This window comes from Bufo bufo, chromosome 1 (assembly GCF_905171765.1).
Source record: "Bufo bufo chromosome 1, aBufBuf1.1, whole genome shotgun sequence".
NCBI lineage: Eukaryota > Metazoa > Chordata > Amphibia > Anura > Bufonidae > Bufo > Bufo bufo.
Genome location: NC_053389.1, coordinates 112,889,137 through 113,033,315, shown reverse-complemented (window position 1 = coordinate 113,033,315; position 144,179 = coordinate 112,889,137). Strand labels below are relative to the sequence as shown.

At 43.6% G+C, this 144,179-nt stretch overlaps 3 protein-coding genes and 1 long non-coding RNA gene across 7 annotated transcripts in view; 1 reads left to right on the top strand and 3 right to left on the bottom strand.

Moving 5' to 3' along the window:
- The window catches only part of ATAD3A (ATPase family AAA domain containing 3A), a 100,513-nt gene extending 95,658 nt beyond the window's left edge, over positions 1-4,855 (bottom strand). Inside the window, exons 1-2 of the mRNA XM_040428041.1 lie at positions 4,554-4,855; positions 2,465-2,541 (exon numbers count right to left, since the gene is read on the bottom strand). Coding sequence (XP_040283975.1) covers positions 2,465-2,541; positions 4,554-4,746 — 270 coding nt within the window. The 5' untranslated portion in view covers positions 4,747-4,855. The remainder of the gene's footprint in view (positions 1-2,464; positions 2,542-4,553) is intronic.
- Positions 4,856-4,987: 132 nt separating this feature from the next.
- Positions 4,988-17,012, top strand: LOC120997762. Its single transcript, XM_040428031.1, has 5 exons — positions 4,988-5,134; positions 12,461-12,597; positions 12,897-13,731; positions 15,149-15,322; positions 16,760-17,012. Exons 1-5 carry the CDS (start codon positions 5,079-5,081, stop codon positions 16,923-16,925), a joined length of 1,368 nt encoding a protein of 455 aa, XP_040283965.1. The 5' UTR covers positions 4,988-5,078; the 3' UTR covers positions 16,926-17,012.
- Positions 17,013-41,317: 24,305 nt separating this feature from the next.
- On the bottom strand, positions 41,318-41,834 carry LOC120997754. The gene is made up of 2 exons (XR_005778218.1): positions 41,779-41,834; positions 41,318-41,722 (listed from the first exon to the last, which is right to left on the bottom strand). It is a non-coding gene; the product is annotated as an uncharacterized LOC120997754 (long non-coding RNA).
- Positions 41,835-43,807: 1,973 nt separating this feature from the next.
- On the bottom strand, positions 43,808-135,261 carry LOC120997727 (collagen alpha-1(XII) chain-like). Of its 4 annotated transcripts, XM_040427993.1 has the most exons (16): positions 134,600-135,258; positions 90,568-91,134; positions 85,986-86,264; positions 85,525-85,800; positions 81,020-81,295; positions 80,220-80,492; positions 77,626-77,901; positions 76,299-76,565; positions 64,166-64,441; positions 62,736-63,011; positions 61,998-62,264; positions 60,538-60,813; positions 52,117-52,392; positions 51,323-51,595; positions 47,800-48,069; positions 43,808-44,863 (listed from the first exon to the last, which is right to left on the bottom strand). In XM_040427993.1, the coding sequence occupies exons 1-16, from the start codon at positions 134,670-134,672 to the stop codon at positions 44,823-44,825; spliced, it is 4,242 nt and encodes a 1,413-aa protein (XP_040283927.1). In that variant the 5' UTR covers positions 134,673-135,258; the 3' UTR covers positions 43,808-44,822. The 4 variants fall into 4 exon arrangements, with proteins under 4 accessions (XP_040283927.1, XP_040283935.1, XP_040283940.1 ...); XM_040428001.1 differs by lacking the exon at positions 61,998-62,264 and having other exon boundaries at positions 134,600-135,260; XM_040428006.1 differs by lacking the exons at positions 60,538-60,813; positions 61,998-62,264 and having other exon boundaries at positions 134,600-135,259.
- Positions 135,262-144,179: the final 8,918 nt, after the last annotated feature.

Here is a 144,179-nt window from a genome sequence, read left to right as displayed (position 1 = left end):
GAGGACCTATCACCATAAAAAAGCAATGTCCGTTTTGCAGAGAATAGCCATTTTTACAATGGGGTCTGCGAAAAAGTGTGGGATGTACATGGCCCACATCCGTATTTTGTGGGTCTGCAAACTGCGAACCGATATGGTCGTGTGAATTCCCCATAGACAACAGCAGCGGAAAGGAAGAGAGAAGGGAACGGCAAGAGCGCACTGCGTCTCCGCATACAGCTGATCAGCGGGGGGGGGGGGGTGCAGGTTGTCGATCCGATATCCATGATCTACCCTGAGGATCGGTCATCAATAGTAAAAGCCCGGACAACCCCTTTAAGTTAGAAAAAGCCAAGACATAAATGTATAAATGACAAGTTTTACTGAATCTTTTCCCATAAAAGTATATATCAGTCTGCTCAGCTCCTTTAGGCGACAGGTTCGCTTTAAATTACAGCCTGCAGAGTTGGTTTTTACTGCAAAAAGGCAGCGATCTTGTGGGCAGACAATCCTGCACCAGGAAACATAGCGGCAGTGTCACCAGCGACCTCCCTTGGACATTTGCTTAGACACATAGCCGTTTTTCTTTTGTTGCTCCGAGGCTCCGTTCCCGAGTTTTGATACTTTATCTTAATATAGGGAAAATAAGGCCTTTGGTGCAATGACAGTGTCACCATTGCTCTCCTTTCTGTGGCGAGCCTCTCTCCCCGATGCTCTGACAGTAGGGACAGGCAGTGGCACAGCAACAAGAAAATGGCGATGCCCCCATTGTCCCAAATACCTAATTTGTGTATTAAGAAAAAGGTATCATTCGGGAAAGGCGCCTCAGACCAACAAAAGAAAAACAGTGTTAGACTACATGCATGCGACCATTGCGTGTTTTGCGGTCCGCAAAACACGGATGGTGTCCGTGTGCATTCCGCAATTTGCGGAACGGCACAGACAGCCATTGATATAACTGCCTATTCTTGTGCGCAAAACAAACAAGAATAGGACAGGTTATATTTTTTTTGCGGACCACGGAACGGAGAAACGGATGCGGACAGCGCACGGAGTGCTGTGCGCGTTCTTTTGCAGCTCCATTGAAGTGAATGGGTCCGCATCCAAGCCGCAAAATCTGCGGCTCGGATGCGGACCAAAACAACGATCGTGTGCTTGTAGCCTTAAATCAGGTGAGCCCCACCTATGTGTCTATGCAAGCAGTTGGATGGGGGAGGGTCCACTGGAGACAGACTGCCTTTATATTTCAAGTTATCCCCTATGCAGAATAGGGTATAACAATTAGATTGGGCTGCGACCCGCACTGATCACAAGAACTTGGGCCCAGTACCCCATGGCAAGCCCCCAAAATGAACAGAGCAGCAGGATGAGCATGCCCACTGCACCTCCATTCATCTCTATGGGACCAGCTGTTGTACTGCGCCATCTCCAGCAGCCCCACAGAGATGAATGGAATGGCAGTACGTATGCTTGCCCTGCCACTCCATTCATTTCAGGTCCCGATCTAATGATGAGTGGTGGTCCCAGCAGTCAGACCCCCACAGTTATTCCTTATCCTGTTGATAGGGCATAACGTGAAATAACTGCAGATCCCCTTTAATTACTCCCACATTAGATTGCTGTGCAGAGACGGCTTCAAAGACTGAAAATCCCCAGAGCAAGCTCTGTGCAGACACTGAACAAGCAGGCAACGATGGGAGCTTTTCATTCTGAAAACTGCAGAATCGTAACCGCAGCTCAGGATTAGTACAAGAGAAATAAGGTCATGTATTCACAACGTTACTCAACTCTTCATGGAGATAAATTCTCACTAATACATGGCGGATTTCTTCTAAAAACAGCGCCAAACCTCTCCATAGGCGGAGTGTGGTAGTACAGCATCGCACCATTCACTTCAACAGCGCTAAACTGCGGCACCAGACAAAACCATGGGACAAGAGTGGCACGGTTAGGGCTCATGCACACGACCGTATGTATTTTTGCAATGCACAAAAAAAGGATCCGCAAAAAATATCGGTGACGTCCGTGTGAATTCCGTATTTTGCGGAACGGAAGACTCGGCCCCCTAATAGAACAGTCCTATCCTTGTCCGTAATGCGGACAATAATGAACATGCTCTATTTTTTGGCGGAACGGACATACGGAAACGGAATGCATACGGAGTAACTTTCAGGGTTTTTTGCGGACCCACTGAAATGAATAGTTCTGCATATGGTCGGCAAAAAAAAAAAGAAAAAGAAACGGACACGGAATGAAAATATGTTTGTTCGTGAGCCCTTCGTGGAACAAAAAAAAGCAGATTTCTCCTCATCCTGTACTCCGCTGCAGAGTATCCCGGCCGCAGCTTTAAGCATTCCAGTCTGAACAACTCCCCAGTGAGTAATTACGATCTTTTCATTTTAGCGCGGCTCCTCTTTCCATATTTCACAGCGATAGCGCTCTCCTAAAGTAATGGAAGCGTTTTCAGTCATCGTTCCGGATGTACCTTAACTTTAGATTGCTGCTCCATTTGCAGGGTCTCTTCTTGCAGCTTTGCCAGGCCGAGGGCTTCTTTGGCATGTTCTAAGAAATAAAGATGGAAAATAGAGATAAATACAGTTCTTCTGCGCCCGACTCCTCTAAAGATGGCTACAAGGTGGGTCTCTCTTGCAGGAGCACCTACCTTACCCAGGTACTCCGACTTATTTCAGTTCCTCCTTATATCTACTGCTCTCCGTTATCAGCCATTCCAGACTGGGAAGGCGCCATGTAACCTCATGATCACTACAGGTCTCCAGTCATCTGATGTGCAGAATCATGGACTGATAGTAGCGGCTCCCCTTCGGGCTACAGTGTAATACCAATTACCAACCTGCAGGGGTCCGAGCACTGGGGCGCCTTCCCAGTTGCTTGGCAGAGGCACCAAGAAAGTTTCTCACCACTTTTCTCTACTTGGTTCCTTCAAAAACGAGGCAACTGCATGAGAAGTGACGATTTTTCACCTCCTTCTAGCGATTTGTCTTTGATTGCACAGACCCTTTAAGGGTACTTTCACACTTGCGGCAGTGATCCGGCTGGCAGTTCCGTCTGCTGGATCAGGCAATCTGCATGAAAACGGACAGCATTTGTAGACGGATCCGGATCACAAATGCATTGCAAGAACGGATCTGTCTCTCCGGATGTCATACGGACAAACGGATCAGTTTCTATTTTTTTCCCCACATTTTTACCGGTCTGCGTCCAAAGTGCCGTACAGTGACTGAACTGATGACATCCTGCATGGATTTCTCTCCATTCAGATTGCATGGGGATGAAACTGATCAGTTCTTTTCCGGTATAGAGCCCCTAGGACGGAACTCAGTGCTGGAAAAGAAAAACGCTAGTGTGAAAGTATCCCGATTCATCAATGTCTTCAAGATCTCTGCAGATGGTTAGTAAGAACCGATCACAGCCCTGCTCACCTATCTGACAGCTGAGCTCCCCCGGCTTCAGTGTGGTAGCTGGTCAAACCTGCCAATTTGTAAAACACTGGCCTCCTATCTAATGTGTATGGATAGATAAGGATTGAACATGTTGGTTTTAAACTGCCCGATCCTCTTGTTCCGAGATAGAAAAGCCACAGTCGGAGACACCTGGCAGCGGCTTTCTCACCATTTAGGGTCCGGCGTCACGTCGTGTGTGTGTATAACTTGCTGTCGCACGATTATTTAGAGCCGTGAGAGCACAGGCGAGCCACGTGACTTACATTAAAGTCAATAGAGTAAAAGCCACGCGTGAATCAAACGTCTGGATTTTTTTGTGACTGTCACATTGCGACACCATTGACAAACATTACATGACATGTCGTCGTGTCGCCGAACCCCTAGGACACATGCATCCTCAGCCAGGAGAGCGGAGGCAGTGTGCAGGCAATAGCTATGTAATGTTAGGATACCCAGAATAAGAACGGTTCCATTCAATGACAGCAAACAGAGGGTAAGGAAGCAAAACAACGTCTAATACAGAAAAGCTTCTATACAGCTAGTGGTGACAGAATCCTGCAGCCGTGTGCCCTACAGTCCACAGACCAAGGAGAATGATGCAACCATGGGTCAACAGTGACATTGGCACATCAGAGCCGGGCGGGGGAAGCACAGACATTACATAGGACACGACGTACATCACACTCTACATGGTCCACAAAGCAAATATTAGGGTCAGAAGCAATAACGGCGGGCGATCAGGACAGGACCTGCCACCCCCAACAACGTGGTGTCTACCGTACATGATGTATGCGCCCATAGTGCAGAATATCTGATAGTCCGGCACCGTGGCACGCTGGACCGGCGGCCATGGCTCCATCCTTGGTGGTCCTGTCCATCGGGCACAGGTGACAGCGCAGCGCTCTCTTTTATCATGGAGGTCACTATTCTTCTAGACATGCCACATATATACAAGTGGTCTACCCAAGTGATAAGCGGTAATCAGCGTCGCACACCAATGACATTGTACAGACCGATGACAAATATCCCCCACACAGTGTAAGAACTACAAGCCCCAGCATGGCCTGTCACCTCTGCACCCACTACACCGCCCTGTCCTACCCATGCACTTACTGGACTGGTCAAGGTCCCTGGCGGCTTTGGCTGCCCTCTCAAGGCCGGTGGGGTCGAAGTTGCTCCATTTGTCCTTGGGCTTGTTCTTGTCTCCCCCATCTCCACTCCCTCCAGGAGGCGGAGGGGGCACCGGCAAGCCTGGCACATCTGGCGGCGCCCCCTGCCCCTTGTTATAGCCGAATAACCAAGACATAATCTACCGGGGGAGCGGACAGTCACAGCACCGATCTCCTCTCACTGATACACACGTGGGGCAGCCAGCGAATCACCGCGCATGCGCATCAACCTCGGCGCAAGGTCACTTTCCACACAACCTGCTGGGCCGATAACGTCACGAGCCGCGCCAGAAGGCTATTGGCTGAGCCTGCGACCGGCTTTCGGCTTCCTGTGGACGGAAAGCGCGACGGGACAAAAGTAGCAGACCTGTGGGAAAAGCGAACTTTTTGTTGAAGAGGAGGCTTTCGCTTAGCAACGTCTTGTTTGACTCCTCCCTTAGTAACGGAGGATAGAAGCAGAGAAGCCACCATGGCTCAGGGAGCGGAGGGAGCGTTCGTCCTGCACGGGAGGAAAGCAGTGCTCAGGTAGGTGGATGAAGACGTGGGGGCCATTATACTTATAGAGACTCCCTAGATACACCATTGATGGTTATTGATAGGTCTGATGTTGGGAGGAGGGGGGTATCAGTAGGACTACACGTCTCAGCATGCCCTGTAGGCTCTCTAAGGCTGGGGTCATACACTTGCTGGGGCCAGGTGTCTTAAGTTGCATTTTGCAAATGTCTTACAATTTGCAAGAGAGTGAAAAATAGGTTTTTCCAACCTAAACTAGGTGTGACTGGATGCCCGACCTCGGTGACCACCCGTTATTTCATGAGTGGTGGTCATGCATACATCATCACTGCTGTCTGGGACTTGGGGAGTCTCCTGGTAATCAAAGGCAGGTGGCAGTGAGGTATCGTCCATAGTGACGTCTCCGCGCCCAGTCATGTGACCACTTTGTTCAGTGGATCTAACGCCGTTTGACGAAACCTCACCTACGGGTAATACAAGGCGAGTGCTACCGTCCACAGGGGACAAGATTCCTTGGGTTTGTCTTGAAGTTCTGGACAACCCCTTTAAAATGTAAGCAATTCAATGGAAGAATTGGGGATGACATGTAGGTCATCTCATGTGGACACTGAAGGTGGCAATAAATATCGACGTTATACCGTAAGTTGTAATTGTAGGAGGCCCATGTGCTGTGACCCCACCAATCTCTAAAATGAATAGGCTACAGGGTTTTCCAACTCCACAGTTTGTACAAAGCTGTAATAAGTGAGCGCGGAAGAGTCCGAAGTGCGTGGGTCCATCAAGAAGCTGAGCTGTGGCCATAACATGACCAAGACCTTTAGTGAAGTAACTTCAAGGGGTTATCTGGTTTGTTCATAATGTGGGTCCTCCTGAGATCTTGATGGTGGGAGCACTCTGCTATCAGCTACTATTAAGAATAGGAAATCTATCGATCTATCTATTTGTCGTGGTACTTGAAAGTTTGAGAACCCTTTAGAATTTTCTGCATTCCTTCATATATGTGACCTAAAACTACATCAGATTTTCAAACAAATCTTAAAAGTAGATAAAGTTAATCAAATCCACCAAATGAGTTAAAAATATTACATTTGGTCTGGTTATTTTTTGAGGAAAATGGTCCAGTATCTGCGAGGGGGCAAAAGTATGTGAACCTTTAGGATCAGCAGATTATTTGAAGGTTAAAGGGAGTCTGTCACCAGATTGTGACCTTATAGACCGCTTACATAGCGCTCTAGCATAGCAGTCTATGATTCTAATGGTACCTTTGATGTTTGCTTGTGAAGTTCCCCCAAGGCAAAAACGGACTTTTATTCATATGTAAATTAGGGCTCGCAAGTGCCCAGGGCGGCGTTCACCTCGTTGGAGCCCAGGCTGTTCTGCCTCTTTTCGTCATATCCCTGCTCCAGCCTCTTCCTCTGCCCGCCCCGCTCTTCCTTTGCGTCCTCCTTCTCTGCAGCGAGATCCCGCGCCTGCGCTATCCATTGCTTGGCCGGGGCATGCGCACTGCGATGCCCATTGTGGGTGTCTCTGGTCCGCCTCCTCGCCGCTGTTTCTCGCCGTTGGCCGGCGCATGCGTAGTAGATACTGCGATGCCGTGCCCACAATGGGCATCGCAGTGCGCATGCCCCGGCCAAGCAATGGATAGCGCAGGCACGGGATCTCGCTGCAGAGAAGGAGGACGCAAAGGAAGAGCATCAGTTCATTTATTTCAGTAATGCAACTTAAAAGGTGAAACTAACAGATGAGAGACTCATTACATGCAAAGCGAGATATTTCAAGCCTTTATTTGGTATAATTTGGATGATTATGGCTTACAGCTTATGAAACCCCAAAGTCACAATCTCAGGTCCCCTTTGCTCATGGGGTGTGGATTAATTAGCTGACTACAGTGTGACACTTTGAGCCTAGAACATTGAACCTTTTCACAAAATTCACATTTTGAGCTGCATTACTGCAATTCCTTTAAAGTTGCATTACTGAAATAAATGGACTTTTGCACGATATTCAAATTTTTCGAGTTTCACCTGTAGCTGCAGAAGGAGGTCACACCAGATACTGAAAGCAAAGGTTCACATACTTTTGCCCCTCACAGATGGGATATTAAAGCATTTTTCTCAATAAATAAATGACCAATTCTAATATCTTGACTCATTTGTTGGATTTGGTTATCTTTATCTACTTTTAGGACTTGTGTGGAAATCTGATGCAGCTTTAGGTCAAATTTATGCAGAAATACAAAACATTCTGAAAGGTTCACAAACTTTCAAGCACCACTGTATCGATCATCTTTATCCAGATCTATCTCTCTATCTATCTCTCTCTATCTATCTCTCTATCTCTCTATCTATCTCTCTCTATCTATCTCTCTATCTCTCTATCTATCTATCTATCTATCTATCTATCTATCTATTTATTATCTATCATCTATATCTATCTATTATCTATATATCTCTCTATCTATCTATCTATCTATCTATCTATCTATCTATCATATATCTTTCTATCTATCTATCTATCTATCTATCTATCTATCTATCTATCTATCTATCTATCGCAATCTATCATCTGTGTAAAGTGGACATTTCCTCTAAAACTGAACATATACATCTATCTCCCTTCACTTTTCCAAAAATGTTCAAATGTAAACCTAATTTCTTGAGCGTCCAGATGTATTTTGCGGCTTGTCCTCCTTCTATGATGCCGTTGAGCACCTCCTGCCTCCGGTTTCCCGTAGCTGCTTCCATAATGTCAGTAACAATGCATTCTGTGAATGGGGGGGGGGGGGGGTTTCGCTGTAGGACCGCTCGCTGTCATGGAAACCGCTGCAGCCGTCCCACACATCCTCAGTAATAAAGGAGATTGTGCGATTATTGAGGATCCCAAACCTGACACATGATCCTTATATTGTATTAGATGTATCCAGCCTGCAGGGCTGAGCTATTAAAGGCATACATCGAATAAAACGCAATAGTCCAGACTGATTCAGTCCGGTTATATTCAGCTTCTCAGAGGCTAGGTTCACATCTGCGGCAGACGTTCCAGCAGGAGCCTCCGTTGCGGATTCCGGCAAATAAAGGATGAAATACTCCTGCACCCAACAGTTTTTGTCCGGCCAACATTTTTGCCGGAAATCGACCGGATCACTGCCGGACCTGATTGCAGTCAGCGGGGATCCACCGGGAAGTAGAGGATCCGGCAGGCTGAACCAGGCCTGAAAATAACCAGGAGGTCGTCTGAGTTCAGGTTCAGGGTCACAAGGATTTACTTTAAAGAGAAAATTACTAAAATGAATTGCATATATTCCAGCAAAATGGAATGGATAAGATATTTACTATATAATGTACTGGATGTGATGATGGCTGCTAGTAAGAAAACAATAGCAGTGTCCCAGGTAGATGTTACCAGGCTCTGGTGCGGTATTTCCTCTCGCGGTCGCCAGCCACGGGCATCTCTGGCAGCATTCCCTCTAATAATCTGGGCACCGTTCCCTCTAAGCCGGGTAACAGAGGACTGCATCAACTAAATGTTACTGTGCAGCGTCCCAATACAACAGCCAGATATAGAGAGCTACGTAATATCTAGATAAACCGTACTAAAGGTCATTGCCTACGGTCCTGGTGGGGTAGGAGAGTGAAGGGGTTAATGTCTGTATACAGTACCTGGTGGTGGAATAGGAGACTCTTGGGTAATGAAAGGATTAACGTCAGGATGCCTGGTGGTTTATGGCAGTAAAGGGAGTTAAGCCAGACACACACAATCTAGTTCAATGCGAGGAACTCGCAGCGTGTGTCAATCTCCGCTGACAGGATCGCACAGCATTAGGGCTCATGCACACGACCGTGTGCTGCCCGTGGTCGTATTGCAGCCCGCATACGGTGGGTCCGCAATACACGGGCACTGGCCGTGTGCAGCCCGTGTATTTCACTTCAATGGGTCCGCAATCCGGGAGATGCGGAATGGAGGCACGGAACGGAAGCCCACGGAAGCACTACAGAGTACGGCTACATGCACACGACCGTATGTGTTTTGCGGTCCGCAAATTGCGTATCCGCAAAAAAAACGGATGACGTTCCGTATGGCATCCTTTTTTTTTTTTGCGGATCCATTGTAATAATGCCTATCCTTGTCCGCAAACTAGAAAAAAGTAGGACATGCACTATTTTTTTTGCGGAGCAATGGAACGGACATACTGATGCGGACAGCACACAGTGTGCTGTCCGCGTATTTTGCGGACCCATTGAAATGAATGGGTCCGCATCCTAGCCGCAAAAAAAACGGATCGGATACGGAAACAAAATACGGTCGTGTGCATGAGGCCTACTTCTGTGGGTTTTCTGTCCGTGCCTCCACACCACAAAAAAGTAGTGCATGCACTACTTTTTTGCGGTGCGGACAGATCACGGACCCATTCAAGTTCAATGTGTCTGGATCTGTCTGCGGCCGCTGCACGGATGTTGCCGTGCATTGGGGACCGCAAATAGTGGTCCCCAATGCACGGAACAGCCAGCACACGTCGTGTGCATGAGCCCTAATGCTGTGCGATTCTGTCAGTGGAGCGGAGGAGAACCGGACCCCTAAGGGCTCCTTCACACAAAACTTTTTTTTGCGTTCCGTATACGGAACCAATTATTTCAGTGGTTCCGCCAAAAAAACGGAATGTACTCTGTATGCATTCCCTTTCTGTATTTCCGTTCCGCAAAAAAATAGAACATGTCCTATTATTTGCCCGCAAATCACGTTCCGTGGCTCCATTCAAGTCAATGGGTCCGCAAAAAAAACAGAACACATATGGAATGTACTCCGTATGTCTTCCGTATCTGTTCCGTTTTTGCGGAACCATCTATTAAAAATTTTATGCCCAGCCCAATTTTTTCTATGTAATTACTGTATACGCCATACAGAACGGAAAAACAGAATGTAACTGAAACAAAAAATGGGTCAGTTAAAAACGTTCCGCAAAACACTGAAAAAGCCATAAGGGCTCATGCACATGAACGTATTTTCTTTCCATGTCCGTTCCATTTTTTTTGCGGACCGTATTCGGAACCATTTATTTCAATGGGTCCGCAAAAAAAACGGAAGGTACTCCGTGTGCATTCTGTTTCCGTATGTCTGTATTTCCGTTCCGCAAAAAAATAGAACATATCCTATTATTGTCCGCATTACGGACAAGGATAGGACTGTTCTATTAGGGGCCAGCTGTTTAGTTCCACAAAATACGGAATGCACATGGAAGTCATCCATATTTTTAGCGGATCCGTTTTTTACCGAACCGCAAAATACATACGGTCGTGTGAACAAGCCCTTACACTGATATAAAGCTGTCGATTCCAGGACTCACAGGGTCAGACAGCATTATAAATCATTATAAGGGCTCATGCACACGACCGTTGTTGTGTTGCGGTCCGTTTTTCACTGATCCGTTGTTCCGTATGCGAGTTTTTTTTTCCTCTGATTTAAGTCCTCTTCCGTTCCGTTATTGCACAAAACATATCCATATGGTTTCCGTATTTGATCCTTTTTTTGCGGATCGTATCGTATACAGAAACAGTAACTTATTAATCACCAAACACATGAGCAATATGGGCTGGGCATAGCGTTTCTACAGTATGGCTCCGCAAAATACGGATGAAATGCGGATGACATACGGATGTGTTCCATGTGCGTTCCGTATTTTTGGCGGATCCATTTAATTGAATGGGGCCTCGGACCTTGATTTGCAGACAATAATAGGACATGCAGTACTTTTTTGCAGAATGGCCATGCGGACATACGGAAACGGAATGCACACGGAGTACCTTCTGTATTTTCTACAGCCCCATTGAAGTGAATGGTTCTGCATACGGTCTGCAAAAAAACAAAAAGGAATGGAAGCGGAAAGAAAATACGTTTGTGTGCATGAGCCCTAATTCTGTGCGATCCTGTCAGACAACCAGAGGTCAGAACAGGACCACACGCTGCAAGTTCCTCACATTGAACTCGCTCGTGTGTATGTCTGGCCTTTATGTGAGTATACCTGGCTATCTAGGGCAGTGAAAGGGTTAATGCTAATATTTCTGGAGGTTTAGGGCATGAAGAGGTTATGTCAGAATCCCTTGTGGTCTGGGGTAGGAAAGGGGTTAATGTCAGTATACTTGGTGAAATAAGAGAGTGAGGGTTTACGGTAAGGATCCTAAAGGGTCTTTGTAGTGAAGGGATTGATGGTTGATTTAATTCCAGTATCCCTGGTGGCCCAGGGCAGTTATATTGTATATTATCTTATTATAATATTTTTATTGTTTTATATAATGTTTTTATATAATTTAGGCTACTTTCACACTAGCGGCAGGACGGATCTGACAGGCTGTTCACCCTGTCAGATCCATCCTGCCGCTATTTCGCCGCGCTGCCGGACCGCCGCTCCGTCCCCATTGACTAAATACTGGGGACAGGGGCGGAGCTCGGGCACAGCATGGCAGCTCGCGGTGAGAGAATGTATTAGCTGCTGTCTATTCTCCTGAGAGTTTGCTCCTTCGGTATAGTGCCTACAGGGAGTCTGCGGTAGTCTGAATCAAACCTCCGGTCTTATCATAGGTCCTGGCTGCTGCTGCTCTCTCCTCTCGCCATGCATCTCCATCTCCTCAGATTGGCTGCTGTGTATACCCACATCAGAAAGTCAGTGAATGGAGAGCTGATTTCCATCGCAACCAAGGAAATATTATTGTAAAAAAACTGATAATAAACCACCATAAAGTTTACCAGGTAATTGCTGCGCAGGTACAGCGTGGAATGAGGCGCAGTCATACCTGCACACAGTGCACACAAAATCTAGAGGAAATCCGTACAAAACCACATATTAATCCAGCGGTTTTTGTATGTTTTTTATGTGTTTTTTGGTGCAAATTTTCTGTTTATATTTGCAACCCCATTGAAGTCTATGGGGGAAACCACTCTACAGAAGGTGTGGAATCGCACCAATAATTGGCATGCTGGATATTTTAAAATTCGCACGGCAGGTCAGTTTCCGCACAGATAAAATAAAAGCAAAGGGTACATGAGATTTGACAAATCTTATTCACTTTGCTGGTACTGTATTAACGCTGCGGGTTTTCCATACGATAATCCATGCACAAAACCTGTGTGTAGTCCGCAAGTGTGCAGGTACCCTTAGTGGGATCATGGAGGATCACTTCAAGCCTGGGGGCATATTTCCTGAAGTCTACAATAACCTCTTGGTGCTAATCTTTACACGTTAGATACCGTATGGAAGGGACATATGCTTTTCTCCTTGTCCACTTGCCAAGTAGTCAGTTATTGTCTACTACACACCATTGAAGTCTTATAACCTTCATTTTTCAGAGAGAAGCCATATGAATTCCTAAGCAATACGCAGAAGACGACAAGCAGCCATAATCTTAGCTTTCAAGAGTCTGCTAACAATCGTAGATTACATGGGAGCCGAGGGGAAGGACGCACATTTCCCGATGAATTAAATGGTAAGCCTAACCTGTTGTCTATTTTAGTAGAAGTGACTATTTTTAGGGTGTTTCCTTTTTATGTTGTGTACTATGTATAGATATACAAGGTATATATATTAAGACTGTAGAATAGATAGTATGACTCTTTTAAGTGGTAATTCATGTGCTTTGTCCTTCCACCCTCCAATGAGGAGTTGGGGCATGGAGTGCGGGTTATCTTGAAGGCCAGCAAATAAAGGTTGAACTTAAAGGATGTTCTGTTGAATTGGAAATGTAAAATGTAATGTTTCTAACCAGACATCCTGCATTAAAACCAGGTAACACACTGTCTTCATATACCAAAGAGAATATCACCATCGATGACTTGGAGGAAAATTTGAGGAAACTCCAGGTACAGGTGGATAGTTTGGCTTCTAGTCTGAATTTTGAAAGCAAGAGATCAAACTCCAGTATCCATGAGTGGCCAAATAAAATGGATGACTCCTTGCATAAAGGTACCAGTGATCCTACTGTAGCATCAGACTGGTTTTTAGAGTCAAATCATCTCAACAAGCCACATGAGATGTTTTCTACAGTACAGAGTTCTGGGCTACCAACATTTTCGAAGTTATCAATAAGCCGCCCAGCTGTCATTGATCCATTTTCAGAGTTGAATTCCACATCTTCATCTTTGACCCCTTCAGACATTGCTTACAGAGAATCCATCCCTGTGAAGCTTGGTGCTCCTCATATTGTTGGAGTCAAGTCTTTATTACCCCCCAAGATCGCTGTACGTTCTGGTTCTCCAGAAAGAACTAGAGTTTCTACAGCAAGAGGAAGATCTCAGTCCCCAGACCGTTCTCATTCATTTTCCCCTGCCTCAAAGAAAACCAGATGGCTGAGATCAAGTTCTCAATCGCCAAAGCCCATCTGGAGGCCAAACTCTGCCAAAACTAATGCCTGTGCTCAACCTCCACCAAGAATGAAATCCAGTGGGAAGACATCATCTTCCAATAGGCAGTCACGCTCACGGTTCTACAGACCAGGAACTTTGGTCACAAGGTCCTTCACTCCTCCGAGGAAGATGAGAAGCAATCTGAGCTATTCGTGGTCTCCGTACAGCATCCCATCATCTGCAATATCGGCACCTACTGCAGAAGAGATCAGTAATAGGTATAGACTTGCCTTGCTTTTTTTCTGGTATGCTAGACCTCTTTGACTGTTTATGTAGTTACAGAAGCACTCCCACACAACTTTTTATTCTCTGACCTGTTAGAAAGGTACATGATATAAATGGTTGTGACGGTAATCTTCTTGCCAGTGACTGTATTTTGTGAGTTATAACCTAACTTCTGATCTTCAGCTGTGTCATGTGACCAGCACTCTGATCTCCAACTGACACAGGACAGGAAGTCAGTTACTTCTCTGTTCTTTCATATCTGATAGGAATACATAGAGAAACTGGCTTCCTGTCCACACATAAGATGCTGTGTTATTTGGAAAGTCAGTGTTGGTCACATGACACAGCTGAGTGTTTGAAGCGAGGTTATAACTCACAAATACAGTTACTGGTAAGAAGATTACCTTCACTACAGTTTGCGTCACGTACCTTTCTAACAGGTCAGAGAATAAAAGAAATTGTGGGAATGCTTCTTTAAGGCTGAATGAGGTAAGATATTACTTGAGCATTGTGTTTTGAAGCTGTCAAGACCCTTTGCGTTTGACCCCACATATTAATCGTAAAATATACTGTTTCTGGTATATTGCAGTAGGGACTTCTTTGAGTGAGATGTCATGATGCAGGACCACATTTTAAATATCTGGGCCTCATACGGTCAAATGGACAGGACCTCCATGTTCAGTCCCACATCTCCTAAACTCCATCTTGTAGATTTGGTGTCCAATTGAGGGATTGGGGGAACTAGCATTATGACAATACAGGATAAAATTTCCCCCTTTTCATGCACAATAACCCAGAGATTTAGCAAGTTTTGGGTAAGGGTATCCCAGTTATGAATAGTGATAAGCAATTTTCACCTATTTATGGGATAGTTAATAACTGCGAGGTCGGTGTGGGTCAGACCACTGAATCCCCACCAATTTTCAGAAGCTTACCCATTTGAACGGAGTGGCGGTCGAGTGTGCACAATGCTATTCTATTCAAAGTCTATGCGACTAATGGAGATAGCGGAATACAGCTCTCTGCAATCTCCATACCGTCTGAACTGAGCATCAGAGAACATGGGGAGGTGAAAATTGGTTATACTGCTGTACAACTGTAACACATCCTTTTTGAGCCTAGAACATTTGTGGGAAAATGCAATTGCAGTGACTCGCAGCGGGCGGGCAGGAGTCTTTTAGGAGACATACTAGACACAGTACTATCTATACTTCTCTGATGTACATATGTTTATATGCCAATAGCCAAACAGAATTGGCCTGGGATGTAAGACCGGTGCTGCTATTGGGACTGCAGATGACTAATATGGAGTAGTCCCAGCTTTCCATGACTTGACCATACGATGTACTCTTTAACCCTGATATGCTATACGTGTTGATGATTTAATGAACATTGACTTTGTTGTGTTAGATTCTTGAAGACACTGGCAGGGGCCGATGTGGGGATTTCTGTCGTGGAAGCTTCTCCGTACCAGCAGGAGCTCACTCGGTTACGACTGGAGCGGCTCCGCGTGGAGGAGGAATTGTTACTGGAGATTAAAAGGCAGCAGGAGCTGGAAAGGACCCGAGGACCAAAGCCAAAGTGGTGAGAATCTGTATTTCTGATCTCTCGTGGTCTCACTGTCATTTATAGAAACAGTCAACAACCTGCCCTTTTGTACTTGTCATCAGTTTAGAGGTAGGAATAGCATTGTTTCCACCCTGCTGGGTCTTTTTCAATCTTGAAATGTGAAGAAAGGCTTATTGCTGTGACTTCTTCAGTACTTTTCCCGTTAGTGACCTCCCCTGATTCAGTCATACGTACTTAACCTATTTTTCTTGTTGGAAGGATTCAGAACCGGGAACATCCTTCTTGTTGCACGAACCAGCATTACCCATCTTAAGGTCCGTTCATGTAGGATCTGAGCCTTTCATCAGATGTATACTTTGGGAGCATTGCTGTCGTATACCTCTGATAAAAGGCTCTGACGTTCTGTAGGCTACCGAATAGACATCCCCTATTAACTCCTGTATACCACGTGGTATAGTCGACTACGTTTGTCTATACAGTAAGAAACAAAAATATACTGACTTATAGCAGCCTGACCAAAACCAAATAGTCACCGTTATGAGATCAGCATATAGCGAAGAAGGACCGGCACTCACTTTCTCTTGAAGATACTTTTATTCAAAGCATAATAGCATTATCAGTGACTACTTTCGGTCCAAGCCTGAGCTTTTTTCGAGTGGGACGCCTTCCCTGGACATGTGCAAACCGCAGTGCTGACCCATCCTCTTCAATAGTTTTGAGATCAGGTGACTGGAGCCCTATGGAGACATTTGACGTATACTTGTATGTACAGCAAATGTAGGGTTTGAAAGAAATGTGAACAGAGCCTTAGGTGACCAGGACACTTGGCCTCGGAGAATAATCTTGTCTGTTTTTGACCATCCAAATGAGAACCAGTGGCAAAAGTTATCCAACTTTTAGAAGTAACTGTGCATAAAAATTCTGCTTGGTCTGTTGGAACAAGGTTGAGCACATATGAAGCTCAACTGTGGTCCCTCTCAGTAAATTTGGAGGAGGAGGGGGTCCTCATGCCTTCTGGGCATAATTTTATATATTAATTTACCTTTGATCAGTACTGTACACATGCCAAAGGTGTAACTTTTCAAGTAGAAGTCACCCGGGGAGTCATCTCATCTTTGTGGTTCCTGCTTCTTTAATCCCTGGCAATTTGCTTCTGTTGACAGGAGCAGACACCTCTGGTCATACGGTCACCGCAAAGCAAATGTAACATTACCTGTCAGCTATTACAATGAGTGACAGAGCAGATAAATACATGGATCTGCCAGAGACTTCCCTCTATGATGCCCTTATGCACTAATAGTTATCCAGATGAGACTGCCACCTCCACACCTCACTAGTTATATCCAGATGCCCTAATAGAAAGGAACGTTGTCCATGACCGCTAGACTGACATTATGGAGAAGTAAGTTTATTAGTTCTCGGTCAAGTTCACATTCTGCATTTTACCTCCAGGTATGAGATGAAGAACGCGCAGTTCCATTATGAAGCTCGGAAGAATAATGAGCTTCTGAAGACCAGTAAGGATTACCAATCAATCTTCAATTACCGTCAGGATCTCTCTGCCTCATCCAAGGATTTTCAGGAGCACTTTAAGATTTCACACTTGGAGCCGGTATAAATCGCCCCTCTGCTTGCATAATGTGATGCGTTTCCCATGCCTTTGGTAATGAGGCAGTGTGCAAATATATACTGTAGGTGTGTTAAATAGATTCAGAAAAACTGCGTTCAGGGAAAGTTGGGTGTACGTGATAGGCCGAGTTCACACTTCAGTTATTTGGTCAGTTATTTCCATCAGTGATTGTGAGCCAAAACCAGGTGCGGGTCAAAAACACAGATCTTTCCCTTATACGTTATCTCGGAGTAGGCTTCACTACTGGTTTTTGCTCACAATAACTGATGGAAATAACTGACCAAATTTAGGGTGGGTTCACACTAGCGTTAGGGATTCCGTTATGGCTTTCCGTTATAACATGGTTATAACGGAAAAAAACGAAATCCATAAGACGGAAGGACGGATCCGTTCTTCTGCCCATAGACTTGTATTACGACGGAATGCAAAACGGAAGCTTTTAAAAGGCATTCTGTTTGCTTTCCGTCCTAATAGAAGTCTATGGGTCCCAGACGGATCCGTTATGCTTTCCCATAGACTTATATTAGGATGGAAAGCAAACAGAATGCCTTTTAAAGGCTTCCGTTTTGCATTCTGTCTGGGCATTCCGTTATACCCATGTTATAACGGAAAGCCATAACGGAATCCCTAACGCTAGTGTGAACCCACCCTAACTGAAGTGTGAACTCTGCCTTACTATAACTCAGGGCGTGTGTTTGTAACCAGTGCTGCGGGTTTGTTACAGTTTCGTAGTATGGTTTAGCACTTGTACACCAACTAGTTTTTATTTTATTTCAACCCACGCCTGATGTAACCTATTTTAAAAAAAATCTTAGTTAAAGGGGTTGCTCTAGAGCAGGGATGCTCAACCTGCAGCCCTCCAGCTGTTGCAAAACTGCAACTCCCATCATACCCTGCTGTAGGATGACCGGGCATGCTGGGAGTTGTAGTTTTGTAACAGCTGGAGGGCCGCAGGTTGGGCATCCATGCTCTAGAGGGATACTAGTGACCATGCATTGGGATGGGACAGCAGTGTCCGATTGGTGGGGATCTGACTGCATTAACCCCCTGCTAATCACAAGAAAAAAGTGGCAGTGCCACCTTGGAAAGCATGTGCCACTTTGCTCTGCTTTTTCCACATAGGAGGCCATTGACAATAATGGACCTTGTGACAGCCTTGTGGGCAGAGCTACTAAGAGACAAAGTGGCACTTCTACTTTATTTTAGTGATCAGTGCGGGTTACAGCAGTCAGGTCGCTGCCAGTCAGACATTAATGGCATATCCTTGCGGGTATGGCCCCAATGGCTGAGAAAGCCCCTTTACTGTCTCACCTCAGCAGTTGTGTTGCTATCCATTACTATAAAGGAATTGCAATCTCTGTACTACTCCCCCCCCCCCCATGTGATACTATTTGATTACCAAAAAGAACTGGAGGGATGATATCAAATCCTGTGTGTGGTTCTGCACTCCAGAATTCTGCCTTCAGAAAGTTTCAGAATTGGACTTTTTACGTTTTTTGCATTTTTACGCTACTCATGTCAGTTTTGAAAAGTGGTTGAGAAAGTATTTGTGGTTAGCCTGTCCAGATTTATGAACAGTGACTTTTTAAAAATGCATAAAAATGCTCTGCATCCTGCTCCAATAAAGGGGCGGTGTAGAAAGTGGAGTAACATCTCAGGACAGAAGTGTTAGACCTAAAGGTGTTGTCCGCTTTTGTTATATCCTTAGGATAGGTCATCAATATCAGATCGTTAGGGGTCCGACACCCGCCCCTCACCGATCACAGTGCGCACGTGCCGTCTGCCGTCTCTCTTCCTGTTCACTACTGCTGTCTGTGGCAAAGACCGTCTGATACAGACACCCGGCACCCCCACCGCTCTGATATTGATGACTTATCCTGAGGATAGGTCATCAAAAGTAAAAGCCGAGACAACCCCTTTAAGGGCTGATTCAGACAGCCAGACTTGGTCCAGGAAGCACAGTATATGTGTCAGTCTCATCTCCCAGTCCGACTGCGGCTCCCCTGACCTGAACTGACTGCATCATAGTGATTTATGATCAGTTCCTATCTGATTGCAGCTCTATTGTACTGTACTTACATCAACATGTCAGTTCAGTACATAGGACCCGCAATCAGATAGGAACTGATCATAAATCAGTATGATGCAGTCAGTTCAGGTCAGGGGAGATGCAGCCGACACACGGACTGTGTTCCCTGGACCGAGCGCGGTCGTGTTAATCAGCCCTAACAGTAGGATTCTGATAAAACAGAAACCGTTTACAGTAATATCTGATCCCATCCTATCTATCTCTGACTCCTGGAAGATGTATGGAAGACCCTTCGGTCCCTTTATGTCAGGCTTGATGTTGGTGCTGTGTATGTATAATTGTAACCCTTATTCTATCAATGTACTTCTAATAAATTAACGTTGAACAAAGACCCCCGTCCAGTAATGTGTGTTACTTGTCAAAGAGTTAGGGGAAGATCGCTGAAGCAGAGAAGTGTATTCTGAGGCTTGGGCTCTAATGAAAAAGCCATACCTGGAGCCAGTCCTTGCCTCATGCAAGTGCCATGGCCCATTCATTGTTTACACTGGCACCAGAGCTCATCCATACAAAGGGTTGTACCTGGTACTACATCTGCAGCCTCGGACTGAACAGTGCTGTGAAGTGACCATGGCTTACTGGTGCACAAGTAACCCTCTCGTCGTATTGATTGAGGTGATCTCACCAGTCAAAACTTTACTGATCCTAAGGCCTCATGCACACGTCCGTTGTGCGACCGTTCCCTGCATTGGGGACCGCAATTTGCGTCCCCAATGCATGGGTAACATCCGTACAGATCGAGACCCATTCAACTTGAATGGGCCCGTGATCCGTCTGCACTGCAAAAAAATAGAACATGTTCTATTTTTTTGCAGTGCGGAGGCAAGGGCAGAAACACCACGGAAACACTCCGCAGTGCTTCCGTGGGGTTTCGTGCCTCCGTTCGCACCGCAGCTCCGGATTGCGGACCCATTCAAGTGAATGGGTCCGCATCCGTGATGTGGGGAGCACACGGACGGTGCCCGCATATTGTGGACCCGCTATTTGCGGGCCGCAATATGGCCACAGCCGGGCAATAAAGGCCTAAGGAAAGACCCATTAATATAGAAGTCCCAGAAAACCCCTATATTTTATACAGTTGTGGTCAACAATATTCACCAGTTCAAGACCGAGTCATTTACCCCCTTCCTGACCAGGCACATTTTCAGTTTTTTATTACATGCACCATTGAAAGCCATGGAGTTTTTTTCCCTTTCATCCTCCATGACGGCATACCATGAGAGATGACCCGCCCCCGCCAGGTAAGGACAGGAAGTATAAATTTGACCCTACTTCGGCTCTTCCTCAGTGTCTTCCTGTCCCTCCAGGTGGGAGATAGATCATCCTCATGGCATTGCTATGAGCCCATTTCTGTTCTAAGGCAGGCAGAGGCGTTGATAAGAAAAGGAATGCCTTATACACATGAGGGAAGCAGGCAGCAATCGTGCCCTAGTTGGGTATTGAGGTGCTGGGGAGCCCTTCAAAATCCCTGCTCCCTACCTCCCACTCAGCGTGTTGGGCGTGGAGGTCCATGTGTGACCAGACACTCAGGGAGTCCCTCCGGTTCTTTGGTAAGCTCCTCATTGCAATCCGATACTTTCAGCATTCATGATGACGCCACTGGAAGTCGTATGCGGCTCACGTGCGTTCCAGGAGGTACTTCCGGTCTGTGGAACGCACGCGGAGGGGGCAGAGCTACAATTGGCATGCAGGATCATGGCGAAAGTCGCCCACTGATCTGAGGTCTACAGGTAAGAGTATTTAAAGGGCATCAGAGGTGGTACAATTAAAATAGTCTGAGCCGGGTTCTGGTCAGATGGAAACTTCTAAGGGACCTTCTACTGTAAGTAAGATAGTCTCTGTGGGGGAATGCTGGTTATGTTACTTATGCTAACCCCCTTATACCTCTGTCTCCCCTCTTCCTGTATGTGTGCAGAGTGAGAAGGATGGGGCTCAGAAAGCTAAAGCTAGTCCACAAATTAAAAAGTGTGTTGTCTGTTCAGTTAGATTGCCTGATACATATAACAAAAAACTCTGCAAAAAGTGTACCACTAATATGGTAAAAGACCTGGTTCCGTCTATAAAGGAGGAACTAAGGGCTGTAATTAGGGAAGAAATGAGATCTGCCATAGCCAAAAATCCTGTATTAGTCCCTAGGACATCTAGCTCAAAACATAGGGATACTAAAGTGAGTGACTCCAGCTCGTCATCTGCAGATTCGGATCAGGAATCAGATTCAGAGGATCCGGACTCTTGGGATTCCTCTGGGTCTGATTCCGAATTCAAAAATTTCCTCTTCTCTTCTGAGGACACAAAAGAGTTAGGAAAAGCGGCCAGGCCAACTATGGATCTTTTGGACGAAAAAGTCCATAGGTCCGTCCAGAACCAAATGTTTACAAAAGAAAAAGAGTTTTCCCAGTCCACAAAAACATGCAGGAATTAATAAAAAGAGAATGGAAAACTCTGTATAGAAAATTATTTATCCCAAAAACTGAGATGTCGCCTTCCTTTTTGTGAAGAGGATGAGGCCCTGCTAACAACCTGCGCTAAAGTTGATGTGTCTCTATCTAAACTAGTTAAAGGGGCTAATGTGCTTCCATTTGAAGACATGGGGACCCTATGGACAAGAAAGCTGATCAGACCTTAAAGGGGTTATCCCATCTTAGACAATGTCTGATAGGTGCAGGTCCCACCTCTGGGACCCGCACCTGCAAGGAGAACGGAGCCGGGGAGAGTTGTGGCTGGAGGACCTGGGATCCGTCCACCACCAGGCGCAGCTCCCCGCCTCTCCCATTGAAGTGAATAGGAGCGCACCGCGCATGCGCGGCCACCACTCCCATTCATTTCTATGGGGCCGACAGAAATAGTCGAACCAGCGCTGGGCTATTGTCGGCGGCTCCATAGAAACGAATGGAGGGCGGCTGCGCATGTGCAGTGCGCCCTCCTCCACTTTCTCTGCTCCGTTCTCCTTGTAGGTGCGTGTCCCAGCGGTGGGACCCGCACCTATCAGACAATGGGGGCATATCCTAGCGATATGCCCCCATTGTCTAAGATGGGATAACCCCTTTAAAAAGACCTGGGATGCTAGCGCTGCTCTATTCAAACCCAATCTTGCTGCCACGTCCGTTTCCAGATCCTTAAAGAGGTGGTTATTGCAGTTAGAAGATCTCCTGAAGGAAGGAGCGTCTTATGACACATTAAAAGACTCCTTCCCTCTGCTTTTTTGGAATCTTCCAAACAATGACGCCAGGGTTCAGGTGGGAGGAAGACTGAAGCTTTTCGTAAAAGAATGGGAAAAGATCACAGTAAATCCCATGGTATTAAATATTATTGCAAAAGGTTATGATATTACCTTTCGTCTTCCTCCTCCCTTAAACATCTTCAGAGTAACCCCAATTCAAAAATCGGCCATCTTACAAGAAAAATTGGAAGAGGGGATTCAGAATCTATTGGCTCAAAAAGCCATTATCCCGGTTCCTTTCTCACAACAAAGAAAGGGCTATTATTCAACAGTCTTCTTGGTTAAAAAAAAAAACGGATGGAAAATTCAGACTAATAATAAACCTAAAGAGCCTGAACAGGTTCATAAAATACGACAGATTCAAAATGGAGACAATAAGATCCACAATATCGATTTTTAGCATCGATAGATCTAAAAGATCCTTATTACGATGTTACGGTATGCTAGAAATCTCAGAAATTTCTCCGCATAGCAGTTTTCTTGGGGAAAAACGACATCATTTCCAGTTCCAAGTACTTCCCTTTGGAATCACCTCTGCCCCGAGAGTGTTTACCAAAGTAATGCTAGAGGTAGTGGCTCATTTAAGGAGGTGAAACATCCTAATTCCTACTTGGACGATCTGTTAATCGTAGGAAACTCAGAACAGGCACTGGAAAACAATCTCTTCATAACTTGTCAAACCCTTTATCAGACAGGTTGGTTAATAAACTGGAAAAACTAAAATCCTTGCCCATCACAGAATTTAACATTTTTAGGGGTCCTTCTAGATTCTACTCGTTAAAAGACATTTCTTACAACCCAGAAGGTGATGGGGAAAAGCGGAAAAGTCACGAGATTCCAAAATCAATCTGTATGTACAATCAGGGAGGCAATAAAGCTACTGGGTTCTTTAACTTCGAGCATCCCGGATGCAAGATGGGCACAGTTACACACTTGGATTCTACAACAGTGGATATTAAAGTGTTGGGACAAAAGTCAGGAATCACCAGAGGGGAAAGTTCAAATCCCCTTACTAGTAAATCAGTCCCTGCAGTGGTGGAAACATTCAGAACATCTGTTGAGAGGAGTTCCAGAAATCCAAAACATCTGATTATCATGACAGATGCAAGCCTTTGGGGATGGGAAGCGCACTGCTCTCATCTCTCTTTCCAAGGGAAATGGTCCGACAGTCAGAGATCTCTCTCTTCAAATCAGAGGGAGTTGACGGCTGTCTGGGAAGCAATAAAGGCGTTTTCTCATTACATAAAAGGAAAAGACGTTCAAGTAAGAACAGACAATACAACAGTAGTTGCTTACCTAAATCATCAAAGTGGAACAAGAAGCCTAGTTCTGAGCCAGTTAACAGAAAAAATATTTTCCTGGGCGGAAGTTCACTTAAGATCCATGTCAGCTATACTTCTAAAAGGGTCCCTAAACATAAAGGCGGATTTCTTAAGCAGAACTTCTTAAAGATCAACAGACTGGAGCCTGAAGAAACAGGTTTTTCTCCAAATCACAGAATTATGGTGGACTCCACAAGTGGATCTATTTGCCTCAGCAGCAAATGCTAAATTAAAACAGTTCTTTTCCCTGAACCCCTTCGACGGGAATATGGGTGTGGACGCACTATCACAAAAGTGGGATTTTCAACTGGCGTATGCCTTTCCCCCTCTTCAACTAATTCCCAGGGTTCTAAAAAAGATCCGGCTAGACAGGGCCAATGTAATTCCGATAGCTCCTCTGTGGCCGAAAAAACCATGGCATCCCTTGCTGAAGACCTTGTCAGTTCAGAGCCCATGGATCCTTCCTTGGAAACAAGATCTATTGTCACAGGGTCCTATCTGTCATCCCAAAGTAGAAAGGTTACATCTGGCAGCCTGGAACCTGAAAGGGTGATATTGAAGTCTAGGGGTCTATCAGATGCCATTATTAACACCATGACGGCCAGCAGAAAAGAAGGGACTTCTAAAATTCACGCTAAACTCTCCAACACTGTATCTCCTCGCATATTGGAAGCATACTTCTATCTGATCACGCCCCTGTTTTTTTCACCATTGTAATACCTGCAATGCAGAAATCAGAGTTTAGATGGCGTCTATATGAAACTCTGATAAGCGGACCACATACTACTAAAATAGCTGGTCAACTGGAGGAATACTTCCGATTAAATGAATCCCCTGACATCTCAGACTCAGTGTTATTGGATGCTCACAAATCTGTTATGAGAGGCCACCTTATCGCTTTAGGGGCACATGTCAAAAAGCAAAGAAGCAAAAATTCTGGATCTCTCATTGCAGATTTCATCCTTAGAATCACAACACAAACGATGTCCTGACACACCTGGACACCCTAAGAGCGGAATAAAAAAATATGTTAAATACTCAAACCGCTAAGCTATTTTTAACTACCCAATATAAATATTATGCCCATGACAATAAAGTATCGAAAATACTATTATCCCAAATAAAGAAGAGGAAAGTAGCCTCCTTTATCTCCCTTATTAAATCTCCTATCTCACAGGAATACTGTAAAACAGACCTAATAGCAAAGCAGTTTTGTTAATACTATAGTAAATTATATAATTTCCAGAAACCACTGTCGCCTTTGCAACAAGACGACAAAATCCAGCAAATTAAAAATTGGCTCAATACACTAAATCTCCCCTGTTTGATACTTGAACAAGCTCAAAAACTAGAACGCCCATTTTCCCTTCTAGAATTGCAAACGGCCCTAAAAGAGTCACCCACAAATAAAAGCCTTGGTCCAGATGGTTTGCCTATACATTACTACAACTCATTTAAAACTATACTATTACCGCGTTTGTTAGCCGTCTGCAATGCAGCGATAAAAGGTCAGCCTTTCTCTAAAGATATGCTCTCAGCTCAAATCTCCATTATCCCCAAACCACTCCTTATGCTCAAATTACCGTCCGATCTCTCTCCTTAATAATGATCTGAAGTTATATGCTAAAATGCTGGCAAACAGATTGAAAGTCTTTCTGCCAGACCTCATATCGTCAGAACAAGTGGGGTTCGTCCCCGGAAGGGAGGGGAACAACAATATCGCAAGAGTGATCCAACTTATACAAATAGCCAAAAGCTCAGCCTTGCCCTTAGCCTTATTAAGCACAGACACTAAAAAGACATTTGACAGAGTAGATTGGTTATTTATGTCACACGTACTTTCAAAATTTGGCATTCCTGCTCCTTTTATTGATGGAGTAATGGCTATTTACAGGAACCCAACGGCACAGGTCTTGGTAAACTGTACTCTTTCTCCCCTGTTCAATATACAGTCCTGATCAAAAGTTAAAGACCACTTGAAAAATTGCAAAAAATCATATTTTACATTGCTGGATCTTAACAAGGTTCCAAGTAGAGCTTCAACATGCAACAAGAAGAAATGGGAGTGAGACAAAACATTTTTTGAGCATTCAATTAATTGAAAATAACGATTAAACTGAAACAGGCTGTTTTTCAGCTGATCCAAATTTTAGGACCACATGCCTTTAAAAGGCCAAATCTGTGCAAAGATGTGGTTTCATTGTCATTTTCTGTCAGGTAGTCACACGTTGTGATGGCAAAGGCAAAAAAACTCTCCCTTTTTGAACGTGGTTGGGTTGTTGAACTGCATAAGCAGGGTCTCTCACAGCGCGCCATCGCTGCTGAGGTGGGACGCAGTAAGACAGTCATTTGGAATTTCTTAAATGATCCTGTGGGTTATGGAACAAAAAAGTCAAGTGGAAGACCCAAAAAAATTTCATCAGCACTGAGCCGGAGGATCCAATTGGCTGTCCATCAAGACACTGGACGATCCTCGACCCAAATTAAGGCCCTTACTGGTGCTGACTGCAGCCCCATAACCATCAGACTGCATCTGAGACTGAAGGGCTTAAAAAACAAAAAACGTCTTCAAAGACCTCATCTCCTTGAACGCCACAGAACTGCTCGTTTGGACTTTGCAAGAGAGCACCAAACATGGGACATTCAAAGGCGGAAGAAAGTTTTATTCTCTGATGAGATGAGAAAAAATTTAACCTTGATGGTCCTGATGGTTTCCAACGTTACTGGCATGACAAACAGATCCCACCTAAGATGTTTTCTACGCGCCACAGTGGAGGGGGCGCCATAATGGTCTGGGGTGCTTTTTCCTTCAGTGGAACAATGGAGCTTCGGGAAGTGCAGGGGCGTCAAACGGCTGCTGGCTATTTCCAGATGTTGCAGAGAGCATTCCTCATGACTGAGGGCCCTCGTCTGTGTGGTAACGACTGGGTTTTTCAACAGGACAACGCTACAGTACACAATGCCCTCAGGACAAGGGACTTCTTCCAGGAGATTAACATCACTCTTTTGGCCCATCCTGCGTGTTCCCCTGATCTAAATCCAATTGAGAACCTTTGGGGATGGATGGCAAAGGAAGTTTATAAAAATGGACAACAGTTCCAGACAGTAGATGGCCTTCGTGCGGCCGTCTTCAACACTTATGGAAACGCTTCAATCAAGCATGCCGAAACTAATTTTTGAAGTGATAAACAATAATGGCGTAGCTACTCATTACTGAGTTCATGTTTGGAAGTTGGATTTCTGTTTTGGGGGGGGGGTTAGTTTTTTTTGGAGGTGTGGTCCTAAACTTTTGATCAGCTGAAAAACAGCCTGTTTCAGTTTATTCGTTGTTTTCATTAAATTGAATGCTCAAAAAATGTTTTGTCTCACTCCCATTTCTTCTTCTTGCATGTTGAAGCTCTACTTGGAACCATGTTAAGAGCCAGCCATGCTAAATATGATTTTTTGCCATTTTTCAAGTGGTCTTAAACTTTTTATCAGGACTGTATCTAACGGGATGCGCCAGGCTTGCCCGATGTCACCATTGCTATTTGTTCTAGTCATAGAACCTCTTCTGCAGGCTTTTAGACTATCAGAGGAGATTAAAGGAGTCCCAGTAGGTACCCATATGCATCAACTAGCAGCATTCACTGACGACGTTTTACAGGGCCGGTGCAAGGATTTTTGCCAACACAAGCGAAGCTACATTTTGGCGACCCCCCCACCACCACCACCCAAACTCGGTGGGGGTGATGTAAAAAGAAGTTGGTGATGTGACATGGAGGCGGAGAAATTTGACATGGAGGGGGTGATGTGACATGGGGTGGGATGAGAAATTTGACACGGAGGGGGTATTGTGACACGGAGGGGGGAGAAATGTGACATGGAGGGGGGAGAAATGTGACATAGGTGGGTAATGTGACATGGAGGGGGAGAAATGTGACATGGAGAGGGAGAAATGTGACATGGGGGGGAGAAATGTGACATGGGGGGGAGAAATGTGTCACAAAGGGGATGATGTAAAAATGAGGGGTGATGTGACATTGAGGGGGAGAAGTGTGACATAGGGGGGTGATGTGACATGGAGGGGGAGAAATGTGACATGTGGGGGGGGGGGGGGGGGGAAATGTGACACAAAGGGGGTGATGTAAAAGTAGGGGGAGAAATGTCACATTTCTCCCCCCATATGTCACATTTCACCCCCTCAATGTCACATTTCACCCCCCTATGTCACATCACCCCAATCCCCATCACATTTCTCCCCCTCCATGGCACTTTTCCCCCACCCATGTCACCCCCCCCCCATTAATGTTGTGTAAAAAATATTATGCTCACCTTGGCCTGTCTGCAGCAGCTCCCCTTCTCCTCTGTGTGGTCCCGATATCTTCTCTCTGGGCTCCCGACAAGTTTGAGGACCATTCCCACTCAATCAGTGGCCACAGCTGCGTCACGTGTCAGGCCAGTGATTGGCTCAGCGGGAAATCACTGGCCTGGCACGTGACACAGCTGCGGCCACTGATTAGCTTCGTGGGAAAGGTCCTCAAACTTGTTGGGAGCCCAGAGAGGAGATACCAGGACCACACAGAGGAGAACAGCCGCGGGCGGCCAGTGGTGCGCAAGTGATTTATAAAAAATAAATAAAAAAAAGGTTTAATTTTTCGTCTGCCTTATTATAGCGCCGGGCTTGACGTCTTATTATTTGTCGAAAAATGGGAACAAGCTTTCCCTGCGAATATGTTGCTCCTCTTCCATCTAATTTCTCTGTAAATCTCTCCAAGTCAATAGTTCTCAATGCAATGTCTACATAGCTCCGCGACTGCAAGAGAGCCTACAACAAATAACTCCATTCTAATGGACTACACATTCACCCCAGATTTATCATCTTTATTCGCATCTAACTTTCAGGGCCTGCCGAAGACTCTGGAGCTAGGATCATGGGAAATCGACATGCTAGGATCCTGGGAAATGCCAAATTTTGACAGTTTCCTGGTTCGAACGAAAGACTCTTCCTAAAACAATTTTGCTCCCCAAGGTGCTGTATTATTTACAAGCTCTACCAATCCCTATCCCACAAGCATTCTTCAAACGTTTGCAAAGTGTCTTCTCGTCCTTCTTATGGGGGGGAGCAGACCCAGGCTACCTCATAAGTATTTAATTCAACAACCTAAAAGGGGAGGCCTGGGAATCCCAGATCAATATATGCAATGAGCCAGACCGTGGTACGGTTACACGGATGCCAAATTATGCAGTGGGTCAGGATATGTGTATAATAGTCTATTGTTTGGGTATAGTGTCAACAGTGTCTCCTACCTGGGTACGGCTGGACTCCTGAATCCTGGCTCACTTGCAATAAAATGAGTGTTGTGCTAGTAGGAGTAATAGAGGAAATTGCAGCAGTAATTGAGATCCAGACCTTAGGTAAAGTTCAAACTTGTCTTTACTGGTAGTAGTTTTCATCCAAGCAAGGTACAGCAATAGTCTTTGGTCCCAGCAGGTATTAGCAATGTGTGGCAGGAATTTATCTTCTGCTCTATCATGTGCCTGTAGCTTTTTGCAGGAAAAGGATGTCTGCTTTGTAGCTCTGTAATGTGGCAGGAATTTAGCTTCTGCGCTTACTATCTTCTGACTGACTAGCTTTGAGGAGGAATATGGCTTCTCCTGGGTCTCTGATCGGTACTCACAGTTATTGTCTCAGGGTATGCTTCTTCCTGTAACTGGAGGTGGCTGCTTGCTTTCTTCCAGCTGAGGCTGCAACGCTCAGGCTGGGTGTGATGATCAATTGTCTCAGCCGAGACAAGATCCTAGCTTTGGATCCCTATATCTGGGAGCTCCTACACGCACAGCCTTCCCCTAGCTGGGGTGGCTGGCACACTGTCTCTAACTTCCTTCCCTCCCCATGAGGTAGGATGTGGGAACAGTCACTCTGCTCACAGAGGGGGGAGCTAAACTGGAATGTACTATTCCAGCCTAGGAACACTAAACTGTAACTAATTCCCTGCTAACACATTGCTGCCACCTGCTGGTGAACATGAAAATTACAGCAATATACATTTAACAAGGCTTTGAATGCACATTTGTGAGGATGTTATGTGAAATTACATTAGATGACAAAGTTAATGCCCTTAACAGGTTGTAGCGGGGTAAAAGAGTTTTGTAACACAACTCTGGGGTGTTACATATATTTACCATAAGGCAATTATCTGCTCTAGATGCCTGGATTGGCTCCGGTCCCCGGCGGCACAAATTGACATAACTATGGAAAATGATATGTCAAATATCCCATTGCGCTCTCTCTTATTCCTAGACCGCTCTTTAGTTCGTATAATGCTACGAACCAATAGTGCATTAACCCATTATGCGATAAAAATCTGGATTGAATCTAAGTTTCTAAAAAATTTAGCACCTTATCACCTACTTATTATGCAAATAATAGATGTACTTTGTGCTTCATCACCAACTTTTGTGGCAACGCTGACAGACACAGCGAAATCATTATATATCTCCCTTCTGTCCCTTTGCCCAGAAGACAACATCCCCTCATATAAGAGCTTAAGAGAAAACCCATTAATAAAGTCCCTCTCCACCTTTCAACTAGGTCACATTTTACAATTTGCTAAAAAGCAACTAGTAATTCCTCCCAAAACCACAGTTATCAGTTTTTGAGACACTAGCTTTACAAATTTGAGACCCCAAAAAAAGATATTCAAATTATATAATGCTCTAGTCTGTCTCATGGTCCCCAAATAATAACCCTTTATTTCCTCTTGGGAAAAGGAATTAGGTATTCAGTTCACAGAACAGGAATTGAATGTATTATTATCAAACTTCACCAGGGTGTCCAGGTGTGTCAGACTGCAGGAAAACAGCTTCACATTACGGACTCAATGGTATTGCACTCCGCTGCGTCTCCATCCAATGTTTCCTGATGTTAGTCCTATTTGCTGGAGATGCAATAGTGCAATTGGCACCTATGGTCATATTTGGTGGACCTGTCCTAAAATCACAGTATATTGGACTGAAATATGTGCTACGTTGTCCAATCTTTGTAAAAAGACAATTTAGTTTATTTAACGGTTTCAAAGGTCCAAAACACACTCAAATACTATGTCACATATTACTAGCTCCGGCTAGATTACCAATAGTTACTTCATGGAAGCAGGAAAATCCTCCCTCAATTCATCATTGGACAAATAGGGGAGACCAGCTCTACCGACTGGAACAGTTAGCGCACTGGGAAGAACATACTCCACAAAAATTTGAGGTAATTTGGCAGCCACGGCAGGAATTCCGTGGTTCTCAAACACCCTAATTTAACAGCTTCAAGTACAAAGCATTTTACCTTCTAGTCCTGTCTGATATATCCATTTTCTCTATGGAGGACACAAAACCCATTAGTTGATGGAACTGAGATGTAGCTCTCACCCTCCTCCCTTCCTTCCCCCTCCCCCCCTTTGCCACCCTTTTACTACCCTTACTCCCCTACCCAACCATATTTATGTTATTTTTCAATGTGCTTCAAGATTGTACTATGTATACTACGCCAAAGATTGTTTTATACAAATAATTGTGACTTCGCTGTCGCTATGTGATTCCTTGTACTAATGCGAATATCCTTCTGTTAATGCAGTCTTGATATGTTGTACATGAGCTTAAATGTTCAAAGAATGTTATACATTAAAATTCAATAAAAACTATTTTTAAAATAAAAATAAAATTTACCCTAAATCCTGCAATCAGGGTTTGAGAAGGGATTACGTCCAAATACATTGAGGGTACACATATCGGCGTTAAGTGCTGTATTTGAAGAAAAAATTGCAGATCACCCATGGGTTATCCGTTTCTTGAAAGGAGCAGACAGGTTAAGACCATTCCTAAGACCTACTGTTTCCCCTTGGGACCTCAATTTAGTGCTATCAGGTTTGACAAATGCTCCCTTCGAACCCCTGTCAGAAGCCTCTCTGAGATGTTTGTCACTGAAGACCTTATATTTGGTAGCAATTACCTCAGCACGTAGAGTAAGTGAAATTCAAGCTCTAAAAATAGTGGAACCCTTCTGCATTGTGTTTCAGACAGAATTGTTTACAGATTGGATAATTCTTTTCTTCCCAAAGTTTTTTTTAGAGTTATAACAGAGTTATAACAGAACTAGCAGAAGGACCCGGCTTCGCACGGGTATATTTAATCTATTTCATTTTATGTTTCCGTGTGGCGTAAAAAGATATTGACAGTTTCCCCCATAACAATGACCTCTACAGTACCCGATCCTTTAACAATGACCTCCACAGTGCCTGCCCCTTTAACAGTGACCTTCACAGTGCCCGCCCCTTTAACAGTGCCCGCCCCTTTAGCATTGATCACCCCTTTAAAAAAGTGACCTTCATAGTGGCCGCCCCTTTAACAGTGACCTTTACAGTGCCTGCCCTTTAACAGTGACTTCAACAGTGCCCGCCCCTTTAACAGAGACCTCCACAGTGCCCGCCCCTTTAAAAGTGACTTTCACAGTGACAGCCCCTTTAACAGTGACTTTCACAGTGACCACCCCTTTAACCTCTTCAGGACACATGACGTACCGGTACGTCATGTGTATTTCCGATCACCGCCGCCCGGCGGGCGGTGTGTTCAGAACCTGGTGCCTGCTCAAATCATTGAGCAGGCACCTTGGCCAAATGCGCGGGGGGGGGGGGGGAATTCAGCCCTGCGGTTTGCGGCTTTACCTGTGGTTTGCGGCAATGATCAGCGGTGCCATCTGGTCCCCATGCGGCTGTGGGGGGGACCCGATGGCATGAAAGGCAGCGCGATGCCTAAGGAAGGCATCGCGCTGCCTTCCGGTGACGAGCCTGTGAGATCCAGCCCCCTGGATCTCACAGGCCGGAAGCTGTATGAGTAATACTTACTGTATTACTCATTCAGCCAATGCATTCCAATACAGAAGTATTGGAATGCATTGTAAAGGATTAGACCCCCATAAGTTCAAGTACCAAAGTGGGACAAAAAATAAAGTGAAAAAAAGGTTGAAAAAATTAAGTTTTCCCCCCCAAAAATTAAAAGTTTCAAGTAAAAATAAACAAAAACGTAATTTTCCCCAAATAAAGTTAAAAAAAATTGATAAAAAATAGGGTAACAAAAAAAAGTATACATATTAGGTATCGCTGCGTCCGTATCGACCGACCGACTCATAAACATATCACATGACCTAACCCCTCAGATGTACACCGTAAAAAATAAAAAAATAAAAGCTGTGCTAAATAAACCATTTTTTTGTCACCTTATATCACAAAAAGTACAACAGCAAGCGATCAAAAAGGCGTTTGCCCACCAAAATAGTACAATCTAACCATCACCTCATCCCGCAAAAAATGCGCCCCTACCTGAGACAATCGCCCAAAAAATAAAAAAACTATGGCTCAGAATATGGAGACACTAAAACATAATTTTTTTTGTTTTAAAAAAGCTGTTATTGTGTAAAACTTACATAAATAAAAAAAAAGTATACATATTAGGTATTGCCACGTCCATATCGACCGGCTCTTTAAAAATATCACATGACCTAACCCCTCAGATGAACACCGTAAAAAAATGTAATATAAAAACTGTGCTTAATAAACCATTTTTTGTCACCTTACATCACAAAAAGTGTAATAGCAAGCGAACAAAAAGTCACACGCACACCAAAATAGTGCCAATAAAACAGTCATCTCATCCCGCAAAAATCATACCCTACCCAAGGTAATCGCCCATAAACTGAAAAAATTATGGCTCTCAGCCTATGGAAACACTAAAACATGATTTGTTTTGCTTCAAAAAAATCATTGTGTAAAACTTACAGAAATAAAATAAAAAGTATACATATTAGGTATCGCCGCATCCGTGACAACCTGGTCTAAAAAGATATCACATGATCTAACCTGTCAGATGAATGTTCTAAATAACAAAAAATAAAAACGGTGCCAAAACAGCTATTTCTTGTTACCTTGCCTCACAAAAAGTGTAATATAGAGAAACCAAAAATCAGATGTACCCTAAACTAGTACCAACAATACTGCCACCCTATCCCGTAGTTTCTAAAATGGGGTCACTTTTTTGGAGTTTCTACTCTAGGGGTGCATCGGGGGGGGCTTCAAATGGGACATGGTGTCAAAAAAACCAGTCCAGCAAAACAGGCCTTCCAAAAACCGTATGGCATTCCTTTCCTTCTGCGCCCTGCCGTGTGCCCGTACAGCGGTTTACGACCACATATGGGGTGTTTTTGTAAACTACCGAATCAGGGCCATAAATTTTGAGTTTGGTTTGGCTGTTAACCCTTGCTTTGTAACTGGAAAAAAATTATTAAAATGGAAAATCTGCCAAGAAAGTGAAATTTTTAAATGTTATCTCTATTTTCCATTAATTCTTGTGGAACACCTAAAAGGTTAACAAAGTTTTGAATATCTTGAGGGGTGTAGTTTCTAGAATGGGGTGGTTTCTATTATGTAAGCCTCGCAAAGTGACTTCAGATCTGAACTGGTCCCTAAAAATTGGGTTTTTGAAAATTTCTGAAAAATTTCAAGATTTGCTTCTAAACTTCTAAGCCTTGTAACCAGGGCCGTCTTTACCAAGGGGCAAAAGGGGCAGCTGCCCCGGGCCCAGTTGCTCCTGGGGGGCCCAAGGCAGCTGCCTCTTGAATCCTGCTAGCCACTGCCCCGGGTGTCAGGCTGTCAGCTACACAGGAGGTGCTGCCATGCCATGCCTGCCGGCACTGAGTCCAGCCAGCGTACTGTGAAAGCTGTGATCTAGTCTAGGACCTTAGATAACATCATCACCATGTGACCAGTAACCTAGCAATATTACTGGTCACATGGCTATGAGGTCATCACAGGTCCTACTAGGAGTGTTGCAGGAGAAGTTTGGAGCTTTTTTGTGTGAAGATTACATCAGAAAAAGGTGACAGGGGCTGTTATGCTAATATACTGTAAACTACAGTATAATGGGGTGCTGTATACTGTGTGGGGCTGTATACTGTGGGGGGCCTGTATACTGTGGTTGGCCTGTATACTGTGGGGGCCTGTATACTGTGGGGGGCCTGTATACTGTGGGGGGCCTGTATACTGTGGGGGGCTGTATACTGTGGGGGGCTGTATACTGTGGGGGGGGCCTGTATACTGTGGGGGGGTCCTGTATACTGTGGGGGGGGCCTGTATACTGTGTGGGGGGCCTGTATACTGTGTGGGGGGCCTGTATACTGTGTGGGGGGCCTGTATACTGTGTGGGGGCCTGTATACTGTGTGGGGGGCCTGTATAGTGTGGGGGCCTGTATACTGTGTGGGGGGCTGTATACTGTGGGGGGGCTGTATACTGTGGTGGGGGGCCTGTATAGTGTGGGGGGCCTGTATAGTGTGGGGGGGCTGTATACTGTGTGGGGGGCTGTATACTGTGTGGGGGGCTGTATACTGTGGGGGGCCTGTATAGTGTGGGGGGCCTGTATACTGTGGGGGGCCTGTATACTGTGTGGGGGCCTGTATACTGTGTGGGGGGCTGTATACTGTGGTGGGCTGTATACTGTGTAGGGGCCTGTATACTGTGGGGGGCTATACTGCTCTACTATATACTGTGGGGTACTGTATAGTGTGGGGTGCTATACTGCATACTGTGTGGTGCTGTATACTATAGGGTGCTATACTGCATACTGTGGGTTGCTGTATACTATAGGGTGCAATACTGCATACTGTGGGGTGCTGGGGTGCACTGTAACACTAGGGTGAGCCGAGCCCTGGTGTCCTTCCTGCAGAGCGGTGCCCACTTCCAGCCTGAGCCCAGCTGCCCAGAGCACTGATCCTGAGCCACTGGAGTCTTCAGAACTGGAAGTATTTACAGTCATTCACTGTACTCTACCAGATGTGTGGATTTTTTGTGTGTGTGTTATGGTGGAGGGCGTGATTGCCTGCTAAGGTGTGGGAAGGCGGGATCCAGGGGGCCCAAGTAAAATTTTGCCCAGGGTCCAATCAATATTAAAGACGGCCCTGCTTGTAACATCCCAAAAAAATTTAATATCATTCCCAAAATGATCCAAACATGAAGTAGACATATGGGGAATGTAAAGTAATAACTATTTTTGGAGGTATTACTATGTATTATTATATTATTGGAAATTTGCTATTTGCTAAATTTTGGATTTTTTTTAGAAATACAAATTATTATTTTTTTACTTCATTTTACCAGTGTCATGAAGTACAATATGTGACGAAAAAACAATCTCAGAATGGCCTGGATAAGTCAAAGCGTTTTAAAGTTATCACCACTTAAAGTGACACTGGTCAGATTTGCAATAAATGGCCTGGTCCTTAAGGTGAAAATGAGCCCGGTCCCTAAGGGGTTAACAGTGACTTTCACAGTGGGGGGGGGGGGGGGTCATTTTTTGGGAATATCTCAGGAATGGTACATGCTAGAAAGCGGAGACCCGGTCTAAAACCTTCCCGGACACCTGATGTACCTGTGTGCCAAATTTGGTGAAGATCGGTCCAGTCGTTTGGTTGCAAATAAAGAACGTCTAGACAGACAGAAACTAATTTTTATATATATGAGACTAGCAGAAGGACCGGGCTTCGCACGGGTATATTCCATCTATTTCATTGTATGTTTCCGTGTGTCGTAAAAAGATCAACAGTTTACCCCATAACAGTGACCTCTACAGTGCCTGCCCCTTTAACAGTGACCTCCACAGTGTCTGCCCCTTAAACAGTGACCTACACAGTGCCCGCCCCTTTATCAGTGACTTTCACAGTGCCCGCTCCTTTAACAATGAACTCCACAATGTCCGCCCCTTTAACATTGACTACCCCTTTAACAGTGACCTTCATAATGGCCGCCCCTTTAACAGTGATATCCACAGTGTCCGCGCTTTTAACAGTGACTTCCACAGTATCCTCCCCTTTAACAGAGACCTCCACAGTGCCAGCCGCTTTAACAATGACCTTCACAGTGCCTGCCCCTTTAACAGTGACTTCCACAGTGCCTGCCCCTTTAACAGTGACTTCCACAGTGCCCGCCCCTTTAACAGAGACCTCCACAGTGCCCGGCCCTTTCAAAGGGACTTTCACAGTGACCGCCCCTTTAACAGTGACTTTTACAGTGACCACCCCTTTAACAGTGACTTTCACAGTGACCGCCCCTTTAACAGTGATTTTCACAGTGACCTCTCCTTTAAAAGTGACTTTCACAGTGACCTCTCCTTTAAAAGTGACCTCCACAGTGCCCGCCCATTTAATAACAGTGACCTCCACAGTGCCCGCCCTATTAATAACAGTGACCTCCACTGTGCTCGCCCCTTTAAAAACAGTGACCTCCACAGTGCCCGCCCCTTTGAGCAGTAAAGAAAAATGGCTGGGTTGTTATGGAAACCTGGAGTAAAACTGTGTTTATGGCAGTTGGGATTTGAAGAGAAAGACTTGTAGGCTTGTATTGGCTAATGTAGGTTATTTTGTGGGAATATCTCAGGAACGATACGTCCTAGAGAGCTGAGACCCGGTCTAAAACCTTCCCGGACACCTGATGTACCTGTGTGCCAAATTTGGTGAAGATCGGTCCAGTCGTTTGGTCGCGCATAAAGAACGTCTAGACAGACAGATAGATAGCTAGACAGACAGAAATTCATTTTTATATATATAAGAGATATAACGGAATTCTAGTACGGAATGCAAAACGGAAGCCTTTAAGAGGCATTCCGTTTTGCTCCGTCCTAATAGATGTCTATGGGGGCACATAACGGTTCTGTTTGTTTTCGTTATACATGACAGAAAAAATAGTCCTGTTGATCCATCACGACTATAATAGTCTATGGGTCTGTGAGAAAACCACGGATGCCATCTGTGTTGCATCCGTGTTTCACGGATCATTAGGAAGAGATGGTTTGAAAATAATTTTTCAGCTGTTCAGTGTCAGTGAAACAAGGATGACACACAGACCCAACACGGATCCTTCTCTGACATCTTCACGGATGCATCACTGACCACCTTCTCACGGATTTGAGCACGGACCCAGACGTGTGAATGAGGTTTTAAAGAGGACCTGTACTCTCTCCTGAGATATCTGTTTCAGCTACAAGTTGCACCCCCTTGTAATAACAGTTCAGGAGCATATATTCTTATGACGCTCTGATGCCATTCCTTCATTATTCCTGCTAGAAGTTATGAATGAATTGCTAGCAGTTTGCAATGAAGGTCCAAATGGGTGTTAACAGTTAGGGGGGTCCCTGCACAGTCTGACACTATCCAATCAGTGCTACCAGCAGCAGACACACCCTTAAAGAGGACCTTTCATGGGTCCAGACATTATGAAATAACTAGCAGGTTATGTAGGGCATAGTGCAGGAATGTAATATCGCTTACTGGTTTGTCTGGGCACTGCTCCGTTCGCCCGCTGTGCCCCCCCCCATTCACTTTTCCCGCCTGGTATGCTAATGGATAGCATTGGCACCGTTTCTCAATGGGCGTCTCTTTCTCCATGGCTGTAGTGCTGTCCAATCGCAGCGGAGAAGGTGAGTTTTTTTCTCCCTGGCTGTGACACTCTCCGCTGCGATTGGACAGCACTACAGCCAGGGAGAAGGAGACGCCCATTGAGAAACGGTGCCAATGGTATCCATTAGCATACCAGGCTGGAAAAGTAAACGGGGGGCACAGCGGGCGAACGGAGCAGCGCCCGGACAAACTAGTAAGCGATATTACATCCCTGCACTATGCCCTACCTGCTAGTTATTTCATAATGTCTGGACCCATGAAAGGTCCTCTTTAACTGGTAACACCCAGCTGGACCTACATTGCAAGCTGCTAGCAATTCATTCATAACTTCTATCAGGATTAAGAAAAGAATGGCACACCACACAGACATAAGAATAGATTCTCCAGAATTGTTATTACATGGGGAATGCAAGTAGTTACTAAAAGAGACATCTTAGGAGAGGTGAAAGGGGAAAGAGCAACAGAAATTTGCCATGAAATGTTCTATGGACAGATGAAGCCAAACTACAGGTCTTTGGCAATGCAATGCATAGCAACAATATGTTTTATAGACGACAAACCAGACACCCATACAGAAGAGTGCCCCCCACCTACAATGAAATGTGATGGAGGATCCATAATATTGTGGCTGCTTTGCTGCCTCTGGGGCTGGAGGCCTTGAACATGTTATAGAGATAATGAAATAAGAGGAGTTTAGAGCTCCTAAGGCTACATTCTCTCGACCGTATGAATGAGTCCGCATCCGTTCCGCAATTTTGAGTCCACATCCGTTGCTCCATGCCGCGCCCCCGCAAAAAAAATAATTGAACATGCCCTATTGTTGTCCGCAATTGCGGACAACAAGAGGCATTTTTTACGACAGCCGCGGCATGTGCGATCCGCAAATTGCGGAACGCACATGAGCAGGAGTCTGTGTTTTGCGGATTCGCAAAACACCACGTTCGTGTGAATGTTTCCTAAGTGTAAGAAAACTGGATTGGAGTTGAACAAAAGCAGGCAGGAAAAACAGCAGGAAAATCACCCAAAACACACTTCCAGAAGTACATAACAATGGTTAAAGGGGGTGACCTATGGTCAGGTCAGGTAATCAATATCTGATTGTCGGTGGTCTGAGACCCGGCACAGCCGCCAATCAGCCGTTTGAAGAGGAGGCGGCACTCCATGTACTCAGTCCATTCACTTGAACAGAGCGAGTACTTGTAATTACACTACGTCACCTGATGAAACGTCATCAATATAACTTGATATAAAGGACAACCCCTTTCAGAAGGAAAAAAAAACAATGGGCAATATTAGAGCCGAAACCTGCTAATGGGAAAATGAGCCCTGAAAACATTTGAGAGCTTGAGAATTGCAGTGGAAGAAACCACCAGCAGACAGGTTCAAGAAGCAAACAGGTGGCTACAAAGGTTCAGAGGATGGATTATGGAAGGGTTACTTTAACCCTTAAAAGTATATTTTGACCTTCAGGGCGCAGCCCCATTTTTCAAATTTACATAATAACTCTTTTTTTGCTGACATTATATTTTGCTGACAAATTTTCAGTCTATATATTTTGTTTTTATTTATTTATTCCCCCCTCCCCCCTTGGTGGAAGGACATTACAGTCAGCACTACCAAACATACAGGACTGTAAAGCACCACTTACCCATTACATCCAGCATCTCATAGGTGATGTCTCCTCTGATGTAGACCTTCTCTTTCCTCCTCCATTCAGCCCGTGACAACTTCTTTCAACCACATCTCATCTCTGCAGAGTTTAGCAGACAAGGTTCCTCACTTTTCTATCATCCTCCCCACCCTGGTGCCCCAACAGTGTTATCCTGCTGCTACCCTCATTATTGTGCCTGCTGTGCTCCCCAATGCCCCCAAATACTGTACTGCAAAATTAGTGTCCGACAGATTGTCCCACCATAGTAATATAAAAGTCCCATCAATAGTGAAAATTCTCAGAGTACCCTCATTAGTAATAGTACCCGTACAGTGCCTCTGTATAGTGCCCCAGTAGTTATAATGCCCCCTATAGTGCCCCAGTAGTTGAAATGTTCCCCAGTAGTTATAATACCGCCAATAGTGTCCCCTGTAATGGCCCCACCACCAGTAGTTATAATTCCCCTGCCCTCAGTAGTGTTCCAGTCCCAATAGTTATAATGCCTCTGCCCCATGTAGTGCCAAAGCAGTTATAATGCACCTGACCCCTACAGTTCTCCAATGGTGTGCTCTTCCAAAGTGATATATAAAAAACAATATCAAATATTCACCTCACTTACACTCCCGTCCCCAATGTCCACAATGCAGGTCACAGACCTCTTCTGGCCTGCATTGGCTCCGTCGCTGCGCAGGCTGTCCAATGACATCATGGTGATGCGGGGGACCTCTAATAGGCCTCAGGCTTTTGTTGCAGAAATTTTCACAACTTAAAATCAGTTGCATTCATGTGAAAGGGGCGGCGAGCACATGGATTTTTGCAAGCTCCATTTAGGTGAATGGAACTGATTTTCAGTTGTGAAAATATTTGCCACAAAATCCACATCGTGTGAGTGCAATCTAAAAGTATGTTCACATGACGGATTTTGAAAATTCACTGAAAAAAATCAGCACTGAATCCGTGTTGATCTTCTGTACGGTTTTGGTGTGGTTTTTGGCGCATTTTTTTTTCAGCTTCCCATTCATTTCAGTTGGAGAATCAGTGTGGATTACGCTCCAAGATGCTGCTTTTTTTCCGGATACTGTTTTGGAAAAGAAAGTTCGGCTTCCCATTGAAACAAATGGGAGAAATTTTTTAGTGTGGATTATGTGTAGAAAATGTGAGAAAAACTGCTTAAAAAAAATGTAGTGTGACCCAGTCCTAAGAGGGATTTACAGTGGGGCAGAGGGCTTTTGGCGGCGATACAATTGATCGTACGGCAGCCACGATGTTCGGGGCTTTTGGTCTAGTGATGCCCGTGACAGCAAATAGAAGACGGAGAGGAGGGGGATGCTGCTGCAGCCTTTCACTAAATCAGTACAACATTAAAAGGGGGAGCAGCAGGGGAAAGGCATCTGACTATGTTCACATCTGCATTGGAGGCTCCATCGCAGATTCCGCTATTTGACAGGAAAAATAGCTCTACATGCAGCATTATTCTTGCCATCGGCGGCTGCCATACATCATAAGGGGCCTATATGCCCCTGGGACTGCTACCTGCAGATACAGTATGTGGACCAGTATTGCTTTCGATAAACAGTTATATGAGTTTATGTATTTCTAATAAACATTCAGTAAAAATTCTGACACGCTCTTGTACAACCCACTGTTAACTTTTTATTGTGCAATAAACAACTAAAAAAGTTAGTACAAAATGCTTAAAATACAAAAATATCTACAGACTTGACAACGAGCTACAAGAAGCTGCACGGAATTTGGGCACCATACAGCTCCTCTGCTTTAAAGGGGTACTCCCATCTCAGACTTTTATGGCATATTCCAGATACGGTGCCCACTTGCGAGATCTACATCTGTCTCCATAACGGGTCCCCCCTGGAGTGTATGGAGAGGTGGCTGTGCATCCGCAACTCTCTCCATTGACTTCTGTTACAGTTCCGAGGACAGTCGAGCGCTGTCGCGCAGCTGTCTTCAAAACTCCTATGGATGTGAACGGAGAGTGCTGCGCATGTGCACCTCTCCGTACACTGCTGCGCATGTGCACCTCTCCGTACACTGCTGCGCATGTGCACCTCTCCGTACACTGCTGCGCATGTGCACCTCTCCGTACACTGCTGCGCATGTGCACCTCTCCGTACACTGCTGCGCATGTGCACCCCTCCGTACACTGCTGCGCATGTGCACCCCTCCGTACACTGCTGCGCATGTGCACCCCTCCGTACACTGCTGCGCATGTGCACCCCTCCGTACACTGCTGCGCATGTGCACCTCTCCGTACACTGCTGCGCATGTGCACCTCTCCGTACACTGCTGCGCATGTGCACCTCTCCGTACACTGCTGCGCATGTGCACCTCTCCGTACACTGCTGCGCATGTGCACCTCTCCGTACACTGCTGCGCATGTGCACCTCTCCGTACACTGCTGCGCATGTGCACCTCTCCGTACACTGCTGCGCATGTGCACCTCTCTGTAAACTGCAGTAGGGCCCTGTTATGGAGGTAGTTGTAGATTTCATGTTTTGATCGATTCTGCTTTGATTCGGAGTGTTTTGACTAATGAAAATATATTAGGGAATTGTACATAATATAACTCCCCAAAGTCCTGGTTCCTCTTTATTAACTTATGTCAGGAGAGATGACCTCTTTAACATATGTTTTGGTAAATACTTGTATTCCACATAAAATCACGATTCTGGAACATATTTTCTTAAAACTCTACGTGGTGTTGTCCATTTGGAATTCCTCCTAGAAATGTATAAATACATGGGCGTTACCATTCTCCTTGGCATAGGCGTGTGTCCCTGCACTGGCAGTGATGGCTTGTGTCAATCTATTCATACATTTCTAGAAGGAACAGCAGAGGAACAACTCAATACACAGAAGCTCCAGAACTGTTATATTATGGGGAACACAAGTTTTTTTCTGTTGCCTATGGGCCATTTCTGCTATTGCTGCTCAGTCCCATTCACTTAAATGGGTCGAGCTGCAATACCAGACCCAGCCTGTGTACAAGAGTGGCGCCATATTTTAGCCATTTTTCTCATCATTGACAAGCACTTTAACTGTACAGTAGAGAATTAATATACTGTACAGTATTGGAGACAAACCAGAAGAAAAGAACATTCTGGACATGGTGGTTCCTGTAAGTATCCTATATCACTGACAATTCCTGCCCTTGTTTGCATGCAAATTAAGAAGACTGTAGACCGAGCCCCAGATATGTACATGGCCCGTTCCTGTAACTTGAGTCCGTGGACATCACACCCCGGATGCTGAGCTCCTTACTGTGAGGTTAAGGACATTTGCTCTAGAACTGATACAAGTTATGCTTTATTTAGAGTCCTTTAAGGTTGTCCATATAGCAATAAGAGATGTGTCTACTGCATCCTGTGAGGTGTCTATGGTACATTGAGCTTCACAGCGTCCTTCAGGATAGGGCTCTATGCAGACCCAACATGGGATTACTAGTGAAGTGACCTAGTGTCCATTACCAGTGTCCTTACAACCATGGCGAAAAGTGGTGTGGATACACTGAAGTAGTGGAGCGCTAATCCCACAAATCACCATCACTGCCGTCTTGCTGTGGAGCAGTTACATAAAAGTGGATTTGCAGACTGAATCACTTTAAATATGGACCCCTGTAATATGTCCATACAATATTCAACCGCTCGGCCCTAAGTGTGCCCCTACACAGCAAACCGAGATGCTGAAAACTGCTACTGCCTCTTCACCAAACTGGTCTGGAGCAGGTGCTATGAGACCTGGAGAGATTTCCTCACAATGAACCGTGCTACTCAACTAGGTAGGCAATAATATTTAGTAGCACCCAGTCTGTGACTTGGGGGTAAGGATGGATAATGAGTGTACCTAGCACCCACTGGTTTAGGGTTATTTAACGTGGGCTGATGCCCATGATTTAAGTGCCTTTCACATGGCTCAACGCAAAGTGAAAAGGGAATGAATGATCGTTATTACACACGCTGATGTGCTACATAAAAGATGCGATCACCAGGTGCGAGTGTTGGGTGAATTAGCAGCATCAATTATCGAGAATGACCATTCTTATAAAGGTCTGTTGACGATAATTGACCCAATCCAGGTCTGTGTAGAAAGGCCCCTAGTTTCTCCCCTCTCGACTCTGATCTTGGTTGCATTCCTTTATGCTAATGAGTTTTTGTAACAGATTTCCTCAGTTATATAAAAACACACATTCATCTTTTGCTTCTTCAAAGACCTCAGTTATCAGCCATACCATTTCCTAGGCCCATGTTGAGGCAAGATGTCCATTGTATTATACAGCAGGTAACCAGCCTTCTTTGACATAACAGTTTAAGGGGTTTTCCAGTAGAAATACTGATGGCCTATCCTTCGGATCAGTTATTAGTATGAGATCAGTGGGGTACGATTCTTATCAACCCCGCCGATCAACTGATCACAGGTTTCCTTTGTTGTTTACCAGACACAGCGTCGTACATTTGATAGAGGCTGTACCTGGTATTGCAGCTCAATTCCTTTCACTTGAATTGGACTGAGCTGCTCTGAGTTGTTGTGCTAGATACAGCCAATACTAAAAGTACCTAGATGTGCCTGTTAAACAATGAAGGAGACGCAGCACTCACTGGATCGTTGTGGCATCTTCAAATCAGCAGTTCAGAGGGTGTTGAGTGTTGATGCCTCCCACCAATTTGATAATAACAGCCTATCGGGATAGGCCATCAATTTTTTTAGTCCTGGAGAACCCCTTAAAATGACTGTTAGGAACAGTCTGAAGTGGTTATGAAGTGGTTCATTTTGGTCACTCTTGTTGACCACGGGGATGTTACAGTAGGTCAGGCATGCTCAACCTACGACCCTCTAGCTGTTGCAAAACTACAACTCCCAGCATGCCCGAACAGCCTACAGCTATCAGCCTACAGCAGGGCATTGTGGGAGTTGCAGTTTTACAACAGCTAGAGGGCTGCAGGTTGAGCATGCCTGCACTAGGTTATCTAGTCTATTCTACAGGCCTAAATGCCCAAGCTCTGCTCCCAGTAGTTTTCCTTCTGTAGAAACGTCCAGAGAGTGAAGGTTTCTCATCCTGTAGAGCCTGTGGCTTTCATGTGGCTCCACTCATGATGGCCTTCATGGCATCTTTTAACATCCATTTACCGGGTTGATATGCTTGAATAGTTGTTCGCTGATGTTCCTAATAGAAAAAATGACAAAATTGTCAATAGCTGAAAATGTCCCATGTCTTGGGGAGTCTTAGTATACCACCGATGCGCAGAACCGTACGTAGTACCTGAGAGGCAGCCACTCCAGGTGCCTCCCTATGGTGCCTTCATACGGAACCATATTAGGGAAATATTCTTCCTCAGAAGAAATGCGAAATATGGCATCTGATGGATACAACAGAAGGAACCTCTATTTACCTTCCCAATCAGGGGTACAACAGTCTACAGGCTCCATATTACAGAAATGTACATGAGACCAAAGGTTTGAAAAAGGCCCAAGGTGTCTAAAGTCTCACCTACTGTATGAAATGAGTGGCATTTGTGACCTGTCTTCTTCTGGTTGCATCATATTCTTACCCCTAAGGCAAGATTTAGCTTTTTTTTTTTCCATTTCTAGTTTATTGCCAACCCAATTTACCAGGCTTTTTTTTTTTTTTTACAATTTATCCATAAATGGTAGACATCAGCCATTGTATGACCAGTAAGATGATCTGCAGAAGTCAAATCATCTTTATTTTGAGAAGCTCTTGAATTCTCTTTCGCTAAATGCAGAGATACAGTTTCTTGGCATGAACCTTCAGCATTTGTCAAGGATACTGCTTGATCCCTAATCGTATTGAATACTGAGAGTAATTGCTTATTGCATTCAATCTCTATTCCATTATCAAGGACAGTTCATAATTTCATACAAAGAGCTCTGTGAATATCTCCAACCTTCCTGGCTAAGCTCACTCATTATTATTAAGGGTGGCTGAAGACTTGGAACCACTTGCATCTGTTGTAAATTATTTCTATTTTTAGCAGCTTGTTGCTTGGAGAAATTCATTATAATGGCCTGAAGACAAACAGTTAGAAGAACAGACCTAAAGAGTAAATACTCCTCACCGCCCAGTTCTCTGCTTTGTGCTGGTAGTTACTTCTGATGTACTGAATGGATTCATTTTAGGCCTCATGCACACGAGCAGTTTTTTTTGCGGTCCGCAAAAACGGGTTCCGTAGTTCCGGGATCAGTGTCCGTTTTTTCCTCCGTGGGTCTTCCTTGATTTTTGGAGGATCCACGGACATGAAAAGTGAAAAAAAATTCTAAGTCAAGTTTGCCTTTAAAATGAAAAAAAAAAAAACGGACACAGATCACGGACGACAATCTTGTGTGCATCGTGTGGTTTTTCACGGACCCATTGACTTGAATGGGTCCGCGAACCGTTGTCCGTGAAAAAAAATAGGACAGGTCATATTTTTTTCACGGACAGGAAACACGGATGCGGATGAAAAAGGTGCATTTTCCGATTTTTCCACGGACCCATTGAAAGTCAATGGGTCCGCAGAAAAACACGTAAAACTGAACAACAGCCACGGATGCACACAACGGTCGTGTGCATGAGGCCTTAGTTTGTGAAGCTAATGGCTTATTATGCTTGCAAACTGTCACAATATTCTAAACTAGAAACATCCTCAGAGAAGCTGTCACTTTCCTTACCCTACTTTTCTTGTGTATGACCCTTTGGTCCAGCCTGATGCATGACATTCTGGAAAAGGTATATAGCTAGCTTTTTCGAAAATACATTCACCTTGGCAACCAACTATCCATCTATTGCTCCAGTAATTTTATTTTAAATAGCCTATCATTTTGTGTATGCAGCGCCTAGGCAGACTCATGTGTTTGCCTTCCTTTCTGTCTCCTAGTTCTTGCTAAGGCTACTTTCACACTAGCGTTGTTTTAATCAGGCATTCAATTCCGACACCGGAACTTCCTGACGGATCCGGAAAAACGTGTGAAAACTGATTACATTTAAATCCTGATCAGGATTTTGATCACAATGAAAAAATGCATTGAAAAAAACGGATCCGCCATTTATGGACTTTAACTTTTTTTTCACATTTTTCGGGTTTAACATACAAAAGCCGGATCCGGTTTGACTGAACACACAACGCCAGATCCGGCGTTAATGCAATTCAATGGGAAAAAGACCGGATCTGGCGTTCAGTCAAAGTGTTCAGGATTTTTGGCCGGAGGTAAAAATACAACATGCTACGGTTTTCTGAAAAGCCTGATCAGTCAAAAAGACTGAACTGAAGACATCCTGATGCATCCTGAAGGACGGACTCTCCATTCAGAATGCATGGGGATAAAACTGATCAGTTCTTTTCCGGATTTGAGCCCCTAGGACGGAACTCAGCACCGGAAAAGAAAAATGCTAGTGTGAAAGTACCCTAATCCACCAAATGTAAGTTACCAAGAAAAAGTGGATAAGTGGGAGTATGGCGGCAGGATGTAATCTGTAACCATAGAGCACAGACCTGTATTCTGTAAAACATAGCACTACCTAAGCTGTAGGCACAAAACGGTACCGGTAAATGAGAAAAAAAGGGTGCGCTGTGTTTCCAGAATCAATGGCACTCTTCTTTGTGGGCTGTGTCTTGTTTAGCAGCTTATACCCATTCAAGTGAATGCAATGCCAGTTACAGTCCGAGGACAAAAGTGGCACTGTTTCACAAAAAAACAAAGCACCTCTTAATCCTAGACTACCTATATAGGCCTCATGCACACGACTGTGTGCCTGCCGTCTGCGGACGTGGACCCATTCACTTGAATGGGGTCTGCGATCCGCATCCGATGGTTCGCACCACAAAAACTTAGTGCATTCAGACAAAAAAAAAAAAACAACAAGTGGACAGAAAACTTCCGATCCGTGCCCCCACTCTATACCGTCCTGTATCTTCTGGATTGCGGAACCATTCAAATGAATGGGTTCCCCTCCATGATACAGTGTGCACGCGGCCGGTGCCCGTATATTGCGGACCCGCTGTTGGCAGGCCGCCATATGGCCATGGACCTGCTATTTGTCGTGTGCATGAGGCCTTAGGTTGTGGAGCTTTGTATGGACTATCCATCGGTTCTGTCACTTACCTGGTTGCATCTGAATCTTTCGGCACAGATTTTTTCCATCTCCATCCTTATAAATAGGCATGACACAGATCTTATTCATGGTTCCTTCTGCCAAGTCTGTCAAATATATACTTTTAGCCTGTGGCGCTACACTGATGACTGTGGAACGGCCCACTTGCCTTCTGCACCGTACATGATAACCCTGCACGTCTCCATCTGCAGATCCCCATGTGGCCTTCACAGTGCTGGAGCCCAGGTCTTTTAAATGCAGGTACTTTACCTTTGTCTCATCTAATAAAAAGAAACAAATGTTTACAACTATTGTCAGAAGTCTGATGAATTCTGGAAACAAACACATAGATGAAAGGCTATGTCCACCTCTGCAACCAATGTGACATCATGGTTTCAGACTGCAAACAAGCCATGTTTGTAGTTTGATCCTTCTTCTGTCTGAAAGGATAGAGGGAGTGGAATAACCCATGACTGCAGGATCAGATAGCACACAGGGTTCTCTTCCAGCCTGTTACCACAGAGACACATAAGTCTGCATAGGAATGGTGTTTTTAGTATGCGTTTAGATACTTTCCCCCTTGCTTGACAAGGGGCATGTCTTAGAAGAAAAGAGATGTTGCTTAAAGGGGTCATCCAGGATTATACTACTGATGGTCTATCTCCAGGATAAGCCATCAATAAGTGATTGGCAGGGGGTCCGACACCCTGCATCCCCACGGATCAGCTGTTCTGGTGCCAAAGGTGGGTGTTGGAAACACACAGCTCTGTGCATTGTGTAATGGATGGAGCAGCTCTACACTAACCACCTCTGTCCACTACACAATGAATGGAGCTGGGCAGTACCAGTGCAGGAGCCACCTCAAAACAGCCAATGTGGGGTGCCGGACACCTGCTTATCAGATATTGCTGGACTATGCTGATCATAAGCCAGCAATAGTAATATCCTGGACAACCCTTTTAATATGGGCCATCATGGGCCAAAATTTGGGCCTAAAGTAGGCCAACCAATAGGTGGTGTAAAGTAAGACAAACAGAAGCCCCAAATTTATCATCTGCTATGAACCACTGTGGCAAACATAGCACACCTAGAACTGCAGCATCCTGCTGCAGAGCAGTGGTACACTGCAAAGGGGTTCAAAAACACACTTGGGTATGTGGTGAATGCATTTCCTGCATTTTTTATGTATTTACATCCACCAATAGATTGGTGCAGTCCTTTGAGTCTAAGAGCATAGAGGAGAAAGCACACACTAAGTTTGGTAGCTGAAAGGAAAACCAGCCATGGATTAAGTACCAGCCAGAGCAAGGCAAGAGAAAGACCAAAAAAAAGCTCATAAAGCAAGCCATATGTAAAAGAGGAGGTGTAGAGAAAAGTTCTGTGGAGAGTAGAGTCTGAAAAGAACAACTGAGTCTCCATAGCCACGTGTCGAGAAGTTTAAAGTCTTATGGTGCCTGGATACACACTTGGGGAGCAGATTAATTACCTGTATTAGAAAATATCCATATCCTGCAGAGGGCATTGTGGAAGAGTACATTGTAAGTATGGCAAACTATAAATAAGGTGCAGAGTGTAGTCTGACAATGGGGTTTGCCCTGTGGTTGCATTCCAGAAATGAAAGTGTTACACCCCATTCCTGAATGCTTGTGCAAGATTCAGCTACAGAAGTGCAGTGTGAGGAGGACTGTCACCCCACTAAACATTTTTTTATTTTTTTGGTTACTTAGAATGCCTATAATGCGATTTATGCATACATACTGTAATTAATCATTTCTGTTCAGCAGATTTTGTTAAAAACGTAGTTTTAAAATCTGCAAATTACCTTGCTACCAGCAAGTTGGACGGCTACTTGCTGGTAGCAGCCGCATCCTCCTATCCCCTCTGCATGTTGATTGACAGGGCCAACGGACGGGATCGTCCTCTGGCTGGTCCTGTCTGCTATCAAGATCTCGCGCCTGCGCCATAACGGTATTCAGTCGGCGCAGGCGCACTGAGAGGCGGACGCTCGCTCGGATGCTCCATCCTCAATGCGCATGTCCCGATGACGTCATATCCCCTCCCTCTCCTTCTTGACTGACAGGGCCAAGCAAGATGACTATGCAGGAACTTGACCCTGTCAATCAAGAAGGAGAGGAAGGGGCTGGCAGAGGAAGTAGGGTGAGCAAGGGTGCACAGATTGGCTTAACTGCTCATTTTCATATGCATTAAAAGTATTTTTTTTTATCCAGAATGAAGCAATGGATTGCCAAGTTATCATTACATTAAGCTGAGCTAGACCTACAAGGCATTTTGCCTGGTGAACAGGACAGAATTAGTAAATCTGCCCAGTGTGTGATGAAGCCCCAATACATATTCCAGGTCATTCATAAATCCTTTATTTTGTTTCTTTTATAAAGGTCATTATTCTGACCCCTGATACTCGGTCTCTGTTTACACTGTGCCAGTTCTGTCTTTTGAAGGATTCAGATGGGTGAGCAATGGACCCCATAACTTATAATGGGTTCCATCATTTTGACAGCAGGAATAGCGGTACTCTTATGGTCAAAAGTGATGGAACTCCTGAGAGAGGCTCTTAATACTAATGTGGAAAGAGCCCTAGGCTGTATTCAGACAGCTGATTTTTCCATTAGAAAAATCTGCAGTGGAATTTATGACAGAGTATGTTGTAATTTGAACTGCTGTGGGTCTGCACGTGAATTAACCCCCTATCAATGGGACTAATCTGCATGTGGCTATCCGCTACGGTATCGGAGTAGTCAAACACTTTAAAGGGGTTATGCTATGATTGATGTAAAAAAATGATAATGAGACATCATATAGCACATCTCTTTCTAACAAAGCTAGAACCAGCCCTGTACTTCACATGGACCCAGAGATCTCCACATTCACTGCTGTAATTGCTCTGATAGATTATTTTGATCCTAGCAGCTCGGGGGACGTGTCTTTTCTGCTGCAGCTCTCTCCCTGAAACTGCCACAGCTTCTAACAGTACATATGGCTGGTGGCAGCTGAAGATTTAAACTGAGCATGTTCGACCAGCTCGGTGAGATGGACAAAAATTAAGGAAAAGAACAAACAGCAGGTGGCGCTATACAGATACATTTTATTGAATAGCTCACTGGCTATACTAAGTGCTTAATTACATGCAATTACAAAAGTGTTGACATCCAGGTGGTGGTTTGAAAAAGGTAGAATATGCTTTGTGACACAACACCTTTAGGAACTTACATGTCAATTCTTTTTTTTTCCTACAATGCAGAATTCAGTTTTAGTAAAAAGACTGCTGGAGTAAGATGGGGCAAATTTATTCCAAGGCGCCAGAAATTCAAATCTATGCCAACTATGAGCTGGTGTACATTTGAACTATAATTTATGCCAGTTACTGGTGTAAATTACAGTAAATCTGGCCAGTCATGGCTGCCCTCCCCCCTTCCCCCAGAGCCCTTCCCCCCTTTCACACCACAAAATAGCAAGAAGTGCAAATTGTTCCACAAATAATATGTTCATTATCTGCTCCATAACGCAATCACTTACTGTGTTCGGTGCATGCTATGGCAGACAAAGCTTTCTCGCCGCCAGATTTAAAGATGGCAGACACTGTAACCAGGTACGTTGTGTTGGATCTCAAGTTCTCCAGAACAGTGCTATTCACCCTGCTGTCCACCTGCAAGGTTCGTACGATATTGCTGGGGATCGGTCCGTATTGAATTTCATATCCAGCAACACTGTCAAGGTTGGGACCCCAACTCACCCGGAAACTGTGTGCACTGGGGTCAGAGATTAAGATTTGGAATGGAGAAAGTTGTTCTGCAAAAGAAACCAAAAATGTCAATTAAGATCCAAGGGGGTCATTTACTAATATGAAATACTCCTAAATTAGGCATATTTAAGGCGCAGATGGCAGTGCAACAGTTAGTTGCGTCACTATATGTGACTTTTCCCTGCCTGTAAGACAGCTAGGAAGTGCCTATTCCTTTTCATAACTTCAGCATATCCTCCACCAGCTATGGGGCTTTATAAATGTGCCCCCAAGCATCCAACTTATAGTTTCCATTTTTCATATGCTTACAGGGGTTGGACAGCATTACAAAAAAATTGAGCTTTCTACCAGAAACCGTGCCACATGTGGTTCTGTCTAGCATTGCAGCTTAGCTCTATTGAAGTGGACATGGCTGAACTATAAAACCACACAACTGGTGTGCTCTGGTTTTGGAAGATGGCAGCCATGGTTTTGTCATCCTGGCAGAAATGGAATTAGCTATCTGAATAGTTACATATTCATATTTGTCAAGCTTCCTTCAAGTCAAGGTTGCTACTCTGCTACTTACCCTCAAGTGTAGAGACTTGAATGCTCTGAGGTGGAACATGTTGGATATTGGACTCTGAGAAGACAGTGGCCCGGTATTGAGTATTTGGGCTTAAATGACTAAATATCACATTCATCTGTTCAAGAGGCAAAGTCTTTCTAAGTTTCCTCCTTGGATCTGACACTAATTCAAGTTCCACTATGTAGGGTCCATTGTCTCCTGGCACCCTTGACCAGTCCAGCTGGAAACTTGATGTTGTAATATCCCGAGTATATAGAGGTCTCCTCTGGTTAACTTCTGTGAAGATAAGGAAGCATGGTCATTAATTCTTTATATCGATGTATGTAGTTTGGTTATGGTATATAGAAATTTTGCCAAGCACATTGTGTCTCCCTGATGCCTGGCTCATCCAGTTTTAGTATATTCCAGTGGGTTTACTGACTGCTTCATTACCGGAGTGTTTATTCCACCTTCTTTACCAGGCCAGTTTTTCAAGTTTAGCAATGGTCCTATCTAACTACAAATAACTAATCTCTGAGCCAGCCTACATGTACTTGATTTTATTCATCACGGGACAACTTAGACCAGGGTTTTTCAACTCCGGTCCTTGGGACCTACCAGTCATGTTTTCAGGATTTCCTTAGTATTAATCAGGTGATATAATTAGTGTCCTTGCATCAGGACTTACCACAGGTATTCATTCTGTGGGATATTCTCAAATCCTGACCGGTAGGCAGGTCCCGAGGACTGGAGTTGAGAATCCCTTCCTCAGGCTCCATTCAGACGTCCGCACTTTCGGTCCGGATCCGTTCTGCAGTGTGTGGTCCACATACGCATTTCCGGTCCGCAGCCCCGAACTTCTGGTCCGCGGCTCCAAAAAATAGAACATGTCCTATTCTTGTCCGCAGCTGCGGACAATAGGCATTTCTATTCTGGCGCCGGCCCGGTGTTTTGCGGATCCGCAAAACACTGTGGATGTGTAAATGGACCCTTAGACCTTTCTTTTGTGGCATTAGATGACAGATATAATATTGAAAAAATATATATTTAAGGAAAAACTGAAAATTCTGAAAAAAATAAATTCCTTTCTTATAAATTTTTTTCTGGTACAAATAATTTGAAGACTAAATATTTCTAAAACCATTACCATATGTTTGCAGTGTGAAAATGGGTGTTATTTGTGAAATTTATCTACTGGCTGGGCCCACCACAAGACTTAAAAGGATTAGAGTGCATTTTGGCTGCCTATTTTTCTATTTCTGGTTCTATGGCACCGTACTGCCAGTACAGATGTCGTACAGTGCCAAAACATTAGAAACTACTTCAAAGTGACTTTTTTATGTTGACCCCCTAAGGTATTCATCTTGGGAATATTTGCTAAAAGGAAGAACTATATATATAGATTTTTAAATGAAAACAAAGAAAAATAAAATTATATTTTACACCCAAAAAGTCTGCTATACTGTTGATAGAACTAATAAATCTTTATTTATTTTTTGTTTCAATTGTTAATGAACAAAAAATGGGGTAAAAGTGTGAATGTGTGTGTACTTAGTCTCCTATACTATTGCTAAAACTAGTAACTATAGCTCATTTTTTTATATAACTTTTTTTTTACTTTTTATTTTTGATGGAAAAAAAGTGAATTAACCCCATCCTTTCACAAACTGCAGGTTCACCTTTAATTTTAAAGCCAGCAGGGGGCGCTCTCAAATAAAGAGAAGAGTGTCACTGTAGGCCTTTTGACTTTTCATAGCAATGAATTGCTGTTAGTGATGCCACGCAAGGAGACCACTTTGGCTGGTCCCTGGAATACTTACTGTGACCGCAGCTGTCTAATAACAGTGCGGTCACCCAGATCTGCAGCACAATGGTGTAATTCAACGCATTTATACTTAGGGTTAGTGATAAGAGCTTACTGCCACTGCGTATATAGTCGTGCTGCGGTAGGCAAGAGGTTAATGCAGCAGATGATTTATATACATTATTATACCCTGCTTACCCACTCTCTTCCTTGTTTAGGATTCTTCTTTCTCCCCCACCTCAGAACTGCTAGCGGACCGTTCAATGCCTTTTCTGAGGTGGTTGGTCTGTTTAATATTCTGAACATGTCACAGCCTGGTTGGTATTAATGCTGGATTCCCTTTTTTGGGGGCCTATCTTTTGTCTGGCTGTTTGAGTATACTTTATGCTTATGGACCGTATGTTCTCCCTTACAGCGCATGGACTAAGTATGTATCTCTTATAAATGGCTGCCTGTTACTTTAAATTGACTATATGATTATCTTAAAGAGTGCCCAGTAGTTTCTTTGTCTATATTACTGTATAAATACCATACTATACACAATGCATTCGGAAAGTCTTCAGACCATTTCATTTTTTTCCCCATTTTGTTATGTTTCGGCCTTGTACTAAAAAAAATAAAAAAAAAATAAAAAAATATAAAGTTTTCCTCCATCATTCTGCACTCAATAACCCATGACAAGAAAGTGAAAACAGAATGTTAGAAATCTTTGTTAGTTTTTTTAAAAAGAAAATCTTGCATTGACATAAGTATTCAGACCTTTTACTCAGGACTTAGTTGAAGCTCCTTTGGCACTGATTACAGCTTCCTGACTTCTTGGGTATGATGCCACAAGGTTTGCACATCTGGATTTGGGGATTTTCTGCCATTCTTCTCTTCAGATCCTTTCAAGCGCTGTCAGGTTGGACGAGGACCGTAGGTGGATAGCCATTTTCAGGTCTCTCTAGAGATATTCAATTGGGTTCAAATCAGGGCTCTGGCTGGGCCGCTCAAGGACAGTCCCGAAGTGACTCATGTGTTGTCTTGGCTGTGTGCTTCCTGTCCCAGACACTCAAACTCCAGGTGGGCTTTCATATGTCTTTTACTGAGGAGAGGCTTCATTCTGGCCACTCTGCCATGAAGCCCACATTGGTGGAGTGCTGTAGTGATGGTTGACCTTCTGAAAGTTTCTTCCATGTGCACTGAGGATGTTTGGAGCTCAGCCAGAGTGACCATTGGGTTGTTCACTTCTCTTACCAAGGCCCTTCTCCAACAATTACTTAGTTTGGTGTGGAGGTCAACTCTAGGAAGAATTATGGTTGTTTTAAACTTCTTCCATGCAAGATTTATGGAGGCCACTGTGCTCTTGGGAACTTTCAGTGCAGCAGAAATTATAGGTACCCTTCTCCAGATCTATGCCCCCACACAATCCTGTCTCTGGGCTCTACAGACTGTTCTTTCCTCCTTATGGCTTATTTTTTTGCTCTGATATGCATTGTCAGCTTTGAGACTTTATAGAGACAGGGCTGTCTCTTACTAAATCATGTCCAATCAACTGGACACCACAGGTGGACTCCAATCAAGGTGTTAAACATCTCAAAGATGATCCATTCATGTGTCATAGCAAATAATCTGAATACTTAGGTCCATGCAAAATTTTAGTTTAAAAAAATAAATAAAAAAATTGAAATTATTTAATACAATTTTTTTCACTTTCTTATTATGGGATATTGAGTACGGATTGATGGGGAAAAACATGTATTTATATTTTAGGACAACATAACAAAACATGAAAAATTGAAAGGGTCTGAAGACTTTCCAAATGCACTGTAAATGTTGCCGTTATATTACGAATTGTCTAGATGGCATGTCGTGATACCCTGAAGCTCAGCCATGATATGAACTTGTGGCTAGCCATTGAAATGATAGTTAGCTACAAGAGGAGGGATAGTTATCAAAATAGACCAAGAGAGAGACTGGTGCTGATAGGAAGCTGGTATGCATGTGGTGCCTAGAGGATCAGTTGTTGGCCTATGAGACAGTTAGGCCTTAAAGGGGTTCTCCAGGAATTAAAAAAAAGAAAATACCTAATTATTTTATAATAAATATATTCACAAATACCTTTCATTACTTAGAATGGCTTGTTTTGTCTAGGGAGCAATCAATAGGGGAAAAAAAAAGGCTCCCGTCCTATCAGTACACACAAAACCTGTCCTAATCACACAGGAGGACAAGTTACTTCACCACAATGAGCCATAGTGTTGCCTCATCCTCCATTCCTGTCAGGAATCATGATCCTGAATACACGTGAATCTCTATGGGGATGGAGAAGATGAGGAGACATCAGAGGAGGGTGAGGTGTGGCTAATGAGCAGCAGCACTTGTTTACATGCTCCATTACCACAGCCCCACATTACCACATTCTGTCTTGTCCGTCCTCTCTGTACTTCATGTCTTCTCATGAACTACTGTAAATTCCCCAGACATTCAGCTAAAGTTCTTATCATCTGTATGCAGGATCATAATCCCTGACAAGTAGAGAGGAGGATGAGGCAGCTCTTTACCCTCAGTGTTGTAAAGTAACTAGTCCTGTGTGTGACAGGTTTTGTGTGAACTAATGGGACAGCGGCCATTTTGTTTCCCCTGATGATTGCTCCTCAGACAAAACGAACCATTATACTTAATGAAAGGTATTAGAGAATATATTTATAATAAAAGTAATATTTGAGTATTTTTATTTTCTTAATTCCCAGAGAACCCCTTTAACCTCCTCAGGACCGCCGTACGCAGGATTGAGTCTTTGCGGCGGCCCTGCTCTTCTGGGTGGACGCGCCGGCGCGTCCTCTCGCGAGACGCGAGATTTCCTGTGAACCCGCGCACACAGGCGCGCGCGTTCACAGGAACGGAAGGTAAGAGAGTGGATCTCCAGCCTGCCAGCGGCGATCGTTCGCTGGCAGGCTGGAGATGTGTTTTTTTTAACCCCTAAAAGGTATATTAGACGCTGTTTTGATAACAGCGTCTAATATACCTGCTACCTGGTCCTCTGGTGGTCCCCTTTGTTTGGATCGACCACCAGAGGACACAGGTAGCTCAGTAGCTGGTAGCTCAGTCTAGAATGGAGCCTTACAGGGGCGTGATCAATGACTGTGGTGATCACCCCATATAGACTCCCTCATCACCCCCCTGTCATTGATTACCCCCCTGTCATTGATCACCCCCCTGTAAAGCTCCATTCAGACGTCCGCATGATTTTTACGGATCCACTGATAGATTGATCGGATCCGCAAAACACATACTGGCGTCTCCCTGGAGCCTTCCAGGGGGGGTGATCACCCCATATAGACTCCCTGATCACCCCCCTGTCATTGATCACCCCCCCTGTCAGGCTGCATTCAGATGTCCGTATGATTTTTACGGATCCACGGATACATGGATCGGATCCGCAAAACACATACGGACATCTGAATGGAGCCTTACAGGGGGGTGATCAATGACAGGGGGGGTGATCACCCCATATAGACTCTCTGATCACCCCCCTGTCATTGATCACCCCCCTGTCAGGCTCCATTCAGAAATTTTTTTGGCCCAAGTTAGCGGAAATTATTTTTTTTTTTCTTACAAAGTCTCATATTCCACTAACTTGTGTCCAAAAATAAAATCTCACCATACCCCTCACGGAATCCAAATGCGTAAAATTTTTTAGACATTTATATTCCAGACTTCTTCTCACGCTTTAGGGCCCCTAGAATGCCAGAGCAGTATAAATACCCCACATGTGACCCTATTTCGGAAAGAAGACACCCCAAGGTATTCCGTGAGGGGCATATTGAGTCCATGAAAGATTGAAATTTTTGTCCCAAGTTAGCGGAAAGGGAGACTTTGTGAGAAAAAATAAATAAATATCAATTTCTGCTAACTTGTGCCAAAAAAAAAATATTTCTATGAACTCGCCATGCCCCTCATTGAATACCTTGGGGTGTCTTCTTTCCAAAATGGGGTCACATGTGGGGTATTTATACTGCCCTGGCATTCTAGGGGTCCTAAAGCGTGAGAAGAAGTCTGGGATCCAAATGTCTAAAAATGCCCTCATAAAATGAATGTGGGCCCCTTTGGGCATCTAGGCTGCAAAAAAGTGTCACACATGTGGTATCGCCGTACTCAGGAGAAGTTGGGGAATGTGTTTTGGGGTGTCATTTTACATATACCCATGCTGGGTGAGATAAATATCTTGGTCAAATGCCAACTTTGTATAAAAAAAATGGGAAAAGTTGTCTTTTGCCGAGATATTTCTTTCACCCAGCATGGGTATATGTAAAAAGACACCCCAAAACACATTGCCCAACTTCTCCTGAATACGGCGATACTACATGTGTGACACTTTTTTGCAGCCTAGGTGGGCAAAGGGGCCCACATTCCAAAGAGCACCTTTAGGATTTCACAGGTCATTTACCTACTTACCACACATTAGGGCCCCTGGAAAATGCCAGGGCAGTATAACTACCCCACAAGTGACCCCATTTTGGAAAGAAGACACCCCAAGGTATTCCGTGAGGGGCATGGCGAGTTCCTAGAATTTTATATTTTTTGTCACAAGTTAGCGGAAAATGAGGATTTTTTTATTTTTATTTTTTTCCCTTACAAAGTCTCATATTCCACTAACTTGTGACAAAAAATAAAAACTTCCATGAACTCACTATGCCCATCACGAAATACCTTGGGGTGTCTTCTTTCCAAAATGGGGTCACTTGTGGGGTAGTTATACTTTTCCCATTTTTTTATACAAAGTTGGCATTTTACCAAGATATTTATCTCACCCAGCATGGGTATATGTAAAAAGACACCCCAAACACATTCCCCAACTTCTCCTGAATACGGAGATACCAGATGTGTGACACTTTTTTGCAGCCTAGGTGGGCAAAGGGGCCCATATTCCAAAGAGCACCTTTCGGATTTCACTGGTCATTTTTTACAGAATTTGATTTCAAACTCCTTACCACACATTTGGGCCCCTAGAATGCCAGGGCAGTATAACTACCCCACAAGTGACCCCATTTTGGAAAGAAGAGACCCCAAGGTATTCGCTGATGGGCATAGTGAGTTCATAGAACTTTTTATTTTTTGTCACAAGTTAGTGGAATATGAGACTTTGTAAGAAAAAAAAATAAAATAAATAAAGAAATCATCATTTTCCGCTAACTTGTGACAAAAAATAAAAAGTTCTATGAACTCACTATGCCCATCAGCGAATACCTTAGGGTGTCTACTTTCCGAAATGGGGTCATTTGTGGGGTGTTTGTACTGTCTGGGCATTGTAGAACCTCAGGAAACATGACAGGTGCTCAGAAAGTCAGAGCTGCTTCAAAAAGCGGAAATTCACATTTTTGTACCATAGTTTGTAAACGCTATAACTTTTACCCAAACCATTTTTTTTTTTACCCAAACATTTTTTTTTTTTATCAAAGACATGTAGAACAATAAATTTAGAGCAAAATTTATATATGGATCTCGTTTTTTTTTTGCAAAATTTTACAACTGAAAGTGAAAAATGTCATTTTTTTGCAAAAAAATCGTTAAATTTCGATTAATAACAAAAAAAGTAAAAATGTCAGCAGCAATGAAATACCACCAAATGAAAGCTCTATTAGTGAGAAGAAAAGGAGGTAAAATTCATTTGGGTGGTAAGTTGCATGACCGAGCAATAAACCGTGAAAGTAGTGTAGGTCAGAAGTGTAAAAAGTGGCCTGGTCTTTCAGGGTGTTTAAGCACTGGGGGCTGAGGTGGTTAAGCCTGTCCACTTTGAAGTTAGCAGTGAGCTTGAAGCAGGCCTTGATCATTGGTAGTAGTGGTCTAGACGATGGAGAAACTTGCCCCCTGGTGAGTTAATTGTGAGTTAAAAGTCGGCAAGCATTACATGAGGCCTGAGGAGACGCTATGGTGAGGGCAAGTCCCTGATGGAAGTGGTTTAACTGCTTCATAAATCAAGGCCTAGTTAGTCTGGACCTAGAAGAGGCTGACCGTGGAGGGCGGCAGTTTGCAGGGCTCTGTGTAGGCCACCGTTAAAGAAGTATATGCGGGTCTTATCTTTGGTGAGTAGGTTAGTTCTGGGACAATGTCAGCCTTGAGGTAGTCGGGGAGGAGTGAGTTGTGCTAAGCTCAACAAAGGGGGAGATTGCAGCTGGGTCCAGTTTAGGGACATGATAGAGACCAGCTTGGTGGGGTCTAGTGAAAAACTGAAGATCTGAATGTGGATGTTTACAGTGTCCTAATTATTTCAGTTGGCAGATGCAGCAGACAGAACAGGGATATTTTTTTATAAGAAGTTGTGTAGTAAAGGAGAAGGGATCTGGGTTAGTGATGACCATCCACTAGTTGTTTGGTGAGTAGTGGCGTGTCTAAAGAAGCTCAGTCCAGGGGTGAGGTTCCTGTGCAGTAAACAGGGACCCAAGTTAGAGTGACACATTTATCAAGTGTTTTATGGTGTTCAGCTTGTGGTTAGTAATGTAAAGCAACAGTGCCATCTTGTGTGTTAACCATTAAAGGAATTGTCCAAGATCATAAAAATGTGGGCGAAGGCAGACTATATTATAAAATGATAAAAGAACAAATTGTCACTTGTTAGACAAGCATTGTTAAATGCTGAACCACATTTACACACTTACCTGGAAGTGTGGAAACTCTGATACGCTGCACCTGGTTAAAGTGCCCCTTGGAGTCAGGAATAAAAGTAACCTGGTAGACGGTATCTGGGTTTAGGTTGTTGAAGAACATACTAGTTAGATCTCCATTTAAAACGTTCTGTATGGTCTTGCTTAAATCTGTTAATGGTGCATACTCCAACACGTAGCGCCCTGTGTCTCCAGCCAACCTGGACCAGGACAGCTGGAAACTTGTAGCTGTTCTGTCCTGAACGTGCAGGTTTCTTGCTTTGATTGGATCTGCCAACATAGAAACATACTTTTATAATCATTAGGTACTTATATAGTGCCACCATAACTGTGACAATTTGTATTTACTTCCTCACATCCTTTTAGGAATTTGCAGTGTTTGATAATCTGGTATCTGTTAATGTCAGATACATAATTTATACAGGAACAGTCTGCATTTTATCTCAGAGCTGCATTCATAATTCTGCTGGCTGCATTGTTGGCAGGAAAAAAAATCACTGAAAGTTACTTTTTCCCTATATTAAAGGGGTTATGCAATTTCAAGAACCCCCCCCCCCCCCACATGTGTCGGGCCCCTCACCCATCACTTACTTACCCCGCACCCCTCCTGGTCCCCGCACCGCTGCTGCTTCTCCCTGCACACGGATGAAAACAGGGAGGCTCGTCCCTGTCCCCGCCTGCCATTGGCTGATCCTCCCCGACACCAGATGTTTTCATCTGTGTGCTGGGAGAAGCAGCAGCGGCGGTGGGGGGACCAGGAGCGGCGCCGGAAGCAGGGTAAGTATATTACCGTTGAGGGGCCCGGCACATGTGCGGGGGTTTTCTTAAAATTGGATAACCCCTTTAAGGCTCCTTTACACTGCCTGAATATTGGGCAGATCATCGTTGACAAGGGTTCATAGGAACGCTTGTTAGCAATAATCTGCTGGTGTAAAGGTGCTGGAGATTACCCAATGAAAAAGCGAAAGACTGGTAGATCATTGGTGCAGTCACCTAAATCATTGTTTGCCGGCAGCAAGTCTTCCCGCCTAATCACACTCTGCTGCCGGAAAACATTGAATCTGTATGAGGAGGAGTGATGGCATCAGTGAAGTGATCACTCCTCCCCATACTGTGACCTTCACTGATGAGCAGGGGATTGTTGGGAAGGAATGCTTCCTTCTCTACAATCGCCTGCTCAATTGAGCAGTGTAAAGGAGACTTTACTGTACAGTACCTACATTTCCCCAGCTGTGAACCAGCAAGAAATTCTGGTAGATTTCAGCTCTAAAGCCGGTAGAAGTGTGAATGCAGCTCTGGACTATAATACAGGCTGTAACTCTGCATTAATACATGATAAGGAATGTAAGACTAACCCACGTTTCATTTAGACTGATTATAGGCTAAATGTTTAATTTACGAAATACACCCAAGGAAACAATACTAGACACAAACTGCACCCCCAGTAAACTTACCCATGAGAGTAGAGACTTGAATTGAGGCATACTGGACACCGGACTCATGGATAAGCGAGACCTGATAGGTGGTATTGGAGGCCAAGTTACTAACCATCGTGCTGCTCACATCCCCAGGCACGGTCTTTTGGAATTTTGCACTTGGATCCAATATTGGGGAATATTCCACAACATAACTGCCCCAGTCTCCAGGAACCCTGGACCAGGTTACCAAGAAGCTTGTCGCTGTTCTATTAATGGCCTGCAAATTCCTTTGGTGATCTGGTTCTAAAAACAAGATGGTGTCATTATTACTTTTTAAAATCTGTGTAAATTAACATATGCCATGTGCAGTATAATTAACATTAACAATCTCTTCAGAGTTTACATGGGGTCATCTACTTGTAGACAACGCGCAGGTTGAAGACCGAAGGAAACAATAAAAAGACTTCAACGTGGTCCCGTGAAACAGTTGATCATGGGGGGTGCTGAAGAGAGACAGACCCCCACTGATTTGATATTGATGGCTTATCCTGAGGATAGGCCATTATCCTGAATCCAGGAAAGCCCTTTAAAGAGGCTTTTCTATGGTCACATGTTGCACAGCAGACAATGGCTGGCTTCAGAGGTGGTGTGCCGCTTGTGACCACATCACCCCTGATGCCAGTTATTGGCGGCAGCAGCAAATAATATTAACATGCCCATGCATGGAAAAACCTCTTTAAGTCCCAATATGCTGAACCACATTTACACACTTACCTGGAAGTGTGGAAACTCTGATACGCTGAACCTGGTTAAAGTGCCCCTTGGAGTCAGGGATAAAGGTAACCTGGTAGACGGTATCTGGGTTTAGGTTGCTGAAGAACATACTAGTCAGATCTCCATATAAAACATTTTGTATGGTCTTGCTTAAATCTGTTAATGGTGCATACTCCAACACGTAGCGCCCTGTGTCTCCAGCCAACCTGGACCAGGACAGCTGGAAACTTGTAGATGTTCTGTCCTGAATGTGCAGGTTTCTTGATTTGATTGGATCTGCCAACATAGAAACATACTTTTATAATCATTAGGTATTTATATAGTGCCGCCATCAGACATGACATATTTAACATTTGTTTTGGGCTGCACTCATAGAACATAACTGACAATTTTTAATTTACTTCCTGATAATCTGGTATCTGTCAGTGTCAGATACATAACTTATACAGAAATAGTCTGCATTTTATCTCAGAGCTGTATTCAGAATTCTGCTGGCTGCATTGTTAGTAGGAAGATCTGCGAAAGTTACCTTGTCCATATATTAAGGCTCCTTTACACTGCCTGAACGGGCAGATCATTGTTGACAAGTTTTCATAGGAACGTTCGTTAGTGATAATCTGCAGGTGTAAAGGTGCTGGCGATCATTGGTGCGGTCACCTAAATCATTGTTTTCCGGCAGCAAGTCATCCCGTCTCATCACACTCTGCTGCCGGAAAACAATGAATCTGTATGGGGAGGAGCGATGTTATCAGTGATCACTACTTCTCATACTGTGACCTCCACTAACAAGCCAGCGATTGTCAGAAAGGAACGCTCAATTGAGCAGTGTAAAGGAGACTTTACTGTACAGTACCTGATATGCAGTCTACATTTCCCCAGCTGGGAGATTTCAGCTCTGAAGCCTGAAGAAGTGTGAATGCAGCTCTGGACTATAATCCAGGCTGTAACTATGCATTATTACATAAGGAATGCAATGCCGCTTTAAAGAGGACCTGTCACCACTCCTGACTTGCCTGTTTTAATATCTCCATGCATTCCCCATGTAATAACAATTCTGGAGCATCTATTCTTATGGCTCTATGTTGTGCCGTTCCTTTATGTACCTGCACAGTCTAAAAATGGCAGCACTGATTGGATAGAGTAAGTCTGTGCAGGTACACCCCCTCCAACTGGTTGCCTCCCCTCTGTACCCTTACTGAAGGCTAATAGAAATTCATTCATAACTTCTTGTGAGGATAGGCCATCATTATCCTGAATACAGAAGCTTTTCTATGGTCACATGCTCCACTGCAGACAATGGCTGGCTTCAGAGGTGGTGTGGCCACATCACTGCTAAAGCCAGTGTTTGGCAGCAGCAGAGCATGTTACCAACGCCTACATGGAAAAACCTCTTTAAGTCCCAATATGCTGAACCACATTTACACACTTACCTGGAAGTGTGGAAACTCTGATACGCTGCACCTGGTTAAAGTGCCCCTTGGAGTCAGGGATAAAGGTAACCTGGTAGACGGTATCTGGGTTTAGGTTGCTGAAGAACATACTAGTCAGATCTCCATATAAAACGTTCTGTACGGTCTTGCTTAAATCTGTTAATGGTGCATACTCCAACACGTAGCGCCCTGTGTCTCCAGCCAACCTGGACCAGGACAGCTGGAAACTTGTAGATGTTCTGTCCTGAATGTGCAGGTTTCTTGCTTTGATTGGATCTGCCAACATAGAAACATACTTTCATCATCATCATCATCATCATCATGTATTTATATAGTGCCGCCATCATACATGACATATTTTAGCATTCGATTTAGCCGGCATTAATAGAACAGAACTGTGACAATTTTTATTTACTTTCTTACATCCTTTTATGAATCTGCAATGTTTGATAATCTGGTATCTGTTAATGTCAGATATAACTTATATAGAAACAGTCTGCATTTTATCTCAGAGCTGCATTCAGACTTTTGCTGGCTTCACCCTTGGCAGGAAGATCTCTGAAAGTTACTTTGTCCATATACAGTATTAAGGCTGCATAAGTATAAGTCACTGCTGATATGGACAGGTACACATAGGAACCTGCCATTTACCTAGAGACGTTGGCAGTGCCGCCCCTTCACTTTATTCTACTATACGCATACAGTATTAAGGCTCCTTTACTGTTCCGCCCAGCAGAGTTAGAGAATCATTCTAGTTCATTCTGCCAGAGTCTTGGTATTTCTCAAGTGGTTAGTGTGGTTATAGTGCCATCTAGTGGTGTTAAGTTGTATTTCACTTTGTTTTGTGCAAAGCATCCTGGGAAAGAGAAGTCTCCAGTCACCAGGACACATCAGCAGAGCTGTCCTTCTGCATATCTCCTTCTCAAACTCCACCATCCTTGTAAAATCATATCTGGTGAGATATCTATCTTTGTTTCAGGGATATTATGTTATGCACAGCTGTTCAGTCAGTTGTAATTGTTACTCTGGGAGTTGTTACTACTGTTAGTTAGACATGTAGTCCTATGTTAGGCAGCCATTTTACCTTGTGTTTCAGTGTTATGCAAATGTTCAGTACATGCTATTCTAAGCGTTATAATTATACATGTTATTTGTATTTTTGTAGTTTTACCAAACACTTGTACAATCTGTCACTCACGCGCATCGCGCAGAGAGTACAACCTGTTGACCAATAAACAAGTTAGACTACAAAGAACAGTCCTCTTATTTGGAAGACAGGAATGGTTTATGCTGAATGTCAGACTGCACACTGTGAACGTGTATGAAGACAGAACAGTAAAACAGATGCTAGTCACCAGCAATAGTGGATCTGACTATACGGAGCCGCCATCAGCCACACGGTCCTGCATACACAGCCCAGCGGCTGCCATCCAGTCACAAGAAGTGAGAGTGCAGCCCCTAGCAAGTGCAACGCGATCCAGACCACGTCCGTTCTTACCTAGACTGAATCCGCACAGAGACTGACACGTGGAGTCGGCACTCTTCCTTAGCAGCGCCACTGGCATCTCGCGCATATAGCGGAGCAAGGACGAAGTCGGCGTCCTCGTCTCCATGGTGACCAGGGGGAGGGGAGGACCCGGCCACACACGCCTCCTCAGCGTGGCCAGCGTCCTCCGTCTCCTAGACAACGAGCAGCAGGGGATATGAGCGCCGATAATAATGAATCGGCGTTCAGCTGTATTATGCGCAATACAAGTCACGTGACTGTGGCCACGTCACGTGATTTACCTGTAGGGGTTATTTAAACAGGCAGCCTGCTGGCCACAGTACGTATTAGGGAAAGGCAATGAGAACATCTGACCTTTCCACAGGTGGTGGTATTCAAGCCAGACTCCTTACCCATGGGAGTCAAAGTAGAGAATTATCCCGAAAAACCCTTGCAGCTCGGAATGACCAGAAGGGATCAGAGACGTCTAAGGGGTGCCTGCTTTTATTACAGAGAATCTGACCACTGGGTACGACAATTCCCTAAGACTCCTCTCTCCCGGAGATCACTACTGAGTCGAAAACTCTTCCCCCATACATCAGTGACTTTGCTGATGTTTTTTCCATGTCCGATGCCGAGTTTCTTCCCCCTCATAGACCATATGATTGTGCCATAGATCTTATTCCGTAATCCAAGTACCCTAAGGGTCGTATTTATAATTTGTCCAGTCCTGAACGGAAGTCTATGAGGGATTATTTGAAGGAGAGTTTGCAAAAAGGTCATATTAGACCCTCAGTGTCTCCTATGGGGGCAGGATTTTTCTTTGTTGAGAAAAAACATGGGAGATTGAGACATTATATTGATTACAGAGAGTTAAACAAAATTACTATTAAAAATCTGTACTCTTTGCCGTTGATTCCTGACCTGTTCAATCAAGTCCTTGGAGCTCACTGGTTCACCAAACTCGATCTCAGGGGGGCCTACAATCTCATTCGAATTAAGGAGGGGGATGAGTGGAAAACGGCCTTAAAAACCCCTGAGGGCCATTAAGAATATTTAGTGATGCCATGGCGATTTTCCAAAATTTTGTCAATCATATTTTTAGACAATTTATTGGGAAATTCATGATCGTGTATTTGGATATTTTGATTTATTCACCTGACTGGGATTCTCATATTAGCCACATTAGACAGGTACTGGAGGTTCTTCATGAAAAACAACCATTTGCTAAATGTGAAAAGTTTATCTTTGGGGTACAGGAAATTTTATTTTTGGGATATATTCTCACACCCCAATCCTTTAAGATGGATCCAGGGAAGGTGCAGGCTATTCTGGAAAGGGATAAGACCCTCCTCCCTTAAAGTATTACAACGCTTTTTGGGTTTTTCTAATTATTATCGAAAATTTATTAAAAGGTTTTCTGTTATTGCCAAACCTCTCAGCGACCTTACCAGGAAGGGGGTGGATCTAGTGAATTGGTTGCTGGAGACCATAAAAGCTTTCGAAACACTCAAGAGGTATTTCGTTAACGCCCCAATATTGGTTCAACCAGACCAAGAGAGGCCTTTTGTAGTTGAGGACGATGCCTCCGAGGATGGAGTAGGAGCAGTACTCTCTCAGGGGTCATCAACTCTTACTAATCTGAGGCACTGTGCGTTCTTTTCTCGTAAGTTCTCTTCCACTGAGAGAAATTATGATATTGGAAACCGAGAGTTACTCGCTAGCTATTAAATGGGCCTTTGTCATTTTTTGGAGGGGGTTCAACATTGTATTACGGTTCTTACGGATCATAAGAATATATTGTTTTTGGAATCTGCTAAACGTTTGAATCCCAGACAGGCTAGGTGGGCATTATTCTTTACACGTTTTAACTTTTGCATTACTTTCAGTCCAGGAAGTAAAAATATCAAGGCAGATGCCCTATCCCAGAGTTTTTGTGCTTTTTAATCTCCTGATACTTTACTAGAACCAATATTACCAGCAGGTGTCATTGTGGCTTCGGTCTCCTCCGATCTGACAACCAAAATAACTGCGGGACAACACATGGCTCCGGTACAATCCCCTACTGATAAGTTATTTGTCCCCGGTCATTTATGTCTCCGACTGTTGGGCGAGAGCCATAATTCTGTGTTTAGTGGACATCTGGGTATTAATGCCACCAAAGAACTCGTCTCCAGGTTTTACTGGTGGCCCACTTTGTCTAGAGATGTCCACTCATATGTGTCCTCATGTGAGGTATGTGCCTAGGTCCCGTCCGGTGGGGGGAGTTGCGACCGCTGATCATCCCTAGTAGACCTTGGTCCCATATCTCCATGGATTTTATCACTGACCTACCGGTTTCAGAGGGTAAGTCGGTGGTATGTGTGGTTGTTGACAGATTTATTAAAATGGTGCATTTTATTCCTCTGCCTAATGCTAAGACCTTGGCCTCCCTGTTTGTAGATCATGTGATATGCTTACACAGGATTCCAGAAAATGTGGTTTCGGATAGAGGCGTTCAATTAGTCTCAAGGTTTTGGAGGGCTTTTTGTCATAAGTTTAATATCTATCTTTTTCATCGGCCTTTCATCCTGAAACCAATGGTCAAACTGAACGTTTAAATCAATCTCTAGAACAATATTTGAGGTGTTATGTCTCTGACAACCAACATCGGTGGGTGGAATATTTGTCTGTGGCGGAATTCGCCATTAACAATTAGGTGAATTCGTCTACTGGTATGTCTCCTTTCTTTTGTAATCTTGGTTTCCATCCACGATTTAGTTCAGTTTCGCAGTCCTCCTCACAGGTTCCTGAAGCTGATGTAATAGTTAAAAGAACTGTGCACAGTCTGGGCCCAAATTCAGTCAAACCTGAAAAAAGCTCAGGAGATTCAAAAAGTTAATGCTGACAGAAAGCGCTCGCGAGGAGTGGATTTTGGGTTGGGAGATAGTGTGGTTGTCTACTAGGAATTTGTCTTTGAAGGTACCTTCAAGTAAATTTGCACCGTGCTTTATTATGAAATCATTGAAATCATTAACCCTGTGTCTTTTAAGTTACGGTCACCTGACTTCTTTCGTATCCATAATGTTTTCCATAAAGCATTACTCAAAAAGTATGTATCTCCTGCATCCCCATCTCAGGAATCTCTGCCGCCAGTGGAGGTTGCCGGCCAACTAGAATTAGAAATTTATAGAATCCTTGATGTGAGAAAGGTCCGTTGCAATATTTGGTTCATTGGAAGGGTTATGGTCCTGAGGAGAGGTCTTCGGTACCAGCTAGCAAGATGCATGCTAAGAGGTTGGTAAAAAATTTCCATTTAGCTCACCCGGAGAAACCCACTCCAGTCCGGTGGACCCTCGGGAAAGGGGGGGGGGGGTGTACTGTCACGGGGAGCCGGCGGCGTGCTCTTCCTTCTCAGCGCCGCCGGCATCCCGCGCATATAGCGTAGCAAGGACGGGACGCGGTCGGCGTCCTCGTCTCCATGGTGACCAGGGGGAGGGGAGGACCCGCCCATGCAAGCCTCCTCAGCGTGGCCGGCGTCCTCCGTCCCCTAGACAACGAGCAGCAGGGGATATGAGCGCCGATAATAATGAATCAGCACTCTGTATTATGCGCAATACGAGTCACGTGACGCTGGCCACGTCACGTGACTCACCTGTAGGCCACAGGTTGCCTCTGATTGGTCTTGCTACTCTCACCAGCATATTGTTATATTGTGTACTCTGTTTTTGACCTTGACCTTGTGACCTCCTTGGATTTGACGTGACCTATTGGCTTCTGACTTTGGATTGTATTGACCTTGTTGTTGTGTTTTTCCCTGTGTACCTGCGTAACCTCTTGGCTTTGACCTTTGCTTCCATGACTCTGTTCACTGGTTTTTCCTCTTATCTTTAGGCCCCTGCACGTATATAAGCTAAGGATTGCTGCAAAGTTGTACGTCGTCAGTTAGGACGGGTCATGAAAGTAGGTAGGGATAGAGGTGCGGGTGGATTTCAGGGCTGCACTCTTACCTCCCTTTCGTGACAGAGACATTAAGCAGCCAGAAAAAGGGCACACAATGTCCACTAGCCAGGCATCATCATTCAGGACCAGGTCACAAGCAAGACGCTCTAGCAAGTCGTCAATAAAAGAAATGGCTGTTCTCGCCTGTGCAGAAGCTGAGTCTGCAAAAGTAAGGTCTTCCTTTGCTACACAAGAGATGCAACTAAAGAATGAAACAGCATACCTGCAAGAGTCACTGGAAAAACTTGCAGCAGAGAAAGAAGCGGCAGCCGCAATGGCCAAAGCAGAGTTCCCCGAATCTTAGAAACACAGTGAGGTACTTGAGCCAGACCTAGATCAACAAGATCCAGCACAGCGCGTCTCAGAATATGTCCATCAGCATCCCAAGACAGATGACTATGATCCAGAATATTAGACAACCTATACAGAGTGTCAAAGATCCTACTTTAAACCACAGTACCTTGAGCAGGACGGTATGCGAGAAAACTATGTTGACCACAACTATCGACCTACAGAACAAAAGCTACAACCTTCGCTTCGACTTAAAAAGGGACAATCTTTGCATCAGAATGGTATTATACAGACATCCCTAAGCCAGAAACCCCTAAAAAGTATGGTGATACACCACACATGCAGGATAACAACCACACACCGGGTAATATTGGCGCTAACCAGGCCGCCATGGACTTTGCGAAGTTCTTTGCTAAACGGGAGCTGGTTACCAAAGGACCTATAAAGTTCACCGATCGCCCAGAGAACTACAGGCATGGCGAGTCTCCTTCCAGAACGCCATAAGGGACTTAGATTTTTCCTGTAGTGAGGAGTTAGATCTCTTGGTAAAGTGATTTGGAAGTAAGTCTGCTGAACACGCCAAAAGAATCAGAGACATTAATATAAACTATCCGGGCAAAGGCTTAAAGATGGTGTGGGAAAGACTTGATGAGTGTTACGGGTCAATAGAAGCTATAGAAAATGCTTTATTATAAGAGAATTGATAATTTTCCCAGAATAGTGGGTAGGAGTTACCAGAAGCTCAGGGAACTCAGTGACTTGTTGCTCATGCAGAAGGAGATCTGCCTGGAGATAGCATTCCTGGACACCGCCAGAGGTGTCAATCCGATTGTCCAAAAGCTCCCTTATAATCTACAAGAGAAGTGGATCATGCATGGTTCCCATTATAAACAGTTTCATAATGTACCATCTCCCCCCTTCATGGTGTTTGTAGACTTTGTTGCTCAACAGGCAAGGATCAGAAATTATCCCAGTTTTGACTTTACACTGTCATGTCCCACTACCCCTGGTGTCAAACCTCATAAAACACCAGTGGCTTCCACAGGTTCTCCTTACAGGTCGTTTAAGTCTTCTCAAGAAGAGAACATACCCAAAGATCTTACCAAACAATTCCCCTGCACAAGAAACCACATTCTCTACTAAAATGCAGAGCCTTCAGGGAGAAGTTTTTAGAGGACCGCAAAAAACTCCTCAAAGAAAACAACATCTGCTTCAGGTGCTGCACTACAACATCGCACTTCGCCAGGAACTGTAAGGTCAGTGTGACATGCACAGAATGCGGTAGCACAGAACACAACATTGATTTACACACTGGACCACCCTCTCAGGTATCACCCCAAGCAGAGGAGCATGACGGAAAGCAGATAGACACTGACAAGGTAGCACCCAGGAATTTTGTCTAGGGGGGATCCGAAAAGCAAAAAATGTGGCACGTGTAGAGCGCTGTGCCAATTCTTTTGCTCGCCCATTTTTCAAAGCCTCCTTCATATTTAAAAAACATTTTTTTTGCCCTGCCCATTATTAAAAGCCTCTCCTACATATAATAGGCCACTCCCAACAAACAAACACTGTACAGCTGAAATTCTATTGTTGAGGCCTCTCTCTACACATCATAAGAAGAGTGGAGGACCACCACTCTCCTCCCTCCCGAGATCCTGCTCAAGGCCTGCGGTTCCCCCACCCCATCTGCCACCGGCCCGTGGCCTGCTGCCCACCTTGGCCATCCTCACCCAGCTCTGAATCCTCCTTCTGCAAATGGAAGGGGGAGGAGCCGGAGCATCTCTTCTCCTACATAGCACCCCATACCTCTTACATCCAGTGATGTCACCTTTGTTGTAGACGTTCTCTTTCCTCATCTTCTCCATTCAGACCAGACCGCCATGATTATTTTTCAGCCATCTCCCGTCTCTGCAGAGATTGACAAAAATACATTATTTTCCCACATTTCCATCATCTTCACATCTTCTGAACACCCTTTCCTGCCACCCCCAATACTGTACTGCAGAAACAATCCCAATGGAAATACTACTACCACACAGATAGTGCCCCCTTCAACAATTATTGGCACACAGTGCTCTAAAAAATAACTGCGCCCAGACACTAAGAGTATAAAGATAATGTCCCCCAAAAATAATTGTGCTAAGCTGATACTGAGCCTGGGTGCCCCCCAAAATCCCACCAATAGAAATAATTATCTGCCAGAGCACACTTAGTAGTAATAATGCCCCTATAGTGTCCATACTAGTGATCATGTTCCTCATAGCCCCCCAGTAGTAGTAAAGATCCCCATAATACCACCCAGTAGTAATAATTCTCCTTATAATATGACAGTACATGAAATACACCCGCTTAGTGCCCGCAGTTGAGTTAATGTCCCCATAATGTATGCCAGTATAAAATACCCCTATATAGTGCCCACAGCAGTTGCCCCTATATTGCTCCTCTCTCCCATAATGTGCCAGTAAAAAATGCCCCTTCTTAGTGCCACCAGATGCCCCAATAGTGCTCCACTCCCCCATAGTGCCCCCAAATAATGCCCCATAGTGCCGCTCTCCCCTATAGTGCCTCCCATAATGTGCCATTAAAAAATGCCCCCTTAGTGCCACCAGATGCCATAGTGCCCCCAAAATGTGCCAATAAAAAAAAAGGCCCCTTTAGAGCCACCGCTTCCCCTATAGTGCCCCCCATAATGTGCCAATAAAAAAAAAAGCCCCTTTAGAGCCGACATAGTGCTCCTCTCCCCCATGGTGTCCCCCCCATGTGCCAGTAAGAAATGCTCCCATAGTGCCCTCCCCCAAAAAATGGGCAAGAAATAAATGTCCCCAGAATGCCACCCCCCAAAAAAAACAACCCTACTAATACTTACCTTCATCAGCAGTGATGCAGGCCTCTTCCGGCCTGTGTTCCCCGCTGTGTGCTGCACCAACACACTTGAAAATGGACCTCCTTCCCTATTGCAGCCATGTCACAGGAGTTTCCTAATAACAGAATTGCCACACAGCGCTCCTGTGCCTTGTCCTTTCACAGATCCCTCCTGTGAAGACCACGCCTGCGACGGTGAGCAACATCACTTAGGGTGCACAGTCTTCCACAGGACAAGAGAAGACAACAGGGTTGCAATGTCCATAGAAGACAGGCTGTTCTTGGATATCATGGATCAAGGAATTATAAAAGACAAGTCAAAAAGCTGGGTCGCACCTTTACCGTTTAAACTCCGGAGACAACGCTTACCTAACAAAGAACTTGTGTACAGTCGATTAATCTCCCTCAAGCACAAACTTCAGGAGGACACCAGAGACGAAAGAACATTTCTTTACATTCATGGAAAGAATATTCCAGAACAACTATGCATAAACGGCACCCGCGCTCCAAGACCCCAAGGAGTGCTGGTACTTACCCATATTTGGCGTGTATTATCCTAAAAACTAGGGCAGATACGAGTAGTATTCGACTTGAGCACCAGGTGCAAAGGAGTCTCGCTAAATGATGCCTTACTGTTTGGTCCAGACCTCAACAACAGACTTCTGGAGGTACTTCTCCGCTTCCGCAGAGATTCCGTAGCATTTATGGCCAACATACAACAGATTTTCCACTGCTTCCTCGTCAAGGAAGAACATAGAAACTACTTGAGTTTCTTCTGGTATCGCAACAACCCCAATGAAGACATTATAGAGTACTGAATGAGAGTGCACATCTTCGGAAACAGTCTTGCCCCTGAAGTCACTATCTACAGTCTCAGACATTCAGCCTGAGAGGGTGAAGCAAAGTATGGGTCAGGTGTCAGATCCTTTGTGGAAAAAGATTTCTACGTGGATGACTGCTTGAAATCCACACCCACGAACGAGACCGCAATGAGTTTCCTGAAAAGGGCTCAAGAGATGCTCACTCTATCTAATCTGAGGTTGCACAAAATTGCTTCCAACAGCCGTGAGGTAATGGAGGCCTTCTAACCCCAAGACCATTCAAGTGATCTAAAGGACTTGGATCTTAGCGCCAACTCCCTTCACATGCGCCGACTCCCTTCCCGGTTTGCTCTGGGATTTAAAGACAGACACATTCACCATCCAAATCAGCAAGGAAGAAAAGCCCTTCACATGTAGAGGAGTTCTGTCCACCATAAACAGCTTATATGATCCTCTGGGATTCGTAGCGCCTGTTACTATCCAAGGCAAAATAATGTTAAGAGACTTCACCACAGAGATGCGTGATTGGGATGACCCGCTTCCCGCAGACAAAAAGGACCTGTGGACAGGTTGGAAGAAGTCTCTCGAAGCTTTGACCAGCATTCACGTGGCATGAACCTATGCTTGCGTGCCATCAACTGAAGTCAAGATGCAAAGACTGTATATCTTCTGCGATGCTTCAGTCAAGGCGATTGCAGCCGTAGCATACCTAAAGACCATTGATGTCAAAGAACAATGCCATATAGGATTTGTCATCAGCCGGACCAAACTAGTGCCACTCCGCGAACACACGATTCCTAGACTGGAGCTCTGCTCTGCTATGCTGGCAGTGGAGTTGGCTGAACTTATAACATCAGGAATGAACCTGGAAATCGAAGAAGTCGAGTTTTATATGGACAGCAAGGTAGTCCTAGGATATATTTGCAACAAAACCAGGCGCTTTTACGGGTGCTAAGGATCAGGAGATCCACTTGTCCTAAACAGTGGCACTACGTGCCTACACAGCATAAGCCTGTGGACCACTAGATCCGTCGCACCAAGCCACCTTAAGGACACAACATGGTTTACGGGTCCTGCATTCCTGTACCGTTCAACGTCTTGCAGCATCGGATCCGACACATTCGAATTGGTAGACCCAGATGAAGAAGTCCGACCTGAAGTATCTGTTCTATGTACAGTGACTTCGGACCACCAACTAAGATTCCATCGTTTCGACAGGTTCTCCATCTGGATGTTGCTCGTTTGTGCTATAGCCTGTGTAGTTCATATAGCTTAATCTTACAAGTCGGCATTACCTGTGAGCCAGAAGCCCTGCAAAAGTTGGCATCACTGCAAACACGCCTTGACCACAACTGCTAATCTAGAAAGGTCCAAGAACATAATTCGCACAATACAATGTGAATGTCATGCTAAGGAAATAGACTAACTCAGCAAAGGTCAAACAGTCTCAAAGAATAGCGCTTTGATGAAGCTTGAGCCAACCAAAATGAGTTGCTAAGAAAGAAGGATTCAGTAGTGGCGTCTGTTGATGCCAGACAGGGAGTGTTGTGCCCAGCGCAGTTAGAGAATCATTCTAGTTCATTCTGCCAGAGTCTTGGTATTTCTCACGTGGTTAGTGTGGTCATAGCACCATCTAGCGGTGTTAAGTTGTATTACACTTTATTTTTTCTATTACAAAGACTGCTGCATTGTGGGTGGTGCAAAGCATTGTGGGAGTGCAAAGCATCCTGGGAAAGAGAAGTCTCCAGTCACCAGGACACATCAGCAGAGCTGTCCTTCTGTATATCTCCTTCTCAAACTCCACCATTAATGTAAAATCATATCTGGTGAGAGATCTACCTTTGTTATTATGTTATGCAGAGCTGTTCAGTCAGTTGTAATTGTTACTCTGGGAGTTGTTACTTACTGTTAGTTAGACATGTAGTCCTATGTTAGGCAGTCATTTTACCATGTGCTTCAGTGCTATGCAAATGTTACAGTACATGCTATTCTGTATGTTATACTTATACATGTTATTTGTATTCTTGTAGTTTTAGCGCAAACTTGTACAATCTCTCACTCACGCGCATCGCACAGAGAGTACAACATGTTGACTAATAAACAAGTTAGACTACAAAAAACAGTCCTCTTATTTGGAAGACAGGAATGGTTTATGCTGAATGTCAGACTTTACACTTCCTGAACTTCGGGCAGATCATTGCTGATAATTGTTTATAGGAAAGCTTGTTAGCGATAATAATAAGGTGCTGGCGATTATCAGCTCATTCATCGTGTAATAGATCGTTGGTGCAGTCACCTATATCATCATTTGCTGGCAGCAGATCCGGCAAACAATGATTCTGTATCACTCTTCCCCATACTGTGACCTCCACTGATGAGCAGGCGATTGTCAATTAAGCAGTGTAAAGGAGACTTTACGGTACAGTGTCTGGTATGCAGCCTACACTTCTCCAGTTGTGAACCAAGAATTAAGGGATATTTCAGTTCTGAAGCCTGTAGAAGTGTGAATGCAGCTCTGGACTATAATACAGGCTGTAAATCTGCATTAATACATGATAAGGAATGCAAATATGTTGTAAGATTAACTCATGTTTCATGTAGACTGATTATAGGTTAACGTCTAAATGTTTAATTTACAGAATACCCCCAAGGAAATAATATTAGACTCAAACTGCACCCCCAGTAAACTTACCCATGAGAGTAGATACTTGAATTGAGGCATACTGGACACCGGACTCATGGATAAGCGAGACCTGATAGGTGGTATTGGAGGCTAAGTTACTAACCATCGCGCTGCTCACATCCCCAGGCACGGTCTTTCTGAATTTTGCACTTGGATCCAATATTGGGGAATATTCCACAACATAACTGCCCCAGTCTCTAGGAACCCTGGACCAGGTTACCAAGAAGCTCGTCGCTGTTATATTAATGACCTGCAAACTCCTTGGCTGAATTGGTTCTAAAAACAAGACGGTGCCATTATTACTTTTGAAAATCTGTGTAAATAAACAAACATACGCCATATAATTAACATTAACAATCTCTTCAGCGTTTACATGGGCCATCTATCTGCAAGCCATCTACTTGTAGATCACGTGTAGGTTGAAGACCGAAGGAAACAATAAAGAGGCTTCACCGTGGTCCTGTGAAACAGTTGATCTCGGGGTTGTTTCACCCCCATTAATCTGATATTGATAGACTATCCTGAGGATAGGCCATCATTATCCTGAATCCAGGAAACCCCTTTAAAGAGGCTTTTCTATGGGATTTTTGGGGTATTCCTGTGCAAAATTGGTCAGGCTTAAAATATCCTGTAATTTGGGATTCATATGTTGGAAGGAAATTACTGTGTATATATACTTTTTTCAGTGCCATTTTACAGGCTTTAGCAGTTTATGTTGGTAAAAATTTATATTCATATAGCTACACCTATTTACTGTACAAGAGACTACCTCCATCTTGTTTCAGGTCCCTCCAGGTAAAGAAGTAAAAGAAGGCTAAAGCAGTGTTTCTCAACTCCAATCCTCAGGACCCACCTGCCGGGCATGGTTTCAGAATATCCCACAGAATGAATACCTGTGGTAAGCCCTGATGCATTGACACTAATTATATCACCTGCTTAATCCTAAGAAAATTCTTAAAACATGACCCGCAGGTGGGCTCTGAGAACTGGAGTTGAGGAACACTGGGCCAAAGGACATTGTTTGCTGGACATTATTTTCTGTGTAGGTTAGGCCAGTGTTTCCCAACCAGTGTTCCTCCAGCTGTTGCAAAACTACAACTCCCAGCATGCCCGGACAGCCTTTGGCTGTGCGGGCATGCTGGGAGGTGTAGTTTTGCAACAGCTGGAGGCACACTGGTTGGGAAACACTGGGTTAGGCCATATGTCTTCATTTGTAGACCACAATTTCAGAAGGTATAGGTGATACATTGTACTGTATTTACTCAAATGGGAGGACTTGCTCTTCAACCAATATATACTGTATCTTTTGTCCTCATTTAGAAAACTGTACACTAACCTGATCGAGTGGAAACCATGATGACTTCAGGAAGAGCATAATTTCCACTGTACTCTGGGATCAATGTGACCTGATAGGTGGTATCTGATCTCAGGTCAATTACAGACACACTGGTCTCATCTCCATACACAATTTTCTGTTGTGTCCTCCCTGGATCAGAAACTGGAACGTACTCCAAAACATAACGCCCTTCATCTTCAGGCAGCCTTGACCAGGTTAAGATAAAACCAGTACTTGTGATGTCCTGAGCCTGCAAATTCCTTGTCCGGGTATGTTCTATAGAGGTGGATCAATATCATTACATATAAATCACATATCGTAACAAACAGAACATACAAGTACATCTCAATAAGTTTAAAAATCATTGAAAATTCTGTAATTCAGTTTAAAAAGTGAAACTCATATAGATTCATTACACACAGTGTGATCTATTTCAAGTGTTTATTTATTTTAATGTTGATAATTATAGCTTACAGCTAATGAAAATCCAAAAGTCAGTATCTCAGAATATTGTGAAAAAGTGACTCATGGTGTCACACTCTAATCAACACAAAACGCCTGCAAAGGTTTCCTAAGCCTTTAAATGGTCCATCAGTCTGGTTCAGTAGGCTACACAATCATGGGGAAGACTGCTGACTTGACAGTTGTCCAAAAGTCATTGACACCCTCCACCAGGAGAGTAGGCTACAAAAAAGGTCATTGCTAAAGAAGCTGGCTAGTCACAGAGCGCTGTATCCAAGTATATTAATGGAGAGTTGAGTGGAAGAAGAAAAAAAAGTGTAGTAGAAAAAGGTGCACAAGCAACATTGATAACTGCAGCCTTGAAAAGATTGTCACGAAAATGCCATTCAAGAATTTTAGGAGATTCACAAGGAGCGGACTGCAGAGTCAGTGCTTCAAGAGTCACCACAAACAGAAGTATCCAGGACATGGGCTACAACTGTCACATTCCTTGTGTCAAGCCACAAGCGTCTTACCTGGGCTAAGGAGAAAAAGAACTGGACTGTTGCTTAGTGGTCCTGAAACCTGTTTTCAAATGAAAGTACATTTTGCATTTCATTTGGAAATGAAGGTCCCAGATTCTGGAGGAAGAGTGGAGAGGCACATTATTCAAATTGCTTGATGTCCAGTGTGAAGTTTCCACAATCAGTGATAGTTTGGTTGAGCCATGTCATCTGCTGGTGTTGGTCCACTGTGTTATATCAAGTCCAAAGTCAGGGCAGCCGTCTACCAGGAAATTTTAGAGCGCTTCATGCTTCCCTCTGCTGACAAGCTTTATGGAGATGCTGATTTCATTTTTCAGCAGGGCCTGACATCTGCCCACACTGCCCAAAGTACTAATGTCTGGTTTAATAACCACGGTATCACTGGACTTGACTGGCCAGCAAACTCGCCTGACCTATTGTCAAGAGGAAGATGAGGGACACCAGACCCAACAATGTGGACAGGCTGAAGGCCTCTATCAAAGCAATCTGGGCTTCCATAACACCTCAGCAGTGCCACAGGCTGATCACCTCCATGCAACGCATTATTGATGCAGTAATTCATGCAAAAGGAGCCCCGACCAAGTATTGAGTGCATATACTGTACATACTTTTCAGCAGGCCAACATTTCTGTATTACAAATAATTTTTTTATTGGTCTTCTGAGATACTGACTTTTGAGTTTTCATTAGCTGTAAGCCATAATCATCAACATTAAAATAAATATATGCTTGAAATAGACAGCTGGAGACGAAACTACCAGTCCTGTCAGTCAGCATCAGTCACTTTTGATACCAAGGGACTCCAGTGAACCCCTGAGCGTGTGCAGCTAAAAAAAACTCTGAGATAAAAAGAAGGAATGCAAAGTTCTCATCTATGGCTAATAAACCTAATAGCATCTGACTGGGTTTCAAAGCTTCCAGCTCCATATCTGTTTGCAGTCTGTAGTCCTGCTTTGTGGAATCTATACCTTGCTGTAAAAAATTACAGAATTTTTGGATTTGTGTGCACGCCTCAGGTTACACTGTGTGTAATGAATTGCTATGTAAGGATCTGCCTGTCAGAGACTTTGGAGATAGCTCCAACAAGTTCTAGCTGAACAATGGGTTAACTGTTTTACAAGACTTGTGCCTCCATCTTGCGTGGAAGTGTTTTGCATCTACTATTAAAGACTGTAATTTACCTGGTTCAACTCTGCTCTGGTCTCCTGCCTATGATTCCACACCTCCCCATCAAGGGCACCACACCTTCTGTCGGCTAGGAGACTCCACACAGGGTGTGCCCCAAGGAAAACCACTATTACCACTTTTATCCTATCATGACTGTGCCAACCCTGGTAGTGAGTTAGGAGGACCTATCCACCATGAGACAAGACAACTACTGCCACCACCACCACCACCACCTCTCTGTGCTCCCACTGGGTTGCTGCATGCAGACCTCCAAACATCCCAGGGATATATTTAAAAAGCTCACCCTGATCCATACAGGAATGCCCACTGTAACATATTTATCCATAGCCCATCGCTTTAAGGTCAGTTTTTTGTGAGAATTTCTTGAAATACAGTATTGTTGGGAGTTATAAATATTTGAATGAGAAACATGGCGTCTTACCCGGGAGGGTGGTGAGTTCTATTGACTGCCGCTGGATGTATTGCCTGTTGGATTCTGGAACAAAGGTGATCTGATAGGTGGTGTTTGGTCTTAGGTTTCCAATTTCCACACTGTTCTCATCGTGCAGTGACATCTTTGATGTTGCATGTGGTTGAGAAGCCGATACATAATTCACTATATAATGGCCTGTATCACCTTCTAGTCTGGACCAGCTTAAATGAAGACTTCTTGAGGTGATATTGTAGACTTGTAGATTTCTTGCTTGGATTATGTCTATAACAAAAAAAGGAGCAGCCTATGGTAAACGTGATCAAACCCTTCTTCTTTTGATAGCGCCTCTGAGAACTCGCTGATTTCATGAATTCCCCGTCATTAACAGTGCTTACAATGGTCATGCCGGTTCAAAATGACCCAGTCCACTGCCTTTATCTGCTCTGGAAGTAGGAGCTCCTCAATTCTATTCTTTGTCATTAGGTGCTGTGTACTCCTGACCAGTGATGGCCAGTTCGCAGTGTTCGCCCGCTTACACATGCGGGCTGCCATCCTTAATCACAAGTCCGGCGAGGCACAGGTAAGCCCTTACCTGTGCCTGCGCCGCGAGCCGGTCTGAAACAAATGCCGTCACCGGGAGCAGGCAGTTCCGAGAACAGCCGCCGGGGGCCTTCATCGGGCTTACCTGTGCCTCGCCAAACTTGTGATTTAAGATGGCGGCCCGCATGTGTTCGTGGGCGAACACGCGAACTGGCCATCACTGCTCCTGACAGATTAATATTCCTAGCTATAGAAAACAGATGTCCTACCTGGTAGAGTGGTGACTGGGAACGTCTGTGACTGCGAGGCCTCCAGATTGGATTCAGGAATAAATGTGACCTGGTAGGTGGTATTTGGTGTTAAACCGCCGACCACCACACTGGTCTGGTTTCCATAGAAGGTCTTTCTTGTCTTTCTCCTTGGGTAAGATAGTAAAGCATAATCCAGAAAGTAACGTCCTGTGTCACCTGCTAACTTGGACCAGCTGGCATTGAAACTGGTGGAAGTGATATTGAAAATCTTTAGACTTCTTGCTGGGATATAATCTGTAGAACATACATTAGAGATGGAAAAGGTCAGTAAATTATGATAGTGCTGATTAGCTAAGAGTGAACACTGGGGTTTATATACTGTAATTAATATATATATTTTACACACAGGCATTTAATGGTACAAATGCACAGTCCAAATGCATTATGCATACTTGCCAATGTTTTAGTTAGTGAAATCGTTCATCGAAGCCTCGCCCTGGGAATGCCCTGCTTTGACTGGGAGGAGTTTACGTGAGCCCCACCTATCTTCAGCCCTGGACAGCCCGAATTAGGCTACTTTCACACTAGCGTTTTTTGCGGATCCGTCATGGATCTGCAAAAATGCTTCCGTTACAATACAACCGCATGCATCTGTCATGAACGGATCCGGTTGTATTATGTCTTCTATAGCCCTGACAGATCCGTCTTGAACACCGTTGAAAGTCAATAGGGGACAGATCTGTTTTCTATTGTGTCAGAGAAAACGGATCCGTCCCCATTGACTTGCATTGTGTGCCAGGACGGATCCGTTTGGCTCCACTTCGTCAGGCGGATAGCAAAACGCTGCAGGCAGCATTTTGGCGTCTGCCTCCAGAGCGGAATAGTGACTGATGCATTCTGAGCGGATCCTTTTCCATTCAGAATGCATTAAGGGCAAAACTGATCCGTTTTGGACCACTTGTGAGAGCCCTGAACGGATCTCACAAACGGAAAGCCAAAACGCCAGTGTGAAAGTAGACTTAGCTGGGAATGTCTCTGAAAATCAGGGACCGTCCTGCCAAATTCGGAACAATTGGCTACTATGCGTTATGGTGGAGATTTATTAAAACCAGTGTAAAGTTTAGTTGCCCATCGCAGCCAATCAGATTCCACCTTTGGAAAATGAAAGGTGAAATCTGATTGGTTATTATGGGCAACTGCACCAGTTTTCCCATTTACACCAGTTTTGATAAATCTTCCCCTATGAGTGTATCTCACATATCCCATATTGGGAATTGTCCTGTATCAGTTACCTGTATACATGTTATGGAAGCATATTGTATCAGATATGAGTCACATTATATTTGTATAAAGCCAGACCCCAATCCTGCACTGAGGTGTGCTACTTACATTTCTGGAAGGTAATTAAATGAGTTCAGGTGACCAACAAAATGTCCTTAGTGAACTGCTACCCTGACCTGGGTGCCAATGAGGGAACAGTCATCCATCCAGTTCTGACTAATGCCAGATGGACTGAGGAGCAGTGTCCGGCTGATGGATTCCGGCCACAGTCAGCATCGAGCAGTAGCGGGCTGAGGCAGCGTCAACATAAGAATGGCTGCTGCCCCCTGGTGTTCAAAGTTATGTGCTGTGTACTCTGCAGTAATGCTATGGAGCGGTGCAGGAGTGTACACCTGTTGTCTGCACCACTGTGTCCAGCGTGTAACTGGGGTGTGTTGTATGTGTCCAGCGTGTAACTGGGGTGTGTTGTATGTGTCCAGCGTGTAACTGGGGTGTGTTGTATGTGTCCAGCGTGTAACTGGGGTGTGTTGTATGTGTCCAGCGTGTAACTGGGGTGTGTTGTATGTGTCCAGCGTGTAACTGGGGTGTGTTGTAGGTGTCCAGCGTGTAACTGGGGTGTGTTGTATGTGTCCAGCGTGTAACTGGGGTGTGTTGTATGTGTCCAGCGTGTAACTGGGGTGTGTTGTATGTGTCCAGCGTGTAACTGGGGTGTGTTGTATGTGTCCAGCGTGTAACTGGGGTGTGTTGTATGTGTCCAGCGTGTAACTGGGGTGTGTTGTATGTGTCCAGCGTGTAACTGGGGTGTGTTGTATGTGTCCAGCGTGTAACTGGGGTGTGTTGTATGTGTCCAGCGTGTAACTGGGGTGTGTTGTATGTGTCCAGCGTGTAACTGGGGTGTGTTGTATGTGTCCAGCGTGTAACTGGGGTGTGTTGTAGGTGTCCAGCGTGTAACTGGGGTGTGTTGTATGTGTCCAGCGTGTAACTGGGGTGTGTTGTAGGTGTCCAGCGTGTAACTGGGGTGTGTTGTAGGTGTCCAGCGTGTAACTGGGGGGTGTTGTAGGTGTCCAGCGTGTAACTGGGGGGTGTTGTAGGTGTCCAGCGTGTAACTGGGGGGTGTTGTAGGTGTCCAGCGTGTAACTGGGGTGTGTTGTAGGTGTCCAGCGTGTAACTGGGGTGTGTTGTAGGTGTCCAGCGTGTAACTGGGGGGTGTTGTAGGTGTCCAGCGTGTAACTGGGGGGTGTTGTAGGTGTCCAGCGTGTAACTGGGGGGTGTTGTAGGTGTCCAGCGTGTCAGTGGGTGTGTTGTATGTGTCCAGCGTGTAACTGGGGTGTGTTGTATGTGTCCAGCGTGTAACTGGGGTGTGTTGTAGGTGTCCAGCGTGTAACTGGGGTGTGTTGTAGGTGTCCAGCGTGTAACTGGGGTGTGTTGTAGGTGTCCAGCGTGTAACTGGGGGGTGTTGTAGGTGTCCAGCGTGTAACTGGGGGGTGTTGTAGGTGTCCAGCGTGTAACTGGGGTGTGTTGTATGTGTCCAGCGTGTAACTGGGGTGTGTTGTAGGTGTCCAGTGTGTCAGTGGGTGTGTTGTATGTGTCCAGCGTGTAACTGGGGGGTGTTGTAGGTGTCCAGCGTGTAACTGGGGTGTGTTGTATGTGTCCAGCGTGTAACTGGGGGGTGTTGTAGGTGTCCAGCGTGTAACTGGGGTGTGTTGTAGGTGTCCAGTGTGTAACTGGGGTGTGTTCTATGTGTCCAGTGTGTAACTGGGGGGTGTTGTAGGTGTCCAGCGTGTAACTGGGGTGTGTTGTATGTGTCCAGCGTGTAACTGGGGTGTGTTGTATGTGTCCAGTGTGTCAGTGGGTGTGTTGTATGTGTCCAGCGTGTAACTGGGGGGTGTTGTAGGTGTCCAGCGTGTCAGTGGGTGTGTTCTGGATGTCTAATATGTTAGTGGGGTGTGTTGTATCTGTCCAGAATAGCCTCATATAGTATAATAATGCGACGTGTCTGTGTATAGCCTCTGGTACAGCTTTTCATCATCTTTTGTAACCTTTTAGGCTACTTTCACACTAGCATTCAGAACGGATCCGTCTGGTGTCTGCACAGACGGATCCGCTCCTATAATGTAGACGTTTGGATCCATTCAGAACGGATCCGTCTGCATTATAGTTTAGAAAAAATTCTAAGTGTGAAAGTAGCTTCAGACGGATCCGTCCAGACTTTACATTGAAAGTCAATGGGGGACGGATCCGTTTGAAAATTGAGCCATATGGTGTCATCTTCAAACGGATCCATCCCCATTGACTTACATTGTAAGTCTGGACGGATCAGTTTTCCTCCGCACGGCCAGGCGGACACCCGAACGCTGCAAGCTGCGTTCGGGTGTCCGCTTGCTGAGTGGAGCGGAGGCTGAACGCTGCCAGACTAATGCATTCTGAGCGGATCCGCGTCCACTCAGAATGCATTGGGGCAGTACGGATGCGTTCAGGGCCGCTTGTGAGAGCTTTCAAACGGAACTCACAAGCGGACACCCGAACGCAGGTGTGAAAGTAGCCTTAGTTCCTTTTGGATGTTAAATCTCAAATCCAATAAGTCGTTCCATGATGCTCTAAACATACTCGCACCCTCTAAGTGCCACTTTGCTGTGTTACCATTAAAGACCTGTGTGCTACAGGTTTGCCTGTGGTATAGTAGAACAGTGTCAGCCTGTGACGGCTGGTGTGTTTGTAGCTAGGCCTCCTGTCGGCCATACTGATGGGTGGTGCCAGCGCTGTGTGTGGATGTGTTTGTGGTCGCTTAACTCCTTGGTAGCTTAATATTATAGGCGAGTGTGAAGTCAAGTGTGGAAGTGCAGTGCACACTTAGTCACATCCAATACCATGGGTGCAGTGAATTCCAGAGTGTCCCCCCATGGCCTGTCATGTTGTGTATGTGCCCATCGTGGCATCTCAATTTAAAGGGTTGTCTCCTGGTGGCAGGCCACCTTTAAAGGAGGACCTGAGCAGATTGATAGTTTAGTTTATGTGGGATATATTCTATTATAGTCACTTATAGTCACTTAAAGCTCTGCTCTTTCTATGCTTAGAAATTCAGTAGGAGGTCCTAACAGTGATGGACGCCATCTCTGTATACACAGTCATATACGGAAGGCTGTCAATCACTGATTGGGACCACCCACTGGACTCCTAAGCAAAGAATGGAGCAAACGCTAACAGCAATAAGAACAGGGATGTACAGAGAATATGGACCATACCTGGGAGCGTGGACACTTGGATTGTTTCAGGTTGAATATTTGGGTCATTGGAATCAGGTATGAGTGTGACCTTGTAGGTGGTATTTGGGGTTAAATTACTAAAAACCACACTAGTCTCCTCCACTGATGTCGTCTTCTGTAACTTTCTTCTTGGGTCAGACATTGGAGAATACTCCAAGACATACGTCCCTGTATCTCCAGATAACTTTGACCAAGTCAACCAGAAACTTGTGGTTGTTATATTCAGGGCTTCCAAATTCCTTTCTTCCTTCACTTCTGAAATGGGAAAATATTCTGGTTATGGATCTGCAGAACTCATGACCCCCTTCTATTAGACAGAACAGACAGCCCCTGGGAAGACTATATCTTCACCCATGTATTTCAAGGTCGATCATTCATCCGCATGTTACATGCCATGTTACATTATGCTGAGCACTTCTAAATCCTTACAACAATTTTACCTTGAAGAGTAGAGACTTCTATGGTTTGAGGCTGGAGATACTCAATGTTTGACTCGGGGTACAGTGTGATCTTGTAACTGGTATCTGCAGTTAACCCTGTAATCTCTAAGCTTGTTTGATCCCCGCGCAGAGTGTGCTGTAACTTCTTCCTTGGATCAGCTACCGGGACATATTCTAAAACATAATGTCCTGTATCCTTGGACAGTAATCTTGGCCAGGTCAGCTGGATACTTGTCGTTGTTATATTTACTGCATGAAGTCTCTTCGCTTGAATCAGTTCTGAAATATGAAATATACACATTTAACTGTATTCAGGTATGACACAAATTACTGTTCTATATCTGCAGTGCCTCAAAATGGACACAAGATGGCAGCATTGAATCTAGTCAAAATTCCCCTCTGTTGAGATGGCTGAGGGGCTTCTGTTCTGCTTTAAAATGAAACGCACTGGCCTCGTTCTCTTATGAGGTACTCACAATTTAATATGTAGGGCATCATTAGAGCAGGTTTTAGGAAAAATAATGCACATAAAAAAAACAACTAAACCAATGGAATATTGCATTTTTTTAAAAGAATATTACATGCCCGGAGCCATTATACTTTATGTAACTTTATGTTGTGCTCCACTTACGCTGCATATTATGCCAACTATTATTAGTGGATACTCTAACAGTATACTATAATGCTTATTAGTAGTAATATTTTTATTCAATTTCTATAACAATCAGATTTAAAGGGCATCTGTCAGCAGATTTGCACCTATGACAATGGCTGACCTGTTATATGTGCACTTGGCAGCTGAAGACATCTGTGTTGGTCCCATGTTCATATGTGCCCGCATTGCTGAGAAAAGTGATGTTTTAATATATGCAAATGAGCCTCCAGGAGCCACGGGGGCGTTGCCGTTACACCTAGAGGCTCTGCTCTCTCTGCAACTGCTGCTCATGTTTTGTGCTGTGCTATGACCCACGCCGTACAGGCACCTTGTGGATCAGGTTGGTAGTGAGAGGGCACCATCATGGCTATGGGTCAGAGTTGTCGGCGTCTGATGGTGGTGAAGGAACTGGCATGTGATACTTGCAGCTGCAACACAAGTCTAGTCTTTTGGACAATTGAAAGTGGTTTTGGTGTTAATAGGGGAGAGGGTGTAAGTTCCATGAGTGATGCTCATTGGAGCTGATGTTGGCTAGTGTAACATATAGGCCTTGATCCTGTTCCACCAGGGAGGGGTATGGGGTGTTTGAAGTCAGTACAGGCGTGACCATATGAAACTGTGATGGGCTGGAGATTGGGAGGAGTAATGTGGGACTGAAAAGAGCTGTGGGTGACCTGGTGCATTGGGTGAACCTCTGGAGTGGAGCAGTTATGCTGCTATATTGATCTAGCAGACAGTGAGCCAACACAGTAACCACTTATGAGAACCAATTAAGAGCCTGGGCAACACTGACCAGTGGTCCCTGTGAAGATAACATTGACATGTACAGAGGGAAACATGTTTGGTATTAAAAGTTGTATGTATCATGTTTTCCAGAACATTCAAGTGCCCTCAACCTCCAGCGACCTACAAGCTAGGGGGGCTGGTTGTAACACTACTCTGCAGCCCGCTGCTGAAGCGGTATATGCTTTGTGCATAGTCGGCCTGTGTGGAGAATTTGTTGTAATGATAATGTCAGCCTGAAGGGAGCCAGGAAGGGGTCATTCAATCCAATGAACAGTCTGAGGTCAGGGCGGACAACTCAAGGTCAGTACAAAAGTCAGGCAGAGATCAGGTCAGACAGCAAAGAGTCAAATCGGGGAAGCAGGCAGTAGTAGGTACATGTGCAGACAATTGTAGAATGACACATGTTTGCAGGACACTAGCAGACTAGAACCTATTGCTCAGGCACCTTCCTACATGGGAAGGTACCTTAAGTACCCAAAGGTGGCCAACCATTGGCCAATGATGATTAGGTTGTTGGCCGACAAAAAGAGGCCTAGGTGGCAAGAAGCAGGCCACAGCCTATGTGGATAAACCGAGCTATTCTGTAGGCCAGGCCAACTGGGAAAGGGAGAAAGAGGAGGGCAGGTACGCGCTGCCGGAGCGTTGGAGCGAGTGAACAGAGCAGCAGCAGCTCGTAAAAGTGACTCAGAAGTGTCTGTGTTTAGTTGGATCTTATTCTTGCTAGGTCATAGACATCTCACTGTGAGCTAGCATTATAAAGATCTGATATGTGTCTAGTAACCACAGGCATGTGCATTACTCAGGTCTAAAGATAGTATTTGCTGCTGTTACATAATTTTGATCTATCACTGTTAAGACAGTTAAACATATAAATAGGTAAGTAGAAAAAGACATCATAGTAAATACAAACGAAATGTAAAACTAATGCTGGCCATACACATAAGGGAGCTGCTGGTTCACCATTAACACTGAGCATGCATGTTTAGTTCAATTTGAAGAGAGATTAGTGCTGTCAGACATTTCTGGCAACTCTTATCTCCTGGGGGAACAAAGGATCAGGTATGAAATAAAACCTGTATGATTCTGGCTTCCCTCGATGACATACTTCACGCAATGGTTAGACTGATGTCCTATGCATTAGATATTTATCTAATTTGTATGTCTAGTTTATAAAAATCTTACAGCCCTGATTTTATTGATATCTTACTGAGCACCAAATCTCCTACATAGACCTTAAGTTGATTGATGATATTCTGGCTAGCTACAGCCACCACTAGAGGGAGCTTAGGAGCTTACTGCATACTGTTTGATCTGCAGTAAGCTGGCATCAGAAACTACACTGTGGACGCAGCCTTCTGCTTCCAGCTCATTACACTGTACAGTTTCAATCACCAGCAGTTGGCCATAATAACTGATGGGTGGGAGTGCCGCAAGTTGGACCACCACCAATATAATACTGATGACCTATCCTGAAGAAAGGTCCTGGAAAACCACTTTAAAAGCTATGGTTTTATTAAGAATTATGCACTGTTTGGCTTCTGCAGCTTCTATGTATCGTAGCCTTTTCTCACAGCTCGCTCTCTATACAATATAGTAATAACCTAAAACATACAATGGATAAATCATGAGAGAGATGTTAAACAGATGGAAATCTTTTAACGTACACGGTTTAAAGTGCAATTGTCTCATGGATATACAGCAGGACTGCCTGGCCTAATTCTAATCTTACATTCCACTAACGCTGAAGTACATTCAGACTAGACATGACCATATTTCTACCAAATTTTGTGATAAGGCTGAGGCATTGTTAAGGGGATATATCTAGGGCCAGCCTTATGTTGGATGGTACCTTCTGTTATTGCTCCCCATATACTGTAGTTTACAGCCATCTGATGTAGAAATAACAGTCTCAAACAATGCCTAATTATAATATAAATTGGTACCTTAAAAGGGGTTTTCCAGGCTTTTAATATTGATGACCTATCCTCAGACACCCGCGGCACCCCCGCCGATCGGCAGGGGAGCTGGGTGTTGGACCCCCACCAATCTGATATTGATGACCTATCCTGAGGATAGGTCATATTAAAAGCCTGGAAAACCCCTTTAAGGCACCAATTTATATAATGACACCCATCACGCCTGCCAATCAGCTGTATGAAGAGAAGGCACGCGCTGTGCATGCGCGCCGCCTCCTGTCTTTCTTCCTGTTCACTGCTGCTATGTCTATGGAAAGCAGGAAGAGAGACAGGAGACGGCACGCGCACATGGCGCGTGCCTTCTCATCATACAGTTGATCGGCGGGGGTGCCGGGAGTCAGACCCCCGCCAATCTGATATTGATGACCTATTCTAAGGATAGGTCATCAGTATTAAAAGCCTGCAAAACCCCTTTAATATCTAAGTTATAGGCTAGTCAATTAACGCTTCTGTACAATACAGTGCTCATACCACCATATCCTGCAAAAATAATATTCTTTATATAATGCCTAAATAAATACCAACATACAGTTCTAAAATAGCTCTATACATGAAGTAAATGAAAAACAATCCTATAGAATAGCTAAATATTACTGCTGTACAATAAATATTAAGATACACAATAGTCTCAATCAATGGACAGCCAGGCTATCTGTGGCACCCACTTCATCAGGAGTGGCTGGTACATCTTGTCTGACTGCAGAGGGCGCACACGCTCCTAAGCCTAGACATATCATGTGTTTTTGAGGATCAACAGTATTTAAAGGGGTTGTGCAGCCTGTTTATATTGATGACTTAGCCTCAGGATAGGTCATCAATATCTGATGCGAGCGCTGCTTCCTCTTTATTACACTAGACATTGTCTCCCCTGTAGCGGTGGCGTAGTGTAATTACAAGTACTCGCTCTATTTAATGATGGGCAGGGTAATGAAGAGGAAGCAGCACTTACACGGAGCACCGTCTCCTCTTCAAACAGCTGATCGGTGGGGTCGCCAGACCCCTGTCCATCAGACACTGATGACCTTTCCTAAGGATAAGTCTTTAATACAAACTGGAGACATAGCTCCTTTAATATCACAGGCCCTTTACTTCTAATTGACCTCTTATGATAGGTTTCTCCACCAGCCATTATGATTCATACACTCAGTGACATGAATCCGCATACCAATGATCGAGTCCCGTAGCTCCTTTGTAATAATGCCAAGATCATCCTTGTCAACAAACTTTAGGTATTTCTCATCTGGTTCACTGGCTGCAGCAGATAAATCCTGGAAATTTCCTCGACCCGTCGTGGAAATAATAAATACTGAAACACCCATGTCCTTGAGAAGCTTCATTGGCGTAGAGATGTCATCAGTGGACAATCCATCTGTCACCCAAACCAGAACTTTTGGGACATCACCCCTAGAACCAAAGTTTTCTGCATACAGATTTTGTTTTACGTAATCAATAGCTTTGCCTGTATTTGTATCCCCCATTCGCTGCCGTACATTCTGGATGGCTTTTATGACATCCTTACTGGAATGGTATTGGTTCAAGGAGAATTCCAGTGTAGGATTGGTGCTGATCTGAACAACACTAGCCTGAACGTCCTGTGGACCAAACTTGAAGGGTTGTAGAAGATCCCCAATGAACTCTTTGACTTTGGAAAACTCATCATAGCTGACGCTTCCTGAACTGTCCAGTAGGAAGTAAAGGTCACCTTCGGAATCTGGGATGAAGCTGGAATGATCTAAAAATGAAAAAAATAAAAAACACAACCGTTTACAAAAATATCAAAACTCTAAATGTTTAGGTTCTTTTTGTGGCACAATCCACCCCAATCCATTTCATTTATTGCCACCCAATACCATAAATGTCCATCAAACTGACAAATACTATACTCTTTAGAAAAGTCCCTATTTGTGGGTAATTTATGGATGTGCTTCTGTTTTTCTTGATTTGCTTGTTTTTGGTGGGAAAAATCAAATCCTCAGACATTCAAGCAGAGACAGCTATAGTAGATGCATGTGTGTACCTGGCGCCTGGGAGACCCAAAGGCTCCTCTGCCACAGGCATCAGCATTATAAATGGCACATGCTGGGTGGAAGCTCTCTATTGACATAAGTTACTAACGTAATTAGATGTGGGTAAATTCCTGGTCATATTAAGACTGGGTTGTTCAAGGTTCCTTTGTTCTTTACAAAGTTTTGACCTACTTGACTCATTGTCCAACTTTAAGACCTAAATTCCTACCTGAAATCTACAGTCAAGTCTGTAAGCAAGCTCAGACCCAAATTTTGCACTTTATCAGAAAGACCATAGAAGATTGCTTGGGAGATGGCCCAGTGATGTCATAAGTTGTTAGAAGAGAAATATAATAATGGTTTCAGGTGGTGGTCCACCATAGAGTCTCATTGACTGTATGGGAAAGATGGAAGCCCTTGGACAAACTGCTCAGTCCATTCCTGCCTGTGATCTGAAAAATATGACTTGTGTAAATGATTGGACTGGATTACCTTGAGCCCACCATCTTATAATAAGAGGAGAATGAGTGTCACCATCCAGCTCTACAGAGCAAGTGGATGTCCCATCATTTTGCACTGTGAACTCTGGCTGTAGATCATTATCATGTCAGAGAATTTTTTTTATACATGTAGACTCCTCTACATTGACAAAAGTTACGCCACTTAGACTCTGTGTCCTCACAGTCTAACACGTCCATAAGTAACACCTGCACTTCAGTTCTCTAGATCTTCTTGTCAATAGATCAGGAATTTCAGATTAGCCACATGTACGTCTTTTGAGAGACATCACTGTCGACATAAATCTCATACTCTGGCTTACCTCAGGCATCAGTAATGCTGTACATCTTAAAATGTCATGTATACCTGAAACAACTGCCCTTTAACCCAAATACTCAATATTCTACTACATATCTACCTTGGCGTATGGTGAGGAGAGGTGGCCCTCTTTCATAGGAATGAAGTTTTTTATTTTTATTTTACACAAGTCCTCTCCCACTAGGAAGACTGAATATATTATCATTGAATCTGCCATGGTCCATCAGCAAGTAACAACCTACCATACTGAACATACTATGCTCGTTCCACTAAAGTTCTTCTGCATCCCTGCACCAACGTTGGCCAAGCTATGAAGTTTTGTTTTTCACGATTCTGATATTGATGACCTATCACCGTCAATCAGCTGTTTGAGCTGAGCTGTTCAGGATCCCAAAAAAAAAAACCTTGGGGACAGCAACTGTGGAAGCATATTGGTTGTCACCCAACTTTTTCAGGAGCAGAAGTAGGCTACTTTCACACTTGCGCTTTCCCATTCTCAATAGCAGAGGAAGACGCTTCCGTTTTGTCCCCAATCATTGTCAATGGGGACAAAACTGAACTGAACGAAACGGAATGCATTCTGTGTCCCCATCACTGACAAAATAACGCTGCAAGCAGCGTTTTCCTGTCCGCGATGTGGTGCAGAGCAAGACTGATCCTGACACAATGTAAGTCAATAGGGACGGATCAGTTTTCTCTGACACAAAAAACGGATCCGTCCCCCATTGACTTTCAATGGTGTTCATGACGGATCCGTCTTGGCTATGTTAAAGACAATACAACCGTATCCGTTCATAACGGATGCAGACGGTTGTTTTATCATGATGGAAGCGTTTTTGCTGATCCATGACGGATCCAGCAAAAACGCTGGTGGGAAAGTAGCCGTAGCCATGAAATAATTGACTAAAGATATGAACAACTTCAATGAGGAGAATGCCTTTTTTTTTTTATAGTATCTTTAACAATAACACCAAACGAAAAATTCAAGATAGGGAAAATTACTTCCAACAGTCTAACTGATTATATCAAAGAACCATTGCCAGGGCAGAGTTTAAACTAAGATATAACTTTTATTGTGATCATTAAAAAGTCTGGAAGTACCAGCTATCAAAGGACATACATACAAAAACAACTAAAATACTAAAGTCCCAGGGGGGACAACATTTTTTTTATGCTAGTTGTTTTTGTAGGTTTGTCCTTTGATAGCTGGTACTCCCAGACTTTTTAACGATCACAATAAAAGTTATATCTTAGTTTAAACTTCCTTTTCAGCCCTTGTAGTATTTTTAGTTACATTTGAGAGGAAATGTCCTTTATAAAGTTCAGATTTGTGCTCTGTGATGATTTCCACAGCAGACAGTGGAAATTATCACCTTCACCTCAGCAGTTCATGGGGTTAAAAGAACAAGAGCAAACACATTCCCAGCCAAAAGTGTGCCAATAAGCCCAACACACCCAGGAACTCTGGCAAAAACAGATACATCCTGCCAGAGATTAAAAACAGCTTGGCCTGAAGAGACCTGTGGAAGTGTCAGTCTGGCAGACACGCCGGTGTGAGGTGTGACCCATAGCTGGTCTATTGTCTGCTGTGCGCTTATCTGTGATTACAGCAAACACATCCGACCTACGTATGCTGCATGGCTCCTTAGTCATGTGTGCTTGTTAAGAGGGTTTTCCAGGATTAGCAAAACTTGGCTGCTGTCTTCTTAAAATAGTGCCGCACTAGTCCACAGGCTGTGTGCGGTATTGCAGCCAAACCACATTCCCTGAAATGAAGCAGAGCTGAAGCCATCGACAGGTAGCAGTTTCTGGAAGAATGTAGAATGGACCATCCCTGGAGACCTACATGAGCTAACCACATTGGGGTAGATTTATTAAAAACTAGTGTAAAGGAACCTGGCTTAGTTGCCCACAGCAACCAATCAGATTCCACCTTTCATTTTTCAGAGCTCCTTTGGAAAATGAAAGGTAGAATCTGATTGGTTGCTTTGGGCAATTAAGCCAGTTTTGATAAATCTCCCCCATTATTTTTATTAGGGTTACATGCAGGGGCATAAACACTAAACCCATAGACCCTGTGGGGGTTAGCTCTTCTCCAGGGGTCATTCACACAAGTATCTTCACCAGACACCAAGTTTAAAGGTCCAAACATCGCTTTTATTTGGCACCTCAGCAAAACAAACATAATACAAAATAAACACCTGCCCGGCTGGGCTCTAACTAAACATAGGGTAGAATCCCTGACTCACTTATACAGTGCTGTTCAGACAAAGTGTCAGGTCCGGCTTTCTCAGCCAAGCGTACACCAGCCCCCCAGGTTGTAAAACGGTCAGTCCAGGCTATGTCCCTGCCTCGTGGTTTCTCAGCCTAGCCCGGCCTCTGTTTGCAACCACGCCCCCGACTGACAGTCTGGGATGGGCTTTTACTCCCCAGTAATGATCCCAGGTGATTACACCTGTGGATCCCTCATGCTAGGGAAAATCTGCCCTGGAATGGGAGGGGTGGATTGGCAGCTCCCTCTACCAACCCAGCTCCCAATCCAAGTAAAATCCAGCCCTTAAATACTAAACAAAAAAACTCCAGCAACTATGCCTTGCTGAAGCCAGCACCACTCTGGAACTTTTCTTATCTCACCCAGTTGAGGAACCTGAGTGAGATATACCCTTCTTCCGGGATCCTTATTTACGTTATCTTTCACATCACCACAACCCCATGAAAGCAGAAGCCTAAATTATCCCACAGGAGAAACTCGCACTACTGTACCTCCGTATACAATGGGAAAACAATGCCACATGAAGAAGGCATGTGCATGAGGCCTAAGATACAGACAGGTGGACAGATTCAAACACAAACATGCAGAATGTAGGAGCACCAGTATGTACATTCACTTCTATGCAAGGAGACACCTTTCATGGTGTATTTATAGGCACTGTGGCTATACTCAACTAATGCACTCTACCTGAGGAACATGTAGTTGCTACGTGCCAACTGAAATGCCAACAATACTAATATATTTTTACCATCTTTCTTGGTGATTTACATGGTTTGATTGGGTTCACTCGGTGCTTGAGCTTTGTCAGATTGGTGGATCTAAGGTGCAGATCAAATGGTGCTAACGGCGAGATGGGCCCTAAAAAAAATGGAGGTATTACTAAGCAGTTGACTTATGCTACACATGCATGTGTAAAAGGTTAGACTTGTTGTAAGGTCGGTCTACAACAAATTTCTGAAATTCCACATATTGTCCAGTTATGTTCTGGAGACTGCCACTTCCACAGAAATCCAGTACAAAATGGACTGGGGCAAAATGGAAAACTGTTCTGTGGTCAGATGAATCAATATCTGAAATTCTTTATGGAAACCATGGATGTTGTGTTCTGCAAACTCATGAGGAGAGGGACCATCCAGTTTGTTATCACGCACAGTTCAAAAGTCAGCATCTCTGATGGTATGGGGTTCTATTAGTGCCTAAGGTGTGGGAAATGTACACATCTGTAAATTCACTATCAATGCTGAACAGTATATAGAGGATTTAGAACAACATATGCACATTACACCAGGAATGGGACAACATTCCTCTCCTAAAACTCCAGCAATTGGTCTCCTCACTTCCCAAACAGTTACAGATTGTTGCTAAAAGAAGCGTTGATGCTACACAATTTTAGACATGGCCCTCTCCCAACTTTTTTGAGTGCTGTTTTTATCAGGTTCTAAATTAGTTAATTTTTTTCATCAAATGGTAAAATGTCCCACTTTCAACATCTGATATATGTAGGATTTGTATAAGCTAAGTAATGTAATGTATATACAAGGACAATCAGCTTTTATATACATTATGTCATCAATATCCAGACAGTGGGGATCCGATACCCGGCACTCCTGCCGATCAGCTGTTTGAACAGGCCACAGTGCTCCGGTGAGAGCTGTGGTCTCTTCCTAGACCAGTGACATCATGTTCATCAGTCACATGGCCTAGGCCCAGCTCAGGGTACTTTCACACTTGAGTTAAACTTTTGCGGTATTGAATTCCGTCCTACGGGCTCAATACTGGGAAAAAACTGATCAGTTTTATCCTAATGCATTCTAAATAGAGAGTAATCCATTCAGTATGCATCAGGATGTCTTCAGATCAGTCACTGTATGTTTTTTTGGACGGAGAAAATACCGTAGCATGCTGCAGTATTTTCTCCGTCCAAAATTCTGGAATGGCATTATTTTCCATTGAAATGCATTAATGCCGTATCCGGCCCCAAGTGTTCTGGAAAAACAGATCCGGTTTTGTGGTCTGCACATGCGCAGACCTTTAAAAATGTAAAAAAAAAAAATACCGGATCCGTTTTTCCGGATGACAACCGGAGAGACGGATCCGGTATTGCAATGCATTTGTGAGACGAATCCGCATCTGGATCCTTCTACAAATGGTATCCATTTGCATACAAATTGCCGGATCCGGCAGGCAGTTTCGGCGACGGAACAGCCTGCTGGAATCCAACAACGCAAGTGTGAAAGTACCCTCAGTCCCATTCAAGTCAATAGGGTGAGCTGTAATACCAAGCACAGTCACTATACAACGTACGGCGCTGTGCTTGGTGAGGAGGCTGCAGTGCTCACTGGAGCACCATGGCCTCTTCATACAGCTCATTGGTGAGGGTACCAGCTGTTGGGGCCCCCAATCGATCAGATAGCAGAGACCTATCCTGAGCATAAGACATCAATATTTTCCTCCTGAAAAACCCCTTTACTTCCATTTATAATAGAACAGCAACACTGGCATCGGTTCTCTACACCCGCTGAGAGTTTGCTCCAATTGTATCCTGTCTAAACAATCCTCCGTGAGCGAAACAACCCAGGCTCTGGGCTGATAAATAATAGTAAATTATCAGGACAGGAAATATTTGTGCTGCTGATGTACTGTGTAGACTGGATACACTATAGCTATGAGAACTATTGGTCTATACGCATTTTGGATGAAAGCAAGAATGTATCTATTCACTGACAGCAAACAGAGATCTGGCATATGAAGAGTTGATAACACCAATGACTCTAGGTTGTCCATGTCTATCAGATTTGGTTTACAGATTAGTTCGGTGGTGATGTCAGTATTTGCCGGGACAGAGACTACACAGACATTTCTTCTCCCGCTCGCTCTGGGGGGATTTCCATTTTGTAAATATCACATTGTTTATTCTGCATTATACACTTGTCCACTTGAAAAGGTCAGACATTTATATATTTGTTAGTGTTTTACCGCTCACAATGGAGCTTTTTCTTGCTCGCTTCCAGTTCATTCACTTTATTTGTGCAGGAATATTTAACCGTTTCATGGTCTCGGTTGATTTTATGCTCCTGCCGCACACAAAAGAATGAGAATGAGCAAGAATATAAATGTAACAGTAGTACAACTCGCCTTCCCAAACCTCGCAGGAACATGACATTTGCTTTCACCATATTCACATCCATTGTTGGGGTGAAGGGTAGTCCGACAGATTCCCCCCAAGCAGTATAAAAAAACAAGGCAGATTAAGGGTACTTTCACACTAGCGGCAGGACGGATCCGACAGGCTGTTCACCCTGTCGGATCCGTCCTGCCGCTATTTCACCCGACCACCGCAGGACCGCCGCCCTCGTCTCCATTGAATATAATGGTCCGGCGGTGGTCCGGCGAAATAGCGGCAGGACGGATTAGACAGGGTGAACAGCCTGTCGGATCCGTCCTGCCGCTAGTGTGAAAGTCAGAGTGGTGCAATGTCCTATAATGTCTCTATAGGTGGTGATAATTGTGTCAACGGTGTCTCCTACCTGGGTATTGCTGGACCCCTGGCTCACTTGCAATAAATTTGAGTGGTAGTGATAGTAGAAGTAATAGAGGAATTTTGCAGCAGAAATGATGTCCTCCAGACCTTTACGGTAGATGCAGTTCGAACGGTTCTTAACTGAAGATACCTTGTATACAAGCAGTATACAGCTTTGGTCTTTGGTCCCAGCAGGTTTTAGCAATGGTTGGCAGGGATAAACACTTCTGCACTTTAAATGTGAGCTTGCAGGATAATTTGTCTGCTTGGTAGCTCTGTAATAGTGGCAGGAACTAATCTTCTGCACCTTTCTGTACTTCTGCTTTGTGGGGACAGACTAGCGGAGGAGGATATGGCTTCTCCTAGGTCTCTGGACTTACTCTCAGTTGGTTTCTAAGGGAATGCTTTTGTCCTGGAACTCTGGAGGTTGTCTGCTTTCTGCATCCAGCTGAGGTTGAAGGTTCTCAGGCTGGGGAAGTGATCAATGTCTCAGCCGAGACAAGATCCTTGCTTTCTTCCCTATGCAGGGGATCTCCTACACACACACCCTACCTCTAGCAGGGGGTGGGCTACACTAACTCTAACTTCCTTCTCCACCCAAGCTGCAGGATGTGATAACAGTCCACACCTCCACAGAGGGGGAGCTAAGCTGGAATAATCCATTCCAGCCTAGATATACTAAACTAGGACTAGTACCTGGCCAATGCATTGCTGCCACCTGCAGGTGAACATGGAAAATGATAGGAAACATTGTATTTAACATGGTTTTGTATGCAAAGTTGTGAAGACATGAGCAAAATCATATCAGATGACAATGTAAATGCTCTTAGAAGATAGTAGCGGGGTAGAGGAGTGTAGTAACACAACTCTGGGGTGTTACATGTAGATTTCGTTCTGGAGCACAGACTGCCAGAGGGTGCGCCTCACCATACATTAGGTACATCCTCCGGCAGAGCAGGAGATTTCAAAGATCAGTGTAAAATGCCAGTATTTGATGAGTCCCCCCCAGAGAGTCCTTTACATGCCAGTCTTAGGACTCATGCACACCACCGTATGTATTTTGCGGTCGGCAAAAAAACGGATCAACAATAAAAAAATACGGATGACATCCGTGTGACGTCCGTGCTGCATCCATTTTTTTTACGCATCCATTGTAACAATACCTTCCCTTCCGCAAAACTAGGGACGGATTGGCCATAGACCCTACAGGGAAATGGCTGATGCCTATGATGGCCACCCAAGCCCTCCTCATGGACGCCAGCCAGGAACATAATGATCTGATTCTCTCCTGGTCAGCACCCGCAGGTGCCCTCCTGAATTCAACTGTATCTATGTCCTCAGGAGAGCGATACAGTTGAATACTGTGGTGCAGGTGGCAGTATTTTGTGCTGCACTGTGGTATTTGGTTCAGCTGGGGCGGTATATTGCTCTGCACTATGGCAACTTCTGTTGGCCTTGCCTAATTATGTTGCTCCACCTTCTGTAAGTTAGCTACAACATGGGGCCACTTTTACAATTTTTTCCAGGGTCACTATCAGTTCCCAATCTGCCCCTGTGCAAAACGGACGAAAATAGGACATGTTCTATTTTTTTGTGGAACGGACATGCGGACATACTGACACGGAATGCACACAGAGTCACTTCCGTTATTTTTCAAGCCTCATTGAAGTGAATGGTTCCACATACGGACCTGCAGGAGGAAGATCCAACTAATTTATTAAGAGGGACACACTGGAATAGATGTCTGGTATAATGTGTGCCTGTTTTCTGGTGCACATGTTGGGCTGCAGAGTTCCCAGTGGCCCGCCTCCTCCCGCCCAATTTTTTGGAAATGTGCCGAGGTTGTTGTAAAAAATTACACATTTTGAAACAAAATGGTATGAGCGACAAAATCTGCGACTTTTCAACACCAATAAACTGGTGTACAGCTATGGTAGATGACCCCATTACAGTACAGTTTTCTCTCATAGAACCTTACTACACGAGAACCTAACCTTAGGCTCTGTTCACACTACTTCTGTTGCCCCGTCTTTTGTCAGTTTGGATCTGCCCACGTCATGGAGGCCACATTTAGTTCCAGGACCACTTCAAGTTCCCAGTCCGCCCATGCCCTTCACTGCAATACCAGAAAAAACTTAAGTGGTGCTGTCAGGTCTCATACAACCACTTTAAGGGTACTTTCACACTTGCAGCAGAGGATTCCGGCAGGCAGTTCCGTCGCCGGAACTACCTGCTGGATCCGGCAATCTGGACGCAAATGGATGCATTTGTGAGACGGATATGGATGCGGATCCGTCTCACAAATGCATTGCAATACCGGATCCGTCTTTCCGGATATTTTTTTTTTCCACAGATTTAATGGTCTGCGCATGCATGGAGGGAAAGAACGGATCTGTTTTGCCAGAACACTTGGTATTAATGCATTTCAATGGAAATTATTTTATTTGAATAAAATAGAAAGAAGCATTTATCAGGATTAGAGGATCGGATTTTCACAAGAAACGCACCATTATATTTCAGGGCACTGATCCTACATGGCGGCATGCTTAGTTTGGAGGTGACAGACTCCATTTATTGTGTTTACGAGGCTTACCATTTTCAATACTCAGCCTTTTGTCTTGTTACACTAAACTTTTCTCCACCTGTAGATGATTATTTCCAGCATTTGACCACTTTCAGAAATCGTTGCCTATTTACATTCAATTTTGCAGTCGACAGACAGATAGAAAACTCCCACCTGCTTGTCATTCCAGTCATCCTTCATGATAGGAGACAGAAACGTCAATCTCTCTGCTGCTCTATGATTGTAAAATATTAGAACATCTCTCATGGTGCATGCCTGATCTCAATGGCACCTTCTGTTACATATCCACAAGTCGATATTTTAGACTGATGACTACGGTAGGTGCTACAGACATAGGCCGGAGAGGAGCAGACAAATGATTAAATATATCACTATTATCACAGGAGGGCTCATAAATCAGGAAGCATCTGCTTCATTTACAAGAATAATACAGAGTTAGGACAACATGGAAAATTATTCAAGCAAAAGATCAATAAATGTGACAGATCATGTTCTTTTATTGATATTATTATGGGCTGAAATCCATCAGCTTCAGAATAGATTAGGTTGTTAGCACACAAGTATAGAAATTCTGAATAATGTGCTATCTATCTATCTATCTATCTATCTATCTATCTATCTATCTATCGTTAAAGGGGCTACCTTGTTTAGAAAATTGGAAATTCTGAGTTAATACACGGGTGTTAATGCAGCTCCCCAGAATAGTTTCACAGCAAAAGGGTAATCTAATGTCATGTTAAATTGCTATGTAAATATAATTTTTTTTCTGATTTACTTTGTTTCTTTACCCAGCAGCATTGTATGGATAACTAGGGTTAACACCTTGATTCAATCCCTTTAGATTGCTAGGAGATGGACCTGGGTCCACCCCTTGGTTAGTCAGTGGAGAGCCTGAGCTTAGCTGAGGAAGAGAGAGGATCTACCTGTGCTTATACCTCAAAGCTAGGCCTGAGCTCAGATAATCTTCACCTCAGAGACTACAGCTACCCAAGCAAGCCATTCTACTACAAAAGCTTCTCCAGGGAGAGAAAGGTAATTAGAAAGTCCAGAATCTACGAGGCTGTGCATTAGAGTCAGACAGCAAGGTATTATGCATGTTTATGGCAGAGTGAGAGAGACCTTGCTGCTGTCAGAGGGAACATTGCTAATGCCCTTCTACACTTTTAGATGGCCAGCTGTATTCAGTACCCCTCAGCCTGGGGATTACAAAACATATACCCAACACCTCAGTTGCGTTCCTAATGTTCTGCTGAAAGAGAGACTTTAGAAAGACAGAGAGAAGGAGTACCACAACCGCCATCATTGCTGCTATCCATACATTGCTATTGGGGAGGTATTGCACTGTGAATTACAGTACTTGGAACTGTGCCTTGATGCTGTTGGATGTACTACTACTCTTATTCTGCACTTTAGTAAAGACCAGAAACCTAGTTCTGGCAAAAGACCCACCCAAGGGCTTAAAGGGCTTCTGTCATCAGGAATAGTGTTGAGCGAGCACCAAAGTGCTTGTGTGCTCTGGCCAAACACATCAGTATGCTCCTGTGTTCTACCGAGCACCCGAGCACAATGGAAGTCAATGGAAGAACCTCAGGCACCCCCTGCTTGGAAGAGAAGTAGGTGTCTGGTTCATAAAAAAAGGTTAAAAATTGATGGAAACCCCATCAAAATGGTTTGGAAACAGCATTAAGAGGTAGCTGGATGCGTCTTAGACTCCTATTATGTACGACATACAATAGACAACCACACAAAGGCTATATGCCAAAAGCCAGGTATGTGCAAGCCATCCATCTATCCATGAGACAGATAACAGCCAGCATACCTTACAATGGCAGCCTTGTGTGAGATATTCCAAACCAGCTCTCATCTGACTGAGAACCAGTAAACCTCAAAGTTATTTTGCATCTGTTGGATGGCTTGGGTGGACCTGCACACCTAGATCAATATCATTAGGACGACAAAAAGTTTTCTGATTGTCCTAACATAATATTCAATAACCTTTCTATACAGTTTTGTCATGTAAAAACAAATTTGCATAAACATGGGCATATGGGAAAGACATGCAAATGAGCAGAATCTGCCTTGTTTTTCAGCTGTCATAAGCCTATGAAAACCAATAGATGGCGCTATTGAGTTATGAACAGCGCCATCTATTGGTGTCACAGTCTTATGACAAGAGTAGTCTAATAGTTTTGTCAGAAGACTATGAAACCAATAGATGGCGCTGTTCATAACTCAATAGCAACATCTATTGGTTTCATAGTCTTCTGACAAGAATATTAGACTATGAGTCTTATGACAAGCTTATTAGTGTAGCCTTTAGAATATTTGAGATCTACACTAGGATGATATCTGACACTGGGAAAGCTGGGTAATAACTCAGTGATAAAATCTGACACTGGGAAAGCTGGGTAATAACTCAGTGATGATATCTGACACTGGGAAAGCTGGGTAATAACTCAGTGTAGATTGCGAATATTCTAATCGCGAATTTGTATTGCGAATTTTCAGTGCAAAAGGAAATCTTATTTCCTCCTTACCAACATATAGGTAGGGACCCATTTATGCCAAAACAGCGTTGTCTGATATCACTACAGTAAATGGTCTAACATGCATCACAGTCAACGTCAGATTGGCTCACCAGATTAAGGCCTCACAGCCATAATCGATTTTTGCAAACAATGAATCAGTGCAAAACAGATACTGTAGCTTCCATGTGCATTCTGTTCTTTTTCTCAATCCCATCAATACGAAGGATCACATGCCTACATCTGTACATGTTCTGTACAGATGGAGGGTGATCCTCAGAATCATTTCTTCTGGTTGGCTATCTCAATGTTTATTTAAGGAGGAAATAGTTGAGCAATAGTCTGAAGAATTCCAACGTGATCTGAATGCTTCGTATTGATGTGTCACCTGTGACTTTTTCCTCTCATACATTTCATGACCATAGAAAAGTTGTCGTGGAGCTCCAGCCTTAAAGGGGTTGTCTCATCTCAGATAATGGGGGCATATCACTAGGATATGCCCCCATTGTCTGATAGGTGTCTGATAGGTGCGGGTTCCACTGCTGAGACTCGCACATATATTGAGAATGGAGCCCCGAAAGTGGCGGAGGGCGGACTAAACATGCACAGCCGCCCTCCATTTATTTTCTATGGGGCCATCGAAAATAGCTGAGCGCTGGCTCGACTATTTCTGTTAGGCCCATAGAAGTGAATGGGAGTGGTGGCTGGTCATGCGCAGTGCACTCCCATTTACTTCTATGGGGAGCGCGCTTGGTGGTGGCCGGACTGGAGTCCTCCAGCCACCACTTTGCGGGGCTCCGTTCCCAATATAGGTGAAGGTTCCAGCGGTGGGACCTGCACCTATCAGACAATGGGGTCATATCCTAGCACTATGCCCCCATTGCCTGAGATGAGACAAACCTTTTAATGGTCAGTATCAGTCAAAGTGGTATTCTAGTATTAGCAAATACATGTAGAACATGACAAGGGGAAAAAAATAAACTTGGCTTGGCTTTTTACCCTTGTCATGTCCAAGGTATGTTAAAAAGTCTTACTCTGACTGATAGAGAGCCACTTCCAGAAGGTGGAGCTCTCTTTCCCTGGGAGATACTTCTTTGCCTAGAAATTTAAACAGAAATTATATTGAAAACTAGCATCACTTTTCAATATACAGTTCATAAGTTTATATGATATCATATATGCGGAAACCAGAATATTAAAGAAAATATAAGAAGAATATTAAAGAAAACTATACAATTTGGAATTCTCCGTACACATCACGAAATTGCCAATTCATGATCAAAATGTGCATACACAGGGAGGGTAGCACAGTACAGATGACAGTTTCCCTTTAAGCCTTAGAAGCTGTCTGACAATAGAAATCAATGGCTCTGAACTTGACAGGTTATCAACCCGGATGGTGACGTTGCTGACAAACTGCAGAATAACTAGTGACAGTGCTGTAAATGATACCAGTCATTCGCAGCTCTGCAGTGGATAATGGGCACCATTTCTCCAACATGATCCCTCACAGCAGTGCACATTATCTGTCATACCTGTATGTGAGGTTTCCCTACATAATCCTAATATCACTGAGGATCTTCTTATTTCAGAGCAGCAGTGTCCTCAGACTTGTGGAAAATGTGATGAATTTCATCTGTGACTGTCGACATACAGCAAACCCCTACAGCATTAATTCATACCAAGGAGTTATGTCTTTTTTTTTTTTCTTACCTTACGAAACTGTCAGGTAACATGTCTAGTACATACCAAACACAGAACATCATTCGTTCATCAGGGTAAATGTCAATGTGAAAACATAATGATTGACAGCTATATGCATCATTATATTTAGATCAGTCCTTGGTAAATCTTATTCAGCTCTAGCAGCCAGCCCAACACGCTGTGAGACCACATCTACACAACCTGGTTGAAAAAAAACTCCTTACTCATCCCTTGAGCTTTTGCCCCCCAATAGTCAGAACAGAGCTGCCCTTTAGTTACAACAGTGAGACCCTCCCCTTTATTTGTAAAAATTGTGTTACCCACTTTACTACTAGTCACAGCAGCTTTGTCCTGACTCTCCAAGTAGTCACAGTAGCTCTCTCTTGACTTCCCCAGTAGTTATAGCAGACCTCCAGTTCCTGAGTTTACCAGATTTTGTCTAGCTGTGACCTTTATATTATGGCCCTGTTCTTTTTCTCAAGCCTGAAAGCAATTCAAAGAGGTATGGACTTTTGGGTCAGGTGTTGAGGTTTCATTGCCTGAATTTGCCTCCTATAGCTTACCGCAGACAAAAAACTGTAATCAGCAGTGAGGTGCCAAGTTTTTAGGTAAATGAAGAGGTAGAGACCATTGAAAATCAAGCAGTTAAACAGCCAGAAAATGAACTTTTCCATATCTACCGCTAATGGAAATTTTAAAATGATGGACTTTTTGTACCCAAAAATACACTATTTACCAGTGATTACTTAAATTCTGCAGGCACAAAAACAATTTTGCAGCTTGAGATGCATCATACATGTTACGATAGCTTCTCCTGCTGGTATGCCTTGCTCACCCACCCCACCGTCCTAGAGGTCTGGCAGACCAGTCGCACTGGTGTCTTCCTCTCCCTGCCTGGGGGTCGCAGCCACAAGACTAGCTCTGCAGTTCCATCTGCAGGCTGAGGACTACTTTTTGCTGGTATGAACTATCAATACCCATAGGACACATACTCCATTCAGCTTTTAAGTGCCAGCATGTGCACCCTCTTCTTCCCTAGCCTATGTCTGACTTCCTTAGGCCTATTGCTCAGCTGCCTGAACAATAGGTTCTGGTTCGGTAGCTTCCTGCTAAGGTGGGCCATATGTGCGTTTGCTTGTTCTGTGTATAGACTTCTGCCTGACTTCTGGATTTGACCCTTTTCTGCCTGACTTGACCTCTGCCTGATCTTCATGCTTACTCTGAACTGCCCACCCTGACCTCGGCCTGTCCCTGACTATTGTTTTGCCTGTTCCCTTGGTGCTCTGGCCCTGGTGGGTCAGCAGTCATTTGAACAAAGACTGCAGCGGAATCTATATACCTGTACAATGGTTAAAAGGTGAAGACCGAATGGGGCTGTGTCATCGTCACTGTCCTTGCAGAAACTGTGAGAAGGCCGCAGCACTACTGCGAGCGCTGCCGTCTTCTCAAACAGCTGATTGGCGGGGGTCCTGGATAGGTCATCAGTAAAAATATCTCGGAAAACCCCTTTAATGTCTCATGAATTATGATGTGGATATTGGGATATGTTGTATGATGTAGGCATCTATGTGGATACATCTAAGTAAATGGACATTACTCTATTTCCCTAAAAGCTGTGCATGCTGAATGAAGATCAACAGATTGCAAAACGTTGGAACTCACACTGCATTTTCTTATAAAAGTACAGAAAAAAGGACAGAAACTGTGGCAAAACCAACCTCGCCACTGGGTGGTGGAGAAGCCTGGTTGCCAGCCTCTTGCCCCAGGATTATGGGCCCTCTCATCAGCCCATGCTAAACTAAAACCCCATGGCGATTTGACTGTGTTTGTGGCATCTGAGCGATGTTTGGATATTTTGAGCGCTCAGATCCAAGCCATCTGGGGATATGTTAAATGTCTATGTTACTGTAATGGTTGGGACATTGTATATTTAAATAGTGATGTCTGTCCTATTGTTCCCACTTGTGTATTGGCGATTTCCCTTTGTCCTGAGAGATAATTGAATTACTCCTCGGTTGTCTCCAGGACAGAAGACATTGTGTATTCTCCTGCCTGTGATAATTACATCAACCCATTCTGTAAGGTAATTGTATCACAGGCAGAGGGGAGGATTTTGTGTGGGAGTGTTTTACTGTATTGTACATGTTTATTGGTTGTTTTTACAAAACCCTGTGGGTGGTACTAATGTGTACCAATGTTATATAAGATCAATAAACACACAGCTCTGGGTGTCCACTGCTTGAACCTCAACACGGAGCCTTGACTCGTTCTTGGGGGGATTCACTGTATGCTGTTAGAGACTGATTGCTAGGAGTGTAAGCCGCTTGGGTGCGTTTCCTATTCGTCTGCTAGCAGCTATTCGTGAGGTTCCGTTTGGGAGTTTGGAGCATTCCCTTGCATGCCGTAACAGAAACCCTACAAGATAACATCAGGTCTTAATTCTTGTCTGACATTTTTTTCTGTACTGCACAGAATGATTGTAGCTCTTTTTCATGCAATATATTTGGTACACAACATATATTTTTCTGTCCCCCGTCACTTTCCAAATTGTAAATCAGAAACACTAATAGAAGGGCTTAGCTCTGCAGAAGTATGTAATTATGCCAAGTCTATAAGTCACTGCACTCCAATACCAATGGGAGTAATGGCTTGTGGAACATTAAGTTGTAATAAGTACAGTAAAATATGATAACGAAACCTTGGCTGGAAACATCACATTTGAAGCATTATGAAACGTATGGAAGAGACAATCCGTCAGGGGAACTTTCAGCCTTGGCTTCCAGCAAGGAGGGAAGTTCTAATCCTGGTTTCTAAGGACATCGCTGTGAATCTGAACTCCTCTGGAGAGTGGCAAATGCTAGCAAGATTTTTCCATTGCAAGTGAAAAGTACCCGACATTCATTGCGTATGTTGGCAGGCCTCGAATACAAAGCACTGTTGTGACTCAAGTGGCACAAAAGACTGGCCGAAGAAACCCCTTCATTGCCAGGAAACCAGCAGCTCAAGAAGAGCAGACATGCCCAACCTCCAAGTGACATTTAAAGAAGCACATGCTGTAGTCTTGACCCCAATGTACGACTAATCTAGGCTTCTTGAAACATATCATGCACTTCTTTTAAGATTCTGCAATGCTTGCTGTATCCAAAATTAATTGAAGGATCTGCAAAAGGGGAATAAAGGGTCTGAAAAACTTGAATCAATTTTGCACTGTTTGGAAATTACCATGACTTACAAGAATGGATTTTGGTCTAAGTTGCACATACCTTAGAGGCAGACCAATTCGACTAGCAAGATGTTCTAGAAAAAAGGCCCAGCTGTGGTTGCATCTCTGCTATAAGGTAGAGCGCTTACCTCTGCAGAAGAACTGCATTGTTGGGAAACAAGGGATAGGAGACTAACTCAAGTATCATGGAAAGGGGTTGACGGAAAAAGCAAACACTAGGAACTAATGTTCATGGTGGAGAGACCCAGCACCATACTTGGAGGCAGGGCCCATTTTGATTTTTGCTACTGGTGCTCCACTTTTGTATGTATACCTCTGGTTTAGAAATAATAGAACCAAACATGTTGTCACGCTCGTGTGTGGGAGGAAAACACCACACCAAGCATAGGAGGGAAAGGGGATACCGGAATAAGGGCTGGAAACTAGGTTAGGAAGGTGGACACTTCCTAGAGAAAACCCTAACTCCAGTCCTGACAGTTTACCAGTATGAACAGGCCCCAAAGGTAGACAAGTTCATACACCGGATACCTAGAATCCTATCTTACTCTATAGGACCCTGGAAATAATGTCAGGACTGAGTCTACCAGTTCCTCCAAAGTGAAGGACGAACAGGAGTCTCCCTCAGGCATAATGACAAACAACAGGGAAAGGCAACGCACACATATATATAAACAAAATACAAAAGGGAAAGGAAACGCTTATCTTCAATGAAGCTTTGGTAGCACCAGGAACTCAGCCGAGAACCAAACACAAGCTAACCACAAGTCCAACAGAAGCTATAAACCGCACAGCATTGTGGGAGAAACAATAATAGAGAAGGTTAAATGACCCTAATAGCCACACCTGGGGAAAGAAGGTGTGGCAAGCACCAAAAACAACACAGACGTCATTTGATCCAAAAGGAAAACATGTCAGATCAAACCACGTGTTGCGAGTCTCACAGATCTCCTGCCACCTGTCGCAAGAACGTCCGTAGGTCTCGTACGTCCGTGACACATGTTCATTTAGTTGGGACTACAATATACACTATATTCCTCTTCCCAAATGTTCCTCAACAATTTCTCAGAAGCTATAAGTTGCTTGCCATGGTCTACAAATGTGGTATGAAACTGCCCCAGTTTAATAAATGTCGAGGTCCTTTTGGATCTGAACAAAATAATGTCATAAAATCATAAAATCATTAATGCTTCTGTATCCAAGCAGTAGACACTGCCATTTAAATCCCCAAAAAACATCTTACATGCAATACATAATGATGCAGAAATAATGAATAGAGATGAGAAAATAAAAAATCAACCCACTCTCCTATTTTCGGAACTCCAATATTGGTGAATGGAGGGTGGCTGGCCATGCGGTTCACTTCAGGGCGCCCCGTTCTGGAGACAGGAGTGGGTCCCATAGGCGAGACCCGCACCAATGTAACATTGATAGAATATCCTAGTGATATGCCATCAATGTCACAGATGGGCCAATCCCTTTAACAGAGGAATGGGGTCTGTAATTCATGATCAGCATCTCATACATCAGGATGCATCCGTTCCGTTAGGATGCGGTTGTGTGAAATCAAAATGGAAAAAAACATCTGTCTCTAAATACATTAAAAGTCAATGGGTGACAGATCCGTTTTTTTAGGCTTCTAAAAAAACGGATCCGTTAACATTGACTTACATTGTTTTCAGTGTCGGATCGTTTTTTTTTGTGTTTTTATGACCGGACACAAAACCGGAGCTTGGAGCGGTTTTGTGTCTGGTCACAAAATGGAATGCTGCAGACGGAAGACAACCTGATGCATTCTGAACGGATCTCTTTCCATTCAGAATGTATGAGGACTAAACGGAAACGTTTCTTCTCCAGTATTGAGATCCTCTGCCGGATCTTAATACCGGAAAACAACAACGCAAGTGTGAAAGTAGCCTAAGTCAATTTAAATTCCTTAATATGTCAGCATCACTCAACATATTTTGTGCAATGGAGTTGTGGTGAAGACTATACAAAACTGACAGCTTTAGGGGATGGATTCTAGTTCCCAGAGTTTATTTTAATAAGATCTCTATTTAGTTTACGAATTGCATTTCTCACCTCAGGTGTGCTTTTGCCATGGCATATTGCAGAAATAACATATCGAGACTGTCTTGTATAAAAATATTCCTAGCATTGTAGGGATAGATTATTACAGTCTGCAGTAGCTTCCTTTTTCATTGTGTACACACACCCTAGGTCAGCAATGGCCAAACTTTTTCAAAACTTTTTGTGAAGAAAAATGATTTCAGATTCCTCATGTGGACACCTGGAAAAAGTATTAGTCTATGTGGTCTCATTAGCATTTATCTATTGCAATCCCAATTGCTGCAAAGTCTGAATAACATTAGAAAGACCTTTATAAGAACCAACACGAAAATATCAAGCAATCTTTGGAAATTTCCATGACCCTCAATAAAGGGTCATGGGTCCAGAGGTCCAAATGTCCAAACCTCATCCTTTTCCTGCTCTGGGAACCAAAGCTCCTGAGCTGAGAAAACTATGTTCCATGATGAGACATACAAAGAAGCATAGTTAACTGCAATTTGGAGAATTATTTGCATGGGGTTAGGGTCTAAGTAGTATAAACTAGAGCGTAATGTTTCCATTGCTGTTTCTATAACTTCCTAGGCAACCTGTTAGTGTATGACTCAGTTTAATGCACTAACAGGCAATGCATTACAATACATATTGCAGAGGGGATAAGACCCCCAAAAGTGAACATCAGAAATAAAAAAAATAAAAAAAAGTAAAAAAATAGTGTTTTTAATAAAATTAATAAAGTAATAAAATTATTAAAGTAAAAAAACGCCCCTTTCCCCTTATTTTATAATAAAAAAAAAAACAGAAAGAAAAAACCCCCACACATATTAGGTATCACCGCGTCCGTAATGACCGGCTCTATAAATATATCATATGATCCAGCTTGTCCAATAAACACCATAAAAAAAAAAAATGGCATAAAAAAAAAGCCATTTTTGTCACCTTACATCACAAAAAGTGCAACACCAAGCGATCAAAAAGGCATATGTCCCACAAAATGGTATCAATAAAACCGTGACCTCATCCCGCAAAAAATTAGCACCTACCTAAGACAATCACCCAAAAAAATAAATAAATATAGCTCTCAGAACATGGAGACACTAAAACATAATTTTTTTTGTTTCAAAACTGCTATTATTGTGCTAAAGTAAAATACATTAAAAAAAAATATACATATTAGGTATCGCCATGTCCGTAACAACAGGCTCTATAAAATTATCACATGACTTAACCCCTCAGGTGAACACCATAAAAAAAAAGAAACTGTGTAAAAAAAAAAGCCATTTTTGTCACGTTACATCACAAAAATTGCAACAGCAAGTGATCAAAAAGGCGTATGCCCCCCAAAATAGTACCAATCAGACCGTCACCTCATCCCATAAAAAATGAGATCCTACCTAAGAGAATCGGTCAAAAAATAAAAAAGCTATGGCTCTCAGACTATGAATACACTAAAATATTATTATTTCGGTTTCAAAAATGCTATTATTGTGTAAAACTTAAATAAAGAAGAAAAAGTAGACATATTATGCATTGCCACGTCTGTAATGATCTGCTCTATAAAAAAGTTAAAAAATAAAAAAGCTATCAATCTCAGACAATGGAGACAGTAAAATAGGATTATTTTTTGCTTCAAAACTGCTATTATTGTGCTAAAGTGAAATAAATAAATAAAAGTATACATATTAGGTATCGCCACATCCATAGCAACCAGCTCTATAAAAATATCACATGACCTGACCACTCAGATGAACACCGTAAAAAAAAAAAACGGTGTAAAAAAATGCCATTTTTGTCACATTAAATCACAAAAATTGCAACAGCCAAGTGATCAAAAAGGCGTATGTGCTCCAAAGTACCAATCAGACCGTCACCTCATCCCGCAAAAATGCTATTATTGTGTCAAACCTAAATAAATAAGAAAAAGTAGACATATTAGGTATTGCCACGTCTGTAACGATCTGCTCTATAAAAAAGTCACATGACCTAATCCCTCAGGTAAACGCTGTAAAAATAAATAAAAACTGCTGCAAAACTAAAAAATTTTGGTCACCTTGCCCCATAAAGTGTAATAATGAATGATCAAAAAATCATATGTACCCAAAAATGGTACCAATAAAAACGTCAACTCTTCCTGCAAAAAAAGAGCCCCTGGACAAGACAATCGTCAGAAAAACAAAAAACATATGGCGTTCAGAAAATGGAGATACAAAAACCAAATTTTTGTTTTCAAAAATGCTTTATTACGTAAAACTGAAACAAACATCATAGAAAGTAGACATATTTGATATCATTGCGTCTGTAACAACCTGCATGATCTAACCTGTCGGATGAATGTTGTTAAAAATAAAAACGGTGCCAAAACATCCATTTTTTTGGTTACCTTGCCTCACAAAAAACATAATATAGAGCAATTAAAAATCATATGTACCCAAAAATAGTACCAATAAAACTGGCACCTTATCCTGTAGTTTCCAAAATGTGGTCACTTTTTTAAGTTTCTACTGTAGGGGTGCATCAGGAGGGCTTCAAATGGGACATGGCATCTAAAAACCAGTTCAGTTAAATATGCCTTCCAAAAACCATATGGCGTTTCTTTCCTACTGCGCCCTGCTGTGTGCCCGTACAGCAGTTTACGATCACATGTGGGGTGTTTCTGTAAACCGCAGAATCAGGGTAATAAATATTGAGTTTTATTTGGCTGTTAACCCTTGCTTTGCTACTGGAAAAAATGGATTAAAATGTTAAATCTGCCCAAAAAGTGAAATTCTGAAATTTCATCTCCATTTTCCATTAATTCTTGTGGAACACCTAAAGGGTTAACAAAGTTTGTAAAATCAGATTTGTAAGCCTCACAAAGTGACTTCAGACATGAACTGGTCCTTAAAAATTGGGTTTTGGAAATGTTCCGAAAAATTTAAAGATTTGCTTCCAAACTTCTAAGCCTTCTAACGTCCCCAAAAAATAAAATGTAATTTTCAAAATGATCCAAACATGAAGTAGACATATGGGAAATGTAAAGTAATAACTATTATATGAGGTATCACTATCTATTCTAAAAGTAGAGATCTTGAAATTTTGGGTAAATTTGTGATTTTTTCAGAAATAAAGGTAGAATATATTGACTCAAGTTTATGACTATAATGAAGTACAATGTGTCAAGAGAAAACATTCTCAGAATGGCTTGGATAAGTAAAAGTGTTCCAAAGCTATTATCACATAAAGTGACATGTCAGATTTGGAAAAAATGGCCTGGGCAGGAAGGTGAAAACTGGCCCGGGGTTGAAGGGGTTAAAAAATATACAAAGAGACAGAATAAGAATCAATAATGTAATTTAAGATCATGTTTGCAATTAAGACCTTTTGGAACACGAGAATCCATATGGAAAATCCAAAAGGATTCCCTGTTTAAAAGTAGCCTTCCATGATCTCCCCCACGTTTAGGCGGATTAACCCTTTCCAATCCCTGTACCTGTAAGCTTGTGGTGTCTCCAGCATGACATGTTGCATAGTGTGAACTGACCGCTGATACATTTTTGGTGAGTAAGAGTTTTTGTGATCCGAAACTCAATCATATCATAGCATAGCTCCCAACTTTTTGGACGGTCAAAGAGGGACACTTATGGTTTATTGTGTGCATTTCTATAAACTTTAATAGTTTTCTCTTACAAAAATAATCTAAATATAGAAATTTCTAAAATGCAAACTGCATCAAATAATGAAAAAATATACAAGACGGGCTTGAATATACAGAGAGGAACCAAACACTTTCTGGGTCAATATTGTGAATGTACTAATGCAAATCTACACCTCAGCTGAAAAAGAGGGACATTTAAGGAGCAAAGAGGGACAGAGGGACTTTGTCAAAAATAGGGACTGTCCCTCGAAAAGAGGGACACTTGGGAGGTCTGTCATGGCCCTGTGAACTTGCATCTCTAGGGCCATACCAATGTTTGGCTGCCATAGTATATATCACCAAAAGGATAGGCAGTAGAGGGGAATATTCATGCTAAATTCGAAAAATGGGATTCCCCTATTGGTGCCTTTTTTTTGCCCTTGGGTTCAGCCCTCTTCTAAGATTCACATTACTGCAGAGCCTGAACCAGATCAGCACCTGCATATTAGCCAGATCTATTCCTGCCTGTAACAACCAATGGATTAGGGATTGATGGTTCACGGATAACCTCACAATGATGTAGCTGTCTCTATGGACAGAGCAACATACTGTAGTATGTTTCAATAATATGGAAGGCAGCATATTACGCTATTATATCAACTTATATAAAATTCATTGATGTATCCCACTCAGTAAATGATAATTGCTCATTTTTATTTACACTCCATATAAGCCTGATGAAATAAATGGAAACAGACGGGCAAAAAAATCCATCTCATCCTCCATATCAAGATTTACAGTACTAAAATATCTGCCGGTTGATCACATAAGTATTGGCAACTTTCATGTATTTCTCACTTACTTCACAGTGTGCACATATTTACCATATGGAAGTAGCTTTCTGCCAATAACAGCTTAAATGCGGTATTCAATAGGAGCAGGGGCTACTAATAAAATATGTATCATAGCTAACATAAATACTACCATAGCACTCCTGTCCACTCTCTTGACATGACTTTTTTCATTCAAGGGGTATTCCCATCTCAGATATTGATGGCTAGGATATGCCTTGAATGTCACATAGGTCTGGGTCCCACCTCTGGGACCCGTTCCTATCTCGACAAGGGGCCCCCAAATGAAGGGAGAGCAGCTGTGCATGAGAAGCCATCCTCCGCTCACCGCTATAGGATTTACGATAATAGCTGAGTGCTGGCTGAGCTATTTCTGGCATCCCATTGCGGTGAATGGAGAGGTGGCACTGCAAGTGTGGTGCGCTCTCCATTCACCAATATGGGACTTCCGAAAATAGGTGAGCGTTCTCCCTCGGCTATTTTAGGAATTCACATAGCAGTGAATGGAGTGCACACTGTGCTGTCAGCTCTCCTTGGATATAAGAGTAACACTATATAAAAGGTATCACTGATGACAGCAGACAATGCATATCCCAGCTAAAACCTAGCTATGAAGAGGAAATAACTGCCTGTAGAGATCAGATACAGGATTGTGTGGAGGCACATATCTGGAGAAGGGTACAAAAACTTTCTGCAAAAAAGTTCCCAAGAGCACAGTGGTCTCCATAATTCTTAAATGGAAGAAGTCTGGAACAACCAGGACTCTTCCTAGAGGTCCACCAAACTAAGTAATCAGGGAAAGAAGGGCCTTGGTAAAAGAGGTGACCAAGAACCAAATGATCACTCTGGTTGAGCTCAAAATATCCTGCGTGCAGATGGATCAACTTCCAGAAGGTCCACCATCACTGCAACATTTCACCAGTCTGGGCTTTATGTCAGAGTGGCCAGACAGAAGCCTGTGCTCAGTAAAAGACACATGAAAGCCCATCTAGAGTTTGCAAAAAGCACTTAAAGGACTCTCAGACTGTATTATTACTACAACTGCTACACTCCAGCTTTTTTTTTTGCTAGAAGGCTCCTTTGAAAAAAGTATTATCATCGGATGTCCAATTACTGAAATCACCAACAGTCAGTTTTGATCTCTAAGAGAACTTGGTGGCAAGTTTTTAGTTCTTCCACAGTGCCTCCACAGGAGAAGAAAAGAATTACATATACCATCAATTATGGTATTAAGCCAGCTGGCACACAAATGACAGACCTTGGATAATTGCTAATTGCATCTTGTGGTTTAGCCAAAATATAGTGTATTGCTAGGTACAAATTCTGTTCTGGAAGATCTGAAGTAGACACAGGCTTGTTAGCACCAAACAAGGAAGCAGGATACTAATGTCTCATTACATTCTGTGGGTGGACGGATTTCACAAAGGGTAATTAATGAGAAAACAATTATATTTTGCCAGGAAACATCTGAGCGTTAGTATTCTGAACCGAGTTCAATGATTCTTTGTTATTTTTTATGCCGATGGCAAATTCTGCTTTATGTCGTATTAATACATGAGCTAACAGACTAGAGCTGTATGTAATAATTATTATCTGTTATGTTTTTTAATATCAGAAAGAGAAGCAAGATTTATCCCGGCATTATGGTTTACTCCAAGGGGAATGCATGGAGAGCGAGAAGGAAATTAGTATGTAGGTGATATAATAATTGCAACACAAGATATCACAGTGGTGTAGTTCAAATATATAGGACCCTGAGGCATCATTTAACTATGACTACAGCAGCTTGAGAAACAAACCTCATTCACACGTCCGTGCTCAAATCCATGAGCAGGTGGTCAGTGATGCATCCGTGAAGCTGTCCGTGAAGGGTCCGTGTTGGGTCCTTGTGTCCGTTTTTTGCTGTCCATGTTGCATCCGTGTTTCACTGACACTGAAAAGCTGAAAAATAATTTTCAAAGCGTCTCTTCTTAATGATGCGTGAAACACTGATGCAACACGGATGGCCTCCGTGTTGCATCCGTGGTTTTTACACGGACCCATAGACTATAATGGACGGACAAAATAGAGCATGCATCCGTGCTAAAAACACTGACCCACGGACCGTGCTAAAACACTGTGGTCTGAATACACACATTAAAATGAATGGGAACACTGACGTGTGAATGAGGCTTTACTCACTTATTGGGTCTTTTAAGACCGGCGATTTATACACCAGTCTTAATCCCCATGCGCTGACCGCGGATGCGGCAAAGTTATATAGATGCGCAGGTCTCTACATAACTTTGGCGCTTGGTTCCACCGGACATGTGACATGGTCTAAGCTTGTATGCTAACACCCTTGCTTGCTTAGTTTAAGACCATTTTCCATGCCATAAACTGGCGTAGAAAATGGTAAATGAGATCGGCAGGCTGTCCGGCCCTCTTCCCCACCCACGCCCTCTTTTTTCGGCCACTTCAGAAAAGTGGCGTGAAGAGGGAAAAGGAGCAGATTTTGCCACAATACCCTTTTGAGACAAAATCTTCACCTTAAATACACAAAAAAGTGACGTATTTCTTAATAAATGATCCTTTAGTCTATATAGTTGTAGAAGGTAGTGGTGAATAGAAGAAGTATAACATATGGTTATTTAATGACAATATGTCCGCTGGATGGGCGCCATTATTTATTACATGGGTGGAAGTATGTGTTCAGTCGCAATTCATTCGTGCTCGACTCTTTGCGACCCCATGACTCACAGCACGCCAGGACCCTCTATCTTTCACTGTCTCGAAGCTTGCCTGAGCTCATGTTTGTTGCTTCCATGATACTGTCCAGCCATCTCATTCTCTGCCGTCCCCTTCTCCTTTTGCCTTCGATCTTTCCCAGCATCAGGGTCTTCTCCAATGACTCTTGCCTTCTCATTATGTGTCCAAAGTATTTCAGCTTTAGTATTGCTCCTTCCAATGAACAATCAGGGTTAATTTCTTCAAGGATTGATTGATTGATTGGATCTTCTTGCAGTCCATGGAACTCTCAGAAGTCTTCACCAGCACCACAGTTCAAAGAAGTTGATTCTTCTAAGCTCAGCCTTCCTTATGGTCCAGCTTTCACAACCATACAATATTACAGGAAAAACCATGGCTTTGACCATACGAACTTTTGTTGGCAAGGTGACATCTCTGCTTTTAATTACACTGTCCAAGTTTGTCATTGCTTTCCTTCCAAGAAGCAAACGTCTTTTAATTTCATGGCTGCAGTCACCATCTGCAGTGATCTTTGAGCCCAAGAAAACAAAATCTAATACTTCTTCCATTTCTTCCCCCTCTATTTGCCAGGAGGGGATGGATCCTGATGCCATGATCTTAGTTTTTTAAATGTTGAGACTTAGGCCAACTTTTGCACTCTCGTCTTTCACCCTCATCAAGAGGCTCCTTAATTCTTCTTCGCTTTCTGCCATAAGAGTCGTATCATCTGCATATCTGGGGTTGTTGTTATTTCTTCCAGCAATTCTAAATCCAGCTTTTGCTTTATCCAGTTTAGAATTTCGTATGATATATTCTGCATATAAGTTAAATAAATAGGGTGATAATATACAGCCTTGTCGTACTCCTTTCCCGATATTGAACCAATCAGATGTTAAATGTACAGTTCTCACAGTTGCTTCTTGACCTGCATACAAGTTTCTCAGGAGACATGTTAGGTGATCTGATACTCCCATCTCTTTAAGAACTTGCCATAATTTATTGTGATCCACACAATCAAAGGCTTTGGTGAAGTCAATGAAGCAGAAGTAGATGTTTTTCTGGAACTCTCTTGCTTTCTCCATAATCCAGCGTAGGTTGGCAATTTGAGATCTGGTTCCCCTGCCTCTTCGAAAACCAGCTCGTTCTTCCGGTAGTTCTCGGTTCACATATTGCTGAAGCCTAGCTTGCAGAATCTTTAGCATAACCTTGCTAGAATGTGAGATGAGGGCAATTGCTCGGTAGCTTGAACATTCTTTGGCATTGCCGTTCTTTGGCATTGGGATGTAAATTGACATTTTCCAGTCCTGTGGCCATTGCTGTGTTTTCCAGATTTGCTGGCATATTGAGTGCAGCACTTTAACAGCATCATCTTTTACTATTTTAAAAAGCTCAGCTGGAATTCCGTCACCTCCACTAGCCTTGTTGTTGGCAATGCTTTCTAAAGGCCACTTAACTTCACTCTCTAGAATGTCTGGCTCTAGGTCAATACTCATACTATCAGTGAAATTGAGATATTTTTTGTATAGTTCTTCTGTATATTCTTGCCATCTTTTCTTAATCTCTTCCACTTTAGTGTGAAATGTTCCCTGGATGTCTCTAATTTTCTTGAAAAGATCTCTTGTTTTTCCCATTCTGTTGTTTTTTTCTATTTCCTTGTATTGCTCATTTAGGAAGGCCTTCTTATCCCTCCTTGCTATTCTCTGGAAGTCTGCATTCAACTGGCGATATTGTACCCTTTCTCCTTTGCCTTTTGCTTCCCTTCTCTCCTCAGCTATTTGTAAAGCCTCCTTAGACAGCCATTTTGCTCTCTTGCTCTTCTCTTTCTTTGGAATGTTCCTTGTTGCTGCCTCTTGCTAAATGTTGTGAACCTCCGACCATAGCTCCTCAGGTACCCTTTCCACCAGATCTAATCCCTTAAATCTATTTTTAACATCCACTGCATATTCATAAGCGATATTATTTAAGTCATAATTGCAAGGTCTGGCATCTTTTCTGACTTTCTTAAATTTAAGTTTGAATTTTGCAATAAGAAGCTGATGATCTGAACCACAGTCAGCACCAGGTCTTGTTTTTGCTGACTGTACAGAACTTCTCCATCGCTGACTGCAGAGTATATAGTCAATCGGATGTCGGTATTGACCATTCGGTGATTTCCATGTGTATAGTAGTCTTTTGTGCTTTTGGAAAAGTGTGTTTGTTATGACCAGTGAGTTATCTTGACAAAATTCTATTAGTCTCTGACCTGCTTCATTTTGTTCTCCGAGGCCAAAATCGCCTGTTATTCCAGTTATCTTTTGATTTCCTACTTTAGCATTCCAGTCCCCTATGATAAGAGTTACATCTTTTTTTGGTGTTAGTTCTAGAAGGTCTTATAGGCCTTGATAGAATTGGTCAGCTTCAGCCTCATCAGCATCTGTAGTTGGGGCATAAACTTGAATTACAGTGATGTTGAATGGTTTGCCTTGGATTCGAAAAAGAGATCATTCCGGCATTTGTGAGACTGCAACCCAGTACTGCTTTTTTGACTTTTATTGACTATGAGGGCTACTCCATTCCTCCTTCGAGATTCTTGCCCACAGTAGTAGATATAATGGTCATCTGAATTAAATTCACCCATTCCTGTCCATTTAAGGTCACTGACTCCCAAGATGTCGATGTTGAGTCTTCTCACCTTTCCCCACCTCCAACTTGCCTTGGTTCATAGATCTTACGTTCCAGGTTCCTATACAATACTGTTCTTTACAGCATCGGACTTTCCCTTCACCTCCTGCCACATCTGCAGCTGAGCATCCTTTCAGCTTTGGCCCAGTTGCTTCATTCTTTCTGGCGCTACTTGTACATGCCTTCCGCTCTTCCCCAGTAGCATTTTGGGCACCTTCCGATCTGGGGGGCTCATCTTCCAGTGTCAGATCGAGTAGCCTTTTGATTCTGTCCATACAGTTTTCTTGGCAGAATAATGGAGTGGTAGAACTAGTACGTAGACCCCCCTTTTAGGCTACCTGCACACGTTGCAGATTTGTGTGCAGAAAATTTGCATGAAATCCATACCAAAACTGCATTAAAAGAACTGCAGATTTTAACCCCTTGAGCCTCTGAAGATTTTTGCCTTTCTGGAGCCATGACTTTTTTTTTTACTTTTCTGTTCACATAGCCATATGAGGGCTGTTGTTGTTTTTTTTGCAGGACAAGAAGTACTTTCTAATGGCACCATTTATTATTGCATACAACGTAGTGGGAATCTGGATTATTTTTTTCCAAATGAGGTGAAATTGGAAAAAAACTGCAATTTATCCACAGTTTTTATAGATTTTTTTATGGCATTACCTATTCATTAACACTGACCTGTTAACTTCATTCTCTGGGTCAGTACAGTTACAGCAATACCCTATTTGTATAGTTTTTCTTGTGTTTTGGACACTAAAAAAATAAAAACTTTGAAAAAAACTGATACCATTTTGGGTGTGCATGACTTTATGATCACTTTTTATAAAAAATTTAAAGGAAGTGAAGTGACGAAAAAATGGTGAATAGCCAATTTCGATTTTTTTTCTTTCCAGAAATATTTGTAAATATTAAATAATATTTTTATATATTAATAGTATGGGCATTTTCAGACAAGGCAATGCGTATGATGTTTATTTTTTTTAATTTTTTTATTTCTATAATTTTTATTAGCCATACATTAATAAAGACAAAATTGGTAAGAAAACTCCTTACAAATTCATACAACTCTGAAATGAATTCCAAAGCATCCAAAACTGCTTAAATACAAAACACATATTTTCTCCCTTCTTTTTTTCCCTCCCCCTTCTTCCCCTCTCCTCCCCCTCCTCTCTCTTTTTCTTTTATCCCCCCCAAAATAAAAAATAAAAATATTAAAAATAAATAAAATAAAATAAATAAATAAACAACAAAAAACCACAGTCTTTTCTCTTTCCGTCCACTCTCCATTCCCTCCCTCCCTGTCGCCTTATGAGCCCAGTCCAATCCCCTCCAAATTCACCAACCATCTCAGTAAACAGCTTATTCTTTTTCTCGGTGACTACGGTTAGTTTCTCACAAATCAAATCCGACTTCACAGAGTTCTCCCAAAACTTTAAAGAGGGGGGGCTTTTTGCATCCAAAATTTAGCAATGCATCTTACCGCTAGGAACAGGAGTTTAGAGGCTATTGCTCGGTGTGAGACAGACCTAAAGCCAGACATGTCTCCAAGGACACATATTTCAAACTCTACCGCTATGATTAACATATGCAGCTCCAAAATCCTGCTTATCACTTCTCTCCAAAATCTTGAAATATAACTATAGGTCCAAAGAAGATGCATATCATCAGATCCCTCCTCCCCACACTTCAGGCAACTAAAGGATTTATTTTTATAGAACTTTTCTAGTTTTGCTGGAGTATAATATAGCCTATGTACTACAAAAAATTGTATTAGTTGGTGTGCTCGATTTTTTGATACTTGAAACGGACTTGCTATAATTTCCGACCAATTATACTGTCTACCGGGGGGAAAAATACCCTCCCACTTTTTAATAACCTCGCGCACATCTAATTTTGCATAAATACAATTTGATAGTTTATAGAATATTGAAATCCTTTTTTTCCCTTCACACATTCCTATAATGCTAGTCAATTGAGGGGGTAATGTCTGAAGATCCTCCTTTCCACCCAGGCACGTTTTCAGAGCATGTTGTAATTGATAATAATAAAAAATAAAAGATTCAGGAATATCATACACCCTGCTAAGCTCCTGAAAAGAAATCATCTTATTGTTGTTCCATACCTGACCCAGTTTATAAATCCCTCTCTTACTCCATACTGAGGTATCTAACCCGACCAGGTCTTTTATCATGGGGTTATTCCATATTAACGTATCCTTATGTAAGTCTGGAGCTCCCCACATCCTTTTCAAAGAAGTCCAAATTTTATACATCAGTAACATAGTTGGAGATTTATCTGTTTATTTTTGAAGGTGAAATCCTGCATCTAGAAGCTGGCATATACCCACCTCTCTCAGCCTCGGGGGATAGGTAAGCAGAATAGAACAAAATAGTTGGGAATTCCCCCAATCTAGACAGTTCTTCAGTTGGCCCGCCAAGCTATATAACCTAAGATCCGGAATAGACAAACCTCCTTGCTTCTGGGGATATCTCAGCTTTTGAAGTCGCATTCTTGGTTTACGACCTCTCCAGATCAGGTCGGACAGCAACCCCTCCAGTATCTTAAATTTTTTATCTGGGATTACCACCGGAGCATTCCATAAGATGTAATTTATAAGAGGTAGTAGGCACATTCTAATCAAAGCTATCCATCCTGACATGGAGAGCAGCAACTTTTTCCATATCCTAACTTTCTCTAATTTTCTTTATCATAGGAGTTACATTCTGATTAATAAATTCTCCTGATAGTGCAGACACCACTATCCCCAAAAATTTCACTCCTCCTTGCTGAATTTTTAACGGGGCAGGAACAAAGTTGTTATTTTCAGACCAGCTAAAAGTCTATATTTTTCAAACACCTCCAAAATTCTTGCTAGAGATCCGTGGGAGCCCACAAACAACATCAGGTCATCCGCGTATAACGCGATCTTTTCTTCATGCAAACCAAATTTGAAACCAACAATGTCTTTGTCCTGTCTTATTAAAGATGCTAAAGGTTCCAAAGCGATTGCGAATAACAGAGGGGATAAAGGGGATCCTTGCCGTACCCGCCTCTGGATCCGAAATGGCTCGGAAACCAGACCATTAAGGGCTACTCTAGCTCTTATATCAGAATATAACAGCTTAATCCACTGAATAAAATGTGGTCCAAACCCCAAATTTCCCAGGGTCTCAAAGAGAAAGGGCCATTCTACTGTATCGAAAGCCTTGGAGGCATCGATCGATAACAGGAATCTCTGACCCACATTGTCCGACTTTAACTGCATATTCAGATAACATCTCCTGATATTAATCGAAGTAGATTTTCCCGGAATAAATCCAGTTTGATCTTCATGAATAATTGTACTAATGACTGACTTTAATCTGTCAGGCAGTATTTTAGATAGTATCTTGCAATCTTAATTTTTTTAGGGAAATCAGGCGATATGAGTCCAATAGACTAGGGTCCTTTCCCTCCTTCAAAATTAAAATAATCAATGCCTCCCTCAAAGTGTCAGGAAGAAGACCCCTTTCTCTTGAATAATTCCACATTTCCCACAATCTCCTGGGGAAAACCTTCTTAAGCATAACATAAATCTCATAGGGGAGTCCATCTAGACCCACAGCTTTGTTTAATGCTAATGACTTAAGGACCATGTCTATTTCCCGAACCGATATCGGGGCCTCCAAAGCCTCCCACTGCTCCCTCTCCAGAAGTCCCACATTTATCTGATTCAGGGAACCCTTAACATCTTTTAACTCACCCGAAAATTCAGTTTTATACATATATTCGAAAAAGTCTTTAGCAAATAAAACCTTGTCTATGTCATCACTACATACCTAACCCTGCAGATTTTTTAAACCAAAGATAACATTTTGAGGTTTTTGGGCCTTAATCAGGGCGGCTAACCTTTTACCAGGGAGATGGCCTTGTACATAGTTGGAACATATCTGATTACATTTTTTCCTCTCTGCTTGTAGGAGATACACATCTTCTAACTTATTTTGGTGTTGCAGCCAGCTCTCATATACAGTTGCAAGAAAAAGTATGTGAACCCTTTGGAATGATATGGATTTCTGCACAAATTGGTCATAAAATGTGATCTGATCTTCATCTAAGTCACAACAATAGACAATCACAGTCTGCTTAAACTAATAACATACAAAGAATTAAATGTTACCATGTTTTTATTGAACACACCATGTAAACATTCACAGTGCAGGTGGAAAAAGTATGTGAACCCCTAGACTAATGACATCTCCAAGAGCTAATTGGAGTGAGGTGTCAGCCAACTGGAGTCCAATCCATGAGATGAGATTGGAGGTGTTGGTTACAGCTGCCCTGCTCTATAAAAAACACACACCAGTTCTGGGTTTGCTTTTCACAAGAAGCATTGCCTGATGTGAATGATGCCTCGCACAAAAGAGCTCTCAGAAGACCTACGATTAAGAATTGTTGACTTTCATAAAGCTGGAAAGGGTTATAAAAGTATCTCTAAAAGCCTTGCTGTTCATCAGTCCACGGTAAGACAAATTGTCTATAAATGGAGAAAGTTCAGCACTGCTGCTACTCTCCCTAGGAGTGGCCGTCCTGTAAAGATGACTGCAAGAGCACAGCGCAGACTGCTCAATGAGGTGAAGAAGAATCCTAGAGTGTCAGCTGAAGACTTACAAAAGTCTCTGGCATATGCCAACATCCCTGTTAGCGAATCTACGATATGTAAAACACTAAACAAGAATGGATTTCATGGTAGGATACCACAGAGGAAGCCACTGCTGTCCAAAAAAAACATTGCTGCACGTTTACAGTTTGCACAAGAGCATCTGGATGTTCCACAGCAGTACTGGCAAAATATTCTGTGGACAGATGAAACCATATTTGAGTTGTTTGGAAGAAACACACAACACTATGTGTGGAGAAAAAGAGGCACTGCACACCAACATCAAAACCTCATCCCAACTGTGAAGTATGGTGGTGGGGGCATCATGGTTTGGGGCTGATTTGCTGCGTCAGGGCCTGGACGGATTGCTATCATCGATGGAAAAATTAATTTCCCAAGTTTATCAAGACATTTTGCAGGAGAACTTAAGGCCATCTGTCCACTAGCTGAAGCTCAACAGAAGATGGGTGTTGCAACAGGACAACGACCCAAAGCATAGAAGTAAATCAACAACAGAATGGCTTAAACAGAAGAAAACACGCCTTCTGGAGCGGCCCAGTCATAGTCCTGACCTCAACCCGATTGAGATGCTGTGGCATGACCTCAAGAAAGCGATTCACACCAGACATCGCAAGAATATTGCTGAACTGAAACAGTTCTGTAAAGAGGAATGGTCAAGAATTACTCCTGACCGTTGTGCACGTCTGATCTGCAACTACAGGAAACATTTGGTTGAAGTTATTGCTGCCAAAAGAGGTTCAACCAGTTATTAAATCCAAGGGTTCACATACTTTTTCCACCTGCACTGTGAATGTTTACATGGTGTGTTCAATAAAAACATGGTAACATTTAATTCTTCGTGTGTTATTAGTTTAGGTGAAGATCAGATCACATTTTATGACCAATTTGTGCAGAAATCCATATCATTCCAAAGGGTTCACATACTTTTTCTTGCAACTGTAAATCTAATTTATGATCTCTGATAAAATCTTGCTCTTTAATAGAGACCATTTCTTCCAGTTCTCTGATATATTTATCGCGGCTCTTTTTTTGTCTAACTATATGCTTTAAGAGTAGCCCTCTAAGGAAAGCCTTACCTGTATCCCAAACAATGTCCTCAGGGGCGGATCCCTTATTTCTTACAAAAAACTCCTCCATTTCCTCCTGAAATTTCTCCTGTGCTTTTTTAACATCCAAAACCTTTACATTTATTTTTCACCTATTTGTATTTCCTAAAACCTCCTCCCTAAAATCCACTAATAAAGGACAGTGATCTGACACCCCTCTCTGGGAGTATTTAACATTCTTAATATGATGAAGTGCACCTTCATTAACTAGTTCTAAATCAATACGTGAAAATATCCTATGTGTTTTTGAAAAGCATGAAAAACTCCTTTTCAACGGATAGAGACGTCTCCAAATATCGAGCCATCCAAATTCTAAAATATACTTGCTAATTTTTGATCTGTCCAAAGTTTCATCCAAAACCGTGTTAAAATCACCAACAATCAAAAGTGCCCTATTGCTTCGATTCATCACGAGTTTGTGAATTTTTAACAAAACAATAGGAGAAAAAGGAGGGGGGATATATACCGCCGCCAGAAGCCATAGTTTGCTATTCCAGAGAAAATCTAAAACAACAAAACATCCTTCCCGATCAATTATCGCCTCATTTATCTGCATATTTATAGATCTGTGAATCAGAACACTGACCCCCCTGGAGTATGAGGAGAAAGTCGAATGATACGCATATTGGACCCATGGTTTTTCAATAGAGGTGCAATTTTCCTTTAGTAAATGTGTCTCCTGGAGACAAATGAGGGCAGGGAGTGATCTATTTAATAAATTAAAGACCGGTAGCCTCTTAGTTCCTGTTCCTAAGCCTCTAATGTTCCATGAGAGTATACGCATATCAATTCAGCACTTGTTACTATGCGTAAAAACCCTTAACACACCACATTCCTGTCTCCCCGACCCATGTGAGAGAGGGAGAGGAGAAGAGGGAAAAGGCAAAGCAGAGAGAAGGCGGAGAGATGAACAAACACAAAAAAAAACTAAAAACACTTGCACCAGAAGAAATACTCACTTCTAGTACTCTAACCACGCATTATACTCCCCCCCCTCAATTTAAGAGTATATATAAAAACTTAAGTATTCTTGGCTACCCAATCCCTAGCTTCTTCCAGAGAATCACAAAACCAAACCCTATCTTCCCATACAATACGTAATTTAGCAGGAAACATTAAAGAGTATTTTATTCCCTTCTGACGGAGTATCTTTTTAATCTCAATGAAACGACTACGTTCCTTCATCGTCTCTCTAGCGTAGTCCGGAAAGATCATAACCACTGAACCATTAAAGTCCAGGTTTCCCTTTTTCCTAATTCTGCGCATAATTTCATCTTTGTCTTTGGACATCAGCACATTTATCAACATGACTCTAGGTCTCTCCCCAGGGGGAGGTCGGCTAAAGGGAACTCTATGGGCCCGCTGAACAAAATCGTTACAACCAGAAATGTCTTGACCTAGTTTGTCTCTAAGCCAGTTTTGGACAAATCTAATTGAATCTTGACCCTCCACACCCTCGGGCAGGCCTATACATAATAAATTAAGCCTCCTTGATCTATTCTCTATATCGACAAGTTTCTTCCTTATTTCCTTGTTTTCCATTATTAACTCCTGATTCTGCTTAACTACATTCTGCAAGGTGTCCTCTACTTGTGTAACCCTTTTCTCAACTTCCACCATCTTCTCCTTATACTTCTGAACATCAGCCCGAAGCAACCCCACTGACTCCTTCAGGCCGTCCATTTGCATGGAGAGATCCAAAATTGCGGAATTACATTTTTTTATCTCTAAAAAGATATCACTTAAACTAGGTGGTTGCTCCTGCTTGGACTGATAGTTTTGAGATTCTGATGACTTAGCTCCCAGCTCCGCCTCACCCGAGATAGATAGATCAACAGCCGTTTCACCCAAGGTTCCCAACCCAACCAGCTCCTCACTATGAAATGAGAGACTTGATTTCTCCTTTTGCGTATTGTGGTGCACGTACTGTGATAAGTTTTTAGGAGAGCTAGTCTGCCTTGTTATGCCAGTTATCAGAGGCTGTTTAGATTTCTCCCCCTTCGTAGATGAGGGAGAAACAGATACTGTATGAATGTTTTTCAACTTTCCCTTCCTAGTGCCCCCCTGTTTGGCCATCGCAATACAAATTTACAACACAACACACCTGTATAAGGAGGATAACAAATACAGAGTAGCAAAACCAATCCCAGTTTCTGGACAAAAACTGGGATTTGGCAAACAAAGCATTCAATATTCAAAGGATAACAAGAGGAACTGTAACCCCTTCTCTGCAGACAAGGAACCCCAAAATACACCCGAGTCGGTCCTCACTATTTACACCACTATCCCAAAAACCAACAACAGAGAAGCCAGAGTCAGACAGCTCAACCTCTGAACCACCTGGAAGTATATCCAAAAGAAGATAAAATGGCGATCCCCAGGAAAATGGCCCAGCCTTGTGAGGTCCAATTCCTCTGTTTATCCCAACACCTTTGGGGCCGTTTTTTTTTTTTATTGTTTATTTTTATTCAGGGGAAAGGGTATGATTTTATTTTTTAAATTTTTTTAAATATTTTTATTTTCATTTTTTACACTACAAAGCTTAACAACATGTAAGGTGGCGGTAGCCTAAGGGTTAAAATCCACACAGCAGGTCAATTTCCACACGTAAAAGATGCGCAAAGAGTACATGAGATTTGTCATATCTCATTCACTTTGTTGGTACTGTACTGATTTCTTCATGAAAATCAGAGTTGAAAAAACACATGTAATCCTCAACTTGTTGAGCTACCCTTCAGGTGCCTTCTGACGTGGCAGTTTTGTTATATGAAGCTTGCACAAATCCATGTGCTTCCTGTCGAAACAACTCCATTCATATAAACGAAAGTGTTTTTCAGGTGCATAAAATTTTCTGCAAGAAAATCTGCCTCGTGAGAAGGGACCCTTAATTAGCAGTAGAATGAGTTGTGCTGAAGAGTTCAAGGACACGCACTGTTGCCCTTTCAAAGGTCCATCAATCGGCTAGTTTGCCAAATATTTGCTCTGTAGTAACCAGTTAGACTTGTCTATTCTTGGTTGTAACTACCCCTGCAAAGTTACAAACTACTAAAGATTAGCAAAGGGATTGTTTGTCCAGGGCTTTATGAGTTGTTCTGCCCACAAGTCTCCATGCCCAATGCCCAGTGTCAGCTGTTTACATCCTAAGTGATAGAGCTTTATAGGGAGGACTAGTGGTTGATAAATTCCTAGTCACAAATGTGGACCTAAGGCCTCATGCACACGACCGTTTTTCGGGTCCGCATCCGAGCCGCAGTTTTTGTGGCTCGGGTGCGGACCCATTCACTTCAATGGGGCCGCAAAAGATACGGACAGCACTCCGTCTGCTGTCCTTATCCGTTGCACCGTTCCGTGGCCCCGCAAAAAAAAATAATTTAGCATGTCCTATTCTTGTTCGTTTTGCGGACAAGAATAGGCATTTCTACAATGGGCCGCCCGTTCCATTACGCAAATTGCGGAAGGCACACGGGCGTCTTCCGTTTTTTGCAGATCCGCGGTTTGCGGACCGCAATAAACGACACGGTCGTGTGCATGAGGCCTAACTGAACGTTTCATTCTGTCAAAGTAGCAGGTTGGGAATGAAATACCGTGAGGCCTCCAAAGGTCCCACACTTTAATTATACAGACATGTTTGTACTTTTCATTTTATTGTAAACTCTTGATATGTACAAAGAATTATAGGTTATTTTTAAAATAATCCCAAAAAAGTGGTAAAGAGGTTGTTCAACCAGCCTATTTTTAAAATAATGAGAATGACTTGCCATACTCACCTCCCAGGTTCCCTGTTACTGTTCTGATGCTTACCAGGCTCTCCGTTGATCTCTGTTTTCTGGTCCCTCATGACTGCTTAACCAATCTCTGGAGGGCCACCGATATGGCCACTGATTGGCAGAACAGTCACAGTTCCTGTGTTGAGGGAAACTAGGAAGTGAAGAACTTCGTAATGTTTAAAAAAAAAATTTACCTTCCAGACAATCCTATTAAATACTAGAAATAAGTGATTAGCAAGTACGGTAAGTTTATTTTCTGCTGAAGCTTAGAGGCCTTACTGTGGCTGTGCCTTGTAATTATGAAGTCCAATGACCCTCAGATCCTTTGGTTACAAAGAAAGTCCACAGATCCCTCTGGCTCTTTAGTAGGCTACAAGTAGCTGTTTGATTAGCAAGAAACCAGATAGACACATATTATCAGAGCATTCATTATCATTATTATTATTATTTGGTTATGGACAAGATATCCATGTTGCCTAGTAATTTGTTGCTGACCACCCAATGATCTGGGGGCATAGGAGAGCAAAACTAATTGAGATAAAATTACTTGATTTTGGAAGTGACGTCACTGAAATCTTGCCCATACTATCCTGGAAACTGCCGTGGTTATCTTGGAAGTGTCCACAGCGGCTCCCAACAAAGCAGGGGACTGGGTAAAGAGATGGAGGAGAACGGACCAACGGCTCCCACAAGAGGCTCCCACAAGAGGCTTACGCTGCCCTGGTATAGTTTACATTACAGTATTGAAGACAAGGACCTTCCCCAGCCCCTGGTGTGAACTTCAGGACTTCCTACCTGGAGGACAGGAAACCTGAACTGAAGTGTGGTGGGGGTCTGAACTTTTTTATATCCACAGGTTTCATGTCCTGGCTTGGAGGTTCTTCTCACATGGGTGCTGTCATAGGTGAGGGGAAATAAACTCATCTATGTGACTTTGTTAGAGTAAGAACCTTCCAGTCAATAATAATACATTATTTTCATAGTTACCCTATTGGAGTATCTACTTGAATAATGAAAGATATTAGGATATTTCTTTGCATAAATGTTTTTTCCCTGCCATTTTCAGACATTGCAGATCTCAATCATGTGTCCTAATCAGTGGTCATAAGTGTCTGCAGCTACAATACTTCACAGGTGTAAGGGCAGTGGATGTGCAACCACTGTGTTAGGCCTCATTCACATGTTCGGTCAGTGATTTCCATAGGTGATTGTGAGCCAAAACCAGTTGCGGCTCTAAACCCAGAACAGGTGCATTTCTTTCCCTTATGTCTGTGGAGGCTCCAGTCCTGGTTTTAGCTCATAATCACTGATAGAAATCACTGACCAAAACAATGACATGTAAATGTGGCATTAACCAACAGATCTGACTTTGTTCTAATCCTACGGGTCCGCTGATATGCACCCTTTAAACCCTGTATAGGAATCTGAACTTTGCTGCATGGCAATAACCATGCCACTACCTCCTGGAGGAGTCTCTGTATGATTAACAGCTGACATATTACTCAGGAACCTTCCCACAGCAATTGGCTGGTGAAGATGAGGGTACATGCATACTAGCCATTTGAGGGCAGGAGGAGGAGTGTGCATGTGCCCTACTGTGTGGAAGGACAGAGCAGACCTGGCAGTCAGACCCACCTGAAGCAAGGCAGCAGGAGGCAGGACTGGGCCACTGGGCAAGATTAGTCAGGGTAGCGGTGGCTCGCGTCCACTGCTGTAACAACAGAATTTTAGCCAGCACCATCAATGTGCAACAGTCGTAATGGGAGCAGGGGTTTTAGATTTCATGCCTCAATGTTTGGGTGGTTAGGGAGGGGCTACACAAACTTTTTTTTTGCACTTTTGATTGATTTTTAACTAGTGACTGGGTACTACTACAGATATGTGGTATGGTGGCCAGCTGACCATGCATTGGGATTTGCACGTGTGCATTGGATGTAGGTGGAGGTAAATGGGGAACAGGGGGGTAGCTATAGGGGAAGCAGGGGAAGGGGCTGCTTTGGGGCCCTGAACCAGAAGGGGCCCATCCAGGAGGAGGAGGACTAAAAGATTTTGTCAGGGCCCCTTCAACAGTATTACACAATGAAATTATATACAGTGGCAGTATAGACGGATGGAACAGCTTCCGGGCCTGGTCTGAGAGAGCGATCTTTACTAGACACAGGAATGGGGGCCCAGTCATTTCTAGATACGCCACTGATGGGGAGTATGTATTAGACTGGAGTGACACCTAGACTTTTTGTAGAACTTTTTATTAATTTTAACTATCGAGTGACAGCTGCAGGCACATGACTGCATACAAGTCCCTTTACTTCTTTGGACAACGGCTGTAGCTCAATACTTAAAATCAATCAAAAGTCAGGGGTGGCCAACCTTACAATACAATACAAAAAATAAAAAAGTATGACTACCAGGAGCCACATGCTATACATTTACATAAGAGTCACCGTATTTTTCACCCTATAAGATGCACCTAGGTTTTAGTGGAGAAAAATAATAAGAATTTTTTTTTTTCATTTGATCTGAGTTTTTTTTTCTTATTTTTCATTAGCAGAGAAAAAAATAAAAAAAATATTTTTCATCAGACCCCCAATGCTCATCTGACCTAAGATAAGATCCCCAATCCTCATCAGAACTCCAAATCAAACCCCCAAAATAAGACCCCCAATGCTCAGATCAGACAATACTAATCAGACTCCCAGTGTCAGACCCCCTGTGCTCAGATCAGACCCCCCGTGCTCAGATCAGACCCCCCCCCGTGCTCAGATCAGACCCCCCCCCCGTGCGCAGACCAGAATCCCATGCTCAGACCAGACTCCCATGCTCAGACAAGATCCCCCCATGCTCAGATCAGAACCTCCCATGCTTAGATCAGACTCCTATGCTCAGTACTATAATTTAAAGAAATCGTCTACCTCTCCTGATCGGGCACCGGGCTCCTGCTCAGCACCTTCTACTCTGCAGGTCTGACACGGTCTCCGCTGTGGGCACAGCGTTAGGTCATATTGCGTGTCTCCACCTACTACGTTCTGACATTGTGCGCATCAGGACGTAGTGGCGAGTGAACTGGACCTGCAGGGTAGCAACGGTGCCCGATCAGGAAAGGAGATCTGAGCATGGGGTGGAGAGTGCGCTGGTCTGACTGCTTCCCAGCTCCACCGCTAGAGCAGCACTTGAAGAGGCAAAGAGCCGCATGAGGCTCGAGAGCCGCGGGTTGGCCATCCCTGGTCTAGGTGAACCAGCCTAAATGCCCAGCTATTCATTTAATCCTTACAGTTCCTTTTTTATATACCTAACATTTTTGTTGCACTTTTAATTGGTTTTATCTGTTGAGCTGTACCTGCAGTCCACAGCAGTAAAATGACTTGTATGAAATCTTGTGCACTTGACCATTAAAACCAACTAAAAGTGCCACAAAAAGTCTAGGTATTGCTCTAGCCTGAGGCCTCATTCACATTTCCATGTCCGTTTCATGTCTGTGGAAAATCCAGCAGTGAAGATATCAATGAAGAATCCATGATTGGTCCATGTGTCAATTTTTTGCCCTCCGTGTGTCATCGTTGTTCAATGGACGCTGCTCAGCTGGAAATTCATTTCCAGAGAATTTCCTATCTATGGACCGTCCGTGTTGTGTCAGTAGTTTTTCATGGACCCATAGACTTCAATAGGCGTGTTTCGTTCGCATCACGGACCAAAGTACTGCAGGTTTCCATGGTCAGTGGAAAACCACTGATGTGTGGACAAACACATAAAAAATAAATGGGTACATGTGGTGTACGTGGAGAACACAGACAGCACACCTCCGTGATTCACTATGATTCAATATATATCCAGAATCCTGTTCAGAAGGAAATATCCCGTTAATCATATAGCCGCTTGTTGTTTTAATCTATTTTTTAAATGCAAGAGCTTTGCATTTAGGGACTTGGATCATCACATTTTATATAAGGTTTTAACAATATATGAATTGTATAGTGTTTTTGTATAGAAATTTTAAAAATTCATAGAATGCTTTTTGTATGTATAAGGGGGATCTAATAAAATTTGCAAATAAATTACTGTGAGCCAGCCAATTTTATTTGCAAATAATAGGCATTTCTATAATGGGCAGTCCATTCTGTTCCGCAAATTGCGGAAGGCACTCGGGCGGCATCCGTGTTTTGCGGACCCGCAATTTGTGGACCGCAAAACACGTCACCCCTAAAATGAAATGATCATTGGACTAAAGGACCTACATACCCGCATACGGCGGGTCCGACAATACACGGGGCACCGGCCGTGTGCACCCCGCATCACGGATGCGGACCCATTCACTGTTTCTGGCCGTGCATGCACTACTTTTTTTGTGGTGCAGACCGTCGGATGCGGATCACAGACCCCATTCAAGTGCACGGAGCCCTTCCGTTTGTGGACATGAGCCCTTATCTGCAGTTCAGATACAACATCCAACTGGCTGGGCAAAAAAGAAAAAATATAGTAAGAGCACTTTTTTTTAAACTAATAAATTTGCACCGCCCATCAGTGGCGTTTAAGGCAGCGCAGCTTCCTACTGTAATCCCAGTCCTCTAGCCAGATAGCGGTACATACAATAAATACGATCATAACAGGGTTCCCTAGGGGACATGTATAATCATAGGTTCCACGGTGAACATTGGAATGGCATTGAATATTGATGTGCTTGTGCCAAACTTTCCAAAAATATCCCATATATTATAGAAATGGGGTGGACTGGCACAAACCTCTGGCACACAAGCACATTTCAACTTTATAAAGAAGGCACAACATGTGCAATGCTTTTGTCACACCCCTGCTCCTTCACATTAATATTGGCAGACGTAAAGTCATCCCGGCTCCTTTAGAACTAAAACTCTCAGCATCCTTACCCAGGGATAAGCCGCCAGGAATGCTGAAACCCAACGCTCACACCACTGGAGCACAACTCCCACTCTTGTGTATTTATTTCCTGCTTTCCCTGGACTCAGGAGATTATTCACAGGTATCCGATTACTTCTCCTGGGTAATAATGCCACCAGACAGGTTTCCTGAAGAACTGCACAGTGACCTTATTGTATGAATGCCACCTGAGGAGGACACTTACCTGCTTCGGGGATAGTCTGTCCTAGGGCAGGAGAGAGCAGTGAGTGCAGGCAGAAGACTAGCAAGACAAACATATCAAAGTGCAGGTTGGCAAAACTTGCAGCTACCAAAACGTCTTCTCCAGATCAGGCATAGTCCTCTTCAGCAGGGGGCATCACAGGTTCCTTCTCCTTCTTCTTCTTGGAAGGATCTCATCCCTGGGGTATCTTATGGGGCTAGTTTAATTTCATGACTGACACCCTTTCCTGCCCAGGAGCTGTCTTTGTAGTGCCAGGAGAACTCTGCTACACCCACTTTGGGAAGATGAGAAGTTTTTCTCCAATGACTTCGGCTTTAACCATGTGAGGACAAGAATGCAGGTCGTCTTGAGGGGCAGGTTGCAGCAACTGCAGAGACAGGCGGTAAAGTCGTCCAAGGCTCCTTGTGCCCCACATGGAAGGAAAAGCAAAAGTTTGATTTTCAGAGTCTACACACCCTTTGTGGACTCAGACACCAGGGAGGGCAGGGATTCTGCAGGGTCCTATAGCCAGTCTGTAAGTGAAGGGAGGTATTCATGTACTGGGTGACTTCACACACAGCAACAGCTGGATACACATGTACAGGACTTGTAGAAACTGTGGACACGGAGTGAAATGCTGCAGCCTGGGGCTCTCTGCTATCACAACATCGGAAACAAGTGTCATTTTGGGAATGTTCAGAGGAGGAAAATGTTCTTGCGACCACAAAGTCAAGTGATTTAAAGGTCCATGTTCATCATGTGATTTATTAAAGGGTATCATATTCTGAACATTATACATCATTATCATTGTCCTAATTATTATACAGTACAAGCCAAGAAATATTTCCTATGCAGACCTCCCGTGTCCCTCTTTTGGAGGGACGGTCCCTCTTTTTGACCCAAGTCTTTCTGTCCCTCTTTGCTCCATAAATGCCCCTCTTTTTGACCTGAGGTATGCCTATGGACGTGTCTGTAAATAATATTGATATATACATCCTATTCTGATATCGACTGTCGGGACATGCACATATTGGTGGGATGGGTGAAAGTGAGGGTCGGACAAAGCTTTGTCAAAGCATAAAAACCCAGTAAATTATAGTTAAAGGAGTTTTCTGAGTGTTTAATCCATCTCCAGAAGGATATTGATACTTTGGAGAGAGTTCAGAGAAGAGCTACTAAACTAGTACATGGATTGCAGGATAAAACTTAGGCCTCTTTCACACGAGCGTGTCCGGATAAGGTCCGGATGCGTCCCGATGCATTGCGGCAAACCCGCGCGAGTAGGTACGCAATTGCAGTCAGTTTTGACTGCGATTGCGTTCCGATGTTCAGTTTTTATCGCGCGGGTGCAATGTGTTTTGCACGCGCGTGATAAAAAACCAACTGTGGTTCCCAGACCCGAACTTCTTCACAGAAGTTCAGGTTTTGGTTACTTGTAGTGTAGATTGTATTATTTCCCCTTATAACATGGTTATAAGGGAAAATAATAGCATTCTGAATACAGAATGCATAGTACAATAGGGCTGGAGGGGTTAAAAATAAAATAAAAAATAATTTAACTCACCTTAATCCACTTGTTCGCGCAGCCGGCATCTCTTCTGTCTTCTCTTGTGAGGAATAGGACCTTTGATGACGTCACTACGTTGATCACATGGTCCGTCACATGATCTTTTACTAAGGTGATGGATCATGTGACGGACCATGTGATGAGCGTAGTGACATCATCAAAGGTCCTATTCCTTCCAAAAGAAGACAGAAGAGATGCCGACTGCGCGAACAAGTGGATTAAGGTGAGTTAAAAAAAAATAATATATTTTTTTTTAACCCCTCCAGCCCTATTGTACTATGCATTCTGTATTCAGAATGCTATTATTTTCCCTTATAACCATGTTATAAGGGAAAATAATAAAGATCGGGTCCCCATCCCGATCGTCTGCTAGCAACTGTGCGTGAAAATCGCACCGCATCCGCACTTGCTTGCGGATGCTTGCGATTTTCACGCAACCCCATTCACTTCTATGGGGCCTGCGTAACGTGAAAAACACACAAAATAGAGCATGCTGCGATTTTCACGCAACGCACAAGTGATGTGTGAAAATCACCGCTCATGTGAACAGCCCCATAGAAATGAATGGGTCCGGATTCAGTGCGGGTGCAATGCGTTCAACTGACGCATCGCACCCGGGCGGAAAACTCGCCCGTGTGAAAGGCATAGGCGTGCGCAGCCTATTGCATTAGGGTGTGCACCCTAAAGCACAAACACAGACGCAGCGCACGCACCTGTGTATGTATGTATATATATATTATATACACATACACACACACATATATACACAAATACACTCTGTATACATACATACAGACCTGCACTATCAATATAATGAAGGGAGAAGAAATCATTTTTAAACTTACCGTATTTTTCGCCCTATAAGACGCTCTATTCGCCCTATAAGGTTTTAGAGAGGGACAATAAGAAAAAAAAAATTCATTACACCTCAGGTCAGACCACCAATCAGACCCCCAATGTCAATAAGACCCCAATAAGACCTCAGATCAGACCCCAATGTGAATGACCCCCAATCAGACCTCAGATAAGAGCCCCAGTGCCTCATATCAGCCCCCAGTGCCTCATATCAATCCCCCGTGCCCCATATAAAATTAAAAAAACAAACACTTTCCTGCTCCGAACGCTGCCGCTCCTCACCGCTCGCGCTCGGTAATCCTCTTGTACAGTATGCTGTGTGGGCACGCACAGTGTGAGGTCACAGCGCGGCCTCACACTGTGCGCAGCCTTCACAGTGGAGCGCATGAGGACCAGGAAGAGGTGAGTATAGCGCTTCCTGGCCCTCTGGTACTAATAACTTGATTAGTATTCGCCCCATAAGACGCAGGGGCATTTTCCCCCCACTTTTGGGGGAAAAAATGCATCTTATGGGGCGAAAAAGTGCAGCATGGGGGTGACAGAACCAGTGTTTCCTCTAAGCCTTGGCAGCTGCGGAGCGGGATCGGCTCAGAGCTGGGCACAGCACCATCAAAGGTGGGCAATAGGAAAACCTAAAGATAATTGTCACATTAAAGAGCATAAAAACCACTGTGCCATCCCGTACAATACAGTATAACCCCTGCACCATCCCGTACAATATACAGTATAGTCCTCTCTGTTATCACTGGACATTGCTCTCCATATAAAACCATACGGGGAAAAAAATCTCATTGATCCAGAGAACTTACATAGAAAAACTAATAACCAAGAGGCTAAACAAAACCCTGTTTCTGACCCTTATGTTAAAACATAACTTTAATTTGATTGCTCTAACACCTAAAGAAAAAAAATAATTTTAAAAAGCTGCTGTTTCTCTAGATGACATTATAGTAGTGATAATAGAGTCTCAAGGGTCTATAGAAGCAGCTACACTATTTTTGCAAACCTTTGAGACTCTATTAACACTACTATCAGCATAAGGTCATCTAAAGAAACAGTAGGTTTTAAAAAAAAAATTCCTTTAGGTGTTAAAACATAACTTTCATTAGATTGCTCTAACATCTAATTTCTCTAGATGACCTTATGTTAATAGTAGTGTTAATAGAGTCTCAAAGGTCTGTAAAAATAGTGTAGCTGCTTCTATAGACCCTTGAGACTATATTACCACTACTATAAGGTCATCTAGAGAGACAGCAGCTTTTTAAAATGATTTTTTTCCATTAGGTATCAGAGCAATCAAATGAAAGTTATGTTTTAACATAAGGGTCAGAAGCAGGTTTTTTTAGCCTCTGTCTTGGCTATTAGTTTTTCAATTCATAAAGCTCCACATTGAGCTCCCACCCAGCAGTAGTTAGAAGCCTGCAGGACACTTCACATGGGCACTTCACCTGGGCACATGGTGATGGCTCCCTTCCTATGCTGTCCCTGGTACATCAGCAGCAGCAGGGGCGGCGCGCTTCCTGTCTTCATAATAACTGAAAAGGAAGCTGCTACTGCTGCTGTGTTCAGCTCCCGAGAGAAGGAGGTGTGAGAGGATCAGCCAATGGCACAGCAGCCAGCTGATACTGGCCAATCAGCAGCCTCCTCCCTTATAACAGAGCTCTGTAATGTACAGAGCTCTGTTATTGGAGATTTCAGGCATCAGCTGTATTGCTCTGCTGCCTGCAGTGCCGCACATTGTAAACCTCAAGTCGGCTTGATTAGGGTGTGCCCAGGCACACTCGGCACACCCCATGCGCACGCCTATGGTGAAAGGGGCCTTACCAGGAAAGATTAAAGGACCTTAACATGTATAGCTTGGAAGAAAGACGAGACAGAGGGGATATGATAGAAACTTTTAAATACATAAAGGGAATCAACAAGGTAAAAGAGGAGAGAATATTTAAAAGAAGAAAAACTGCTACAAGAGGACATCGTTTTAAATTAGAGGGGCAAAGGTTTAAAAGTAATATCAGGAAGAATTACTTTACTGAGAGAGTAGTGGATGCATGGAATAGCCTTCCTGCAGAAGTGGTAGCTGCAAATACAGTGAAGGAGTTTAAGCATGCATGGGATAGGCATAAGGCCATCCTTCATATAAGATAGGGCCAGGGGCTATCCATAGTATTCAATATATTGGGCAGACTAGATGGGCCAAATGGTTCTTATCTGCCGACACATTCTATGTTTCTATGTCTATGTTTCTATATAATACTGATGGCCTATCCTCAGTATAGGTCATTAGTATATGATTGGTTAGAGGTCCAACTCCTGACACCCCACCGATCATCTGTTAGGCCAGTGACATCACGTTCATGGGTGACATGGCCTAGGCACAACTCAGTCCCATTCAAGGTGCAATACCAAGCACAGCCATTATATAATGAATGGTGCTGTGCTGGGTAAGCTGAGAGGTGGCCTTGGTGCTCACTGGAGTCTCTTCAAAAAGCGGATCAGCAGAGGTGCCAGGTGTCGGACCCCCACCAATCACGTACTGATGATCTATCCTAAGATAGGTCATCAATACTAAAAAAATCCCCTTACAGCCCCAGACACTTAACTGTACCCATTTTATGGTCCGCAAATTGCAGATCTGCAAAATATGGATGTGGTCTGTGTGCGGTCCGCATTTTATTTGCAGACCCCTTGTTTTCAGGGGGTCCATGGTCTGCATTTTGTGGACATCGTTCTGCAAAAAGATAGACTGACATATGGATGCGGAAAGCACACAGATCATCCGTGTGCTTTCCGCATCGCTATATCCGTTCCGCAAAAGGATAGAATATGTCTTATACTTGTCTGCAAAATGTGGAACGTGGATTTATTGAAGTCAATGCGGATGCAACATGGCCCACAATAGTTTTTTGCGGATCCGCGATTTGCAGACCGCAAAGCGGATTCAGTCGTCTGCATGGGGACTTATTAATCACTCTCAACACCTATTGCTCGATTTCATCACCTCGTGGCCGTGGTGTTCATGTCTTGGTAGATGTGTTAGGTGACCAATTCACTTCTAGCTCTCAGTAGGAACAGACCGGGGTCCTTCCACACTGCCGGCTGTGACACCTAAGAAGAGAGGAAGATATTTTAAGACTACACCAAAACAAGCCTGTGATAAAAATCCAATCTGTGACCATGTCTCAAGGAACATTGTGACCAGGGTAATAAAACAGTAATAGCTACAAAGATAATAAAGATCAACCTGATGAGTGGGTGGGCTTTTCCTTGGATGGGTCTAAAGAGGGAGAAAGTCCTTCCTCAGAGGAGTTTATTAAGTTGAGGGGCCACCCAGTTGTATGTGACCTCCCCAGCCAGTGACAATTAACACAGGTTAAAGGTGTTTTGTCACTTCAGTAAGTGGCATTTATCATGTAGAGAAAGTTAATACAAGGCACTTACTAATGTATTGTGATTGTCCATATTGCTTCCTTTGCTGGCTGGCTTAATTTTTCTATCACATTATACACTGCTCGTTTCCATGGTTACAGACCACCCTGCAATCCAGCAGTGGTGGTCGTGCTTGCACAATATAGAAAAAAGCGTCAGCCTCTCTGGTGGCCGGAACCAAGCCGGTGCTTTTTCCTATATTGTGCAAGCACGACCACCACTGATACATTTGGGATGAACACCATACTATTTCCACAAAACAATATATGCCACTATAATGGTGGTTTTAAACATTTTTGGCCCAGTTTCCCCCCCCCCCCAGTGGTTTCTTAACCACCTCCCGTCCGCCCATAGTCTAAAAACGTCCGGGAGGTGGTTTACTATCTCTGAATGGACGTTCCTGAGCTGCAGCTGCAGATCGGGTTGCCCGCTGGGCAACCCTTAGAGAAGGCAGGGACAGTTCCCAGGTGTCCCTGTCTTCTAGATCGCTGTATACACTACGCTATGCGCTTCCTGTCCCGGTCTGGTGGTCATGTGACCGCCGAGGCCGGAGAGTGCAGGAGTGATCAAAAAGTCGTATGTCCCACAAAATGGTACCAATAAAACCGTCACCTCATTCCACAAAAAATGAGCCCCTACATAAGAAAATAGCTCAAAAAATAAAAAAACTATAGCTCCCAACACATACCCAAAAATAGTACCAATAAAACTGGCACCTTATCCCCTAGCTTCCAAAATGGGGTCATTTTTTGGGAGTTTCTACTGTAAGGGTGCATCGGGGGGCTTCAAATGGGACATGGCATCTAAAAACCAGTTCAGCAAAATCTGCCTTCCAAAAACCAAGTGGCGCTCCTTTTCTTCTGCGCCCTGCCGTGTGCCCATACAGCAGTTTATGACCACAGGTGGGGTGTTTCTGTAAACCGCAGAATCAGGGTAATAAATATTGAGTTTTGTTTGGCTGTTAACCCTCGATGTGTTAAAGAAAAAAATGGATTAAAATGGAAAATCTGCCAAAAAAGGCTACACAGGGGGCACAATCAGGGGGCACAATGTGGTCATAACTACAGTGAAGGGGGCACAATGTGTGCATAACTACAGTGAAAGGGACACAATGTGGGTATTACCACTGTGTGATGGCACAAAGGGGGAATAATTACTATGTGGGGGCAATAAGGGGACTGGGCAGGATTGGATGTTTATAGTAATGTATTAGGCAGAGTGAGAGGCGTGGCTCAGTATGAAAAAAGTGCCTTGGTGCACTAAGGGAATCAATGCCATTGCCCCTCTTTGTAATTTTCAAAAGTTGGGAGGTATGAGTACATGGAGCCCGCCGCCTATTATCATGGACTGAAGACGCTTTTCCAGTTGGAGGCCATGGAGATATGCCACTTACTGTGGCTAACAGACTGTAGATTTCTGCACTTGGTTTCTCTAAAGTAGACAATCACTTTAAAGAGGACCCATCACCTCTCCTGACCTGTCTGCTTAGTAACTATTTATCAATTCATACAACTCCATATTGTTCTGTTCCTCAGTTATTTCTACTAGAAATTTATTTGTGAATTTACAACTGGGTTTTACCAGTGGAGTTGTGTCTCTGCACAGCCTCACACTACACGCACTAATTGGGGGATAAAATGATTTAGTAAGACAAACACATCAGAAGAGGGGACAGGTCCTCTTTAGGTGAATTACTTTTTAAAAATTCTTCTTCTCCTCGCAGCAGAGGGCCACACAATTTCAAAATCATACGTTGCCCTCTCTAGCACTTTTGTGGCACTTTTCTCCACTAATATGAATGAGAAAGATGTCACCAGAAACCCACTGAAGCAGATATACTAAGATTGGCGCTACATAGGTACATTTTTGAGTCCATTGACGTAAAATGCACCACATTTTTTAAGAGACATAGGGCACTTCTTAAATTTTGCACATCTTCTGGCAGTCTGTGTGCCAGAAATTATCTATAGCAGCTATAACCTGGTGTAGATTTGAAAAAAAAAATTACATACAGACCCAAACCTTGAAATAAATACAGACCTCAGGATGCTACTATAGCGTGCAGTCTACTAGGACAATAGCGCTACATTGTGCGACCCACTCTTTGGGACCGCATGCTATGTGAGCACTCAGTAGAGCATTGAAACCTGAGAATGGTTTAAAATGTAATGGGGACAGAAGGATTACACCACCGCTGGTTCTATAGACTATGGGTCACGTGGTATACCGCATACTATAGTAGCACTATCCATAGACGAGATCACAATAAAGTAAATACAAACTAAAACCCCCTAAAAAATAAAAACACAGACCAGACCCAAAATAAATACAGGCACCAGACGCCAAAATAAATATGGACACCAGAGCATACCCCTGAATGAATACAGAGCTCAGACCAGACCCATTAATAAATACAGTGGCCAGACCAGACCCCTGAATACATACAGACACCAGACCAGACCCCTTAATAAATAAAGGCACCAGACCAGACCCCTAAATAAATACAAACACCAGACCAGACCCCTGAATACATACAGACACCAGACCCCTTAATAAATAGAGGCACCAGACCAGACCCCTAAATAAATACAGACACACACAGAGAAAGCTCACAGCCCCCACCCCTCTGTGAAGCGTTGCAGTTACTTCAGGACCTTCACAGATGGTCATGTGGACCACAGGTCCTTCAACAGTGAAAGGTCCAGTTTTGTTGCACTTTTTTGCAGCAATTTGGGGCAGAAAAGTGGCAAGCCTGCATTAAACCCTTGATGGGTTAAAAGGGTTTTCAGGGAATTCACTACTGATGGCCTATCCTCAATATCTGATCAGTGGGGGTCCGACAGCCAGAACCACTGACGATCATCTGTTTGAAGAGGCCTCCTCACAGCATGCCGAGCACAGCTCCATATACTGTATAGTGGCTGTGCTTGGTACTGCAGCCAAGGCCATTCACTTGAATATGACATAGCTGCGTATAGACCATTTATCCAATAAACGTGACATTACTGGCCTAGGTAGAGGCTGCAGTTCTCCAGTGCTTCTTCAAACAGCTGATCAGCGGGGTCCCATGAGTCAGACCTCCACCATTCAGATATTGATGACCTTCCCTGAGGATGGGCCATCAATATAAAAACCCCTTTAAGTTAATTGTGATCACAGCCCTTGTCCTAGGTGTACGGCATACATATTAGGACATCATCAGACATCATCCACAACTCCATCCTCCGTCAGGCAAAACTCCATCAGACCTCAGACAAAACTCCGTCCTCCCTCAGACATCAGCCAAAACTCCATCAGACATCAGCCAAAACTCCATCAGACATCAGCCAAAACTCCATCAGACATCAGCCAAAACTCCATCAGACATCAGCCAAAACTCTGTCGTCCCTCATCCAAAACTCTGTCGTCCCTCAGACATCAGCCAAAACTCCATCAGACCTCAGACATCAGCCAAAACTCCATCGTCCCTCATCCAAAACTCCGTCGTCCCTCATCCAAAACTCAGTCGTCCCTCAGCCAAAACTCCGTCGTCCCTCAGCCAAAACTCCGTCGTCCCTCAGCCAAAACTCCATCAGACATCAGCCAAAACTCCGTCAGACATCAGCCAAAACTCTGTCGTCCCTCAGCCAAAACTCCATCAGACATCAGCCAAAACTCCGTCAGACATCAGCCAAAACTCTGTCGTCCCTCAGCCAAAACTCCGTCGTCCCTCAGCCAAAACTCCGTCGTCCCTCA

Bases quoted from the DNA above. Each gene is read 5' to 3' on its own strand.
- LOC120997762 (XM_040428031.1), top strand. From the start codon at position 5,079: ATGGCTCAGGGAGCGGAGGGAGCGTTCGTCCTGCACGGGAGGAAAGCA. The intron at 12,598-12,896 runs GTAAGCCTAACC...CATTAAAACCAG, and splicing joins ATTTCCCGATGAATTAAATG to GTAACACACTGTCTTCATAT. The intron at 13,732-15,148 runs GTATAGACTTGC...TTGTTGTGTTAG, and splicing joins GCAGAAGAGATCAGTAATAG to ATTCTTGAAGACACTGGCAG.
- LOC120997727 (XM_040427993.1), bottom strand. From the start codon at position 134,672: ATGTTTGTCTTGCTAGTCTTCTGCCTGCACTCACTGCTCTCTCCTGCC. The intron at 85,801-85,985 runs GTAAAATTGTTG...TTCCCATTTCAG, and splicing joins AGAAGTCTCTACTCTTCAAG to AAGTGAAGGAAGAAAGGAAT. The intron at 51,596-52,116 runs GTAAGTAGCAGA...TTTCTTTTGCAG, and splicing joins TCAAGTCTCTACACTTGAGG to AACAACTTTCTCCATTCCAA.